The sequence below is a fragment of the Rhinolophus sinicus genome, chromosome 16 (genome assembly GCF_057876585.1).
Source record: "Rhinolophus sinicus isolate RSI-liver-muscle chromosome 16, RSI-T2T, whole genome shotgun sequence".
NCBI classification, from domain to species: domain Eukaryota; kingdom Metazoa; phylum Chordata; class Mammalia; order Chiroptera; family Rhinolophidae; genus Rhinolophus; species Rhinolophus sinicus.
In genome coordinates this window covers 84,383,623-84,527,801 of record NC_142516.1, presented here as the reverse complement: position 1 = coordinate 84,527,801, position 144,179 = coordinate 84,383,623, and the positions used below count along the sequence as shown (strand labels likewise).

The following is a 144,179-nucleotide window of genomic DNA, read 5'->3' as shown; positions in this document are numbered from 1 at the left end:
GTTTTGGGCTGCACACCAATAGCCGTCCAAACAGCTGCAGCCCCTCAGCTAGAACCATCGGTAAACCAGGCATCCTCAGGTACTGGGGGCTGTCCTTCTCTGTAGGGCGAGGGCTCCAAGTCCTCCCCACTAGGCAGAGCGCTTGGCTCAGCATGGGCTACAAGCTCCACAGGCCCCAGGACCTGTTGTAGCTCTGTGCTCAAAGGGATTGAACTAAGGGTGCGACGTTGTTCCAAGTAGGCATCCCACTTGGCGAGGGTGGTGGTCTGTGCCACCCCCAGTTTGGGTCCCTGGGTCTACGTACGGACCCAACCCTGGATGGGATAAGTTGTTCGAACCAACACCCGTGGCGTTCCTGTGATGGCTTCTGTGGCCACTAGGGCTGCGTACACAGCAGCCAGCTCTTTCTCTATTGGTGAGTAGCGGACCTCTCCTCCTTTCCACAATTTGGACAAAAATCCCCCTGGCAACCAGAGATGCTCCTGCCATTGCCACAGGCCCCAACCATACCCCTCTTGGGTTACATGAACATCAAGTTCAAATGGGCGGCCAGGGTCTACTACTTGCAGAGCCTGTACCTGCTGCACTGCCCGTTTTGTGGCAACAAAGGCTTGCTCTATAGACTCTGTCCAATCCCATGAGGCCCCCTTTTTTATCATGTTATACAAGGGCCTTGCCATTTGTGCTAAATGGGGTGCAAACGCCTGCCAATACCCCAGGAGACCCAAATATATCTGCCGTTGGGAGACCTTGGTTGGCCAGGGAAAGGCTTGTATTTTGTCAATAATCGCCTTAGGTATGACCTTTGTCTTACCCAACCACATAACACCCAAAAACTAGACGGATAAGTCACAGCCTTGGAACTTTTCCTCATTCATTGCCCAGCCACGTGACTTCAGGTGGTGGAGAAGAGAGGGAGCTACTTGCTCTAAATCTGAAAGAGAATCAGATGGTAATAAAATACCATCAACATAATGAAACAAGGCCACAGAGGACGGGTGATCCCACTGTGCCAAATCCTGGGCTATGAGCCCGTGGCAGATATTGGAGCTGTGCAAAAATCCTTGTGGAAGGACTTGAAAAGTCCACTGCCGCCCATCCCAAGTAAAAGCAAACTGCTCTCTACACTCAGGTGCAATGTCAATGGAGAAAAAAGCATTTGCCAAGTCTACTCCATAATGATATGTCCCCAGGCGGACAGTCAGATGATCCATCAAATCGTGAATTGAAGGCACTGCAGTGTGTGAAGGTGGCATCATGTTATTTAACTCTCTATAGTCCACAGTCATTCACCAGGTCCCATCTGGCTTCTTGACAGGCCATACTGGGGAGTTAAAGGGACTGTGCATTGGCCTCACAATATGTGCCTTCTGCAATTCCAATATTGTACGACCAATCTCCTCCTGTCCTCCTGGCAGGTGGTACTGTCGCACTGTAACCACGCACCAGGGCTGTGGCAACACTTGAGGAGGGTGGTGAGCATGCCCACGTGTCACCGCTTTCACCACCCGGATCTGCAGACGGAACTCTCCTATTGACGTCTGTAAGCTGAGGCCATGTAGCACATCCACCCCTAGAATATACTCCGGAATGGGAGAGACATAAACCTTGTAGGTATGAGGGGGAAGCCGTCCTATACCCAGTGGTAAGGAAACAGCTTTCACAGTCACAGTCTTTCCCCCGTAGCCATCAATGCAGATTGCTGGTCCTGGGAACAGTTCTGGGTTCCCATAAACAAGACTGCAGTCTGCGCCAGTGTCAACTAGGGCCAAAACCCTCTGCACATTGGAAGGGGACCAATGTATGGACAGTTCCACGTGGGGCCTCCAGTCCCTGCTCGTCCCCTCTGACCGGGTACCTTTTCCCCACCCCTAATCAAGCTGAAAGGAGTCGGCCTCAAGCTGCCACATGAAGTCCTGGAGGGACACGGGTCGTGCTTTCCAAGATTTCTCCTTTAGGCTTCTCCAGAATTGCTGTTCCGGACGCAACTGTTTCCAAAATCCAGCAGGAGTGCATTGGGTTGTCGGTCTATTTTCTCCCGATCAACGCCTGCTGCCACGAGATCATGCCACATATGCGTGCGTGTTATTCTCTGATGCCCGCAACCTCACCCCTTTACTTTTGATTTGGGCTTCCGGGTCTCAACTGTTCGGACCTCCTGTCTTAACTTCCTTTGCCTCCGGCTTTCAACATCCCCTAGGGTAGCCGTGGCAGTTGTAACTTCATGGATCCGTCACCCCACATAGGGCGTAAGAATGGTGACCAAGGATCCAAAATCACTCGCAGGTGCACTATCCAAAACCAGATCTCTCATGCTGGCTGTAAAAAGCTCGTCATCCAGCCCGTGCATATTAGGGTTGAAAATAGCATGTCTCACACCCATTTCACGGATGATTTGAGTAAGTTCCATATATGACTGCCATTGACTCACAGTGTCTGGCAGCTCGCCAGCCTGTCCCCATACTGTGCGTACCGCAGCAGTGAGCCACTCCATTAGAGAGTGGTTGCCCTGGTTGTGGGCCAACCTGTGGCAGTTCTGTAACCTTTGTCGCAGGGACGGATGCGCTGTCACGAAGGCTAGCTTTTCCATCTCGCCTGGGGAGCAGAGAATGTTTGCTCCCTCATCCCATAAACATAATAGCCAAGCCGAGACTGGCTCTCCAGGGCGCTGTCTGTACCACCTCCCCAGCTCCTGCAACACAGTGGGAGTGTAAGGGGTGTAGGTTGTGAACTCAGTCACAGCTGGGTTGCCGGCAGCAAGGCCCCTGGGGCCCAAAGGTTGCTCACGTTTTACCCTTCAAGATTGGGGTTGAGAGCTACCTTGTCTCCACTTACTTCCTCCGCCTCTACCTCAGAATCTCCACTGTGGGGCCCCTCTTTTAACAGGCGGACCTGAGCTTCCAACGCCTCCCACCGGGACACCTGGTCCGGCACCTGGGCCATTTCATTAAGCTCACTTTCTGTGTTGAGACTCAATGCCATGAGGAACATCCAGCCCATGCGGCCGGCTGTAGCCTTCGCCTCCTCCGGCCAGAGCCTGCAGGGCCCTCTCCACGCTGGCTGGAGAGCCATCCATGTCCTCCGACCCCCCCTTGGGTGTCCAACTCCTGAGAAGAGTGGCCACCGGGCACCACACGCTGTGTGGGGGCCACCTGTCCTCCTGCCCAGAGTCAGACTCCATTCCTACCTGGCCGGAATCTTGCTCGCCATGACAGGTGTCTGAGTGGGTGGAGGCCTCGGTGTAAGATGTCCGCAACCCTCGGAGCCTACAGCAGCAGCCTACCAAAAACCCGGTGATACCTGCTATGGCCAACAGGGCGGCATGCCATCCGGAGGCTCGAGAGGACCACCAATTCACTGAGGGGTCACATCTCTCCCAGGCAGACTGCGCTCCCCGTCTCTGGCGCTGCACCTCATGGGCTTCCTGAGACTGAGTTTTCACACGCACAAACTGCTCCACCATCCTTTGGGGAGTTTTGGCCGGCACCATACCCTGCTGGCTCCACCATTTGTCGTGCGGGGCGGCCTGTGGGGTCTCTGGTCCCACTCCCCACATAAGAACGCAAGATATGGCTAGGCCAAAAAGGAACACCCACGGAGCCATAGGTAGGGGAGTCGTACCACTATGGTCTCACTGGAGGCTGGAGTCACACAACCTGCAACCTGCTGTCCGCTTCTCTGCCTGCCAACCAATCAACTGACTCTCGACTCCTGACTCGACTCTCAACTCCCCAACCAGTGAAGCCACGGCAGTTATATCAGTGGCTAATTGGCTAACTGGTTACAGCTGATGGCCAATTAGCCACAGCTGATGGCCATCTACTACCCGAGCCAGCACCTTTCTACGTGAGGCCAAGAGCCTGGAAACTGCACTCTGGGACTCTGTCCCCACATGTATCAATATTTAAAACATCTGTATAAGCCAATGAACCCATAATTTCCAAATAATCAATGCATGACATTACAAAATCATGCATGATAAAACAATTTAAGGTGCAAGACAGACCAATGCATTTCAACATAATAGAGTAAAAAACTTCAGCTGTGTAAAAATCAATCAATCAATAAAATTAAGATCTCAAGGAAAATTAGAATGGGGAAGGCCTGTAAAGGGAGTTCTCACTACTACATACATGGCAAAGCCCTACAGGAAGAACTCCTTGGTTCTAAAAGCCCTCTAAACTCCTCTATTTTCTGCTGGGGACTTGCATGATGGCTCTCCTTTTGCGTGGCTTCAGGTTCAGCATTGCATATTCTGTCTTTTTCCCCAAAAAACTTTGTTTGTTGGAGGACTATCAAGTGGACTTTTTGTTTAAGGTCAACAGCTGTATGATTTTAGGTTTACTGAAACTCAGTCATCCCTTGTTCAGCCTGTACTCTCTAAGAGGAATATCCACCATTGTCTGATAAGTATATTAAAATACCCTGTGGTATTTTAATAGCCCCAGAAAGCAGTTTCCAGGCTCTTGGCCTCACATAGAAAGCTGCTGGCTCAGGTAGTAAATGGCCATCAACTATGATTGGATGGCCATCAGTTGTGGCTATTTGGCCGTCAGCTGTAACCAGTGAGCCATTGGCCACTAATATAACTGCCATGGCTACACTAGCAGAAAATGGGGGGCTAGCAAGGAGATGGTGGCTGAGGGAGCGGGAGCGGATTGCAGAGAGGCAGATGCCGCCAGCGAGAATATAGTGATATGACTCCCCTACTTATGACTCCGTGGGTGTTCCTTTTTGGCCTCACCATATCCTGCGTTCTTATGTGGGGAGCGGGAGCAGAGACCCCACAGGCCACCCAGCATGTCAAATGGTGCAGCGAGCAGGGTCTCCCACATGACATACCCTGTCGTTTCCCACTACATATCATTGTGTAGCCTGATTTCCTTTATATACTTCCACAAAGACAACACATGCAGATTGAATGCAGAGGCAAATATGAGAATCCAAACATTTTCTATTAAGCCAGACATTGAAGTGTTTCCCCACCACCCACAAAAAAAGTATAAAAATTCTACTTCTTGCTAATATTCTGGGGAAACTAATGTGGGGACACAGTCCCAGAGAGCAGTTTCCAGGCTCTCGGCCTCGCGTGGGGAGGTGCTGGCTCGGGTAGTGAATGACCATCAACTGTGATTGTTTGGCCATCAGCTGTAACCAGTTACCCGATTGGCTACTGATGTAACTGCGGGGCTGCGTTGATTGGTTGGTTGGTTGGTCGGCAGGCAGAGAGGTGAATGGCGGACTGCGGATCCTGTGGCTACTACTGCATTTGTCTTGCCCGGCTGCCAGAGAGAATATAGTGGTATGACTCCCCTAGCTATGGTTCCGTGGCTGTTCCTTTTTGGCCTAGCCATATCCCGTGTTCTTATGTGGGGAGCAGGACCAGAGGCCTTGCAGGCCACCCCACACAACAAATGGCGCAGCGAACAGGGTATGGTGCCGGGCAAAACCTACTGAAGCATGGTGGAGCAGTTTGTGCCTGTAAAAGTTCAGTTTCAGAAGGCCCGAGAGGAATTGCACCAGGAATGGGAGGTGCGGTCTGCCTGGGAGACTCAAGCCTCCAGATGGTATACCTCCCTCCCGGCCATAAAAGGCGTTAGTAATGTGCTGCTGCTGTAGGCTCCGAGCATTGTGGACATCTTGCACTGAGCCCTCCACCCAATCGGATGCCTGGCATGGCGAGCAAAATTCTGGCCAGGTAGGAATGGAGTCTGACTCTGGGCAGAATGACATGTGGCCCCCACACAGTGTGTGGTGTCCGGTGACCACTGTTCTCAGGAGTTGGACCGCCAAGGGGGGGGGGGGTGGGAGGACATGGATCCAGCCAGCATGGAGAGGGCCCTGCAGGCTCTGGCTGAACGGTTGCCGGAGGAGGCGAAGGCTACAGCCGGCCATGTAGGCTGGATGTTCCTCACGGCCTTGAGTCTCAACACGGAAAATGCGCCTAATGAAATAGCCCAGGTACCGGACGATGTGTCCCAGTTGGAGAAGCTGGAAGCTTGGGCCACCTGTTAGAAGAGGGGCCCCAAGGTAGAGACTCTGAGGTGGAGGCGGAGGAATCGAGTGGAGACAAGGTAGCTCCCAACCCCCAAACCCCGCCAATCTTGAAACAAAAGGTAAAGCTTGAGCAACCTTTGGGCCCCGGGGGTGTTGCTGCCGGCAACCCAGCTGTGATTGAGTTCACAACCTACACCCCTTACACTCCCACTGAGTTGCAGGAGCTGGGGAGGCGGTACAGACAGCGCCCTGAAGAGTCAGTCTCGGCTTGGCTGTTATGTTTATGGGATGAGAGAGCAGACAACATTCTCTGCTCCCCAGGCGAGATGGGAAAGCTAGCCTTCATGACAGTGCGTCTGTCCCTGCGACAAAGTTACAGAACTGCAACAGGTTGGCCCAAGACCAGGGCAACCATTCTCTAATGGCGTGGCTCACTGCTGCGGTACGCACAGTATGGGGACAGGCTGGTGAGCTGTCAGACACTGTGAGTCAATGGCAGTCATATACGGAACTTACTCAAATCATCCATGAAATGGGTTATGAGACATGCTATTTTCAACCCTGATATGCACAGGCCGGATGACGAGCTTTTTACTGCCAGCATGAGAGATCTGGTTTTGGATACTGCACCTGCGAGTGACTTTGGATCCTTGGTCACCATTCTTACGCCCTATGTGGGGTGACAGATCCGTGAAGTTACAACTGCCACGGCTACCCTAGGGGATGTTGAAAGCCGGAGGCAAAGAAGTTAGCAGTAGGTCCGTGCAGTTGAGACCCAGAAGCCCAAATCAAAAGTAAAGGGGTGAGGTCGCGGGCCTCAGAGAGTAATACACATGCATATGTGGCATGAGCTCGTGGCAGCAGGCATTGATCAGGAGAAAATAGACCGACAACCCAATGCACTCCTGCTGGAACTTTGGAAACAGTTGCGTCCGGAACAGCAATTCTGGAGAAGCCTAAAGGAGAAATCTGGGAAAGTGGGACCCGTGTCCCTCCAGGACTTCATACAACCGCTTGAGGCCGACTCCTTTCAGCTTGATTGGGATGGGGACAAGGTACCTGGTCAGAGGGGATGCGCAGGGACTGGAGGCCCCACGTGGAACTGTCCATACGTTGGTCCCCTTCTATGTGCAGAGGGTTTTAGCTCTAGATGACACTGGCGCAGACTGCAGTCTTGTTTATGGGAACCCAGAACTGTTCCCCGGACCAGCAATCTGCATTGATGGCTACGGGGGAAAGACTGACTGTGAAAGCTGTTTCTTTACCACTGGGTATAGGACGGCTTCCCCCTCATACCTACAAGGTTTATGTCTCCTCCATTCCGGAGTATATTAGGGGTGGACGTGCTACATGGCCTCAGCTTACAGACGTCAGTAGCAGAGTTTCGTCTCCAGATCCAGGTGGTGAAAGCAGTGACACGCAGGCATGCTCACCACCCTCCTCAAGTGTTGCCACAGCCCTGGCGCATGGTTACAGTGCGACAGTACCGCCTGCCAGGAGGGCAGGAGGAGATTGGTCGTACAATATTGGAATTGGAGAAAGCACATATTGTGAGGCCAATGCACAGTCCCTTTAACTCCCCAGTATGGCCTGTCAAGAAGCCAGATGGGACCTGGTGAATGACTGTGGACTTAAATAAGGAGACGCCACCTTCACACACTGCAGTGCCTTCAATTCACGATTTGATGGATCGTCTGACTGGCCACTTGGGAACGTACCACCATGTAGTGAAACTGGTGGATGTTTGTTTTTGTGTCACGCCCAGCCGCCGTGGAGAATATGTGAGACTGGCTGTGCCCAGAAAGACTGGTGGTACCCTGAGAGTGCTGGCTGAGTCCAGGAAGTCTGGCTGTGCCCAGAGAGAGTGTTGGTGCTCTGAGCGGCCCTGGCTTTGCCCAGAGAGCCTGGCTGTGTCCAGGATATTGCATTCACCTCCAGGCTCCTTGCACAGGGCCTCTCGTGGAAGACGCTTGTCGCGTAGATTGTGAGGCAAGACCCTGGAGTGGTGGAGTGTGGTGACAGAGTCCCAGAGAGCAGTTTCCAGGCTCTGGGCCTCGCGTGGGGAGGTGCTGGTTCAGGTTGTGAATGACCATCAACTGTGATTGTTTGGCCATCAGCTGTAACCAGTTAGCCAATTGGCTACTGATGTAACTGCGGGGCTGCGTTGATTGGTTGGTTGGTTAGCAGGCAGAGAAGTGAATGGTGGACTGCAGATCATGTTGCTATTACTGCGTGTGTCTTGCCCGGCCGCCAGAGAGAATATAGTGGTATGACTCCCCTATCTATGGCTCCGTGAGTGTTCCTTTTTGGCCTAGCCATATCCCGTGTTCTTATGTGGAGAGCAGGACCAGAGGCCCCACAGGCCGCCCACCTGACAATTTTTAAAAAACTTTTTTTATGTTCACATATTATACAGTTTTGAATCATTAAAGCATATTTTAAGACTTTTACTATTTGCGAGAAGCTGGGACCCAAGCACCTGTCATGCCTCTGTGCTACTGCTGTCAATTATTTTAATTTTCTATAGTATTTAAAGCCAATAGTGCCAGGGGCAGGACTGGGCAGGAGAGGCTGAGTGTCTTGGCTACAATATGCCGTTCTACTCCCTGCAGCCCTCTACTCCAAACCTACCTCATGAGGCAAAAACTCCCCCAGAGGATTCTGGGAGTTATGGTTCTTACTGCCCTAGGTTCCTACTCATGCCAGCCTTGTTCTGCACCAATGTCCCTTACCCAAATTAGTTACTTTAAATTGGAGTGGTCTGTTTGTGTCATAACCGAGGGCTGTCACGTAAGCACTGGAGACAGGCGCTTCCTATTAGTGAGGACTGAGTCTTTCTGGCTGTGCTCATGCAGGTGTCTCTCTCTCTCTCTCTCTCCCCCCCTCATTCTCTGCCCCAGGACAGCCCAAAATGAATGACAGGGAGGACTTCAGGGAATTTTGTGTTTACTTAGTCTTGCATAAGCTCATTCCCAGCACCCTGAGTTGAACTTTTCTTCTCCTATCCTCACAAAACAGCGTTCTCTACTTCTCTAAACTTTTCTGGGGACTCTGGGGGCCAGAGAATTTAGACTTATGTCTTCAACTAGGCTACTGTTTCTGCCCCACAGGCCGTTTCTCCTGTTGTACTTGTGCAACCTCCACAGTTTGGATCCCACACTCCTTTGACTGGTGCCGGCAATAATACCTCTGCTCGGGGTCCAGTTCACTTAATCTTGGTTTCTGCTTTTTGCACTACTTCCTGTCTTGGCCATCACATGATGGTCATGTGGGAATCACATGCCAATCACATGGTGGTCATAGGGGAATCATGTGGCTACCACCTGGTGGTAATATGGGAATCACATGGCCATCACGTTATGGTCATGTGGGAATCACATAACCATCACGTAGCAGTCACATGCAAACCACGTGACAATCACTTGGCAGTCAAGTGGAAATCACATGGTCATCACGTGACAGTCATGTGGGAATCACATGGCAATCATGTGGCAATCAGAGGGGAGTCATGTAGCAATCGTGTGGCAGTCAAGTGGGAATCATGTGGTGGTCACAGAAACAGAAAGACTCATAGATACTGAGAACATTTGATGGACACCAGATGGAAGGGGGCTTTGGGTGTGTGTGAAAAATGTGAATGGATTAAGAAGTACAAATTAGCAGTTACAAAATAGTCATGGGGATATAAAGTATAACATAAGGAATATTCAATAATATTTTTCTTTTGTTTTGTTTTTTTTTTTTTTTAAATACTGTTTTATTACTACCAGAAGGAATGGGCTGCATGGGGTAGTGGGTGTGCTGGGCTCAGGGTGTGTGTGGTCTGTGAGGAGTGATGATGATCAGGAGGCTGGAAGGAAAGCTGTGGGTCTGGAGGCCAGCTCCAAGGGTTCCTCAGATATACTTCTGTGAACCAGAAAGGAGTTAGGGCAAGTTATCACCGTGCTATCTATAAGATTAAGGAATTCTTGAAAATCTAGCTGCCTATCACAATTGATGTCCAGTTTCCTCAGCATGTGGTCAAGGACACTGGAGTCCTTCTGGTTCTTTGTGAAGGTAGCCAGTTCTGTATTTATGAAGCTTAGCAACTCATTCTTGGAGAGATAGGACTTGTTACCATCCTTCCAGCATACCGTGTTTCCCTGAAAATAAGACCTAGCCAGACCATCAGCTCTAATGCGTCTTTTGGAGCAAAAATTAATATCCGACCCAGTATATATTATATTACATTACATTACATTACATTACATTACAATTACATTACATTACATTACATTACATTACATTACATTACATTACATTACATTATACCGGGTCTTATATAATATAAAACCCGACCTTGTGTTATAGTAAAATAAGACCGCGTCTTATATTAATTTTTGCTCCAAAAGACGCATTACAGCTGAAGGTCTGATGAGGTCTTATTTTGGGGGAAATACAGTACTTCTGGAAAACAGCAATCAGAGACTTGATGCACCACTCGGTTTCTGTAGGGCATTTTTGCCGTGTTGGAGTGGAACAAGGCACAGAGGCCGTGAGTGGGGAGTGGCGCGGTGAGTTAATTTATTTATTTATTTTAGTTACAGTTGACATTCAATATTATTTTATATTAGTTTCAGGTATACAGCATAGTCGTTAGACATTTATATAATTTATGCAGTGATCCTTGATTAGTCTATTACCCACCTGGCAGTATACATAGTTGTTGCAACACTATTGATCATAATCTCTATGCTGTCCTTTCATCCCTATGACTGTTTTGTAACTACCAATTTGTATTTCTTAATCTCTTCACCTTTTTCACCCAGCTACCCAATCTCCCTCCCCTTTGGCAACCATCACTTTGTTCTCTGAAAAGTGAGTCTGTTTCTGTTTTATTTGTTTAGTTATTTTGTTCTTTAGATTTCATATATAAGTGAGATCATGTGGTATTTGTCTTTCTCAGTCTGACTTACTTCACTTTGCATAATACCCTCTAGGTATGGTGTCAGATGACTACTAGATTTATTGGGGTAATCACTTCATAAGTTATATAAATATCTAATCATTATGTTATACACTTGAAACCAATATAATATTGTATGTCAACTGTAATTAAAAATAAAAAAGAATTCAAAATAATTTTTAAAAAGAAAATATTAGGATTAGGTTAGATTCAGTTTTAGGTGTAGGTTTAGGGTTAGACTTTGTTTTAGGGTTAGGGTTAGGGTTAAGATTAAAGGTTAATTTAATGTTTGGTTAAGAATAGGTTAGTTTTAGGATTATATAGAGTTAGGATTAAGGTTAGATTTATAAAGTTAAGGTTAGGTTTAAGTTTAAAGTTTGAGTTAGAATTAAGGTTAGGTTTATTTTTAGGCTTAAAGTTATGTGTCAGGTTTAGGTTCACAGTGAGAGTTAGGGTTAGGATTAGTGTAGAGTTAGGGTTAGGATTAGTGTAGAGTTAGGGTTAGGGGTAGGACTGAGGTTAGGGTTACGTAGGTTTAGGGTTGGGTAAGTGTTAGGATTAGAGTTTATATTTAGGGCTAATATCAAGGTTTAAGTTAGTGTTAGATTTAGGGTTTGGTATGTTGATAAATTTAGGGTTAAAAATTACTTTAGGATTTGGATTAGGAATATAGTTAGGGTTTGGATTAACCTAAAAATAGGTTAGGTTACAGTTAAAAAGTTAGGTTTAGGGTTACGTCAATTAGTGTTAGGATTAAGATTAAGTTAGGGTTAGGGTAAATTTACAATTATAGTTTAGTGCTAGGGTTAGTGTGAAAGTTTGTCTTAGGGTTAGAGTATGGTTAGGATTAGGGTTACAATTAGGGGTAGAATTAGATTTTAGGTGTCATGTTAATGTTATGCTAGCATTATGTTTAAGTTTAGATGTAGTGTTAGTGTTATGGTTAGGGATGGGTTTAGAATTAGGATTAGGTTTATGGGTAAGTTTAGTGTTAGGTTTAGCGTTGGATTAGGGTTGAAGTTAGATATAGGGCTAGGTTTATGGTTGCTATTGTTAGGGTTAGGGACAGGGTTAGAGATAAGTTTTTGGTGTGGGTTTAAACTATGGATATGGTTAGGGTTCAGGTTTAGTGTTAGGTTTAAGATTAGAGTTTAACGTAAGTTTAGAAAGTTAAAGTTAGGTTTAGAATTAGGATTAGGGTTGTGGTTAGAATTAGGGTTAGGTTTAGGGTTAGGTTTGGGTTATGGCTGTGGTTAGTGTAAGGTTAGGACTTAAGAATAGGTTTAGGGTTAGGTTAGGGTTACCATTAGAGATGAGGTTAAAATTAAGATTAGGTTTATGGTTGCATATGGTTAGCATTAGGTTTAACTGTTAGTTTAGATTTTGGGTTAGGAATAAATTTAGTGTTAGTGTTAGGATTAAGATTAAGTTTAGGATTAGAGAGTTAAAGTTAAAATGTTAGGATTAATGTTATAGTGTTAGGGTTGAGGTTATTGTTAGGGTTAGATATATTTGGTTACAGTTAGTATTAAAGGTTAGTTTAGGATTTGGGTTAGCAATAAATTCCGTGTTAGGATTGGAGAATGGAATAGAAATAGGATTAAGGTTAATGTTAAAATGTTAAGATTAGAGTTAGGTTTAGGATTTTTTAAGCTTAAAGTAAGGTTTAGGATTAAAGTTATTATTAAAGGTTAGGTTTAGTGTTAGGTGTGAGAATTAGTGTTAAGTTTAGTGTGGGGTTAGGGTTAGGGTTAGGGTTAAAATTGGGTTTAGGGTTATAGCAAGATTACACTTAGGGTTAGGTGTTGGGTGAGTTATGGGTTAGGGATATGATTAAAGGTAAGTTTCAGGTTTGGGTAGGAATAAGGTTAGGATTAGTATTATCATCAGGATTAAGGTTGGATATAGAAAATAAGGTTAGGATTAGGTTTAAGGTTAGGGTTAAAATTAGAGTAAGGTTTTTGTTAGGGTTAAAGTTACAATTATAGGTTAGGGTAGGGTTCAGCTGATTTTTAGTGTCGGCTTAGAGTGTAGGTGTAGGCTTAGAGTTAGTAACCAGTTTAGATATAGGGTTAAAGTTAAATTTAGTTTTATAGGTTAGGTTAGGGTTTGGGTTTTTTTTAGGTAAGTTTAATGGTTAAGTTTAGCATTAGGGTTAGCACTAAAGGTTGGTTAGAGTTTGGAATAGGGTTATTGACTAATTTATGGTTAGTGCTAGGGTTATTATTATGGTGCATGCAGACTTAAGGTTATGGTTAAAAGTTAACTTCAGGTTTAGGATTAAGGTCAGTGTTAGGATTAGGGTTAGAGTTAGATGTTAGGTTAGAATTTGGGTTAGGGTTAGGATTAGTATTTGTGTTAGGGCTAGGTAAAGGATTATCGTTAGGGTTAGGATAAAAGACAGGTTTCGCTTTGGGTTAGGGTGGATTAGTGTTAGGTACAGGGTTAGGGTTAGAGTTGAAGTTAGGGTTAGAAACTTAAGGTTAGTTTAAGATTAGGGTCAGGATTAGGATTTGGGTTAGGGTTTTGGTTACTAATGAGGTTAGAGTTTTAACTTTGGGTTAAAGTTAGGGTTAGTGTTCAGGTAATAGTTAGGGTTAGGTTTAAAGGTGGTTTGGCTTAGGAATAGGGTTATGGTTAGGCTTAGTTTACAGTTAGGACTAAGGTTAGTAGAAATGTAAGGTTAGGGATAGGGTTAGAATTAGGGTTAGAGTAAGGGTTAAGGTTAAAATTATGATTATAAGATTAAGTTAGGGTTAGGTTTATTGTAGATTTAGGGTTAGGATTAATGTTAGGATTGAGTTTTGGTATAGGGATAAGTTGAGGTTTAATTACATAGTTTAGGTTAAGGTTTGGGTTAGGGTTAGTATTAAGATTTAGAAATAGCATTAGGAAAAAAATAGTGTTAGGGTTAGGGTTATTGTTAGGTAAGATTTAGAATTAGGGTTAGCATTTGTGTTGGGTTTAAGTTTAAAGTTCAGAACAGGGTTAAGGTTACGATTAGGGTTAGACAGTTAAAGTTAGTGTTAAAGTTCAGCTTAGGGTTAGGGTTGAGGTTAGTGTAGGGTTGCAGTTAGATTTAGGGTAAAGGTTTGTGTTATGTTAGCTTCAAAAAGTTATGGTTAGGTTTAAATCAGGGTTAGGGTTAGAATGGGTTAGGTTTATGTTTAGGGTTAGGATTAGAGGTTAGGCTTTAGGTTAGGGTTTAGGTTAGGGCTGGTGTTAGGTTAGCGTTTCAGTTAGAAGTTAGGGTTAGGGTCAGATTTAGGTTTAGGGTTAGCATTAGAGTTTGAGTTAGTGTTAAAGTTACAATTATAGATTATGGTTAAGGTTAGGGTGAAGGTAAGGTTAGGGTTTGTGTAGAATAAGGGTTATGGTTATGATTATGGTTAGGATTAGGTTTGAAATTAAAGTGAGGGTTAGGGTTAAGTATGGTGTTAGGATTAGGGTTAGGATTAGGTTAGGGTTACAAAATTAAGGTAAAAGTTAGGTTTAGGTTTGGGTTAGGATTACAGTTAGGGTTAGGGTTAAAGAATGATTTTAAGTTCGTGTCAGTGTAAAGTTAGGGTTAGGTTTTGGTTTGTGTGAGACTAGGTGTAAAGTTTAGGTTCAGTGTTAGAAGTTAAGTTAGGGTTTGGGTGAAGGTTAGGGTTTAGATTAGTTTGCAGTTTGTGTTAGAGATAGGTTTATAATTAGTTTTAGGGTTATGGTTATCCTTAGGTTTAGGGTTAAGTTTGTGTGTAAGAGTTTAGGATATGATTAGGGTTATCCTAAAGGGTTACAATTAGTGTTAGCCTTAGGGTTAAGGTTACAGTTAGTGGTCAGTTTAGGGTTAGAATTAGTGTTAGTGTTAGGGTAGAGTTTTGGGGTTAGGATTTATATAGAGAATTATGGTTAGGGTTAGTTATAGGGTTATACTTAGTACTAGGGTTAACATGGTTAGGGTTAGGGTTTAGGTTAGGTTTACAAATTATGGTTAGGTTTATTTTAGGGAGAGTGTTAGAATTAGATTTAGGGTTAGGATTAAAAGTTATGGTTAGAGTAGGGTTAATGTATAGAATTAGCGTTAGCCTTAGATTTATGGTTAGTGTTAGTTTAGTTTTAGAATTTAGGGTCGGGGTTAGGGTTAAGTTTTAGAACAGTGTTAGGGTTATAGTTGTGGTTAGATTTATAATTAAGGTTATGTTTAGAGGTAGGTTTGAAGTTAGTTAGTTTTAAGGTAAAGTGTTAGGTTAGTGTTTGTCATTAGGTTATGGTTTGTATTAGGGTTAGGGTTAAGGATGAGGTTAGAATTTAGGTTGGGGTTTAGGTTAAGTTTAGGGATAGGGTAGGGTTTTTTTATGGTTAATGTTAGAGTTAAGTTTAATGTTAGAAAGTTAAGGTTACATTTACAATTACAATTAGGGTTTGAGTTATTAATAGAAGTAGAGTTTAGGAATAGGGTTAGGATTTGGGTTATGGTTAGATTTAAGATTAGAGGAATGGGTAGGTGTAATAATAGGATTGAAGTTAAAGTTAGAGTAAGGTTAGGTTTAAATATGGCTTTAGGGTTAGGGTTAAAGCTTAGTTTAGGATTTGGTTTTGGAATAGGGTTAGTGTTCATGTTTTAGTTATGGGTAGATGAAGGTTAGGGTTGGATTTTGTGTTAAGTTAGATTTAGTATTAGAGTTAGGGTTAAAGTTACCATTAGCTAGTCTTACAGGTAATAGCTAGTCTTAATGGGTGAGGTAGCATTAGGTTTAATGTAAGGTAAAGTTTAGGGGTAGGGTTAGAGTTAATTTTGAAGTTAAGATTAGGGTTAGGGTTTGGGTTAAGTATTGTGTTAGGATTGGGGTTAGGATCCACCAAGGACACCTATAGGTGATCCTGTAGGAACAATGGGGTCCTTCATGTACCCCAGATCCACCAGAGACACTGGAATCCTCTAAGACACCCAAATTTCCCAGGGACCCTTTGATCCACCAGAGAAACCAGGGTCCCTCCCCAGGGACATCAGGGTCACCCTGGGATCACTGGATCCACCAAGGACATTGGGATCCACCAGACACACCTGTATACAACAGGGTCACTGAGAACCTCCAGGGACATGAGGGTATACCAGGACTACCATGTTACAAGGGACACTGAGATCCACTTGAAACACCAGAATCTACAGGGACAGTAGGATCAACCAGGAACACCTGGATTGAAAAAGGTCACCAAGAACACCATGGAACCAGAAGGAACACTCAGATACACCAGGGACACAAAGTTCTACCAGGGACTCCAGGATCCACCAGAGACAACAGAGTATACCATGGACACTGGGATCCTTTAAGGACATTAGGATTCTCCAGGAACACCAGGGTCTTCCAGAGCCACCAGTGGAGAGAAAACCCAGGAACCACTTGGGACTGTGGGATCTACCAGGGACACTGGGTCCTTGCAGGGACAGTGGAATCCACCGGGGACAACTGGATTCACCAGGACACCAGGATCTTCCAGGGACAGTTAGATCCACCAGTGACAACAGGTTCCAGTAAGGACACCAAGGTCGTCCAAGGGCATTGTGTACATTTGACACACTGGGATACACAAGGAACACAATGGTGCCCCAAAGACACTAGGGTCCATCAGAAAAACCAGGATCTATCAAAAACACTGGAGTCCATCAGAGACACAAGGGTCCTCCAGGAACACTTGGATCCACCAAGGACACCAGGGACCATAAGGGACACCAGAATTTTCCTGAGACACTGGAGTTTCCCAGGGATACAATGATTCTCCAGTGACACAGTAGTCTTCTGGGGACACTTGGATCCACCAGGGACACAGACATCCAACAGGCACAATAGGCTCCACCAGGGACACCATGGTCCTCCAGGGACACTCTGATCCACCAGGATCACCATAATCCATCAGGGACACCAGGGTCCTTCATGGGTACTTGGAGACACCAGGGACACCATAGTCCACCAGGGACACAGAGGTCCTCCAAAGACACATGAAACCAACAGGGACACTGAAATGCACAGGGACACTTGGATCAACCAGTAAAATTGGGATACATCAGGAACACCAAGATCCACCAGGAAGACTGGGATCTACTAGAAGTGACTTGGCTTTTTAGGAAAACCTTGATCCTCCAGAGACATCAAAATTCACCAAGGACACTTGGATCCATCAGGGACACCACAGTCCACCAGGGACTTCAGGGTCCTCCAGAAACAGCAGGATCTGTCTGGGACCTTGGGACCAACCAGAAACACTAGGAAATTCCAGAAACACCTGTATCCATCAGAGATGTGAGGCTCTAATAAGGACATTTGGATCCACCAGGCACAACAAGATCTACCAAGGATACCAGGATCCTTTAGGAACACAGGAATCCTCCAGAAATACAGGGATATGCTTGTGACACTGGGATCCACAGGGTCACTGGGATCCTTGAAGGGAAACTGGGTCTAACAGATCCACCAGGATCCATCAGAGCCACATGTATCCATTAGGGATATTGGGTCTCACCAGGGACACGAATAGTCCAGAAACTCCCAAATCCTCCAGCCAACTCTGGATTTAACAGGGACACCAGGGTCCTCCAGGGATACCTGGATATACTAGGGACACTGGGATCCTACAGGGACACATTAATCTCTCAGCAACACTAGGGTTCCATAGGACCACCAGATTGAAGGACAAGAGGATCCACCAGGAAACCTGGATTCACCAGGAATACAAAGATCCACCAGAAACATCACATCATCCAGGAATACTCTGATCTTCCAGGGACACTTTGATCCTTCAGGTTTATGAGGGTCCTTAATTAATACCAGGTGGCAAGAAACACCAGGATCTACCAGGGACATTGGGTTCAACCAGCTATACCAGGTATTTAGGGACTCTTGGGCCCTCCATAGACACTTGTATCCTCCAGGGACATCAGGGTCTTTCTGGGACTCTTGGATCCACCAGGGACACCAGGACACCCAGAAACACCAAGGTCCACCAGAGACACCAGGGTCAATCAGAGACACCGTGATCCATTGGGGATACCACGGTCCACCAGAGAAATGAGTATTCCAGGGTCATGGGTCCATGAGGGACAGTCGGGTCCTCAAAAGTCACTGGGTTCCACCATGGACAAAATGCTCCACCAGGGACATAGGTGTCCTCCTGGGACACTTCGATCCTCCAGGGACAACAGAATTTTTCTGGGCCAACAGTTTGCAACGGACACCAGAATCCATCAGGAACACAAAAATCCACCAGGGAAACCATGTTACATCAGGGACACTGGGGTCCTCCAGAGATGCCAGGGTCCTCCTGGGACACTTGGATTCACCAGAGCCACCAGGGTCTACCAAATACACCAGGATCCACCAGATCCACCGATATATACCAGGGACACTGGGGACCTTAAGTGACATGTGGGTCCTCCAGGACACTTGGATCCTCCAGGGACAACAGTATCCTCCAGGGCCACCAAGCTGTCAATGACATGAGGATCCACCAGAAACACCGGTGTTTTTCTTGGACATCTGGATATACCAGGGACAACAAAATCCACCAGTGACACATGGATCCACTGGGTAATCCACATTCCACCAGAAACAGTGGGGTTCTCCAATGATATAGGGGTCCTCCTGAGACCCTGGGATCTGCCAGGACATTGGGGTCCTCCAGGGAAACTTGGATCCACCAGGGACACCAGTATCCATCAGAAATACCAGGGTCCTCCACAGTCTTCAGATCCACCAAGCACACCAGTGGTCCTCCAGGGACACTTGAATCCACAAGGGATACAAGAGTCCTCAGGTCCACCAAGTTGTGAGGGACACCAGGATCCACCAGGGACTTTGGGATCCACCAGGGACACTGGCATCATCAAGGGACACCTGAACCCAATATGAACACAAGAATACCCCAGAAGCACTTGGATCTATTAGGGACACCAAGATCTACCAGTCACCGGCATCTACCAGGGACACCTGTATATACCAGGAACACCAGGATCCATCATGGAACACCAAGGTTCTCCAGATAATGTGGATCTTCCAAGGACACCTAGATCCACCACAGACACCAGAATCCACCAGGGATACTTGGATCCACCAAAGACATTGGGGTCCTCTAGAGACATGGAACCACAAGAAACATCAGGATTTTAAACTAACAATTAAATGCACAAGGGACACTGTGTCCACAAGGATACTGAAGGCTTCCAGAGACACCATGATCCACCAGGCATATCAAGATCCTTTGGGAACACTTAAATTTCCCACTGATACCAGGGTTCACTAGGCACACTGGGATTTTTCAGGGACATTAGGATCCACCAGAAACATGGGGTCCTCCAGGGACACCTAGAACCAAAAGGGACATTGGGATTACCAGTGACATATGGATCCACCAGAAACACGAAGATGCACCAGAAACACAAGTATCCATCAGGGACACCCAGGTTCTCGTGGGGATGCTTGGATGCACCAGACTCCAGTGTCACCAGGACATAGGGTTCCACCAGAGAAAGTAGGATCCATTAGGGACACTGGGCTCCACAAGGATACTAGGATACCATGGATACTGGGGTCCTCCAAAGATACCAAAATCCACCAGGGACACCAAGATTCACCAGGGACATCAGGGTCTATAAGGGACATCACATCCTAAAGGGACACCAGGATCCAAAAGGCACACATGGATCAGCCATGGACAGCATGATCCACCAGGGACACCACAAAGTCCTCCCAAAAAAACATGGATCCACCAGGGACACCAGGATCCAGAATGATCATGGGTTAATCAGAAACACTGGGATCCTTTGGAGACACCATTGTCCACCAGGGAACCCAGGGTCCTCCACTGATACTTGGATCAACCATGGACACTGCAGTCCCCCAGGGTCACTTGAGTCCATAAGGGACACCATATCAATGAGGGACAGCAGGGTGCTTCAGATACACACAGATCTACCAGGGACACCAGAGTTCACCAGGGGCATTGGGGTCTAAGAGAGACACTTGTATCCATCAGGGACATTGGGATATACCAGAGACACCAGGACCCACCAGGGATACTGTGATCCTCCAGGGACAATGGTGTCTCATCAGGAGTCTTAGATCCTCCAGGGACAATGGGGTCCTGAAGGCTCACCAGGATGCAAGATCCACCAAGCACACCAGGATCCAACAGAAACATTGGGTTCTTTAGGGACACATGGATACACCAGTGACACCAAAATCCACAAGAGACATTTGAATCCACTAGGGATTCTACAGTCCACAAGGGATACTGAGGTTCTTCAAAGACACTGGTATCCTCTTAGGATCCTGGGGTCCACCAGAAACACTACTGTCCTCTAGGGACTTTTGGATCCTCCAGAGACATTATCTACTGGGGACACTTGAATCCACAAGAGAAACCAGGTTCCACCAGAACACTATGGTCACCCAAGGACACCAGTAGGATCCACCAGGGATAAACGGTTCACGAAAAACCCAAGAGCTCACCAGGGTCACATGTATCCAACAGGGACACCGAGATTCACCAGGGACACCGGGATCCATCAGGGTTACTGGGGTACTCCATGGACTCATGGATCCTCCAGGGATACCAGAATCCCTTAGGGACACTGGGTTTCTTAGGGACACTGGGGTCCTCCAGGGACACTTGAAGCCTCCAGGGATAATGGTGTCTTCCAGAGCCACCAGGTTGCTAAGGACACAAGGATCCTCAAGGGACACTGAGATTCACCAGAAACACTGGGGTCCTTCAGGCTCATCTGAATTCAAAAAGGACACCAAAATCCACCTGTGACATTAAATCTACCAGTGAAACTGTATTCCTCCAGGGACACTGGGGTCCTCTAGGGTCACTGAGGTTCTCCTGAAAGCCCAGGATCCAACAAGGGCACTCAGGTCCTCAGGAACACCACGATCCACCAGGGATACTTGGATTTACCAGGCATACCAGGGTCCACTATGAACACTGGGGTTCTCCAGGTCCACCAGGTTGCAAGGGACACTGGGATCCACCAGATACATTGGGGTCTTCCAGGGATACCTGAATCCAACAAGAACATCAGGTTATCCCAGAAGCACTCAGATCCATCAGGGACACTAAGATCTACCAGAGAAACCGGGACCCACCAGGGTCATCTGGTGGACTTCTTTGCAAGTTATAAAAGCAGCCACCACTGGCGCTATAGTTAGCCTGGCTGAAAGGAATCTCAGGGCTGCAGGGAGGCATGGCCAGCTTCCCAGGAGCCTGGTCTCCTGCCAATTCACTCAAGGATGCGATTCTCAGCTGGGCAGAGCTGACAGTGGGCAATCCTGGGATAGGGACATTTGCTGCATAAAGGATGGTCTCTTCACCCATGTTCCTCCTGGGCCAATTGTTAATAGGAACACTTTCATTCTTTTTTTTAATTGATGTTTTTAAAAAGATCAAACCATTTTATTGTTTTATTTTTCTATGCTACAGTATTTTATGTATTTCTTTCTATATTTCATACATATCTTTCAGAATCAATAAAAAGAAGGCAGCACTTCCCAAACTGTATCCTACACATTTGCAAGTGCAAGGTATTAACCATTGTTTCAAGAATAAAAATGTTGTGTCCAAGTAAGTATAGAAAACACTGCTTACTATAGTCTCTTCTTGGAAAATCAGAATATCATTAGCAGGCTAAAACTTGAGAAAACCCAGCAAAAAAGAAAACATTTAAATGTTGTTATTATTTAACAAAGTTATTTGTTACCAGGGGAAAATCTCTTATTCTTGGTATCTATTAACATCCTGAGGAGGATCTTTTTATTAATAATATGAATTCAAACGATGGGGATAGCTAAAACACTCCAGTATGAAACAAGGTACACACATATCTTTCATTAAGTGCCATTACTTTTCTATAGCCTAGGATGCTGAATTAAATTACATGGAATCCTGGGTCTACAATCTTGATTAGTACCGACTTAATTAGAAGATAAGGATAGTGATCTACTTAATTCCTTTGGTACAACTGTCAACATAATGCAATAAACAATTTATCTCTTAAAAATTACTTTTATGACTATCAAGATCAAGGGCCCAGACCTCACAATGCCATCGTCAAATATTTACAATGTTGTATTTTTGGCAATGCATTTTAACTGGGATTTTCACAAAATGTATTTGAAGGATAACTGGAAAAGATGAGAGGTTCATCTTAGCATTTTAAGCAAGTGAAATTAGATATTTTTGTATAGGGATAGACAGCAGAACCGGAATCAAAGCATGGCTGAAAGAGGTAGGCAGTCTCTGGCTCAATTAAAGGACATAATTCCAAAAAAATGACAGCTACCCATAAATGGATTGGGTATCTTTAACATATCCTGTACTCTGTCTATATTTAAGTAGAGGGTAGGGGGAAGCTGCCTGAGATATTGTTGGGGGAATTTCCTACTCTCAATTCAAGGCTGGTGCCTTTTAAAATCCTGTCAGTCTTCATAGTGAAGACTAAAGAGTCTGCAATCAAGGCCTAGTTGCAGTGAAGTCCCCCAAATAAGGAGCAACCTAGGTAGATTACCTGAGTTCAAGAAAAGAACATCTGCATTCTTTCAGGAAAAGCCAATTTTGGACATCAATGTAGTTTGGGAAGCAATGTCTGAACAGTGAGTGTAAGTTAAGCTATAACTGTACACCAAGTGCTATGGGCTGAATTGTGTCCTCCCAAAATTCTATGTTGAAGCCCTAACCCCAGTGTGATGGAATCTGGAGATGGGGTCTTTGGGAAGTAATTAGGTTTAGATGAGGTTATGAGGGCAGGGGTCCTCATAAGATTAGTGACCCTTATAAGAAGAGACACCAGAGAATTTATTCTCACCTTCTCTGATGTGAGGATACAGTGAGGTGACCATCTGCATGCCAGGAAGAAAGCTCTCATTAGAACCCAACCTGCTGGCTCCCTGAGCTCAGAGTTCTAGCCTCCAGAACTGTAAGAAATTAATTTGTTGTTTACGCCACTTACTCTATGGTATTTTGTTATGGCAGCGTGAGCTTACTAAGACACCAAGATTATTCCCGCCCAAGGCCTGGGAGGGACTTAAGCCAAAGGATACACTATAGCAGAGCACATAAAAATCTTTAAGATTGTGCACGACCTGTTTGCAACATCACACAAGATGCAAATCAACAGTGGACTGATCGGACTTACTGCATTCTCCAATTAAGTCCACCTGGCTATTTTTAATAAGGAGGAAGATATAAGGTCTTCAAGGAGACACTGAATGTTCAAATATCTAATAGGAAAAATATTGTGATTATATTTGGACTCAAAATTTGTGGATCAGATCGTTACCCTACCTTGTGACTCACCAAATCGCTTTGCTTTTGAAAGTTGGGTTGGCACCTGCAAAATAAGATATGGTATCGCACTGGTCCTACTGGCCAGTAATCATAACAATATTTATGGAACCACTGATTTCCATACGACACCTTATCCAAAGTACGCTACTGTCCCCAATTTACAGATGAGGGTCCGTGACTTTAAGTAGTAATCAATTCACACTCACCGTGTTAGTATGTAGGTCTGGACTGGAACAGAGACCTGTGTTTCCTAAGGCTGCCTTTCCCACACATCCCACAGCCCAGTTAAGCTCTCCTTCAGCTTCTCTTTAGATTTTGGAGAGGAACAGAATATCGTAGTTGGTACTTCCCCAGTTCGGGATTTCAGACGTGGAGAGGGAGGCTCTCTTTCCGTGTTAGAACGTGCCCACCTATAGACTTAATGGGGACACCAGGAATCACTCGTTTGGCAATTCGGCGACAAACGAAAACCAGAGGAGCCGTCACTACCAAATCCACGTACATCTAAGACTCCGGGTTGGCCAGAATCGATTCTGTGTCAGAAAATAGAAACTAGGGCTGGGTCCTTGGAAAATGACGTACTTCCGGCGCGCTGCGGAGCTCGCACGCCACGCCGGCGAGCAGACGTGGAGGCGGGGTCTGAGGTGGGCTGGGCGGTGCTGGATGCTTTCGGTCTCCGACGCCGAGCTTGAGGCGGGAGCTGGGGTGCGAGGTGCACCCTCTAGACCTGCGGAGGCCATCGCTGACATCGCGGGGAGCTGCGGCTGGCAGGCCCTACAGCTGCTCTCTTCTCGCCTCTTCCCCGGTTCCACCCTCGGCCGCCCGACCCTCCGGCCGCTTCGGAGCCCATGAGGGCTCGAGCCCCGCCGCCGCTTCTGCGGCTCCGCGGTCGTCCCGGAGCGCTCCTAGCCGGCGTGGGCAGGGCCGCGGCATGAGCGCAGAGCCGGAGGTGAAAGCGGCATCAGACCCCGAGGCGGCAGCCATGCCGGAGAAGCGCGCGGGCGCGCAGGCCGCGAGCGGCAGCTCGGTGAGCGCTGGCGCGGGGTGTCTCGGTTTGCTCAGCTCAGTTCGAGGTCTCGAGTCAGGGGAGGTTGGGCGGGGTCGCTGTCAGAATCCGAAGCCGCCTTAGTGCGGGGCCCGGACTCTGGCGCCCCGGGGGGTAGGGAAGACGCTGACCGTGCGCGTCGGCTCGGGGGCAGAGGCTCCGGCTCTTGGAAAGGCCGTCTGTTTCCGGGTGAGCCAGCCGAATTCATCACTACTAGGCTTTCCTAGCGCTGCTTAGCGCCAGACAAAACTAAGTGATTTGATTATTGTTTCCAAAGGCGCCAGTCAGGGGACCGTGAATGTAAGTAATTTAGTTGTTTGAGAAAGAGACAGTCGATACCTACTTAGATGTGTGGGAAGCCTCTAGAACCGGCATTCGGCCCTCGACAGGGAAGTTGCTGATGGAGGCTGGGTAGCGCCTCCCTACTCCTTCCTCATTTCTAAGCGGTCTCGGGACAGAATTTCCGAGGAGGCTGTCGATCCCAGGGCCCGGCTGAGGAGCATGTTCAGGCCGGTGTCTTTTTCCAGTTTCACGTGAGATTCAGATGGCGTCTGAAGCCCTAATTTAATTGGCCTCGGTTCGGCAGAACAGGTTTTGTCAGTAGCGCTATAGTTTTTTTATGGTAGAACGCTAAGCTTCGTCTGTCATTTCTTCAAGACCCTCATTTTTGGTCGATTTAGGACAGGAAATATAGAAACGTTGAAATGAATAGGAACTCTAACACCAAGGAAACTTTTTCAAAAAAAAGGAAATAAATTTTAGGAAAATTAAATATATGCAGTAGGCCTCATATTTTTAGCTGACATCAAAATTTGCTTTTAAAGAATACTTAATTATTGTATTTGGTGATGTGAGTCCCCATTAGTAGAAATGGGAGGACAGGTGAAGTAGAAGGAGCCAGCAGAGCTGGTTTATAGTCCAGGTTCTACCAGAACCAGTCTACATCAGGCAGGGTACTGACACAGCCTTGCCACTCAATGCCTAATGTGTAAAAAGAAGGCTTAGTAAAGTTGAAGGCCCCCTCCCTGCCCAAGTGACTCCTTATTTTTGCAAAAGCATTCGGGGTCCTCATTTCAAAGATAAGATTTCTGGAAAGTGGGAAGCTTGTCTTGGTAAGGGGAGGGAAATTCTTTAGAATTGAACTTTTCCTTTTGTTTCTGATTGGGTAAAAGGTAGACGTGTCATCTTCCTGCCCCCTAAACAGAACCAAACTGACAGCTCCGTCTTCTGTCTTCTTTGAATTGATAGACAGTAATCAATAACCAGTGGCGCAAGCTGATAATCTGAAAGGTAGCCTCCTTCATCCCTTCTCATATCTACCATATCTAGTGCATTACTCAGTCTAGCTAAGTGTAGCAGTTAAGTAAGATTTTATTCTCTGTATATTTGTGTGATTCAGTTCCTCAGCATTATTGACCTAGTTTTTTACTCTCTCTTGAGACTCTTTCTTACCTCACCATTGGTCTGCCCTCCACAGTGTAGATTAGTGTGAGCTAACATGTAAATATGATCATTACTGCTGTCCTTAATTATTTTCATTGGCTCCCCTTGGCTTACAGGATAGAAAAATAACCTGGTAGGTTGAAGCGTGATAGCACAGTGATGAGATGAGCATGCTTGGAATCCCAGTTCCCACCGATTATTACCTGTATAACTTTGGGCAAGTTACATAATCTCTCCCTGAATTAATAAGTGTTTGCCTCAGAGGATTGTGAGGGTTACTGAAACCTAGCACCTAATAAGTCCTCAATAAATATTAGCTGTTATTCTTCTTATTTCTCAATATTTTTGGCAAGAATGATTGGTTAGAATGTATAAGTGACCACTTGTCTCCCATTCACTTAATCTATACAGGAACTGGAACCCAACCTAAAAATTAAAATTACTGATTTTATGTGTTTAAAGCAGGAACTTTTAAGGGATGTTTACTCAAAAAAACCTAGACAATTTATTCCCGATTTCTTCTGTGGCTCCTGATGCTAATTAGGGCACAAGTAGATTTCCTGTCCAGCCTTTCCTTGTCTCTGAAGGTGCATACGGTCAGTTAATAAACTGCAGAGAATACTGAAAATGAGTTTTCTTGGTGCTTGCTGTACTTAGTGAGATGACTAGCATGGGCAGGTGGCAGAGTCCAGTCACTGGTGCTATTTGGAATGTGTGGTGGCTGTGAAAGTAGTGAATGCCTTTTAATCATGTATGTTCATGTCATAAGCCAGTACCATCAAATTATGCATCTTTCCTGCTTGCAGTTTCTGGGTAGTATCACTTCCAGGTGCTATTTTTCTACAGTCCCTAGGACTTGATTTCATTTTAATGTGTTGGAATTTCCTTATAGCTTGATTTCATTGTTTCAGGTTCTTAGATGATACTAATCTAGGGGAAGACTGCCCATGTACAGGAAATTGGCTAACACATTTTTCCTGTGCTTTTGGCAGAGATGTTATTGACCTGAAAAAGACGTCAAAAAGATGTATTGACCTAAATAATAGAAGGGAGTCAAGTATTTACTCCAAGGGATTATTGCCTTCTGGTAAAGGGAGGTGTGGATTAATTTTTTATATGATGCAACATATGGATGGAAGTTATTTTTTTGCATATAGATAACCAATTGTTGCATCATTTGTTGAAAAGTATTTTTTATTCACTGAATTTTGTAGCTTTGTCAAAATCCAGTTATCCATATATGTGTCAGTCTATTCTGGATTCTCTATTATATTTCATTGAGCTATTTGTTTATCTTTGCATCAGTGCCACTCACTCAATCTCTGTTACTGGAGGTTCGTAGTAAGACTTGAAACAAGTCTTATTCTTGTTCTTCTCTTTCAAAATTGTTTTGGCTATTCTGGGTCCTTTGCATGTTAGAATTATAGAATCAGCTTATCAATTTCTACAAAAAAAAAAAAAAAAAAAAAAAAAAAAGCCGGCTGGTGTTTTCATTGGGGTTGTATTGACACTGAATATAAGTTTGGGAAGAATTAAAAATGTAAGATAAGGGTGAATTCTTAAGAAAACTTAAATTCACAATTGTTGCCAATATCTGTAAATACAGTTGATTTAAGAAATATTTTTAATTGCTATATAATACACGTAACATAGTTTACAATTTTAACCATTTTAAGTGTACAGTTCATTAGTATTAAGTATATTTACATTGTGTACAGCCAATTTCTAGAACTTTTTCATCTTGTGAAACAAACTGTATGTATTAAACGGCTACTCCCCATTTACCCGATCCTTAATAACCACCACTCTAGTAACCACCGTTCTGCTTTCAGTTTCTGAGGTTGACTACTCTAGATACCTCATGTAAGTGAAATCACAGACTTTGTCTTTTTGTGACTGGCTTATTTCACTTAGACATGATATCCTCGAGGTTGTTGTTGACACATGTTGTCTTCAAGGCTGTTGAAGGCATGCGTCAGGATTTCCTTCCTTTAAGACTGAATATTTCATTTTATGTATATGCCACATTTTCTCCATTTATCTGTTGATGAGCACTTGTGTTGCTTCTATCTTTTGGCTATGGTGAATGATGTTGCTGGTGCATAAGTGTACAAATACCTCTTTCTGCTTTCAATTCTTTTGGATATCTACCCAGAAATCGAATTGTGGCATCGCTGGGTAATTCTATTTTTAATTAGTTCGGGAACCACCATTCGGTTTCCTATAATGTCTGCACCATTTTACATTCCCACTAACAGTGCATAAGGCTTCTAATTACTCCACATCCTCACCATCCTTGTTATTTTCTGTTGTTTTGTTTTTGGTTATGTTTTTGTTTTGGATTGTAGCCATCCTGATGGGTGTGAGGTGATATCTCATGATTTTGATTTTGCATTCATCTAGTAATTACTGAGGTTGAGTGTTTTTCATATGCGTGTTGGCCATTTGTATATCCTCTTTGGAGAAACGTCTATTCAAGTCCTTTGCCCATTTTTAAATTGGGTTATTTGGATTTTTTGTTGTTGAGTTGTAGAAGTTCCTTATATATTTTGGATATTAGCTCCTTATCAGGTACATGCTTTACAAATATTTTCTCCACAGGTTGCCTTTTCACTCTGTTGATTGTGTCCTTTAATGTATAGAAGTTTTAAATTATAATAAAGTCCAACTTAAAGTTTGTAATTTTGATGAAGCCCAATATCTATTTTTTCTTTTGTTGCTGATAGTTTTGGAGTCATGTGTAAGAATCCATTACTAAATCCAAGATTTACTTCTGTGTTTTCTTCTAGGAGTTTGTTTTATGGTCTTAGCTGAGCTCATTCATCCATTTTGAGTCAATTTTTTTATATGGTGTGAGGTAGGGTTCCAACTTTATTCTTTATATGTAGAAATTCAGTTGTCTCAGTACTATTTGTTGATGAGACTGTTCTTTCCCCATTGAATAGATTTGGCGCTGTTGCCAAAAATCAGTTGGATATAATCAGTTTATTTGTGGACTCTCAATTCTATTCAGTTGGTGTATATGACAACCTCTCTCTGTCTTTTGCTTCTATGTTGGCAAGTCACTGATGTTTGGGATCATGTGTGGGACAACTGGGTGTAACTTTCAACTTTATCTTTTTCCAGTTGACAGCAGATGACCTGATTGACAAAAGCCATGTGCCCTGATTCATCTGAACTTTTCAGGTCAGATTGAGAAAGCAGGTGCGGGGGTTAGTAGAGATTGTCCTTTTGCCCAGGTGCACACAAGCCAGGCCAGTCTCCTTAGTGTGGGGAGAGGGATGGGTGAGTAAGTAAATGTCTGCACTTTGCTTTTCCTGAGGAACTGTCTACAGTTGACTCCTTTTACCTCTTACTCAGGTTGCTATAGTTCAGGCTACCTGCCATATACATATCTGTGCTAATTCTATTTGTTGAGAAATTTGGGCTCTCTAACAAAGGCAGTGTAAGTAATACAGTGGTTAGTAACACCCACTCTGGAGGTATGTGACTCTCTGGATGGAATAGGAATACCAGTTTAGGCATTTACTAAGCATTTGAGCTAGGCAAATTAATTAAATTATATTCATCCAAGGTGGGGTTTTTTTTGTGTTTTTGTTTTTGAAAGGTATCTTTTACTTTCAATTTTTTTTAGTTATAACTTTATTTTTATTTTTTATTAGTTTCAGGTGTACAAAACAACATAATGATTAGACATTTACACCCCTCACAAAGTGATAACCGCCTCCTCAATCTATTGCCCTTCTGACATCGTATATATCTATTACAATACCATTGACTATATTCCCTATGCTGTACTTTACATCTTTACATCCCGTGACCGTGTGTGTATGATAGTTACCATTCAATATTATTTTATATTAATTGTAGGTGTACAGTGCAGTGGTTAGGATTTATATAATTTGTGAAGTGATTCCCCCCCAATAAATCTAGTACCCATCTGACACCATACATAGCTTTTACAACATTATTGACTATCTCCCGCATTCTGTACTTCACTTCCCTGTGACTATTTTGTGACTACCAATTTATACTTCCTAATCCCTTCACCTTTCTCACCCATTCGCCCCCACCCGTTCCATCTAGCAACCATAGTTCTCTATTAGTCACTTTCTGTTTCGTTTGTTTGTTTATTCTGTTCTTTAGATTCCACATATAAGTGAGATCATACAGTATTTGTTTTTCTCAGTCTGACTTATTTCACTTTATATCTTCTAGGGCCATCCATATTTTTGCAAATGGTAAGATTTCATTCCTTTTTATGGCAGAGTAATACTCCGTTGTATAAATGTACCACAATTTCTTTCTTTTTTTAATTAGTTTCAAGTATACAGAACAACATAATAGACATTTAAACCCCTCATAAAGTAATTACCCCCCCCCCAAGCTACTACCCCTCTGACATCTTATATAGCTGTTACAATACCATTGACTATCTTGCCTATATTGTACTCCACATCCTGTGGCTATATATACGTATATATTTAGTTATAGTTGACATTCAATATTATTCTACTTCAGCTTCAAGTGTGTAGCATATTGGTCAGGCATCTACATAGTCTATGAAGTGCCTGATAAGTCCAGTGCCCATCTGCCACCTTACATGATCTTTACAACATTGTTGATTATATTCCCCATATTAACTACCAATTTGTATTTCTTAATGCCTTCACCTTTTACACCCTGCCCCGAACCCCATTCCCAACTATCACCCTGATAGATCTAGTACCCATCTGACACCATACATAGTTATTACAATATCATTGACTATATTCCTTATACTGTACCCTACATCCCCATGACTATTGTGTAACAACCAATTTGTACTTCTTAATCCCTTCCCCTTTCACCCATCCTTAACCCCTGTCCGTCTTAAAGAAGTCCCTCTAAGAGTCCTTGTAATACTGCTTAGGTGGTGTTGAACTCCTTCAGCTTTTTCTTGTCTGGGGAGTTCCTTATCTGCCCTTCAATTCTAAATGATAGCTTTGCTGGGTAGAGTAATTTTGGTTGTATGTCGTTGCTTTTCATCACTTGGAATATTTTCTGCCACTCCCTTCTTGCCTGCAAAGTTTCTGTTGAGAAATCAGCTGACAGTCTTATGGGGGCTCCCTCGTAGGTAACTAACTGCTTTCTTCTTGCTGCTTTTAAGATTCTCTCTTTGTCTTTAACATTTGGCATTTTAATTATGATGTGTCTTGGTGTTGGCCTCTTTGGGTTTATCTTGTTTGGGGCTCTCTGTGCTTCCTGGGCTTGAATGTCTATTTCTTTCTCCATGTTAGGGAAGTTTTCTGTCATTATTTCTTCAAATAGGCTTTCAATTCCTTGCGCTCTCTCTTTTCCTTCTGGTACCCCTATAATGTGAACATTGGCATGCTTGATATTGTCCCAGAGGCCCCTTAAACTCTCCTCAATATTTTGGATTCTTTTTTTCTTTTTGCTGTTCTGGTTGGGTGTTTTCTGCTACCTTCTACATCACTGGTTGAATCCTCTGCTTCGTCTAATCTACTTTTGATTCCTTGTAATTTATTCTTCATTTCCATTATTGTATATTTATTTTTGACTGGTTCTTTTTCATGGTTTTCATCTCCATTTTTATGCTTCCTATCTCTGTTAAAGTTCTCCCTGAGGTCATTGACCATTCCTTATAACCAGTGTTTGGAACTCTGCGTCTGATTGCTTATCTCTGTTCGCTTAGTTCTTTTTCTGGAACTTTGTTCTAGTCTTTTATTTGGGACATGTTTCTTTCTCTCCCCATTTTGGCTGCCTCCCTGTGTTTGTTTCTATGTATTAGGTAGGGCTGCTATGTCTTCCGGTCATAGTAGAGTGGCCTTATGAAGTAGATGTGCTGAGGGGTTCAGTGGTGCAGTCTTTCTGGTCCCCTGAGCCACACACTCCAGGTGTGTCCATTGTGTGGGTTGTGTGTGCCCTCTTCTTGTAGTTGAGCCTTGGTTGATAATTGCTCATCAATAGGAGGGACTGACCCTTGGGCTTACTGATTGTGAGGACTGGCCTTGACTCCAGTGGAAGAGTTGTTGTGCAGGGGCTGATCCTACGGAGCAGGATCTGCCGCAGCAGGACTCTGGTGCCTGCCCAGTCCGCCCTTTGGGTGTGTCGTTCTAGGAGGAGCTGGGTGATGCTCCAGTTCGTTTTGACGCTGGCCACTGGGGGCGCCAGCTCTAGGACCACCTTTAAGGGGATCCACTGTAGATCAAGTTCAGCCACAGCCCGTGTCCCACCCAGGGCCACCCAGCGGGAGCCACAAAGAAATCCGCAGGTGGCTGCCGCCCATGCTGTGCTTGGAAGCACTTTGAGAAGCCAAGTCACGAACCAAGGCCAGCTGCCACTAGTGCCGGCTTAGGTCTGCTCAGCCAAAGGAAATGTACAACAATTTCTTTATCCAATCATGGGCATTTGGGTTGTTTCTATATCTTGGCTATTGTGAATAGCACTACAATAAACAGGGGTGCATGTATTATTTTGAATTAGCATTTTGGATTTCTTTGGGTAAATTACCAGGAGTGGAATTGCAGGGTCATAACGTAGTTCTATTTTTAATTTTTTGAAGACCCTCCATACTGTTTTCCATAGTGGCTGCACCAATTTGCAATCCTGCAAACAGTGCATGAGGCTTCCCTTTTCTCCACATCCTTGCCAACATTTGTTTGTTGATTTATTGATGATAGCCATTCTGACAGGATTGAGGTGGTATCTCATTGTGGTTTTTATTTGCATTTCTGTGATGATTAGTGATGTTGAGTATCATTTCATATGTTCATTGGTCATCTGTATGTCCTCTTTGGAGAAATGTCTGTTCAGGTTTCTGCCCATTTTTTAAATTGGATTGTTTTGTTGGTGTTGAGTTGTTTGAGTTTTTTTATTATTAATTTTGGATATTAGCTCCTTATCAGATGTATCATTGGCAAATATCTTCTCCCATTCAGTAGGATGTCTTTTTGTTTTGTTGAATTTTATCTTTGCTGTGAAAAACTGTAGTTTGAGGTGGTCCCATTTGTTTGTTTGTTTGTTTTTTTGTTTGTTTGTTTTTTGTCTCTCTTGACCGAAGAGATATATCAGTAAAAATATTACTAAAAGTAATGTCTGAGAATTTACTTCCTATATTTTCTTCTAGTTTTGTGGTTTCTGGACTTACATTTAAGTTTAAACCATTTTGAGTTTATTCTTGTATATGGTGTAAGAAGGTGATCAGTTTTATTTTTTATTTTTTTTGCATGTATCTGTCCAGTTTTCTCAGCACCATTTATTTAATAGACTGTCTTTTCCCAGTGTAAATTCTTGCTTCCTTTGTCATAGATTAAATAATGACCATACAGGGATGGATTTATTTCTGGGCTCTCTATTCTGTTCCATTGATCTATGTGTCTGTTTTTATGCTAATATTATCGTGTTTTGATTACTATGGCCTTGTAGTATAATCTGATATCAGGTAGTATGATACCTCCAGCTTGGTTCTTCTTTTTCAGGATTGCCATGACTATTTAGGTCTTTTATGGTTCCATATAAATTTTAGAATTATTTGTTCTAGTTCTGTGAAAAATGCCATTGGTATTTTGATAGGGATTGCATTGAATCTATAGATTCCTTTGGGTAGTGTGGACATTTTAAATATATTCTTCCTATTCGTGAGTGTGGCATATGTTTCCATTTATTTGTATCTTCTTTTTTTTATGGTTCTGCAAACTTTTTTTTTAAATTTTACAATGCACCATAAACATTTTTCCATGCAACAGATGAAAATCTGCTACTGAAACAGAGGGCTGCAGCTGGATAATGAGAGTGACACCTAAAGCCCAGTATTAGCAAAAGGTTAAAGCCCAGGACCTGGCAAATGCCTGCTGGAACACTACACAAAAGGAATGTCTTCAAAGCCCCTTTGTGGGGCCCTGCAGCCACCCCTGAGTGCCCTTGGACCCCTCGGGTGGAAGGGGTCCTGTAAACTTTTTTGCATCTGCATAAACCTCCCCAATTTCTGTCTGATTTTCTTCACCTCATCCTCTACCCTAGCCATCTTGTCAAATTCTCTTATCATCTCCTCATTGCTCAAATGAATATCATGAGTGGCCTCTTTGTATTCCTTGAGGCACTGCGCCAGCCCCTGTTGGCTTTTCTTTTGTGTTCCTGGGTACATCATCCCCAGCTGGGCGGTTTCCTGCAGCCCTTGGTTCACTGGCTGGTTTTCCTTCTTCTTTTGGCTGTTCCTCATTCTCTGGTTTTCCTTCTTTTGTTTTTTCCTGGCTCTCTGGCTTTCCCTCTTCTTTTGGCTTTCTCTACTCTATCTTTTCCTTATCTTTAAGTATTTCCTCATCTTCTGTCTTTCCCTTGTTTTCTCTTTTCCTCATTTTCTAACTTCTCCTTGTTTTCCAGAGTACGAGCTGCTACTAGCTTTCCCGCATCCTGTGTCTTTTCTTGGTTTTCTATCTTTACTTGCTTCTCAGGCACTGCTTCATTTTCATTGCAGAAGTTTTCCATGTTTAGCTATCCCCTCCTTTTCCTGTCCTGCGGGATTTCTGGATAGCTTCCTCCTCCTTTTCTAGGCTAGCCGAGTGCTGAGAACAACAGACATGCAGACCTGAAAGAACCTGGAACAACAATTAGGAGCTCGCAGATAGCTCAGGGTCCGACGGCAGCCGAGGCGATTTGTATCTTTCTTAATTTCTCTCTTCAATGTCTGATAATTTTCTGAATACAGGTCTTTCGCTTCCTTGGTTAAATTTATTCCTAAGTTTTTTGTTTTGTTTTTTTTGGTGCAATTGTAAATCCGATTGTTTTCTTAATTTTTCTTTCTGATAGTTCATTGTTGGTATATAAAAATGCAACCAATTTTTGAATATTAGTTTTGTATCCTGCTACTTTACTAAATTCATTTATCAGTTATAATAACTTTTTGATGTAATCTTTGGTGTTCTTCATGTATATAGTATGTCATCTGAAATAATGACAATGTTATTCCTCTTTTGTAGTTTGGATGCCTTTTATTTCTTTTTGTTATCTGATTTCTGTGGCTAGAACTTCCAGCACTATGTTGAGTAAAAGTAATGAAAGTAGGCACCTTTGGTTTGGTCCTGATCTTAAGGGGAATGCTTTTATCTTTTCCCCATTGAGTATGATATTAGGTGTGGGTTGGTCATATATGACTTTTATTATGTTGAGATATATTTCCTCTATTCCAACTATGCTGAGAGTTTTTATCATAAATGGATGCTGGATTTTGTCAAATGCTTTTTCTGTATTTAGTGATATGATCATATGACTTTTATTTTTCATTTTGTTTATGTGATGTATCACATGAATTGATTTGCAGATATGAACTAACCTTGCATACCAGGAATGAATCCCACTTGATTGTGATGTATGATCTTTTTATTCTATTGCTGAGTTTGGTTTGCTAATATTTTGTTGAGAATTTTTGCATCTATGTTTATCAGGAATATCGGCCTGTAATTTTCTTATTTTGTAATGTGTTTGTCTGGTTTTGGAATCAGGGTAATGGTGGCCTCATAAAATTAGTTTGGGAACCTTCCCTCCTCCTGGGTTTTTTGGAATAGTTTGAGGAGAATAGGTGTTAATTCTTTTTTGAATGTTTGGTAACATTCACCTGTGAAGCCATCTGGTCCAGGACTTTTGTTTGTTGGGAGCTTATTGATTACTGATTCAATTTTGTTGGTAGTAATGAGTCTGTTCAGATTTTCTGTTTCTTCTTGATTAATCTTTGGAAGATAGTATGTTTCTAGGAATTTGTCCATTTCTTCCAGATTGTTCAATTTGTTGGTGTGTAGCTGCTCATAGTATTTTCTTACAACTTTTTGTATTTCTGTGGTGTTAGTTGTCACTTCTCATCTTTCATTTCTGATTTTATTTATTTGGGTCCTCTCTCTTGTTTTCTTGATGAGTCTGGTTAAAGGTTTGTTAATTTTGTTTATCTTTTCAAAAAAAAAGCTCTTGGTTTCATTGATCTTTTGTATTTTTTTTTTAGTCTCTGTTTGGTTTATTTCTGCTGTGATCTTTATTATTTCCTTCCGTGTACTCACTCTGGGCTTTGTTTGCTGTTCTTTTTCCAGTTAGATGTAAAGATAAACTGTTGATTAGAGTTTTTTTTGTGTTTCGTTAGATAGGTCTGCATTGCTATGAATTTCCCTCTTAGGACTGCTTTTGCTGTGTCCCACAGATTTTAAGTCCTGTGTTTTCATTTTCATTTGTCTCAAGGTATCTTTTGATTTCTTCCTTGATCTCATTGTTGACTCACTCATCATTTAGTAGCATGTTATTTAGTCTCCATGTGTTTGTGTGTTTTTTCAGTCATTTCTTGTAATTGATTTCTAGTTTCATACCATCATGGTTAGAGAAGACGCTTGATATGATTTTAGACTTCCTAAATTTATTGTGGTCTGTCTTGGAAAATATTCAATGTTCACTTGAAAAGAATTTATATTCTGCTACTTTGAGGTGAAATGCTCTAAAAATACCAATTAATTACATCTGGTCTAGTGTGGTCATTTAAGGCCGCTGTTTCCGTGTTGATTTTCTGTCTGGAAGATCTGTCCAGTAGTGTCAGTGGGGTTTTGTTAAAGTGGGATGTTAAAGCTCTACTATGATTGTTTTACTGTTGATCTCTCTCTTTATGTTGGTCAATATTTGTTTGACATATTTAGGTATTCCTATGTTCAGTGCATAGATGTTTACTAGAGTTATGTCCTCTTGTTTGAGTGATCCCTTTGTTATTATGTAATGTCCTTCTTTGTCCCTTATTATAGCCTTTGTTTTAAAGTCTTTTTTGTTGGATATAAGTATTGCTACCCCAGCTTTTTTCTCATTTGCATTTGTGTGAAATACCTTTTTCCATCCCTTTATTTTTAGTCTGTGTGTGTCTTTTGATCTGAGATGGGTGTCTTGTAGACAGCATATGCATGGGTCTTGTTTTCTTGTCCACTCAGCTACCCTATGTCTTTTTATTGGAGCATTTAATCCATTTACATTTAAAATGATTATTGATAGTTACATAGTTATTGACATTTTATTAATCATATTTTTAATATTGGTTGGTTGTTTTTATTTATCTTCCTCTGCTTAAAGAAATCCTTTTAACATTTCTTGTAACACTGGCTTGGTGGTAATGAATTCCTTTAGCTTTTTCTCGTCTGGGAAGCCCCTATCTCTCCTTCAATTTTAAATAATAGCCTTTCTGGGTAGAGTCGTCTTGATTCTAGGCCCTTGTTTTCCATCACTTTGAATATTTCCTGCCACTCCCTCTGGCCTGCAAAGTTTCTGTTGAAAAATCAGCTGATAGTCTTATGGGAGCTCCTTTTTGAGTAACTAGATGTCTTTCTCTTGCTACTTTTAGGATTATCTCTTTGTCTTAACCTTTGTCATTTTGACTGTGTTGTGTCTTGGTGTGAGCTTGTTTGGGTTCATGCTGTTTGTGACTCTGCGCTTCCTGGGCTTGCTTGTATGTCAGTTTCCTTCACCAGGTTAGGGAAGTTTTTCAGTCATTATTTCTTCAAATCGGTTCTCAAGCCCTTGCTCCTTTTCTTCTCCTTCTGGTACCCCTATGATGCAAGTATTATTATGTGTGATGTCCCAAAGTTCCCTTCAACTGTATTGATTGGCTTTTATTTTATTTTATTTTATTTTTGTTTCGATTGGGTGTATTCTGCTACCTTGTCTTCTAAATCACTGATTCGATCCTCTGCTTCATCTAATCTGCTGGTGAGTCCTTCTAGTATGTGTTTTTTGGGTTTTGTTTTTTTTTTGTTTGTTTGTTTTTTGGAGTTCAATACATATTTATTAACATTTATATGTGCAAGGTCCTTTGGACGAAGTGAGGTAAGACCCCATCATTCTCTAGAAGAGCATATACTCCAATTATGCAGACAAGACTAAATACATATTTGAACTGTGGTGTTCAAACTTTTCCAAAAAAGTGTAAAGCTCTTGGTAGGGTCTAAATGTTTGTGACCCTCCCCCTGAAATTCATATGTTGAAGCCCTAATGCCTAATGTGATGGGATTAGGAGGTGAGGTCTTTGGGAGGTGCTTAGGTGATGAGGGTGGAGCCCTCATAAATGAGATTAGTGCCCTTATCAAAGAGACACCTTTAGTGTAGTCTTTATTTCAGTTATTGTATTCCTTATTTCTGACTGGGTGTTTGTTTGTTTTTTTATGGTTTCTATGCCCTTTATGCTTGCTATCTCTTTGTTGAAATTCTCATTGAGCTCCTTAAGCATTCTTATGATCAGTGTTTTAAACTCCTGTCTCTGATAGGTTAGTTGCCTCTATTTCAATTAGTTTTATTTCTGGAATTTTCTCCTGTTCTTTTGTTTGGGACATGTTTCTTTGTTTCCTCATTTGGGCTGCTGCTTTGTGTTTGCTTCTATGTATTAGGTAGTTATCCTATATCTCTCAGTCTTTGTTGGGTGGCCTTATGTAGTATGTGTCCTGTGTGGTCCAGTGGCACCGTCTATCTGATCTTTTGTGTGTGTGTTTTCAGGAGTGTATCTTGTTGCGTTGTGTGTATTCTATTGTAGTTGAGCCTAGATTGTTTTTGGCACATTGGTGGGATTGACTCCCAGGCTGACTGACTGTGAGGATTGGCTACAAGTGTATGAGCTGCTGTGTGGGAGCTGAGCCCTCTGAGTGGGTTAGCTCATGCTGGCTGTTATACCTGTTGAGTTCACCCTTTGTGTGTGCTGCTTGTGGGGCTAACCATGTAGTGCTCTGGTGTGGTGTAAAGCCTGCCTCTGGGCATGTTGGGTCTGGTGTCTCTTGGGAGGGGCTTCCGTGCAGACCTATTTTAGCCTTGCCTGTGACTGGCCAAGAACTACCTGATAGGAGCTATGCTGCTACCGTGTTTCCCCGAAAAAAAAATAATATTAATTTTTGCTCCAAAGGACGCATTAGAGCCTATATTCAGGGAACGTCATCCTGAAATATCATGCTAGGGCTTATTTTCCTGTTAGGTCTTATTTTCGGGGAAACATGGTATATGTGGTTGGTTGCTGCCTGTGCTGGACTTGTAGGCATGTGTGGGTGGCCTTGCTGTGAACTGAGGCCACCAATATTGTGCGTGGGGCAGCTTAGCAAAAGGCCCAGGGCCGCCTATGTCTGCTGCCACCTGCGGCTGCCCATAAGGCCCAGGCATTGAAAGAGCCTCCTTAGGTGCCCACGCAAGACTGGTTGACTTGGTGTTGAAAGTGCCCCTGGCAATGCAGCCCTAGGTGGGTGGGGCCAAGTTACTGGGAGTTACAGGGTGTGGGCGGTGATTTTTACAAAGTTAATGCACTTTTGGTTCTTGCACAGGTGCCAGGTCTGTGACCTCTTCGCTAAAACATCCTGAGAACACTGCCGCCAGTCACCAGTTTCCTCAGGCCTGCAGGTCACTGAGAGCCGTCCAAGAGAGGCTGCAGTGCAGTGTGTGGCTCGCGCTCACCACCAGTAGTTTCCTGGGCTTCTGTAGGCCCTCTGTGCTGTAGCTCGTGGGACAGGGCCAGCCACTCAGTAGCCAAGAGTGCTCTTGGTGATGCAGTACTAGCTGTGCGGTGTGTGGATTCAGGGTGTCACCAAGGTGGTGCACATCTGCATCTGAGTTTTGTCATCTGGAAAATTGGGGATAATAATATCTCAAAATATAAGATTATATTGAGGATAAAATATATAGTATGTGTAATGTGCTTTGATCAGTGCTTGCCACTTTTTCTCTTGCTGTTATAGAATAATTTTTGCCTGTGTATAGCTCAGGATCCTTCATAATAGACTGTCCTTGTCCTTCAAAGTGTTTATTTCCATTCTTAATTTTACATTCCATGAAATGGCAGCAGGGATAGTTTCTTCTATTACTAGCATGGTTCTCAGCATCTAACTGACATATAGTAGAGCTCAACAAATATGTGTTGAATTAATTAGTTGGAGTTGAATATTTTTGTTCTTAAAGAATGTTGATAGAGATAAGAATATTTTTTAAAAAGTTCTTGGTGCCTTGTTTTGCTTTAAGTGGGTAGTGGTTGGTAAATGAAGAGTTTGAAAAGTTGAGTGAAAAGCAGTTATTTTACAAATATTTAATGAATGCTTAGTCAGTCCAACATGAAAGCCATCTCATTTATCTAATTATTTAATGTTCTGCTGAAAAAAAATTTATAATTTTTGTGGAGAAGTTATTTACCTGGAGAAATAAGCACTAAAATTGTTTTTCTTACTTATATTCCAATATTGTTTGGAGGAAGAGAAGCAAAGCTTTCAGGTATAGTCATTTATTTGGTTTTTAAAACTATTTGTATTCTTCAATCTTATGTTTATATTAGAAACTTTCTGAAAGCTTTATTTTTGATGGAATATTTTACTACCCAGATTGATATAAATGATGTAGGTATAAAGTAGCAAATGTGTGAATTATTAAAATATTGAGAGCTTTTAGTGAAACATGCTTTTCACATATGTGTTTGTAGTGATGATTGAATCTTGTGGCTGCACTTTCCAACTGTGGAGTACTAGTTTTCAATTAGAATATTTTAAAAAATAATTTCTCTTTCTGCTTAGAAGTATAATAGAGCCATCAGTTTACACAGTTATAGTTTTGATTCCTTAGCTTACCCATAAAATTCAAACTAAGATATTTCATTTTCAATAGGTTAACATTGTGCATGATGTAACGATGTACTTGATAATAAGGGGATTAATTATTGCTCACAATCGGAAGACCAGAAATAGTGAGCTTAGTTTAGCAGTTTAATATAACCAAGGATCTGTTGGGCTCATTACATTCATATGCTCTGCTCTTCCCTGTATACTGGCTTTTGGTCTTTTAGGATTGACCCCTTGTGATCTTAAGGTGGTTGACAACAGTAAGTATCACATTCTTACACAACAACACTTCTAAACTGGAAACAGTAATGTTTTGTTATGTCCCTAGAAGAGTGAAGAAAGGTCCATAAACCATACCACTTATTTTCTGTTTACTTTTTAAAATTTATTTTCCCACCACTTTTTCTACTTTCGTTATCATTTAATACCCAATCCATTTTCAAATTTCCATGATTGACTCAAAATTGTCTTTTTTCCAGTTAGTTTATCTGAGTCAAAACCCAAAGCCCACAAGGTTAGTAGTTCTTAAATTTCTTTGAATGTATATACTAACACAGCTCTCTCTCCCTTCTTTTTCTTTACCTATATCATTTCTTTTGTTGAAAAAACTGGCTTCTTTGTTTCAAATTTTTTTCTACATTCTGGGTTTTGCTGTTTAAAAGACCAGAGGAAAGACATTAGTCTCAGAAGAGAGCCTTTTTCTGCCTCACATATATTTTGTTGAGTGCTCATTACTGTAGTGGGGTGAGAGAAGGGCTATTTGGAATACAGCATTGAACAAAACAAAAATCCTTTCCTTCATGGCATTTACATTCCCACTCCTGGAGAGGTAGACAATAAACAGGAATCATAAAGTTTGTTAGAAATTCTCTAGAAAACAATAGGGGATAACAAGGAGATAGGGATGCGTAGGACCTTGGTGGATGTATAAGATGATGTGTGGCTAAATATAGTCAGAGCCATGGAAGGTGGAACAAAGGAGCAACATGATCTGATTTACAGTTAAATGGGGCACTCTGGCAAGTTCCCCTGTAATCCTGTTAAGAGATGATAGAGGATTCCATGGGGGAGAACCAGAAAGCAAGAGCATGGCCAAGGACATTTGTTAAGGTTTCTGGATCCATCTGCTGGAAGGACTGACACTGGGTCTCATAGGCTTAGTCATAGGCTGAGGATGAATAGTTACTAACCATCTCCGTTCACTATTCTATTGGTAAAGGGCTATTGAAAACATGCTCTTTGAATGTTGTATTATGTTAAAGGCCTTTTGACTTTTTTTGTTTTTTGAGTTGTTAGGTGCCTGTGTTTCTTTTTTCTTTTAAACTTTGTAAAATGCCTTTGTTTTGCAAATGTCTCATTTAATGGCATTTAAAATTATTCTTGGTCTTTCTGAAAAATTTCAGAACTACAAAAACTTAAAAGAATAATAAAATGAGCATATTCTCTTCTAAAGTCAGCAATTAGCATTTTATAACATTTGCTCTAGAAAATATATATGTACTAATTATTATCTTTTTCTTGCCAATCCATTTAACAGTAAGTTGCAGACATCAAGACCATCCAGAGAATTTGGTATCAGTACTATATGATTGTCTAATTATAGTCCATACTCAGTTTTTTTCCTGTTGTTCCCTTTTCATCCAGGATTCAGTCCCCCACTTGGTTATGACTCTTGTCTCCCTAAACAGACTAGTTGTCCTGTAGAATGTCCCATGGTCTGAATTTGTTTGATCATTTACTCATGATTAGATTCTAATTAAACCATGCAGATGTACTTTTACCTTTTGAAGACTTAAAAATACTCATATAAACATAAGAACAGTGCGAGTTTTACAAAGTTTTGTAAGTATTATTTCCATTTCTACCAAATGCTAGCAAAGTACCTTATCTTGTAATAAGCATTGTCACAGAGTCAAAAAACATTAAATTCAGGGGAATTTTAGATTTCATCTCCAGAAGTCACAAACTGCAGAAAACCAGCAGAATAGGCACAGTTTTAAAACAGAAACAGACAGCTGGATTTTGACACCTTTAGGACCCAGTTGATTTTTTACTAAAGCTCCAGTGATTTGTATTGATGGGCTGAGTAGAAAGTCTATAATCTTGGTACCTTCTATAATTAGGGAAGAAGAAAGAGTCAAGGATACAATAGAATGAAGTTTTATCTCAACTATTAACGATAGATCCTAAGTTTATACCATGTGTGTGTCTTAGTGGGTGTGTTACATACCATTTTAGGATAACAGATTTTTAAAAATCTTTGCACTATTTTTCATAATAACTTTCTTTTTTTTTTTAGCTACAAGGTTTTGGCCGACCAAGTGTATACCATGCTGCTATTGTCATCTTCCTTGAATTCTTTGCATGGGGCCTATTGACAACTCCAATGTTAACTGTAAGTATTATTGGACTGGGTCCTAGTTTATGAGAGCCAAAGAGAAGTTCTTAAGCATATGTCCATAGGGTTATATGTCTAAGTATGTGTTTGAGAGTAGCTCTTGATAGTGATTTAAGACTGCTTATTCCATTGGGTTGTTTCCACTGTGTGGACATAACCACCTGCAACAAAACACCTGGGTTGCTCATTAAATATTCCTGGTGGTAAGGCACTCCCACTGAACCAGAATCTTGATTCAGAATGAATGAACTATATATACCATGTTTCCCCGAAAATAAGACCAGGTTGTATATTAATTTTTGCTCCAAAAGATGCATTAGGACATATTTTCAGGTGATGTCTTATTTTTTTCATGTACAACAGTCTACATTTATTCAGATATAGTCATGACGTCTTCTTCTGGAACATTGTCATAATGTACTAAATGCATCCGTCTGGCTGACGATCTTAACTGGGGCTTATTTTCAGGGTAAGTCTTATTTTTGGGGAAACATGATATTTAGGAAGGTCATTAAGATACCTTAGGAAGAAATTATCATAAAGCCTTGTTGAAGTTCATAAATTACTTTATATGGGTGTTTGGCCTTTGAATTAAGAACATAGTAAATAGGAGATTGGTAAGTACTGTGTAACAATGAAAGTGATAATTCATGTAAGAATGTTCAAATTTTCATTTTGGGTGGCTTACCTACAGCTATTTCTTTGCAGAGACTATATTGAATTTCTTAGAAAGAACTTAGATCTTTGATATATGGTGTGATTGGAAGAAAGAAGATGCTACAGAAACATTGAGGTATAGATTTTAGGTGCCTAGTAACTATCTAACACTTAATTTTAGTAAAGATATTTTTCAATTGGGATTAAGTTTCAGCAGTCTTAAATTGTTCTTCAAATATCATTGGTGGTTAAAATCTTCACCCAGAAGCAAGTCATGATGGTGGAGTAGGTTAGCACCGTGCTTGCCTGCTCCCATGACCGCATCAAAATTACAACTAAATTATAGAACAGTCAACCAGGAGAAGCACCTGAAGACTAGCTGAATGGAACTCTTATAACTAAGGTTATGAAGAAGAGGCCACATTGAGACCGGTAGGAGGGGCAGAGATGCAAAACCAGCTGTTCTACACCCATGTGTAGCAGTTGAGAACTGGGGGAGATATCTCAGCTGTATAAAGCTGCAGAAGTCCCCACCAAGGAGCAAGGGATCCCAGCCCAGAGATCCAGTGCCAGGAAGAATAGTCTCCACAACAGTGGCAATTCTGTCTGGTCTGGTGAGACGGAGGGCTGCTGGAAACCCAGGCATCCTCTTCAAGGGCCCACGCATAGACACAGTCACTCACAGTCATTCACCCTAAGCTCCAGCAAAGGGACAGCAGCTTGAAAGACACCAGATATGACATACAGGGAGAAACCGATTTGTGTGTCTTCAGAGTGAAGGTCGCCATTGTCCCTTTGTTGAACATTCCCCCCACACAGCTTGCCAGGGGCAGGTGAGCACCAAATATGAATCTGCATTAACCTGGTAAACACTGCTAGCCCACTCCCTGATATCCAATTCCACCCAATTCTTGCACTGCCCTTTGTTATTTCAGCAGGTATGTCTTATGGGTAGCCTCAGTCTGCACTGAAATCTTTCTTAAAAACTGTCTTAAGGTCCCTGGCAGGCTGCAGCTGATCTTGGTTCTGGCCGGTGTAGGTGGCAGCGGCCTTGTCACAGCATGGCCTCACCCACGCACCTCCAGGCCCACCACAGGCAGCTGCCAACCATGGATCGCTTTGTAGCTCCTACCAGGTGGCCCCAGGCTAGGCAGGCAGCGGCTGCCCTCAGCCTATACTGGATCCCCTCCCAAGAGGCTCCAGTATCAACATACCCAGTGGCCAGTCTCAGACCACAACAGAGAACCACCTGATTAGCTCCACAAACAGCACTCCCAAAGAATGATCTCTGCAGGCACCAGAGCCCTGCTGGATGAATCCTGCTCTGTGGGAGTTAGCCACTGCTGTATTCATAGCCAGTCCTCTACAGCCAGACAGTCCGAGGGTCAACCCGACCCATGGACGAGCCAACAGCAGTCAAAGTTCAACTACAACAAGAGGGCACACAAAATCTACACAAGGGACACTTCCTGCAGCACCTGAATCAGGTGAACAGGGAGACTGTGCGACGGGGCCCTACAAGTCAACTATTGCATGAGGCCATCCTGCCAAGACTGGGAGATGTAGTAGCAGATCTACCTAATACATAGAAGCAAACAGAGAGACAGCCAAAAGGAAGAGGCAAACATGTCCTGAATGAAGAAACAGGGCAAAACTCCAGAAAAAAATAAATGAAATGGAGGGAAGCAATCTATCAGATATAGAGTTCAAAACACTGGTTATAAGGATGCTCAATGAATTTAGGGGAAGAATAGATCAACTACTTAGGATTCTCAGTGAGAACTTCAACAAAAGATAGTAAACATAAAAAAGAAGCAGTCAGAAATGAACAATACAGTAAGTGAAATGAAGGATATGCTAGAAGGAATCAACAGTAGATTAGATGAAGCAGAGGATTGAATCAGGCTACTTAGAAGACAAGGTAGTGGAAAACACCCAATCAGAATTGCAAAAAGAAAAAAGAATTTTAAAAAAAGGGACCTCTGGGAAAACATCAAATGTACCAACATTTATGTCCTAGGAGTACCAGAAAGAGAAAACAGAGAGCAAGGGATTGAAAACCTATTTGATGAAATAATGACTGAAAACTTCCCTAATCTAGTGAAGGAAATAGACATAAGAGCTCCGGAAGTGCAGAGTCCCAAACAAGTGAATCCAAAGAGGCCTGTACATCATAATTCAATTACCAAAGGTTAAAGGCAACCGCAATTTAAAAGCAGCAAGAGCAAAGCAATTAGTTACCTACAAGGGAGCTCCCTTAAGATGTCAGCTGATTTCTCAACAGAAACTTTACAGGCCAGAAGGGTTTGGCACTAAATATTCAAAGTGATGAAAAGCAAGGACCTACAACCAAGACTACTCTATCAAGTAAGGCTATCATTTAGAATCCAAAGAGTGATAAAGAGTTTCCCAGACAAGAAGAAGCTTAAGGAGTTTATCACCACCAAACCAGTATTACAAGAAGTGTTAGACTTTTTAAAAACAAGGAAACAAAAGAACATAGATATGAATAATAAAATGGCAATAACTACATACCTATCAATAATCACTTCAAATGTAAATGGATTAAATGTTCCAGTCAAAGGACAGGATAGCTGATTGGATAAGAAAACAAGTTCCCTACATATGCTGTCTATAATAACCAACTTCAGATCGAAAGACAGGCACAGACTGAAAGTGAAGAGATGGAAAAGATTTCATGCAAATGGAAATGAAAAAAAACTCGGATAGCAATTTATATATCAGACAAAATGGACATTAAAACAAAGGCTATTAATAAGAGACAAAGACACTTCATAATGATAAAGGGATCAATCCCAAAAGAGAATATAACCCTTGTAAATATTTATGCACCCAATGAAAGAGCACCTAAATATATAAAACAAATATTGACCAACATAAAGGGAGAGATCCATAGTAATACAGTCATGGTAGGGGAACATTAACACCCCCACTAATATCAATGGATAGATCATCCAGAAAAAAAATTCATAAGGAAACAGCAGTATTAAATGACATTTTAGACTAGATGGATTTCATTGATATTTTAAGAGCAGGTCACACCAAAGCAGCAGAATATATATTTTTTTCAAGAGCATGTGGAACATTATCCAGGATAGACCACATGTTTGGCCAAAAGACAAGCCTCAGTAAAGTGATGTTGAGCATTATTTCATATATCTATTTGTCACTTGTATGTCCTCTTTGGAGAACTGTCTCTTCAGATCCTCTGCCCATTTTTCAATTGGGTTGTTTATTTTTTTGTTGTTGAGTTGCATGAGTTCCTTGTATATTTTGGATATTAGCCGCTTATCGGAGGCACTGTTTGCAAAAATCTTTTTCCATTCAGTTGGTTGCCTCTTTATTTTGTTGATGGTTTTTTTTGTTTTTGTTTTTCTTTCCTGTGCAGAAGCTTTTAAGTTTGATATAGTCCCATTCATTTATTTTAGCTTTTACTTCCCTTGCCTTTGGAGTCAAATTCATAAAAGTCTCAGTAAATTTAAGAAGACTGAAATCCTATCAAGCATCTCCTTCAACCACAATGGTAGGAAATTAGAAATGAATTACAAGAAGACAGCTGAAAAACACACAAACACGTGGAGATTAATTAACATACTACTAGACGATGTATGGGTTAATAATGAAATCAAGGAAGAAATCAAAAGATACCTTGAGACAAATGAAAACGAAAACACAATGACTAGGATCTGTGGGACACTGTGAAAGCAGTCCTAAGAAGGAAACTCATAGCAATACAAGCCTACCTCAAGAAACAAACATTTCAAATAAACACTATAACCTTACACCTAAAATAACTAATAAAAGAAGAACAAAGCACAGAGTAAGTAGAAGGAAAGAAATAGTAAATATAAGAGTGAAAATAAATGCAATAGAATAAATAAAATTTCAAAAGATCAATGAAACCAAGAGCAGCTTCTCTGAAAATATGAACCAAATTGAGAAACCTTTAACCAGACTCATTGAGAAAAAAAGAGGACCCAAATAAATAAATTAGAAATGAAAAAGAAGTGACAGCTGACACCACAGAAATACAAAGGATTATAAGAAAATACTAACATTTATATGCCAAGAAATTGGACAACCTGGAAGAAATGGATAAATTCCTAGAACAGTCTTCCAGTCTTGAGTCAAGAAGAAACAAAGTCTGAACAGACCTATTACTACTAACAGAAGCAAATCAGTAATCACAAATGCCCATCAAACTAAAGTCCTGGCTTCACAGGTGAGTTTTACCAAACATCTAAAGAATAATTAACACCTATCCTTCTCAAACTTTTCCAAAAAATTCAAGACGAGGGAAGACTCCCAAGCTAATTTTATGAGACCGGCATTATCCTGATTCCAAAACCAGACAAAGATACTACAAAAAAAAAAAAAAAAAAAAAAAAGAAAAGAAAGAAAAGAAAGGGGGGAAGGGGGTGGTAGATGAGGATAAAGGGGATCAAATATATGGTGATGGAAGGAGAACTGACTCTGGGTAGTGAACACACAATGGGATTTATAGATGATGTAATACAGAATTGTATACCTGAAATCTATGTAACTTTACTAAAAATTGTCACCCCAATAAACTTTAATTTAAAAAAATAAAGAAAAGGAAAAACAAGTAAATTAGAGGCCAATATCCTTGATGAACATGGATGCAAAAATCCTCAACAAGATACTAGCAAACCGAATTCAGCAATACATTAAAAACATCATAAACCATGATCAAGTGGGATTCATTTTTGGGATGCAAGTTTGGCTCAATATCCACAAATTAAAGTGATACACAACAAAAACAAAATGATGGAGATGAATCATGATTATATCAATAGATGCCGAAAAAGCACTTGACAAAATCCAGCATCCAAACATACCTCAACATAATAAAGGCCATTTATGACAAATCCACAGCTAACATCATAGTCAAGGATGAAAAGCTGCAAGCACTTTCCTTAAGTTGAGGAACATTTATTCAACATAGAATCGGAAGTCCTAACCACAGGAGTCAAACAAGAAAAGAAGTAAAAGGCATCCAAGTTGGAAAGGAAGAAGTAAAACTGTCATTATTTTCAGATGACATGATACTATATAGAGAGAACCCTAAAGACTCCATCAAAAAACTATTGATGCTGATAAATGAATTCAGTAAAGTAACAGGATACAAAATTAACATTCAGAAATTGGACATATTTTTATACACCAATAATGAACTACCAGAAAAAGAAATTAAGAAAACAATCCCGTTTACAATTGCATTAAAAAATACCTAGGAATAAATTTAACCAAGTAGGTAAAAGACCTGTACTGAGACCATTATAAGACATTGAAGAAGGTACAAAAAATGGGAGTACATACTGTGCTCATGGATAGGGAGTATTAACATTGTTAAAATGTCCATACTGTCCAAAGCAATCTATAGATTTATTGTAATCCCTATCACAATACTAATGGTATTTTTCACAGGAGTAGAACAAATAACTCTGAAATTTATATAGAACTACAAAAGACCCCCAACAGCTTCAGCAATTTTGAGAAAGAACAAAGTTGGAGGTATCATGCTACCTGGTATCATAGTATACTACAAGGCTACAGTAATCAAAATGGCATGGTACTGACATAGAAAGAGAGACATAGATCAATTAAACAGAAGAGAGAGCCCAGAAATAAACCCATGCCTATATCGTCAGTTAATCAAAGACAGTCTCTTCAATAAACGGTGTTGGCAAAACTGGACAGAGACATGCAAAAAAATGAAACCAGATCACCTTCTTATACTATATACAAGGATAAACTCAAAATGGATTAAAGACTTAAATGTAAGATCTGAAACCATAAAATTCCTAGAAGAAAACATAGGTAGTACACTGATATTGCTCTTAGTAATATTTTTCTGTCAAGGGAAACAAAAGAAAAAATAAACGTACGGAACTACATCAAACAGCAAAGGAAACCATCAACAAAACAAACAGACATCCTACCAAATGAGAGAAGGTATTCACCAATGATACATCCAATAAGGGATTAATATCCAAAATTGATAAAGTCATACAACTTAACACCAAAGCAAACAAACAATTCAATTAAAAAGTGGTCAGAGGACCTGAATAAACATTTCTCCAAAGATGACATACATATGGCCAATAGACATATGAAAAGATGCTCAGTGTCACTAATCATCAGAGAAATACAAATTAAAACCACAGTGAGATATCACCTCACACCTGTCAGGATGGCTACCATCAATAAATCAGCAACAACAAAGGTTAGCAAGGTTGTGGAGAAAAGGGAACCCTCGTGCACTGTTTGTGGAATTGCAAATTGGTACAGCCACCATCGAAACAGTATGGAGGTTCCTCAAAAAATTAAAAATAGAACTACTTTATGAGCCAGCAGTTCCATTTCTGGGTATTTATCCCAAGAAATCCAAAACACTAATTGAAAAGATACATGCACCCCTGTTTTCATTGCAGCGTTATTTACAGTAGCGAAGATATGGAAGCAACCTAAGTGTCCATCAACAGGCAATTGGATAAAGAAGATATGATGTGTTTATACCCCCTGCGCACGCACACACACACACACACACACACACACACACAATGGAATATTACTTAGCCATAAAAAAGAATGAAATCTTACATTTGCAACAGTATGGATGGACCTGGATGTATTATACTAAGTAAAATAAGTCAGACAGAGAGAGAAAAATATATGATTTTACTTACATGTGGTATCTAGAGAACAAAGATGAACAAACAAAACAAGCAGATTCATAAATACAGAGAACAAACTAAACAGGGTTATCAGATGGGATGGGGTTTAGTGGCTAGGTGAAAAACTTGAAAGGTGTAAGAAGTACAATACAGAATAGTCACAGAGATGTAAAGTACAGCAGAGGGAATGTAGTTAATAATATTGTAATAACTGTGTGTGGTGCCAGGTTGATACTCGAGTTATCGAGGTGATCACTTCATAAATTATATAAATGTCTAGCCACTATGCTGTACACCTGAATCTAGTATAAAATAATATTGAATGTCAGCTTTAATTGAAAAGAAAAGATCCTCACCCCCTCTAGGGTATAACATCCGAATACTTTAATAGTTCAAGAAAGTGATTCTTGCAGGTAAAAATAAAAAGTTAAGATTCAAATAGTATTTTTCTCATGCAACCAGTTGCTTATAATCTGTTGTGGTTTAGCAGGTTTCTCAATAAGGAAGAATCCTGCAATCATTCTTTGTTTAGTTAAGAGTTCAAATGGAAATGAAGAATACTTTAATATTTTTGATACCCTTTCAGAAATTTGAAAACCTCCATCCAGTCAGTTAAAATTCTTGGGGCTTTTGAAGCAGATTTGTAAAATTGGCCTCACACAGTGGCCTTACCTTTTAGTAGTAGTTTGTACATGACAATGACCTCTCTCTTGTCTTACATCCCTGCCTCTAGTCAAAAGCACATCCTCTTAGAGAGCCTGATCTTATTTTAATTAAATAAAGTACCTGTAATCTTACTAAACTAATTTAAATGTCTTCAGATATGTGTAAATAAAGCACTTATTTCAATAAAGATATACTTAATATTAGTTCCCGTGAATGAAGGATTTTATTCTTGCAATTTGCAGATTTTCTTTTGCAAGTTGACCTTCCTGAAATCCTGCTAGATTCCCACGTATTTCCCACTATGCCTCTTTATGTGGTGATCTAATAATCTAAGAATGCTCTTTAAACATTTTCTTGCCACCTTCGTTTTCCTATCTCTTATTCCTTATCTCAAAATATGTACCCATTCAACAAACACATATTCATTCTATCTTGTCAGCCTCTTATTTGCTCTGCAGTTCAGCCTTTTGCTTTTTCACTTAATGAGTGTTTCCTCTCAGGAATTGAGGTCAGTAGGATGGGATATGACTGTTTGCCAGGCATTTCTGGAATAATACACAGTCTTTTTTTGGCGGGGGGTGGTTTGCTCTCCACTTGAAAAGGAAGTAAAGTTCTGTCATCACATGGAGACTATCTTGCTTTCTGGAATCACAAGTTCTTATGGTTTTGATAGTTTTCTAATGGTGTTTTGACCAACGTACCAGAACCTGCCCTCTTATGTGCCTTATAATTATTAAAATGAGGTGTGTAATACTCACTAAAAGTATCTGTAATATATGATCACAGTGTATTAAGTCTTTGCTTTCCCTTACACGGTTGACTGTTATGATATATACACAGGGTGGCAAGAAAATGTATACACATTTTAAGAGAGGAAAACAACTATTAAAATTGTAATACTCAATATATACCGATAACAAAAGATGAATGCAAGTCATGTTTGACTTCTACAATTACAAGAGATGCTCCAATTGGTTACCATCAGCATCCAGACACTTCTGATTATGGTGAGCTACTGCTTGAGCAACTTTGACCAAAGTGTCCACTTGTATATATTTTTATTTATCTATTTATCTATTTATTTATTTATTTATTTTTATTTATTTTTTATTTATTCCATTTTTTAATTAGTTTAAGGTGTACAAAACAATACAATAGTTAAACATTTAAATCCGTCATAAAGTGATAACCCCCTCCCCCAAGCTACTACCCCTCTGACATCTTACATAGCTGTTACAATACCATCAACTATCTTCCCTATGTTCTCCACATCCTGTGACTATATATACCTATATATTTAGTTATAGTTGACATTCAGTATTATTCTACTTCAGCTTCAGGTATATAGTGCATTGGTCAGACATCTATCTACACAGTCTATGATGTGATCCCCCTGATAAGTCCAGTGCCCATCGGGCACTTTACGTGATCTGTATAACATTGTTGATTATATTCCCCATACTGTATTAACTACCAATTTGTATTTCTTAATGCCTTCACCTTTTTCACCCTGTCCCTAACCCCATTCCCAACTATCACCCTGATAGATCTAGTACCTATCTGGCACATAACTAGTTATTACAATATTATTGAGTATATTCCTTATGCTATGCCCTACATCCCCATGATGACTGGGTAACAACCAATTTATACTTCTTAATCCCTTCCCCTTTCACCCATCCTTAACCCCCTCCTGTCTTAAAAAAGTCCCTCTAAGAGTCCTTGTAATACGGTTTGGTGGTGATGAACTCTGTGGGGACAGAGTCCCAGAGAGCAGTTTCCAGGCTCTCCGCCTCACGTGGAAAGGTGCTGGCTCAGTTATTAGATGTCCATCAGCTGTAATCAGATGGCCATCCACTGTGGCTGGGTGGCCATCAGCTGTTACCAGTTAGCCATTGGCCACTGATATAACTGCCATGGCTAAGCTAGCAACTGCGGATTACAGTTAGCATGGTGGTGGGTTGGTTGGCAGAGAAGCGGATTGTGGCTAGCAAGTGCAGTTAGCAAGTGCAGATTGCGGATTGTGTTGATCCTACTTCCTGTGTTTCACCTGGCCACCAGCGAGATGGGGGTGCAGGAAGACCCCTTGTTGGGGTACTGGCGGATGTTTGCTTTTGTGTCTCTACCAGCCGCTATCGAGAATATAGTGGTATGACTCCCCTATCTGTGACTCCGTTGTTGGTCTTTTTTGGCCTCACCATACTCTGTGTCCACCCTCCTGGAGCGGGAGCTGAGACCCTGCATGACACATGGTGCAGTGAGCAGGGTACAGTGCCAGCCAAAACTCTCTGACGGATGGTGGAGCAATTTATGCGTATGAAAATTCAGTCTCTGGAAACCCATGAGGAGCAGGAAACGCAATATGCCTGGGAGAAGCATGACCCCTCGGTGAATTGGTGGTCCTCTTGAGCCTTTGGATGGCACGCTGCCCTGTTGGCCATTGCAGGCGTTGACTGCTTTTTGGTAGTCTGCTGCTCCCGTAGGCTCCGAGGGTTGCAGACATCTTACACCGGGCCACCACCCACTCAGATACCTGGCATGGCGAGCAGGATTCCGGCCAGGTAGAAATGGAGTCTGACTCTGGGCAGGAGGACATGTGGCTCCCACACACACACACACACACACACAGTATGTGGTGCCTGGTGGCCACTGTTCTCAGGAGTTGGACCCCCATGGAGGGTTGGAAGATGTGGAAGGCTCTCTGACCAGCATAGAAAGAACTGTGCAGCTGCCAGAGAGCTGGACCCCTGTGGAGGGGTTGGGAGATGTGGACAGTTCTCTGACCAGCATAGGAGAAGCCGTGCAGCTGCCAGAGAGCTGGACCCCGTGGAGGGGTGGGAAGACATGGACGGTTCTCCAACCAGCATAGGCCAGAGAAAGCGAAGGTTGTTGCAGCCGTGTGGGCTGGGAACTGCCTGCTGAGGCAGCCCAGGTGCGGGACTTGTAGTCCCAGGAGGAAACACTTGCTGAGTCCTCGGTGGAGGATGCAGGTGAGGTCATGGTCGTCCCTCACCCCCAGATTGGGGAAGACTTGGAGCCCTCGCCCTGCGGAGAGGGCACACATTGTGAGGCCAACACACAGCCCTGGTAAATGACTGTGGACTATGGGGAATTGCCTTCCATCCCTGATTTGATGGACCACTTGACTGTTTGCTTTGAAACGTACCACCATGTTGTAGAACTGGCGGATGTTTGCTTTCTGCATCTTGCCTGGCCGCCAGCAAGACTGTGGTGCAGGAAGACCTCTTGTTGGGGTGCAGGCGGATATTTGCTTCCTGTCTCGACTGGCCACCATTGAGAATATGTAAGCACTTTGGTTGTGAGCCACTGTTGTTCCAGCATGGTACCCTGAGAAACCCTGACTGTGCCCAAAAAGTAGGTGGACATCGAGGGACACCCCCTGGGACATGACTTGAACTGGACTGAAACTTTTCCTCGTGAGCTGGGTTCCTGGCACAGGGCCCCTGGCGAAAGACGCTTGTTGCATAGATTGTGAAGCAAGACCCTGGAGGGGTGGAGTGTGGGGACAGAGTCCCAGAGAGCAGTTTCCAGGCGGTCAACCTTACATGGAAAGGTGCTGGCTTGGTTATTATTACAGCTGATTATTGTCAGCTGTAATCAGATGGCCATCCACTGTGGCTGAGTGGCCATCAGCTGTTACCAGTTAGCCATTGGACACTGATATAACTGCCATGGCTAAGTTAGCAAGTGCGATTGTGGCTAGCAGGGGGGTGGGTTGGTTGGCAGAGAAGCAGATTGCGGATTGCAGCTAGCAAGTGCGGTTAGCAAGTGGATTGTGGATTGTGTTGATCCTACTTCCTGTGTCTTGCCTCGCTGCCAGAAAGATGGAGGTGCAGGAAGACCCCTCATTGGGGTATTGGCAGATATTTGCCTTTGTGTCTTGACCAGCTGCCATCGAGAATATAGTGTTATGACTCCCTTATCTATAGCTCTGTTGTTGTTCCTTTTTGGCCTCACCATATCCTGCGTTCTTGTGCAGGGAGCGGGAGCAGAGACCCTGTATTACAAACTCCTTCAGCTTTTTCTTGTCTGGGAAGCTCCTTATCTGTCCTTCCATTCTAAATGACAGACTTGCTGGGTAGAGCAATCTTGGTTGTATGTCGTTGCTTTTCATCACTTGGAATATTTCCTGCCACTCCCTTCTTGCCTGCAAAGTTTCTGTTGAGAAATCAGCTGACGGTCTCATGGGAGCTCCCTTGTAGGTAACTAACTGCTTTTCTCTTGCTGCTTTTAAGATTCCCTCTTTGTATTTAACCTTTGGCATTTTAATTATGATGTGTCTCAGTGTTGGCCTCTTTGGGTTCATCTTGTTTGGGGCTCTGTGTGCTTCCTGGGCTTGAATGTCTATTTCTTTCACCAGGCTAGGGAAGTTTTCTATCATTTTTTCAAATAGGTTTTCAGTTCCTTGCTTTCTCTCTTCTCCTACTGGTACCCCTATAATGCAGATGTTGGCATGCTTGAATTTGTTCCGGAGGCCCCTTAAACTCTCCTTAATTTTTTGGACTCTTTTTATCTTTTTGCTGTTCTGTTTGGGTGTTTTCTGCTACCTTATCTTCTACATCTCTGGTTGGATCCTCTGCTTCATCTAATCTACTATTGATTCCCTGTAATATATTCTTCATTTCCATTATTGTATATTTATTTTTGACTGGTTCTTTTTCATGGTTTCCATCTCCATTTTTATGCTTCCTGTCTCTCTGTTGAAGTTCTCCCTGAGGTCATTGAGCTTCCTTATAACCAGTGTTTGGAACTCTGCGTCTGATTGCTTATCTCCATTTCACTTAGTTCTTTTTCTGGAACTTTGTTCTAGTCTTTTATTTGGGGCATTTTTCTTTGTTTCCCCAGTTTAGCTGCCTCCCTGTGTTTGTTTCTATGTATTAGATAGGGCTGTTATGTTTTCCGGTCTTAGAAGTAGGCCTTATGTATTAGGTGTGCTGAGGAGTTCAGTGGTGCAGTATTTCTGGTCCTGAGTCAAGTGCTCCACATGTGTCTTTTGTGTGGGTTGTGTGTGCCCCCCTTTTGTAGTTGAGCCTTGGTTGACAACTGCACATCAATGTGAGGGACTGACTCTTGGGCTCACTGGTTGAGAGGACTGGTCTTGACTACAGTGGAAGAATTGTTGTGCAGGGGCTGACCCTATGGCTCCACCTCGTTTTGAAGCTGCCAACTGGGGGCGCCAGCCCCAGGACTACCTTGGAGGGAATCCACTGTAGGTCTTCTCAGTCACAGCCCATGCCCGACCTGGGGCCACCCAGCGGGAGCCCGAAAGAAATCCACAGATGGCTGCCACCCATGCTGTACTTGGAAGTGCCTGAGAGGCCAAGCCATGAACCTGGGCCAGCTGTTGCTTGTGCCGGCTTAGGGCTGCCAGAGGTACAGGACACGCACAAGCCAGATGCTGCTTGCCTGGGTTCCAGGAACCTTTGAGAATCTAAGAATGCCTGCAGCTTAAAGCCACTGGAAGCAGTCTGGATTTGCCCGAAAGTTGGGTAGGGCGGGGTCTCAAATCGCCAGGGCTTTTTGAACTGCGGAGACTCAGATATGGTGGTGCCTGTGTTCACACGCTGGGAAGGGGGAGGACTCAACAAAGAAACAATGGCCTCCACCAGCTCCCCTGTCCAGGAGAAAGCTGCCTCTCCAGCCCCCGTCCCAAGTCAGACAACTCAGTTCCCTACCATTTGTCCCTGCCATCTTTCCAGCTGCTGCCCCAGCGCTGGAGCTCAGAGCGAGTGTTTCCATTGGTGGCTAAGTCTGCGTGTAGTCCCTTTAAGAGGAGCACCTGCGAGTGCAGCTATATTCAGTCTCACTCAGTCACATTCCACACTGGTTTTCACAGCCAGAAGTATGGGAGCTTCTCTTCCCGGCACTGGAACCCTGGGCTGGAGTGGGGCTGGGATCTCTTGCCCTTCTAAGGAATGGTGAGGGACCCCCACAGCCAAAATAGCCCTCCCGATCTTTAATGGTCACATGCAGGTGTGGGACCAGCCCATTCCACGTCTCTGACCTTCCTACCAGTGTGGAGGTGGCTTGTTCTGCACGTCCTTAGTTGAAAGGCTTCAGTTCAGCTTGTTTTTAGGTGATTCTCAATAATGGTTGTTTTGTAGATTAGTTGTAATTTTGATATGGTTGTGAGAGAAGGTAAACACAGCATTTACCTACTGTGCCATTTTGGTTCCTTCCCACTTGTATACATTTTTTTTGGCACCCCTGGGATAATGAGCATTAACTAAGTGGATGAAATGACCTTTGCTTGGCGTTTGTTTTAGTTCTAGTTTTGTGTGTTGTTGTGTTGTAGTCTGTAGCATACTTTTATAGCAGTTAACTTGTGAAGGCTCAAAAAAAGACAATGATGATTTCCTACTTAATACAATAATAATAAGAGTTGACATGGAACTATAAGGTAATAATTGGTGGGTCTCTGTCTTAAAATTTGGTATATAAAACATTTGCTGTGCATTCTGATTTTTTAAGTAGATTTTTCAGCACTTTTCATATGTTGTATTGCTTTCTGGTGTCCATTGTATCTGATGGGAAGTCAGCTGTTAATAAGTATTGTTGTTTTTCTTATATCGGGTCTGCAAAATATGGCCCACAAGGCCTAATCTAGCCTACTGCCTGTTTTTATGTGGTCTGTGCACTAAGAATGGTTTTTACAATTTTAAATGGTTGGAAAAAATCAAAAGAAGGTATTTCGTGACACATGAAAATTATGTGAAATTCAAATGTAAGTATCCATAAGTAAAATTTTTTTGGATGACGAAGATACCCCATTGAATAGGGGTGTTTTTGTGCTACAGTGACAGAGTTGAGTAGGAGTTGAGTAGTTGCAACACAGACCATGTACCCTAAAATGTTTACTATATACTGTATGTTCCTTTACAGAATAAGTTTGTTAGTCCTGCTGTACATAGTGATTTCTTTTTTTTTTCTTGCTGCTTGAGAGATTTTCTCTGTCATTCAGTGATTTGACTATGCCATAATGTGGCTAAGTGTGGATCTCTTTTTTTTTTTTTTGCTCCCGCCACCCCTTCCCACCCTGTTTTTTTTTAAGCCATTGTTTCTCAGTCTAGCTGTAGGGTGCAGCTCCCTGGCCCATGCTGGTATTATGAGCCTTGCATTCCACCCGGCTGAGGCAGTCGGTCGCCAGTCATTGGTCGTCCACTCACAGCAGTTCTCGTAGGCTTCCGGCTGCTCACGATGGTTGCCAACCACTCATGCCGACTGCTGGCCACATGGCGTCTGCCAGTCACTCACAGCTGCCGGCCACTCATGGCCGCCAGCCTCTCGTGGTAGTACACGTCAGCACACAGCAGCCCGTGGCAGCATACAGCAGCTCGTGGCAGCACACAGCAGCTCACACCAAGCTCTGGCTGTTCACGGCAGAGCTGAACGGCAGCCCAGCTCCAGGGAGAGCCATTGTTCACAGTCTTAGCTATAGAGGGCGCAGCTCACTGACCCATGTGGGAATAGAACTGGCAGCCTTCAGCGTTAAGAGCACAACGCTCCACCAACTGCCTGAGCCACCGGGCTGCCCAGGCTGCCTAGTGTGGCTCTCTTTGTGTTACTTTTACTTGAGGTTTGTTTAGCTTCTGGGGTCTAATTAATACTTTTTAAATGAAATACAGGAAGTTTGGGGCCATTATTTCTTCAAATATATATTTTTTCAAATTAAAGTTTATTGGGGTGACAATTGTCACTAAATTTACATAGGTTTCAGGTGTACAATTCTGTAATACATCAACTACGTATCACATTGTGTGTTAACCACCCAAAGTCAGTTCTCTTTCCATCATCATATATTTGATCCCTCATCCCCCTCCCTCTTACCCTGTGGTAACTACTAACCTATTATCTGTGTCTATGAGTGTTGTTTTTTCATTTGTTTGTCTTGTTCTTTTGTTGCTTTCAGTTTCATATGCCTCATATCAATGAAATCATATGGTTCTCGATTTTTTCTGTCTGACTTATTTCACTGAGCATAATAATATCAAGATCCATCCATGTTGTCACAAATGGTACTATTTCATCTTTTCTTATGGCCAGATAGTGTTCCATTGTGTATATATACCACATCTTCTTTACCCTATCATCTATCGAAGGACTCTTTGGTTGTTTCCATGTCTTGGTCACCATAAATAAAGCTACAGTGAACATTGGAGCACATAAATCTTTACAGATAAATGTTTTCAAGTTTTTTTGGTAGATACCCAGGAGAAGGATTGCTGGGTTATATGGTAATTCTATTCTTAATTGTTTGAGGAACCTCCATACTACCTTCCATAGTGGCTGCACCAATCTGCATTCCCACCAACAGTGTATGAGGGTTCCTTTTTCTCCACAACCTCTCCAACACTTGTTATTATTTGTCTTGTTGATAATAGCCATTCTAACTGGTGTGAGGTGATATCGCATTGTGGTTTTTATTTGCATTTCTCTAATGATTAGTGATGTTGAGAATTTTTTCATGTGTCTATTAGCCATTTGTGTCCAAAATTAACTCAAAATGGATCAAAGACCTAAACATAAGACCTGAAACAATAAAACTACATAGAAGAAATCATAGGTACCAAAATTATGGACCTTGGGTTCAATGAGGATTTTTTGAATTTGACTTCAAAAGCAAGGGAAGTAAAAGCTGAAATAAATGAATTGGACCATATCAAACTAAAAAGCTTCTGCACAATAAAAGAAACCATCGACAAAATAAAGAGGCAACCAACCAAGTGGGAGAAGATTTTTGCAAATAATGCCTCCGATAAGGGACTAACATTCAAAATGTATAAGGAACTCATACAACTCAACCAAAAAAAAAACCCAACAGGGTCGGCCAGGTGGCTCAGGTGGTTAGAGCGCGAGCTCTGAACAACAGGTTTGCCGGTTTGATCCCAACATGGGCCAGTGAGCTGCGCCCTCCACAACTAGATTGAAGACAATGAGCTGCCGCTGAGCTGCTGGAGGGGCAGCCAGATGGCTCAGTTGGTTAGAGCGCAAGCTCTCAACAACAAGGTTGCCGGTTCAATTCCCACTTGGGATGGTGGGCTGCGCCCCCTGCAACTAAAGATTGAAAACGGTAACTGGACTTGGAGCTGAGATGCTCTCTCCACAACTACATTGAAGGACAACGACTTGGAGCTGATGGGCCCTGGAGAAACACACTGTTCCCCAATATTCCCCAATAAAACTTAGTTTTGAAAAAACAACAAAGAACCTAACAATCCGATTAAAAAATGGGCAGAGGACCTGAATAGACATTTCTCCAAAGAGGACATTCTTCAAAATTTTTGCTACCCTTTCTCTCTTTCCTTTTGGGACTTTCATTATATGTATATTTTTTACACTTGATGAGGTCTCTGAGGCAAAATTCATATATTTCTTTTTTCAAAATATTGCTGTCAGACTTTGGACATGACAGTATAAGGTGGTCTTTCCTAATAAAGCTGGGCAAAACAGTAAAAAATAACCATGTCAGTGCTCTGGAATTCAACCAAATGCTTACAACAAACTGAGAAGCATTTATTCATTGTGCTACAGAACTCAGGCAAGAATAATGAGTTTGTGGTTCTGAGCTGTATCCTTCTGTTGTAATAAATTGTGACTGAGTATAACAGTTTCTGAGTCCTATGAATCTTTTCAGCATATCACTTGAAATCCATTCTATTGTTGATGGACATTTGGGTTTCCACTTTTTGCCTATTACAAATATTGCTGTTGTGATATTCCTTGTATATGTCTTCTGGTGAACATGTACAGTAGTACCTCGGTTTTTGAACATCTCCATTGACGAACATGTCGGTTTACGAATGCCATAAACCCGGAAGTAAATGCTTTGGGTTTCAAACACACCTCAGAAGTCGAACGTATCATGTGGTTTCTGCTGAGTGCAAGATTCTGAGGCCTAGCTGTTGGCTGTTTTCGAATGTTTCAGAGCTCAAACAGTCTTCCAGAACAGATTACGTTAAAACACCGAGGTACCACTGTATACATGTTTCTTGTAATATACAGCTAGGAGTAAAACTGCAGGGTTTCATTCAACTTCAGTATACACTTCCAAACATTTTCCAGAGTGGTTGAACCAATTTATGCTCCAACCAGCCAGGCTTCACATCTTCACCGGCAATTGGTATTTCATTTTAACCATTCTGATGGGTACAATGTGGTTGTAATTTATTGTCTTCCTAGTGATCAATGAAGTTAACCCTCTTTACGTATGTTTATTTGCCATGTAAATATCTTTATAAAGTGTCAATTCAAGTGTTTCATCCATTTTAAATAATTGGGTTGTCTGTTCTTTTCTTGCTATTTGTAGAATTTCTTTATATGTTCTGTGTACAATTTCTTTTTTATTACGTATATGTATGTGTGTGTATAAAGACACACATATTTATTACTATTATCTTTTCCTCCTTAGTAGTGTCTTTTGATGAATAGAAGTTTATAATTTTTATGTAGTTCAATTATTAATTTTTTTCCTTATGGTCAGTGTTTTCTTAAAATCTTGTTTAAGAAACTATTTTCTTCCCCAAAGTTTTATTGAATTATTTTTAACACAGAGATCTACCATCCATCTAGAAAAAAAATCATTGTGTTCGGTAGAGATCAAGACTCGTTTTGGTTCCATGTGAATATATAGTTGAACCAGCATCATTTGTTGAAAAAAACCTTCCTTTCTCCACTGTATGTGTCAACTTTGTTGTAAGTCAGGCAGCCATATACATATGGATTTGTTTTTAGGTTTTAGTATGTTATTTGTGTTTATGTCCTGTGTCAATACCATGCTGTGTTAAGGTCTATAGCAATATCTTGATATCTTCTAAAACTTATGTACATTGGTTTCTTTTTCCTCAATATTAACTTGGCTATTCTAGGCCTTTTCTCTATGCATATGCATTTTATAATCAGCTTTTCAATATAATATAATAATGTAAAATAACTTGCTGGGATTTTGACTGATTGCATTAACTATGGATTAATTGGGGGAGAACTGACATCTTTACAATAATGAGTCTTCTAATCTACATGCTGTATCTTTTATCTATTTTTTAAAAATTTATCTAAATAATGTTTTATATTGCTCAGTGCAGAGATTTTTCACTAGATTTATTCCTAGGTATTTGATGTTTTTTGCTGCTGTTGTAAATAATGTAGTTTTAAAGATTTAATTTTCTGTTTGTTGCTGGTACATAAAACTGTGTTTTGGCCTTGTGTCAATAGATTTTGCTAAATTCATTTATTAATCCTAATAGTTTTAGGATTAATCTGTAGACTTTTATATGCACAGTCATATCTTTTGTGAATGGTAGCAGTTTTTAACTCCTTCAGCCCTTTTTTTTGTCCCCTTTCCTCGTTGCATTGACTATGACATCCAGTACAGCGTTGAATAGAAGCAATCATAGTCAACATCCTTATCTCATAGATGATGTGTGGTAGAAAGCAATCTAAAATTCATCACTAAGTATGATGTTTGCTGTAGATTTGTTTTTGTAGATATTCTTTTTCAGAGAAATGTAGTTCCCTAGTGTTACTGTTTTACTTAGAGTTGTTATCAGTGTTAAAGTTGTTACGGATAAGTGTTAAATTTTATCAAATGAAGTTTCTGCATAATAATTAGATTTTTTCCCTTTCTGCTTATATATATATATATATATACACACACACACACGTGTACATACACATATATGGATGTATATACATATACATCCATATATACACACATATGTACACATACAGAGGGTGCCAAAAAAATGTATACGCCTTTTAAGAAAGGAAAAAACTGTATTAAAACTGTAATAATATACGAGGTCTGACAATTAAGTTCGCGAACTTTCCACCATGCCCTTATATTAGCAGCACTGTACAAACAGCTTGATAAGATTTCATAACTTTGATATGTAAGTGTCTCAGTCTCACAGCTGTTTTCGTGTCGATGTGTGATGCTGTCTTGCTGAATGGCGTTCATTATTATTGTGTGTTTTTGTATACTGTTACGAGAATGTCTGAGCTTGAATTAGAGCAACAAATAAACATTAAATTTCTTGTTGAACTTAGCAAGAGTGAAATTGAAATGAGGGACATGTTAGTCCAAGTTTGATGATAATGCCATGAAGAAAACAGCAGTGTAGGACTTCCGGAAAAATGGCGGCGTGAGATGAGCCTCTGTAAAGCTCCTCTGGTATTTACAACGAATCGAACAACAAAAAGTCCACAAAGGACTCCCTGCACAGCAGACAGGCAAGACGAAGAGGCCCACTACCGAAATCACCTACAGGTGGGAGATTCGCGCTAGCGGGGAGAGGAGGAAAGGGAGAAGTGTGGAGACGGAGCCGCGTGGGCACAGGACGCAGACTTAGCTCAGTGCTCCGAGCTCACTGCATCCCAGAACTACCGCAGCTGCGGGAGAGGGAAGAACTCGGAATGCTAGGGCTCAGCTTATGGCCCACAGCGCTGAGGGGGCAGCATAAAACACGGCTGAACCCAACGCCCATGGCAGAGACCTCGGAGAAAAGACTCAGGGAAAAAGGCTGAAAACGGTGGTTTAAGCCCTCACTGACGACCAGAGAACGGAGCCTTAGGCACTGAGACTAGCCGTTCCCTCCCTACCCTCCCAGAGCTCGCCCCACCCCCACCTGTCCGGGGCTAGAAACGGAACAGTACCAGTGTCAGAGCAAAAGAGCAGAATATTTGCTGTTCTGAGAACTGTGGACCGCAGACACAAATTCACAGCCTAACTAGTTCCGGCAAAGGGGAGGGAGCTGTGGAAGCAAGATCGGCTGTGGTGGTGGTCGCCGGCATGGCTCTGGGCCACCTCTCACAACTCACCCCGCCCCTGTCCCCACATATCTGGGCGGATCCCTGCAGGAGTAAACAGAACTGCTGAAACATACGGGCTCTGAATCAGGAGCTGGAAGAGCTTTGGAACATCAAAAGCTCTCTGCATACCCAGCTCTCCGCATACCCACCGGGACACTGCGCCCTGTGACCTAGACAAACTATTAACAGAGGAGATGCCAGTCTCCCAGGGAATCCACCCATTGTGTGAGAAGCTGGAGTAGTGCAGAGAAAACAGCACTACCGTGTGGGGAGAAGAAAAATAAGCTGCGAGTTGGAGAAAAAATAAAACATTCTACCAACAAGTACTGGAAAACAAAAAGACTGCGTCCTGTCAACCTATTGCAGAAGCCACTCCTGTAGATGTCTAGGAAGAGAAATTATAAACCAGTAATCGCCATGAATAACCAAGGCAACAAGATAGCTCAGAAAGAAAGTGAAAAATCTCCAGAAAAAGGCACTTAAAGATACAGAAATATGTGACTTAAATGACAGAGAATTCAAGATTGCAGTTCTGAAAAAACTCAATGAGATACAAGAAAACACAGATAGGCAGTTAAATGAACTCAGAAACTCAGTCAAAGAACAGCATGAGCATTTTACGAAAGAGATTGAAATCTTAAAACAGAACCAAATAGAATTTCTGGAGATTAAGAACTCAATAGAAGAAATTAAGAATGAAATAACCAGCTTAGGTAGTAGAGTTGACTAAATGGAGGAAAGAATCAGTGACATCGAAGACAGAAACCTGGAAATGACACGGATGGAAGAAGAAAGAGCCTTGAGACTTAAAAGAAATGAAAGAACTCTACAAGAACTTTCTGACTCCATCAGAAAGAGCAATATAAGAATAATGGGCACACCAGAAGGAGAAGAAAGAGAGAAGGGAACAGAGAATATATTCAAACGAACTGTCGATGAGAACTTCCCAACCTTGTGGACAGAACTGGACCCTCGAATCCAAGAAGCAAATAGAACACCTAGTTACCTCAATCCCAACAGGCCTTCTCCAAGGCACATTGTATTGAAGCTGTCTAAAATCAACGACAAAGAAAGACTCCTCAAGGCAGCCAGGGAAAAGAAGACGGTAACTTACAAAGGAAAGCCCATTAGATTATCATCAGATTTTTCAGCAGAAACTCTACAAGCCAGGAGGGAGTGGAACCAAATATTCAAACTATTGAAAGAGAGAAATCATGAGCCAAGAATAACATATCCAGCAAAGATATCCTTTAGATATGAAGGAGGAATAAAGACCTTTCCAGACATACAGAAGCTGAGGGAGTTTTCAATACACGACCTGCACTACAAGAAATACTAAAGGAGGCTATTCGACCACCATCAACAGGGACAATTTCTGACAACCAAAACTCAAAAAGGGGGAGAGTAAAGGCCTGAACCGGATAATGGGAATGGAGAAAGTAAGCGTGCTGAAGAAAATATAATACTCTAAATATCAAACTTTCTTTTACATAAACTTAAGGGTAACCACTCAAAAACAATCCAGAACTGAAATATATACTGTAATAAAAGAAGAAACAGAGGGAAACATCATAGAATACCACCACACAGAAATAATAGACAACAACAAAAAGGCAAAGAAACAGTGGAGACACAGCCTTACCAGAAAACTAAAGATAGAATGACAGGAAATCCTCACATATCAATAATCACCCTAAATGTAAATGGACTGAACTCACCAATAAAAAGGCACAGAGTAGCAGATTGGATCAAAAAACTAAACCCAACCATATGCTGTCTCTAAGAGACACATCTCAGCTACAAGGACAAGCATAGACTCAAAGTGAAAGGGTGGAAATTGACACTCCAAGCAAATGGTACCCAGAGAAAATCAGGTGTAGCCACAATGATATCAGATGAAACAGACTTCAAGGTGAAACAGATAACAAGAGACAAAGATGGACATTTCATAATGGTAAAGGGGACTACACAACAAGAAGACATAACAGTCATCAATATTTATGCCCCCATCAGGGAGCACCGAAATACACAAAGCAACTACTAACACAACTAAAGGGAGAAATTGACCAAAACACAATTATACTAGGGGACTTAAATACATCTTTGACAGCTATGGATAGATCATCCAAACAGAAAATAAATAACGAAATAGTAGCCCTAAATGACACATTAGATGAAATGGACATAATTGACATTTATAGAGCACTTCATCCTAAAACATCAGACTATACATTCTTTTCTAGTGTACACGGAACATTCTCAAGGATAGACCATATATTGGGACATAAAATCAGTCTCAACAAATTTAAGAAGATTGAAATCATACCATGCATATTCTGTGATCACAAGGCTTTTAAATTGGATATCAATTGCAAAAAGAAAGCGGGAAAAAACACAAATACATGGAGATTAAACAACATACTTTTAAAGAACGACTGGGTCAAAGAAGAAGTTAGAGGAGAGATCAAAAGATACATAGAAACAAATGACAATGAAAATACATCCTACCAAAATTTTTGGGATGCAGCAAAAGCAGTTTTAGGAGGGAAATTTATCTAATTACAGGCCTATCTCAAGAAACAAGAAAACTCCCAAATAAATAACCTCACGTTACACCTTAAAGAAGTAGAAAAACAAGAACAAGTAAAACCCAAGGTCAGCAGAAGAAAGCAAATAACAAAAATTAGAGCAGAACTAAATGAAATAGAGAACAAAGAGACAATAGAAAAAATTAATGTGACAAAGAGCTGGTTCTTTGAAAAGATTAACAAAATTGACAAACCCTTGGCTACACTTACTAAGATAAAAAGAGAGAAGACACTGATTAACAAAATCAGAAACGAAAAAGGGGAAGTTCTCACGGACACCACAGAAATACAAAGGATCATCCAAGAATACTATGAAGGACTATATGCCACCAAATTCAACAACCTAGAAGAGATGGACAAGTTCTTAGAAACATATAGCCTTCCAAGGCTGAACCATGAAGAACTGGAAAATCTAAACAGACCAATCACCAGTAACGAAATTGAATCAGTCATCCAAAACCTTCCCAAAAGCAAAAGTCTGGGACCAGATGGCTTCACTAGTGAATTCTACCAAACCTTCAAAGAGGATCTAATACCAATCCTGCTCAAACTCTTCCAAGAAATTGAAGAAGAGACAGTACTCCCTAACTCATTTTATGAGGCCAACGTTACCCTGATACCAAAACCTGGTAAGGACAACACAAAAAAAGAAAACTACAGACCAATATCTCTGATGAATACCGATGCAAAAATCCTAAATAAAATTCTAGCAAATCGAATACAACAATGCATTAAAAAGATTATTCATCACGACCAAGTGGGGTTCATCCCCGGGGCACAAGGATGGTTCAACATACGCAAATCCATCAATGTCATACATCACATAAACAAAATAAAGGACAAAAATCATATGATTATATCAATTGATGCAGAAAAAGCATTTGACAAGATACAACATCCATTTATGATTAAAACACTTAATAAAATAGGTATAGAAGGAAAATACCTTTACATAATAAAGGCCACATATGACAAGCCCTCTGCTAACCTCATAATTAATGGTGAAATACTGAAGCCCTTTGCTCTATGTTCAGGAACACGACAGGGCTGTACCCTATCACCTCTGATTTTCAACATCGTGTTGGAAGTCCTTGCCAGAGCATTCAGGCAAGAGAAAGAAATAAGAGGCATCCGAATTGGGAATGAAGTAGTTAATTTATCACTCTTTGCAGATGACGTGATGCTGTATATAGAAAACCCTAAAGACTCCACCAAAAAGCTATTAGAAACAATCAACGAGTAAAGTAAAGTTGCTGGCTAAAAAATCAACGCACAAAGGTCCATTGCCTTCCTATATACTAACAGTGAAATCTCAGAAAAAGAAATACAAAAAACAATTCCTTTTGCAATTGCAGCAAAAAGAATAAAATACCTAGGAATAAACTTAACCAAGGACGTGAAAGACCTATATGCTGAAAACTATAAGACATTTTTGAAAGAAATTGAAGAAGACACAAAGAAATGGAAAGACATTCCGTGCTCATGGATTGGAAGAATCAACATAGTTAAAATGGCCATATTACCCAAAGCAATATACAGATTCAATGCAATCCCCATCAAAATCCCAGTGACATATTTTAAAGAAATAGAACAAAAAAATAATCAGATTTGTTTGGAACCACAAAAGACCCCAAAGAGCCAAAGCAATCTTAAGAAAAAGAACAATGCTGGAGGTATCACACTTCCTGACTTTGGCTTGTACTACAGGCCGACAATCATCAAAACAGCATGGTATTGGCAGAAAAACAGACACATAGACCAATGGAATAGAATTGAGAACCCAGAAATAAAACCACATAAATATGGACAGATAATTTTTGACAAAGAAGCTAAAAACATACAATGGAGCAAAGACAGCCTCTTCAATAAATGGTGCTGGGAGAATTGGATAGCCACGTGCAAAAGAATGAAACTGGACTGCTATTTGTCACCATGTACCAAAGTTAATTCAAAATGGATCAAAGACTTAAGCATAAGACCTGACACAATAAACTGCATAGAAGAAAACATAGGTACTAAACTTATGGACCTTGGGTTCAAAGAGCATTTTATGAATTTGACTCCAAAGGCAATGGAAGCAAAAGCTAAAATAAATGAATGGGACTATATGAAACTTAAAAGCTTCTGCACAGCAAAAGAAACCATCGACAAAATAAAGAGGCCACCAACTGAATGGGAGAAGATTTTTGCAAGCAGTGCCTCTGATAAGGGGCTAATATCCAGAATATACAAGGAACTCATGCAACTCAGCAACAGAAAAGCAAACAACCCAATTGAAAAATGGGCAGAGGACTTGAAGAGACATTTCTCCAAAGAGGACATACAAATGGCAAATAGACATGAAAAAATGGTCAACATCACTAATCATCAGAGAAATGCAAATCAAAACCACAATAAGATATCACCTCACCCCAGTCAGAATGGCTATCATCAACAACACAAATAGTAACAAGTATTGGAGAGGCAATGGGAAAAAGCAACCATCATACACTGTTGGTGGGAATGCAGACTGGTGCAGCCGTTATGGAAGGCAGTGTGGAGGTTCCTCAAAAAATTATGAATAGAATTGCCATATGACCTAGCTATCCCTCTCCTGGGTATCTACCCAAAAAATCTGAAAACATTTAGAGATAAAGACACGTGTGCTCCAGTGTTCATTGCAGCTTTGTTTACGGTGGCCAAGACATGGAAACAACCAAAATGTCCTTCGATAGATGAATGGATGAAGAAGTTGTTGTATATATACACAATGGAATACTATTCGGCGGTAAGAAAAGATGGTATAGGAACATTTGTGACAACATGGATGGATCTTGAGAGTGTAATGCTGAGCGAAATAAGTCAGACAGAAAAGCAGAGAACCATGTGATTTCACTGATATGTGGTATATAAACCAAAAACAACAAAAGAACAAGACAAACAAATGAGAAAGAGAAACTCATAGACACAGACAATGGTTTGGTGGTTGCCAGAGGGTAAGGGGGGTGGGGGGTGGGAGATGAGGGTAAGGGGGATCAACTATATGGTGATTTAAGGAGAACTGACTCTAGGTGATGAACACACAATGGGATTTATAGATGATGTAATACAGAATTGTACACCTGAAATCTATGTAATTTTACTAACATTTGTCACCCCAGTAAATTTAATAAAATAAAAGAAAAAAGAAAACGGCAGTGTACAAATGGATTAATTGTTCTTCTGAGGGGAGAGAATGCGTCACTGATGAAGAGAGGTCAGGGCAGCCTGTAACGAGCAGAACTGATGAAAACATGGCAAAAATTCATCAAACTGTGTGTCAAAATCTTCGCCTGACTGTGATAAATATAGTAGACCAAGTAAACATCAAAGGTGAAACAGGAAAATCTTAACTGAAAATCTTAGCCTGAGAAAGGTGTATGCAAAAGTGATCCCAAAAGAACTCACCGATGAACAAAAGCAAAGGAGAGTCGAAGTTTGCTCAGACCTTTGGGAGAGACAGGATGATATTTTGGTCCATGTTATCACTGGTGGTGAAACTTGGGTGTACCATTATGATCTGAAACAAAGCATCAAAGTGCACAAAGGAAGTCAGCCAGTTGTCCACGACCAAAAGAGTTCCGTCAGTCCAAATCAAGAGTCAAAATGATGTTGCTAACCTTTTTTGATATCAGAGAGGTTATTCATAATGAATTTGTACCAACTGGACACTTAACCAAATTTATGATTTCGAAGTGCTGAAATGGCGGCTTGAAAAAGTTAGACAAAAACAACCTGAACTTTGTGCCAACGATTCATGGCTCTTGCATCATGACAATGCACCATCTCACCTGGCACTGTCTGTGAGGGAGTTTTTAGACAATAAACAACTGTATTGGAACACCCTCTCTACTCACTTGATCTGCCCCCCCCCCCCCCCAATGACTTCTTTCTTTAGATAAAAGAAATACTGAAAGGAAGACATTTTCATGACATTCAGGACATCAAGGGTAATACGACGACAGCTTTGATGGCCATTCTAGAAAAAGAGTTCCAAAATTGCTTTGAAGGTTGGACTAGACTGTGGCCTCGGTGCACAGCTTCCCAAGGGGAGCACTTCGAAGGTGACCGTAGTGATATTCAGCAATGAGATATGTAGCACTTTTTCTAGGATGAATTGTAGGATGAACTTAATTGCCAGACCTCATATACCAATGACAAAGACGAATACAAGTCATGTTTGATTTCTGCAATTAAAAGAGTTGCTCAAAGTGGTTACCATCAGCGTCCAGACACTTCTGATTATGGCGAACTACTGCTTGAGCAACGTTGACCAAAGTGTCCAATTGTATCACTGTGCATACTGTGTCATTTTCTTCGCACAGTACCATGCGTCTGAAACTTATCATGAATGCATGCAGTTGTTAGATGTGTTGGAGGTTCTGTTGCATACTCACTTCTCCATTGTCATTTACTTCCAAGCGTTCTCGAATTTCAAATGCCACTTCAAAATGGTCTTGCGCGACTTGCATGACAACTGTACTTCTGTGATTTTCTTGAACTGTCCTGCCTGTCATGTGGTGACACTAGCATTCGTTTCATTAATGCCATCTTTTGAGCGAACGTCATACTACACATTGCTATCGTAATTCAATTTAATTTCCAAAAGTAATTCATAGATAACGTGTCTTAAAATGTGTATACATTTTTTTGGCACTCCCAGTATATATACATTTTTCTTATACATATCGTTGGGTATGATTTACTAGTATTTTGTTAGTGTCTTTGCATCTATGGTCATAAGAGAGATTAGTGTGTAATTTTCTTGTAATGTTTTCATCATGTTTTAGTATTAAGATTTTGTTGGCTTTGTAAAAATTAATTTGAGGGAGAGTCAAGATGATAAGAGTAGATAAACACTGTGCTTGCCTTATCCTGTGAACACATCAAAATTACAACTAGATTATAGAACAGTCAACCTGGAGAACCATCTAAAGTCTACCTGGACAGAAATTTTATTACTAAAGATACAAAGAAGAAGCCACGTTGAGCCTGGTAGGAGGGGCTGAGATGCAAAACAGGCTGGGCCCACACCCACGTGTGATGGTTGAAAATTGAGAGAGATAGCTCAGCCACAGAGGTTTCCCCATGGAGTAGCGAGGGACTGCAACTGCACACCAGGCTCTCTAGCCCAGACTGGTGCCGGGAAGAGGAGCCCCTACAACAAACGGCTATGAAAAACAGTGGGGATTCTGACTGTCTGGGTGGGATGGAAGGCTGTGGGAAACTCAGACATCCTCTTAAAGGGCCCAAGCGGGCACTCACCCTGGGCTCCAGCAGGGGGACTGTGACTTTTGGGGTCATCGGAGACATGGAGAGAGGCTGAGTTGTGTAACTTCGGGTGAGGACTGGAGGGACAGTCACCACTTTCCCCGTGTGGGGCTTTTCTCCCATGCAGCTGGCCGGTGACTACCATCTTTTCTGTGTTGAGCCCATTCCCCACAGGCCAAATCTGAATCTGATTGGCCTGGTGAACTGTGCTGCTCCCCTCTGCTGACTCACTGAGCTACTAAACCTTACAGAAGCTGGCAGGATGCAGGAAGCCTTGGAGTGTCCTGGCTTTTTGTGCAGCTACCCCAGACCCATTACTGGTGGCAGCCATCCTCACTTTGCAGCGTAGCCTCTCCTATGCACCTCCAGGTACAAGAGCAGGCAGTGACCAACCGTGGATTGTTTTGTAGTTCCTACCAGGGAGTCCGTGGCCGGTCACAGGCAATGGCTGACCTGGCCCTGCACTGGAGCCCCTCCTAAGAGACCCCAGAACCAGCATACTTGGAGGTTGGCTTCAGATCACAGCAGAGCACCACCCAATTAGTCTCACAAGTGGCCCACCCAAAGTGTGGTCTCAACAGGTACCAGAGCCTGCTGGGGTGAATTCCCCTAAGTGGGGTAAGCCCCCTGCATAGCAGTCCATAAACTGTGGACGTGGTGAAACTCCACAGCCAGTGCAACTGAGGGTCAGTACCACCCACTGACATGTCAACAGCAATCAAGGTCCAATTATAACACAGCCCACACAGTAGACACTCCTGGAGCACCCAGCTACCATGACCAGGGAGATGGTGCCATTGGGACCCACAGGGCACCTAATACTTATGGTCACCTGGCAAGATTGGGAGACGTAGCAGATATACCTAATACATAGAAACAAAGAGAGAGGGGCAGCCAAATTGAGGAAACAAATATGTCCCAAGTGAAAGAACAGGAGAAAACTCCAGAAAAAGAACTAAACAAAATGGAGGCAAGCAACCTACCAGATACAGAGTTAAAAACAATGGTTAAAAGACTGCTCAAGGAACTTAATGAGACCTTCAACAAAGAGATAGCAAGCATAAAAAATGACATAGAAACTATAATAAAGAACCAGTCAGAAGTGAATATAATAACTGAAATGAAGAATGCACTAAAAGGAATCACCAGCAAACTAGATGAAGCAAAAGATAGAATCAGTGATTTGGATGACAGAGTAGCAGAAAACACCCAATTGGAACAGAAGAAAGAAAAAGAATCCAAAAAAATGAGGATAGTTTAAGAGACCTCTGAGACAACATCAAGCATAACAACATTTGCATCATAGGGGTACCAGAGGAGAAGAGAGAAGGCAAGGTATTGAAACCCTATTTGAAAAAATGTGATGGAAAACTTTCCTAACCTCACAAAGGAAATAGACATACAATATTCCAGGAAGTGCAGAGTCCCAAAAAAGATGAACCCAAAGAGGCCCACACCAAGACACATCATAATTAAAATGCCATCTGTTAAAGACAAAGAGAGACTCCTAAAAGCAGCAAGAGAAAAGCACTTAGTAAGCTACAAGTGAGCTCCCATGAGACTGTAAGCTGATTTCTGAACAGAAACTTTGCAGACCAGAAGGGATTGGCAGAAAGTATTCAAAGTGATGAAAAGCAAGGACCTACAACCAACGGTACTCTACCCAGCAAAGGTATCATTTAAAATCGAAGGACAGATAAAGAGCTTTCCAGACAAGATAAAGCTAAAGAAGTTCATCACCACAAAACAGTATTACAAGCAAGGAATCTTAGAGGGACTTAAGACCAAAAAACAACAACAACAACAAAATAAAAAATATAAATAATAAAATGGCAATAACTACATATCTCTCAATAATTACTTTAAATGTAAATGGGTTAAATGCTTCATTCAATAACAGGGTGGTTGAATGGATAAGAAAACAAAACCCTTACATATGCTGTCTACAAGAGTCTCAAGATTGAAAGACACACAGACTAAAAGTAAAGGGATGGAAAAATTGAATTTCATGGGTTCGGGGGGTGGGGAATCTGGGGTAGCAATTCTTATACCAGACAAAATAGACTTTAAACAGGCTATAACAAAAGACAAAGGAGGACCTAGCAATCCCACTTAGAGGACACTTTTTTGCCTTTTAACTAGTGTATTTAATATACACCAGTTAGTACACCAGTTAGTGGCAGGAATAATGGGGTAAGTATGTTTGAAGTAAGGGAGGGTATGTTGAGGGGTATTAATTGAAATGTGTCTTTTTAGTATATTAGAATTCAGCATTATTTTGTTCTTTGTACCACAGTTCTAAGTTGGCAGACTCCAACTAATGAAATACAAATGGAGTCTGTAAGTTTTTTGTTTGTTTTTTCCTTCTTTTTCCTTTTTGCCTTCTTTCCCATTGAGTAGTTATGGTAATTTTTCTCCTGTTAGAAGTGTTCTATTCTATTCCTATCATTTTTGAGGTTACCATGGCATTACAAGCAAACTTATCAAAGTCTAATATTAATCAATATCTTTACCCTCATCCAGAATAATAATGTTAACATAACTGAGGTAAATGAATTTAAACACTTTAAAATATAAAATGTATATTTACCTCATTTAAGCTTATACTGATAAGTTGTTTAATTCTGTAAAATTGAAAATAAAACATATAGCACAATTTGCTATAGTATAATTTCTTTTTAATTTAAACATTCACTGTGTTTTTTTTTGTTTGTTTTTTTATCACATCTTGTATATACTCGTACAACGGAATGCTGCTCAGCCAGGGAAGGGAATGGGTTCTTGCCATCTGCTGCGGCATGGGTGGACCTGAAGGGTATTGTGCTGAGTGGAATATGTCATACAGAGTGAAACAGATGCAGTGCGATTTTGCTTACATGTGGAATCTAAAGGACAAATTAAACAACCAAACAAAACAAAACAAACTCATAGGTACAGAGAAGATTTTTATAGTTGCCATACAGACGGGGAGTTGGGGTTAGGTAAAAGAGGAGAAGGAATTAAGAAGTACGGATTGGTTGTTACAAAGTAGTCATGGGATGTAAGGTGTAAGGAATATAATTAATAATATGGTAATAACTATGTATTTTGTCATGTGGGTACTAGATTCCGGGTGATAGATGGGAAGGGGTTGGGGAACAGGGTGAAAAAGGTGAAGGGATTAAAAAGCATGAATTGGTAGTTACAAAATAGTCATGGGGATGTAGAGTATACGGAATATAATTAATAATATGGTCATAACTATGTATAGTGACCAGTGAGTACTAGACTAGAGAGGGAAATCATTTAAGTTATACAAATGTCTAACCTCTATGCTGTATTAATATAAAATAATATTGAATGTCAACTATAATTGAAATATTACAAAGGGGGGAAGGTGAAGGGCAAGTAGTGGTTCAAATTTCTGGGTATAAAACAAGTCATGGGAATGTAACATGTAGCATAGGGAATACAGTCAATATTGTGACAGCGTGGTATGGTGTCAGATGGTTGCTGGACTTACCATGGTGATCACTTCTTTAGGTATATAAATGTTGAGCAACTATGGTATACATCTGAAACTGGCATAATGTATGTTAGCTATATTTTTAAATAAAAATCTTTAAAATTTTTAATCTGAAAAATGTCTCTATTCTCTGCAAAAGTTTGAATGAGATTACTGATATTTTTTTTCTTTAAATGTTTGGGAAAATTCACTGGGGCTGAAGTTTTTCATTTTTGCCACGATTTTTAATTACATTTAATTTTTTTAAATGAGATGTGACTAGATTTTCTATTTCTTCTAGTATCTGTTTCATGTTTTTCAAGTTTCTTCACTAAATATGTTTATTGGCATAAAGTTGTTCATAATATGTTCATTTTTAAAAAAATTAGGTATAATTGACATAAAACATTAGTTTTGGATATAGGACATAATGATTTGATATTTTTTATATTGAGAAATTATCACCATTATAGATCTAGTTAACATTCGTCATCATACATACTCGTTAACAAAAATATTTTTTCTTGTGATGAGAACTTGCATGTAGTCTCTTAGCAGCTTTCAAATATGCAATACGGTATTATTAACTATAGTCACCATGCTTTCCATTACATCTCTGTGACTTATTTATTTTATAACTGGAAGTTTGTAACTTTTTCTTTTGTAACATCACTGTTCATTTATATTTCCCATTTTCTTTGTTCTTTATTCTGACTTTTGGACCTTACATCTTCTTTTGGAAAAAGGATTACCTTCCTTCTTCCAAAAGTATCTGTTTTGTATTTCATTAGTTGGAGTCTGTAAGTTAGTAAACTCATTACTATAAGTTAGTAAATTATAGTATAGTTTTCGCTAGGTCAAAAAAATGTATATATTTGCCTTTGTCCTCAAAGGACATTTTAACTGAGTATAGAATTTCACATTGGCATTTGTTTTGTTTTCTCATTACGTAGATTATAGGACAGCATGCTTCTTGTCTGAGTTCCATTGTTACTGTTACAAAACCATCTGTTAGACTGTTGTTACTTTGAAGGCAATCTGTCTGTATTTTTCTGGCTGCTTTTTAAATATTTTTCTTTGATTTTCTGCAGTTTTAATTTGATTGTGAGTGTAGATTTCCTTTTACACTGCTTAGAATGTGTTAGGCCACTTTAATTTCTACATTGATGTATGTCATTGGTTCTAGTATGTTCTCAGCCATTGGCTCCTAAAATAATTTTTATTGGATACTCTTTGTCTCAGCTTTTTCTTTTATATTCTGTCTATGTATTTCCATGCTGCATTCCAGATAACTTCTTTTGACCTACTTTTGGGTTCAGTAATTCTCTTTTCAGTTATGTCTAATCTTTTTAAACATATCCATTGAGTTCCTTTAAGTTAATATATTTTTCCCGTTCTGGAAATTTATTTTTCAATGTGCTATGGTCTTTTTTACAGTTTCTAGTTTGAAAGTTTCAAACTTGTTTTCTATATCTTCGAACATAGTAAGCATATTCATTTTAAAGTCTGTGTTAGGTAATTCCAAAATGTGAAGTCTTTGAGAGTCTTTGTTTTTGTTTGTTGCTATTTTTGCCCATTTCCTTTTGTATCTGATTACCTTTGATTATGTGTTGGTCATTATATTTGAAAAACAATGTATGCGTGGTTGATTTGAAGCCTAACTGATGGCCTTTTCAGCAGTTCTTTTAGATTTCTTTTCTTTTAGACATCTGGAATATGGAATCACGATAATCCAAATTTAAGGCTTAACGTTTTCTGGACAAAGGTAGGTGGCATAAAACTGGGTTGCAGGTCCATACCTGGTTGTGTATAACCCTTGTGGACCTGCTTAAAATTGTTCATGGTTGAGTGGGTAGCCAATTAACAATTTATTTTTACTGCAAATACTTTTGTAACAAATGCAACTGAATGCTGGGATTTTCTTTTTAGGTTCTTGCCTTACTTAGATTTCTGCCTTACTATCTTGTTATCTTTTCATACTTTTAGGATATTTTTCATATTTCATTGATACTTAAGATTTTTTCATTGCAGGGTTTCATCTTATTTACCTAGCCTACCATTAACAGAGGCAGAAATCTTTCCCATTAATTTGCTTTTGAATTTGTCTTGACGTTTGTTTGCTTTTTTTGTAGGTTCTACATGAAACATTTCCTCAACACACATTCCTCATGAATGGTCTCATTCAAGGTGTAAAGGTAAGAACAATTTTTGTATGTTTTTTTGTGAATGAAGCCAAGAATCCTTAGTAGTGTAACTCTGGAAGTTTAAGGGCTTTAGAAAAACAAGTACTTTTTGTTCTGGAGACCCAACTCTAAATTTTTAGCTAGATTATCAAAGTCAAAATAAAAATCCATAAGACATAAAATGATTTACTGGTAAAAGCAGTACTTTGTTTTTATTAACATGTAGACAGCAGTTTCTAAAGGGTTTAATTTTATTAACTTTTAATTATTCCACCTATCAACAGATAAAAATGGGCAAGTGTTACTGTCTTCTTTTGAGATATACTTTGAGTTTGAGGAAAAAGGAAGTACCAAGATTTAGTTGGGTGTATAGTCTTTTGGCAAGACTGGTATTCTAGCTACAACTTTCTGAGCTCTCAACCCCTTAACTAAATTAACCTTAATTTATTTTTTAAATTTTAATGTGCTATTTATCAAAAAATCAATACATTTTAAAATTTTAAATATGATGTTAAAATACAGTGTATGTTCCAGTCCCAATTTAACATAAAGCATACAGGTATAGCATCTAATTTGCCCTGCCCAGCTTAGATAATACCAATCTCTACATGATTTTACTTTGTGCTGAGCAGCACACTTTCAAGTATGTAATTTTACTAACAATTGTCACCTCAATAAACTTTAATTTAAAAAAATATGTTCTGATAATTTGCTGAATTGAATTCACAGCTTTGAGCAACGTAATTGTAAGGAACACTATTCTTTGCCTATTTTCAAAAAGAGTTTTAGAATGCTTACAATAACATAAGCAAAACAAGGCAATTTCAATTAAGGGTGAGACAAGAAGTTTTTTAATACTCATTGAAAGAAAGAGGAATATTATCAAGAATCCGGTGTGTGGTTGTTTAGGCACTAGTTTATAAGCAGTGTAAATAAAAAGAAAAATTAAACCCATGAAAGTGAGCATTGATAAAAATATAATGTAGGATTATCCTTACAATAGATTGTTGGAAAAGTTACCTCATAGATCTATTGTCTTGTAGACTAGCTAATAAAATATATTTTAGTCTCATTATGCAAAATAAAACCAATTAGGTCTACATCCTAAAGCCAAGCAGCATGCCACACTTTCACTTAGAGACATTTATAGTGTTATTCTAAAAAAAGCATAAAACAGAAGGCTTTTGGATTGATTCAAAAGCTTGGACAAGACTTACTCAACTCCAATAACGGTTGAACTTCAACTTACTGAATTTTAACAAAAACTTATGTTAATATACTTTAATAGTTGGTCATTGTTTCAGAGGTGGGGGTATAATAATAGAATCCTACAGCAAAGCATATCTATATTAAGATATCTTAATATGCATGTGAGCACAGTGAAATGAATATGGCTTCAAATTGCTTTAGCTTTAGATCTCTGCTCTGCACCTTACTAACCATGTTACCTTAGTCTTGTAATTTAACCTCCCTAGCCTCAGTTTCATTATTCATGAAGTGAGAAGGATAAAAATCTTCCTAATAGGGTGATTATGAGGATTAAATGAGCCATATGTATAGCTATTAACAAAGTACCTTCATATGCTAAATCTGGTGCATGTTGTAAAGAAAAGTATGTGAAAACCAAAAACTAATGGAAGGAAATCTTGGTGACTATTTCTCATACTGGTTTGGGCAACGATTTTCTTTTTTTAGGGTAAGAATTCATAAAGGAAAAGATTGAGTCATTTACATAAATATTTTAACTTTGGTAAGTCAAAATCATCATCAAAATTAAAAAGACAAATGGCAAAGTAATAGTTAGACATTTACACCCCTCATAAGGTGATACCCCCCCAATCTGGTACCCCTCTGACATATATATCGGTTACAATTCCATTGACCATATTCCCTATACTATACTTTATTTCCCATGAATAAATATATATTTTATATATATATATATTTAATTATATTTGGTAGTCAATATTATTCTACTTCAGCTTATCTGCAGTAGCATCTCTTGAAGTGAGGGAGCTATGAGAGGTGCGTTCTATAGCAACACTGCTCAAAGTGTGATCCACAGACAAAAATTGGTTATGATTTGTAATAGGTAAGAACAGAAATTGAGAGCAAATATTTAGAAACCTTAATAACAATTTGACAGAATAACTAATAACCGTTGAATCTAATAAAAAGTACTATTAAAAAATTTTAAAAAAGACAAATGACAAAATATTTTTGCAACATATATAATAAAAGGAGGAATATAAAAGCATTCTCAGAGTAGAACATGGGAAAATTCCTGTATCCTGGAAGGGCGTAGAAGGACGTAAGCTGGCAGTCTACAGAAGATGTCAGGGTAAAAATAAATTTATCACCAGTAAGCAGTGAATCTCAAATGAGATGATATTTTCATATATAGATTGGTTTAAAAGTTTAAACTGACAAGAACTAGTTAGTGTATGTAAATTGTGCCCCCATGCACTCTTGATGAGAGGATATAAATTGGTGTAGCTTTTCCAAAAGGCAGTATTTTAAGATCCTTAAAAATATTCACATATTTTAACAAAGTAATTCCATTTCTAGATAATTGTTCTAATCAAACAAAGTTATTCAGAGATTTGGGTAAAGGGCTATTTGTAATAGTAAACATGGAAATAATTAAAATACCTTAAAATTAAAAGAATAAATATGTTGTGATACAGCCATATGATGTAATACAGGCATATAAAAAACACATTTTTGAAGAACACCATGTAATGTATGCCACAAAAAGGATATAAAACTATACGAGTTATAGTATGGTTTTAGTTTTGTTTGGTCCCAAATACATGTGTATTAGTAGGGGGGAAAGGATTAAAAAGGAATCACCTGAAGTTTGAAAGTGTGTGGATTTATGGATGATTTTTAGTTTTCTTTTTTATATCTTCTGTTCATCTTTGTAGACTTTCTACAGTTAAGTTTTGCTTTATGAGTTTACTATTATGATGCATGGAAGAGAAGCTTTAGATTTGGGGTGAGCATCAAGAAAGGATATAAATAAAAATAGTTCTGTGAATTCTTCAGTTTTAGTTTTGGGTGTTTTGTTTTATGTTTTGCAGTAGCTTTATTAAAATATAATTTACATACCATGCAAGTCCCCCATTTATGCAATCATCAGTACACAATCAACTTTAGAACATTTCATCACCCCCAGAAGAAATCCTGTACCCGTTACCATGTTTCCCCGAAAATAAGACCTAGCTGGACAATCAGCTCTAATGCATCTTTTGGAGCAAAAATTAATATATGACCCGGTATTGTATTATATTATATTGTATTATATTATATTATTATACCCAGTCTTATATTAAAATAAGGTTGGATCTTACATTAATTTTTGCTCCAAAAGACACATTAGAGCTGATGGTCTGGCTAGGTCTTATTTTCGGGGAAACATGGTAGCAGTCACTCCTCGTTTCCCCCTGACCTTTTCAGCCTTAGTTAAGCACAGATCTACTTTCTTCTCTATAAATTTGCCTGTTCTGGACATTTTATATAAATGGAATCATACAATATAATAGTCTTTTGTAATGGGCTTCTTTCACTTAGTATAATACAGTGTTTTCAAGGTTCACCTGTGTTGTAGCACATATTAGTACTTCCTCCTTTTTGTAGCGAAATACTATTCCATTGTATGGCTAGACCACACTTTATCCGTTCATCAGTTGATGGACATTTGGGTTGTTTTCCACTTTTTAGCTACTGTGAATAATGCTGCTGTGAACATTTGTGTACAGGTTTTCATATGGGCATGTTTTCACTTCATCCTTGGTGTGTACCTTTGAGAATAATTTCTGGGTCGTATGGTAACTTGATTTATTTTATTTTATTATATTTTAAATAAACTCTTTCTTAACTCTGTTTCTGACAAGTAATATGTATTCCTTATCAGCTAGAATTTTTTAAGCTGGGTGGCTCAAGCCTTGGACAACAATTTCTTTTATCTCTACACTCACTCCCTTGATGATATTGTCAAACTTATCACTTTCAACTCTATAATAAATACCTTCTTAGACCTTTGCCCAGAACTCCAGACTTGTATATCCAGTTGCCTACTTGACATCTCTATCTCTATGACCGATAAGCATCTCAAAGTTAACGTCTCCAAAACTAAGCTCCTGATCTTCCCCTTTAGCCTGACCAACTCACAAGTCTTCCTCATTTCAGTTACTGGCCATGCCATTCTTGCTCAGACCAAATCCCTGGAGTCAGTCTTGACTCCTTTCTCTTTTGTATCCCAAACGCAATCCATCATCAAATTCTGTGGTTCTACCTTCAGAATGGATCTATAATCAAAACACTACCTGGTCCCTTTTCAGTAGTGTTCCTGATAAAATATAAGCCAGCTTGTGGCTTTCTTCTTAACCAATCTCACTTTCTCCCCAGGCAGCATCCCTTTTCTCTCCTCCAGGCCCTGTTGACCTTGCTCCAGCCACACTGCCTCAGTCTGTGTTTGCCCGAGGGCTTCACACGTACTGTTTTTCTACTTCGATTGCTTTTCCTGATATTGACAGGCCTCACTCCCTAACTCTCAGCTCTTCATCCAGGTGTCATTTTTCAGTGAAACCTTCACTGACTACTTACTGTTTTGAATAATGTGTCCTGTTCTCATCACTCCCAGTCCCCCTCCTCTGCTTTGTTTTTCTCCAAAGCATTATCATCTCACCTCTGACATGCTGTATATTTTGCTTTATTTTTATCTTGTTACTGTGTGACCTCCTCACCACTCCGCTTCAGACTGGAACTTCCTTGAAGTCATGGATTTTTATCTGCTTTGCTAGCACCTAGTACCTAGTACATATTGGGCACTTGCTAGGCACTCAGTAAATATTGTCAAATTTACATTTCTTTCCAGTCTTTTTCTGTGCATTTTTATAAGTCAAGATCCAGCTTACATGGAGAATATAACTGTATCTTTTTTCTTATATCAGCAATCACTAATTATATCATAATAGTTTCCCCCATTTCATTAAAAACTGTGTGAAATACAGGTAGCCCTCTCCTCACACATTCTACTATGCACAAATTTCAGTTACATGGATCAGTTAAATAACACCATTTCCCCCAACAACACAATTTAAATTACCGTTACCATGGTATATCAAATCTACATGACTGCATAAAGTACAAACTGCTGCTTGCTCCTCAGTCCACAAAACACCACATAAATAACAGATTTCTGACCAGTCACGGCATTTCATCGTGTCGGTAACTGGTCACTGCGCATGTCTTAGTTCACACAAGGTTAGCAAAGCATGTAGTTGTGTTGCCTCCTGGTCTCCAGATAAACCTACATGACAGTTTACAAAAATCAAAAGAGGGAATTGGCCAACAAGGATGAAAGTGGAGTAAGAAATAAATAGTGATAGTAAAGTGAGATTCACATAGAACCTCAGTGGAATTATAGAAGAAATAGCTGATTGGGGCATGTTGGAGAGACTAGGTGTTCAGCCAAAAGAAATTAGTGAAGATAAACTTACCAGTATAACTGAGGAAAATGGTTGGGATGCAAAGGATGTCATAGAGAAAGTGATGATGTCATAGAGGAAGTGATGTCATAGAGGAAGTGATGCCAGCAAAAAGCTTCACATTACAGGAACTCTCAGAGATGATATTTCATGACATTGAAAGGGATAAAATATTGAAAGCTGATTCCGCCTTAGAAAGGTGTATGACAATTTGCAATATATACAGCCTTAGAAAGGTGTATGACTATTTGTCAATACATACGTTGACTTAGGAAGAAGGCAAGCACTGTTCATACAACTCTTGATAAGTTTTTTTACCAAGAAATAGAATACTTTAATTCTTAATGTTTTGAATTACAGTGTACTAAATAAATATTAGTTTTATCTTTTTTCATTTCACTAAACATTTATAACTGACAGTAACAAAGTTTCCAGTGTTCTAACAAAAATTTCTAAAGTTCATAGAACAAATCAGGATATCTCATTGATTAAAATCACTTTACACGATTTTAGCTGTAGTTATTTTTACAGTCCTGCACTACTATGCAAAGCAAGAACTACCTGTGTTTTTGAAATGGTTATATACTATTTCATTGTATGACTATACCAAATTTATTTATCTATTTCCCTATATAAATTATTTCTAATTTCAAACTATTGAAGATAATTATGTAATAAATTTTTAAAAAATAAATCTTTGTGGGTTTTGTTTTTTATTGTTTTCTAAAGATGGAGTTGTAAAGATATAACTAGTGATTAAAAAGGTTTGGACATTTTTAAAGGTCTTGCACATATAATACCCCATTGTCTCCTAAAGCAATTGTGCCATTTCACACTCTCACCAGCAGTGTGTGTGTCTGTGTCACCATGCTCTCACACAAGTATTACTTCTCAGATCTTCACCAGTCTGGTAGCTTGAAAATGATGTCTCACTATTAATTTTATATTAATATATATTAATATTTCTTTGATTACAAGTAAGGTTGGGTATTTTTACATATATTTGCTGGCTACTTCAAGTTTTTTGTTTATTTTTTTTAATAAAGATTGAGTATTTCTAAAGAATGCACTTTATTTTATAATAATCCCCTCATATTTTAATGATTATTAATTTAGTACCAGTTTATCTTAACAATTACAAAGAAAAAAACCCTTAGACCCACTTCTCAGATTCCCAAAGTCTTACCTTTCCATCACTTTTCTACAGCAATTTTTCTTTTGTGGAATTGAAACATGTGGTAGACATTGTTACATGAATATCAATAAGAAGTTGTATCAGTCGGGGTTCTCCAGGAATTGGCTCACATGATTGTACAGTCGGCAAGTCTGAAATACGTAGGGCAGGACTGCAGACTGGCTGGAAATCTCAGATTTTGCTCCTAAAACCATCATCTGATTGGACGAGGCTCCCATACTGTTGAGGGTAATACTACCTTTAAAGCCAACTGTTGCAGTTGTTAATCACATCCACAAAACACTTTCACAGTAACACCCACACTAGAGTTTGATTAAATAACTAGGTACTGTAGCCTAACCAAGCTGACACATAAAACTAACCATCATAGAAGTTTGGCTCCACTTTGTCAGAAGTATTGAGATACTGTGGTTTGATTGACCACTGGTTAATATTTATTACAAAATTAGGTATCTTCATCAGTGTCCCAAACTAAAGCTAAGTGGGCTGGATGTCCAGGGTTGATTTATGCCTGGAGTGACCAGTATAAAGAGGGTGCTCTAAAATAGGCAGTCTTAATATTGTCTAGTTTTGACATCACTGTGAGGCTTTGGAAAAAGGGAGAAAATAGAAGACCCAGTGAGCCAGCTCAGGACTTGACCACAGGGGTTCACATGCAGATGTGGTGCTTCATAGGCTAGATTTGACCATCAAGTCTGACCAAGGAGAGGACCACATGGATTCTCTGCCAGGACGTTCTTCCAGGGACATTTAATACGTCAAGAGTTTTTGTAGTCTATAGTCTGAGGAGTTGCTGCTGAACTGCCCATCCTGCTATTTAAATGAATTAAATCATCAAGCAGTGTTTAGCATAGTTGCTTAGCATAAGCATACACAGAAATTGTTGGATGATGTTTTTAAGAATTAAAAACAAAACAAAACCAAGATACCTTTAAAGTCCCCTCATGGTTACTCTTTGGGATTAGCAAGTACAAAAATGCTTTCTCTCTCTCTCTCTCTCTCTCTCTCTCTCTCTCTCTCTCTCTCTCTCTCTCTCTCTCGCACATGGACGCAGAGAGAGAGAGAGAGAGAGAGAGAGAGAGAGAGAGAGAGAGAGAGAGAGGATAATTCTTGCTTTCCTTGCTTTCTTAATTTGGACAGAAAGATAAAGACTGTCCTTTTTATTATCTGTAAATAAAATTGTTAAAACATCCTACTTGAGAGAAGTTAGTTCTAAGTTTTAAGTACATCTTCTCAGGTGCTAGAGCTATCTCACACTGGAGCTGAATCCTGCCTCTATTGCTTATGAACCCAGAGCCATAGGATAGTTAGTTACTCTAACAGTACCTACCTCAAAGGGTAAGATATTCATGTGAAAGCATAAACAATTGGCATATGTGAATGCTAGCTGTTACTACTTTAAAATTCATGTTGAGCTTTCTTGGAATCAATTTGAAGTAGTGGCACTGCTACTTCTAAGTATAAGGAAAGGTCTATTATATATTTATAAGATTTGTTATTAAAATATAGCTAACATACAATATTATATTAGTTTCAGGTATACACAATAGTTGGGCAACATTTATATACCTAAGAAGTGATCACCGTGATAAGTCCAGCAACCATCTGGCACTATCACAATATTATTGACTATATTCCCTATGCTGTATAGTACATCCCCATGACTTATTTGTTTTATATCTGGAAATTTGAACCTCTTATTCCCCTTCACCTTTTCCCCTCCTTTTTTCATTTTTCAATTACAATTGACATTTGATATTATTTTATATTAATAGCAGGTGTACAGCATAGTGGTTAGACATTTATATAATTTAAGAAGTGACCCCCCTGACTAGTACCCACCTGGCACGATACATAGTTATTACCATATCATTGCCTATATTCCCTGTGCTTTACATCCCCATGACTATTTTGTAACTACCAATTTGTGTTTCTTAATCCCTTCACCTTGCCCCCCAACCCCTCCCATCTATCACCCCAACAAATCTAGTACCCATCTGACACCACACATAGGGATAGTTATGACAATATTGACTACAGTATATTCCTTTTGCTATACCCTACATCCCCATGACTACTTTGTAACAACAAATTTGAACTTCGTAATCCCTTCTCCCCGTTTACCTATTCCCAATCTCCCTCCTGTCTGACAACTATCAAAATGTTCTCTGTATCTATGAGTTTGTTTCTGTTTTGCTTGTTTGTTTGTTTTGTTTAATGTAGACTCCACATACAAGTGAAATCACATTGCACCTTTCTATGTCTGACATACTCCACTCACCGCAATACCCTCCAGGTCCATCCATGCAGATGGCAAGAACCAATTTCTTTCCCTGGCTGAGCAGTATTCCATTGTATATATGTACCACCTCCTCTTTATCCATTCATCCATCGACAGACACCTAGGCTGCCTCCATATCCTGGTCATTGTAAACAATGCTGCAATGAACATAGGGATGCACACGTCCCCTTGAAGCAGCGTTTTGGGTTTCTTCAGATAAATATCAAGAAGTGGGATTACTGGGTCCTTCTTTGTTTCTTGTTATAGCCTTTGTTTTAAACTCTGTTTTGTCTGGTATAAGTATTGCTACCCCAGATTTTTTTGTTTGTTTCCATTTTCATGAAGTATCTTTTTCCATCCCTTTACTTTCAGTCTGTATGTGTCTTTTGATCTGAAGTGAGTCTCTGGTAGGCTGCATATGTAAGGGTTTTGTTTTCTTATCCATTCAATCAGCCTATCTTTTGATTGGAGCATTTAATCCCTTTATGTTTAAAGTAATTGTTGATAGATATGTAGTTATTGCCGTTTATTATTCATATTTTTTATTTATTCTTTGTCTTAAAGAATTCCCTCTAAGATTCCTTGTAATACTTGTTTGGTGATGAGGAACTCCTTTGGCTTTTTCTTGTCTAGGAAGCTCTTTATCTGTCCCTCTATTTTAAATTATATCCTTGCCAGATAGAGTAATCTTAGTTGTAGGTCCTTGCTTTTCATCACTTTGAATATTTCCTGCCAATCCCTTCTGGCCTGCAAAGTTTCTGTTGAGAAATCAGCTGACAGTCTTATGGGATCTCCCTTGTAGGTAACTAACTGCTTTTCTCTTGCTGCTTTTAAGATTCTCACTTTGACTTTAACCTTTGGCATTTTAATTATGATGTGTCTTGGTGTTGGCCTCTTTGGATTCATCTATTTGGGACTCTATGCTTCCTGGGCTTGTATATTTATTTCCTTCACCAGGTTAGGGAAGTTTTCAGTCATTATTTCTTCAAATCGTTTTTCAATTCCTTGCTCTCTCCTCCTCCTGGTACCCCTATGATGTGAATGTTGGTACGCTTGTGTTGTCCCAGAAGCCACTTAAAATTTAATTTTTTTTAAATTCTTTTTTCTTTTTGCTGTTCTAATTAGGTGTTTTCTGCTACTTTGTCTTCTAATTGCTGATTCGATTCTCTGCTTCATCTAATCTGTTGATTCCCTCTAATATATTCTTCATTTCAGTTATTATATTCTTTATTTCTGACTGCTTCATTTTTATGTTTTCTACCTCAATTTTTATGTTTCCTGTCTCTTTGTTGAAGTTCTCCCTGAGATCATTGAGCATCCTTATCACCAGTGTTTGGAACTCTGCATCTGGTAGATTTTGTTTAGTTCTTTTTCTGGAGCTTTATTCTGTTTTTTTACTTGGGACATGTTTCTTTATGTCCCCATTTTGGCTGCCTCCCTCTGTTTGTTTCTATATAGGGCTGCTTCGTCTCCTTGTCTTAGTAGAGTGCCCTTATGAAGAAGGTGTCCCATGGGACCCAGTGGTGCAGTCTTCCTGGTCACCAGTGCCAGGTACTCCAGGTGTGTCCCTTGTGTGGGTTCTGTGTGCCCTCCTCTTGTATTTGAGCCTTGGTTGCTGTTTGCATGTCAACAGGAGGGAGTGACCCACAGGCTCATTGATTGTGAGGACTGGCTCTGACTACAGTAGAGGAGCCGTGGTGCAGGGACTGACTCTATGGAGCAGGGTTCACTTTAATGGGGCTCTGGTGCCTGCCCAGTCTGCCCTTTGGGTGCATCATCCTTGGAGGTGGCTGGTTGGTGCTCTAGTTCAGCCTGAAGCTGTCCCCTGGGCCTACTAACCCCAGGGCTTCCTGGGAGGGGACCCACTGCAGGCCAAGTTCAGCCACAGTCTGAACTTGTGCCCTGCCTGAGCCACCTGGCAGAAGCCACAAAGCTATCCAGAAATGGCCACTACCCGCACTGTGCGTGGAGGTGCCTTGAGAGGCCAAGCTATGAAGCAGGGCCAGCTGTCACTACCACCGAGCTTAGGGCTGATTAGCCAGAGGTACAGGACATGCTGAAGCCATGTGCTGCTTGTTTGGGTTCTGTGAACCTTTGAGAGATTTTAGAAAAGTCTTCAGCATGAACCAAGGCCAGCTGTTTATACGGAAAAGCTATCAGAAGCAGCTTGGTGTGCCCGAAAGTCGGGTGGGATGTGGTTTCAGGGAATCACTAGGGCGGGGCAGAGAAAAGGTGATGGCCGGTTTGATGGAAACTGAGATAAGGCATCTGCCTGTGTCTGCACGCAGGGAGAGGGAGGACTCAAAGAAACAATGGTTATTGCCAGCTTCTTTATCCAAGAGAAAGCTGCCCCTCCAACCCTCACGCTGAAGCCACACACTCACTTCACCTCCACATGTCCCTGGCACCTTTCAAGCTGCTGCCCAAGAACTGGAGCTCAGAGAGAGTCCATCAGCGAGTAAGTCTATGCACGGGCCCTTTAAGAGGAGCAACTGGGACTCCAACCACAATCTCTTCTGGTTTTCAATACCAGAAGTTATGGGGACTTCTCTCCCCAGCACTGGAACCTTGGGCTGGGGAGGGTTTAGGACCCGTTGCTCCTCCTGGGGGGACTTCCACAGATGACATATCCTACCAATTTTTAAAGGTCACACGTGGGTGTGGGACCAACCCATTCATATGTCTACTCCTCCTGCTAGGTGGCTTCTTCTGTGTGTCTGTAGTTGTAGGGCTTCAGTTCAGCTAGACTTCATGTGCTTCTCAATAATGGTTGTCCATGGTTTAGTTGTAATTGATGTGGTCCTAAGAGGAGGTGAACACAGCATTTACTTAGTCCACCATCTTGACTGGAAATCTGCCTGTTATATTGTAATTAAATAAATTTAATTGCTGTCTTATCTGCTTGTCTCTTTCACTGAATCTTGTTTACTTCTCTCTCCACCTCAAAAATAAATAAAAAAACACCCAGCCCTCTTGTCTATATTGTTCTTTCCTTTAAGTCTCTGTTACTAGCTGTTCTTTCACACTCCTCTTGCTTCACAAACCTGGTTTCCCAGATTTTAATTAAATTACTTTATGTGTCACATTTCACTTTTGCCCTGTTGGACAGATTGATATGCACCCTGGAAAGGGAAGCTCTGTATTGTGCAGGGTCTCTGGGTTCTAGGTCAGGAAGGTGGCCCTTGTTTTAATATTGTTTTTATGTGAAAAGGTTTGTGTTTTTCAGTTACAGAAATAAAAAACTACAGTGCCATTGTTGTGAGATTTCCTCTCTGATCTACTTTTAAGAAATGAGATAAAAGTTATAAGTAAAATAATGTGTGAAAAATCAAAATGAATGAATCTAATTTGGGGGTAACATGTTGTAAGTTCCTCATTGCTTATTAAGGGATACTGAAAATTTGTCATGTGACGGAATCAATACAGTGCTTTTGTGGTCATTCATACATGAGATAAGGGAGGAATTTGAGTTGCCCAACCACACATTCCCAAGCTGAGGTTGAAGGCAACCTTCTGTCTTCTTATTTCAGATTTCATACTATAAACATGTGTGCTTTTTGTGTTGTATTTAGTGTCACATTTTTTGCGTTTTTGTGCTTTTTGTTGCTAATTTAGCTATTTAAGGTGGCCCCAAGTGTAGTGCTGAAGTGCTGTCTAATACTTCAAAGTGCAAGAGGACTATGGTGTACCTTATGGAGAAAATACTGTTACTGTAGATAAGCCTCATTTAGGCATGAGTCATAGTGCTGTTGGCTGAGAGTTGAATGTTAATAAATATTAAGCAAGGTACCTTTAAACACAAACACATAAACCAAGGTTATGTATTAATTGGTTGATGAAAATATGTGACCAGAGTTTTGTGTTTTTCCAGGTGCAGTGAATTTGCTAATTTGGTGTTTGTGGTAACTGTATAGAGCATAACTACTGTGAATAGTGAGAATTGACTGTATTTCTGATAAAGTATAGAGCTTTGATGTCAGTCTAGTTTTAATTCTTAAACATTTTGTTCTCATTTGTTAATTGTGCTCTGCATCTTTAGGATTGATGTACTTGCCAAATCAATCAAAGTACAAATGTCCTTCTCAATCTACTGCTGTAATAATATGACCCTGATAGGATCTAGGGCCAGATTGGGTAGTGAAGAAGTAACTCTGAGACAGAAGAAAATCTTTGATTTTTCAGTTTTCCAAAGAGTATTTTAGCATCTTACTATAAATGTACATTTTTCCAGAGGGTATTTTCAGTATCTATTATGGTCACTAAGAATTTGATTTAAATAATATTATTTAATGAATGGATTAAATTACAATTTAAATCCCTAATCTAGAAGACAATATTTTTTTCTGTAAAAAGTGCATTATTTTAAATATAATTTTAATGGTTGTTCTTCTCATATTCTTTGTTTAAAAATGGCATACATTCCATATTTTAAAGCATTGTGTAAAATCTGATCAGAACTGTCCAAAACTTTTCCAGGGCTCTTTGTGTTTAAAAATTTTTTTTTTTAATTTTTTTTTATTAAATTTATTGGGGTGACAATTGTTAGTAAAATTACATAGATTTCAGGTGTACAATTCTGTATTACATCATCTATAAATCCCATTGTGTGCTCATCACCCAGTGTCAGTTCTCCTTCCATCACCATGTATTCGATCCCCCTTACCCTCATCTCCCACCCCCCACCCCCCGCCCCCGTTACCCTCTGGCAACCACTAAACTATTGTCTGTGTCTATGAGTTTCTGTTTCTCATTTGTTTGTCTTGTTCTTTTGTTGTTTTTGGTTTATATACCACATATCAGTGAAATCACATGGTTCTCTGCTTTTTCTGTCTGACTTGTTTCGCTCAGCATTACTCTCTCAATATCCATCCATGTTGTCACAAATGTTCCTATATCATCTTTTCTTACCGCCGAATAGTATTCCATTGTGTATATATACCACAACTTCTTTATCCATTCATCTATCGAAGGACATTTTGGTTGTTTCCATGTCTTGGCCACCGTAAACAAAGCTGCAGTGAACATTGGAGCACACGTGTCTTTATCTCTAAATGTTTTCAGATTTTTTGGGTAGATACCCAGAAGAGGGATTGCTGGGTCATATGGCAATTCTATTCGTAATTCTTTGAGAAACCTCCACACTGCCTTCCATAACGGCTGTACCAGTCTGCATTCCCACCAATAGTGTATGAGGGTTCCTTTTTCTCCACAGCCTCTCCAACACTTGTTATTATTTGTCTTGTTGATGATAGCCATTCTGACTGGGGTGAGGTGATATCTCATTGTGGTTTTGATTTGCATTTCTCTGATGATTAGTGATGTTGAGCATTTTTTCATATGTCTATTTGCCATTTGTATGTCCTCTTTGGAGAAATGTCTCTTCAAGTCCTCTGCCCATTTTTCAATTGGGTTGTTTGTTTTTTTGTTGTTGAGTTGCATGACTTCCTTGTATATTCTGGATACTAGCCCCTTATCGGAGGCACTGTTTGCAAAAATCTTCTCCCATTCACTTGGTGGCCTCTTTATTTTGTCAATGGTTTCTTCTGCTGTGCAGAAGCTTTTAAGTTTCATATAGTCCCATTCGTTTATTTTAGCTTTTACTTCCATTGCCTTTGGAGTCAAGTTCATAAAATGCTCTTTGAACCCAAGGTCCATAAGTTTAGTACCTATGTTTTCTTCTATGCAGTTTATTGTGTCAGGTCTTATGCTTAAGTCTTTGATCCATTTTGAATTAACTTTGGTACATGGTGACAAATAGCAGTCCAGTTTCATTCTTTTGCACGTGGCTATCCAATTCTCTCAGCACCATTTATTGAAGAGGCTGTCTTTGCTCCATTGTATGTTTTTAGCTTCTTTGTCAAAAATTATCTGTCCATATTTATGTGGTTTTATTTCTGGGTTCTCAATTCTATTCCATTGGTCTATGTGTCTGTTTTTCTGCCAATACCATGCTGTTTTGATTATTGTCGGCCTGTGGTACAAGCCAAAGTCAGGAAGTGTGATACCTCCATTATTGTTCTTTTTCCTTAAGATTGCTTTGGCTATTCGGGGTCTTTTGTGGTTCCAAACAAATCTGATGATTTTTTGTTCTATTTCTTTAAAATATGCCATTGGGATTTTTATGGGGATTGCATTGAATCTGTATATTGCTTTGGGTAATATGGCCACTTTAACTATGTTGATTCTTCCAATCCATGAGCACGGAATGTCTTTCCATTTCTCTGTGTCTTCTTCAATTTCTTTCAAAAATGTCTTATAGTTTTCAGCATATAGGTCTTTCACATCCTTGGTTAAGTTTATTCCTAGGTATTTTATTCTTTTTGCTGCAATTGCAAAAGGAATTGTTTTTTGTATTTCTTTTTCTGAGATTTCATTGTTAGTATATAGGAAGGCAATGGACTTTTGTGCGTTGATTTTGTAGCCGGCAACTTTACTGTATTCCTTGATTGTTTCTAATAGCTTTTTGGTGGAGTCTTTAGGGTTTTCTATATATAGCATCATGTCATCTGCAAAGAGTGATAATTTAACTTCTTCATTCCCAATTTGGATGCCTTTTATTTCTTTCTCTTGCCTGATTGCTCTGGCAAGGACTTCCAACACTATGTTGAAAAGCAGAGGTGATAGGGGACATCCCTGTCATGTTCCTGAACGTAGAGCAAAGGGCTTCAGTTTTTCTCCATTAATTATGAGATTAGCAGAGGGTTTGTCATATATGGCCTTTATTATGTTAAGGTATTTTCCTTCTATACCCATTTTATTAAGTGTTTTAATCATAAATGGATGTTGTATCTTGTCAAATGCTTTTTCTGCATCAATTGATATAATCATATGATTTTTGTCCTTTATTTTGTTTATGTGATGTATCACATTGATGGATTTGCGTATGTTGAACCATCCTTGTGCCCCGGGGATGAACCCCACTTGGTCGTGATGAATAATCTTTTTAATGCATTGTTGTATTCGATTTGCTAGAATTTTATTTAGGATTTTTGCATCTGTATTCATCAGAGATATTGGTCTGTAGTTTTCTTTTTTTGTGCTGTCCTTGCCAGGTTTTGGTATCAGGGTAATGTTGGCCTCATAAAATGAGTTAGGGAGTACTGTCTCTTCTTCAATTTTTTGGAAGAGTTTGTGCAGGATTGGTATTAGATCCTCTTTGAACGTTTGGTAGAATTCACTAGTGAAGCCATCTGGTCCCAGACTTTTGCTTTTGGGAAGGTTTTGGATGACTGATTCAATTTCGTTACTGGTGATCGGTCTGTTTAGATTTTCCAGTTCTTCATGGTTCAGCCTTGGAAGGGTATATGTTTCTAAGAACTTGTCCATCTCTTCTAGGTTGTTGAATTTGGTGGCATATAGTCCTTCATAGTATTCTTGGATGATCCTTTGTATTTCTGTGGTGTCTGTGATAACTTCCCCTTTTACGTTTCTGATTTTGTTAATCAGTGTCTTCTCTCTTTTTATCTTAGTAAGTGTAGCCAAGGTTTTGTCGATTTTGTTAATCTTTTCAAAGAACCAGCTCTTTGTCACATTAATTTTTTCTATTGTCTTTTTGTTCTCTATTTCATTTAGTTCTGCTCTAATTTTTGTTATTTCCTTTCTTCTGCTGACCTTGGGTTTTACTTGTTCTTCTTTTTCTAGTTCTTTAAGGTGTAACGTGAGGTTATTTATTTGGGAGTTTTCTTGTTTCTTGAGATAGGCCTGTAATGAGATAAATTTCCCTCTTAAAACTGCTTTCGCTGCATCTCAAAAATTTTGGTGGGATGTATTTTCATTGTCATTTGTTTCTATGTATCTTTTGATCTCTCTCTAATTTCTTCTTTGACCCAGTCCTTCTTTAAAAGTATGTTGTTTAATCTCCATGTATTTGTGTTTTTCCCCGCTTTCTTTTTACAGTTGATATCCAATTTCAAAGCCTTGTGATCAGAGAATATGCATGGTATGATTTCAATCTTCTTAAATTTGTTGAGATTGATTTTATGTCCCAATATATGGTCTATCCTTGAGAATGTTCCATGTACACTAGAAAAGAATGTATAGTCTGATGTTTTAGGATGAAGTGCTCTATAAATGTCAATTATGTCCATTTCATCTAATGTGTCATTTAGGGCTACTATTTCGTTATTTATTTTCTGTTTGGATGATCTATCCATAGCTGTCAATGATGTATTTAAGTCCCCTAGTATAATTGTGTTTTGGTCAATTTCTCCCTTTAGTTGTGTTAGTAGTTGCTTGGTGTATTTCGGTGCTCCCTGATTGGGGGCATAAATATTGATGACTGTTATGTCTTCTTGTTGTACAGTCCCCTTCACCATTATGAAATGTCCATCTTTGTCTCTTGTTATCTTTTTCACCTTGAAGTCTGTTTCATCTGATATCATTATGGCTACACCTGATTTTCTCTGGGTACCATTTGCTTGGAGTGTCAATTTCCACCCTTTCACTTTGAGTCTATGCTTGTCCTTGTAGCTGAGATGTGTCTCTTGGAGACAGCATATGGTTGGGTTTAGTTTTTTGATCCAATCTGCTACTCTGTGCCTTTTTATTGGTGAGTTCAGTCCATTTACATTTAGGGTGATTATTGATATGTGAGGATTTCCTGTCATTCTATCTTTAGTTTTCTGGTAAGGCTGTGTCTCCATTGTTTCTTTGCCTTTTTGTTGTTGTCTATTACTTTTGTGTGGTGGTATTCTATGATGTTTCCCTCTGTTTCTTCTTTTATTACAGTATATATTTCAATTCTGGATTTATTTTGAGTGGTTACCCTTAAGTTTATGTAAAAGAAAGTTTGATATTTAGAGTATTCCATTTTCTTCAGCACGCTTACTTTCTCCATTCCCATATTCCGGTTCAGGCCTTTACTCTCCCCCTTTTTGAGTTGTGATTGCCACAAATTCTCCCTGTTGATGGTGGTCGAATAGCCTCCTTTAGTATTTCTTGTAGTGCAGGTCGTGTATTAGAAAATTCCCTCAGCTTCTGTATGTCTGGAAACGTCTTTATTCCTCCTTCATATCTAAAGGATATCTTTGCTGGATATATTATTCTTGGCTCATGGTTTCTCTCTTTCAATAGTTTGAATATTTGGTTCCACTCCCTCCTGGCTTGTAGAGTTTCTGCTGAAAAATCTGATGATAATCTAATGGGCTTTCCTTTGTAAGTTACCGTCTTCTTTTCCCTGGCTGCCTTGAGGATTCTTTCTTTGTCGTTGATTTTAGACAGCTTCAATACAATGTGCCTTGGAGAAGGCCTGTTGGGATTGAGGTAACTAGGTGTTCTATTTGCTTCTTGGATTCGAGGGTCCAGTTCTGTCCACAAATTTGGGAAGTTCTCATCGACAATTTGTTTGAATATATTCTCTGTTCCCTTCTCTCTTTCTTCTCCTTCTGGTATGCCCATTATTCTTATATTGCTCTTTCTGATGGAGTCAGAAAGTTCTTGTAGAGTTTTTTTCATTTCTTTTAAGTCTCAAGTCTCTTTCTTCTTCTATTTGTGTCATTTCCAGGTTTCTATCTTCGATGTCACTGATTCTTTGCTCCATCTGGTCAACTCTACTACCTAAGCTGGTTATTTCATTCTTAATTTCTTCTATTGAGTTCTTAATCTCCAGAAATTCTATTTGGTTCTGTTTTAAGATTTCAATCTCTTTCGTAAAATGCTCATGTTGTTCTTTGATTGAGTTTCTGAGTTCCTTTAACTGCCTATCTGTGTTTTCTTGTATCTCGTTGAGTTTTTTCAGAACTGCAATCTTGAATTCTCTGTCATTTAAGTCACATATTTCTGTATATTTATGTGCCTTCTCTGGAGATTTTTCACTTTCTTTCTGAGCTATCTTGTTGCCTTGGTTATTCATGGTGATTACTGGTTTACTATTTCTCTTCCTAGACATCTACAGGTGTGACTTCTGTAACAGGTTGATAGAAAGCGGTCTTTCTTTTGTTTGCCAGTACTTGTTGGTAGAATGTTTTATTATTTCTCCAACTGCAACTTATTTTTCTTCTCCCACACAGTAGTGCTATGTTTTCTCTGCACTATTCCAACTTCTCACACAATAGGGGGATTCCCTGGGAGACGGGCTTCTCCTCTGTTAATAGTTCGTCTAGGTCACAGGGCGCAGTGTCCCGGTGGGTATGCGGAGAGCTTTTGATGTTCCAAAGCTCTTCCAGCTCCGGATTCAGAGCCCGTATGTTTCAGCAGTTCTGTTTACTCCTGCAGGGATCCGCCCAGATAGGTGGGTCAGGGGCGGTGTGAGTTGTGAGAGGTGGCCCAGAGCAATGGCGGCGACCACCACCACAGCCGGTCCTGCTTCCACAGCTCTCTCCCCTTTGCTGGAACTAGTTGGGCTGTAAATTTGTGTTTGCGGTCCACAATTCTCAAAACAGCAAATTTTCTGTTGTTTTGATCTGACACTGCTACTGTTTCGCTTCTAGCACCGGGCAGGTGGGGGCGGGGCGAGCTCTGGGAGGGGAGGTAGGGGGCGGCTAGTCTCAGTGCCTAAGGCTCCATTCTCTGCTCGGCAGTGCAGGCTTAAACCACCGTTTTCAGCCTTTTCCCCTCAGTCTTTTCTCCGAGATCTCTGCCGTGAGCGTTGGGTTCAGCCGTGTTATATGCTGTCCCCTCAGCCCTGTGGAGCCCTGGCGGAGCCCTAGCAGTCCGAGTTCTTCCCTCTCCCGCAGCTGTGGTAGTTCCGGGAAGCAGCGAGCTCGGCGCACCGAGCTGGGTCTGCGTCCTGCGCCTGCGTGGCTCCGTCTCCGCGCGCTTCTCCCTTTCCTCCTCCCTCCACTCGCGCGAATCTCCCATCTATAGGTGATTTCAGTCAGTAGTGGGCCTCTTCGTGTTGCCTGTCTGCTGTGCAGGGAGTCCTTTGTGGAGTTTTTGTTGTTCAATTCTTTGTAAATTCCAGGGGAGCTTTACAGAGGCTCACCTCACTCCGCCATTTTTCCGGAAGTCCTCAAAAAATTTTTGTTGCTGCTTTTTTTTTTTTTTTTTTTTGTGGTGGTGGTGGTAATTTCTACAGCCTTGTTCTCTTAAATTTCTTTAAATTTTTTTCTTGACCCATTCTGTACTACCCAGGTACTCAGGTATTTGATATTTTTAGAGAATTTTGAAGCAATATAAAAGATTTTCCTTTCTAAATTTCACGAAACTGACAGTCATAGGTCCTGAATTTGAGCCCTGCTTCTGTAGTCATTTAGCTCTTTCTTAGTCAAAGGAAATAATTTAATTCTTGATCTGTTACTCTTTTTTCCCCCTTCCGCCACCCTCCCACACTCCGGTTCAAGCCGTTGTTTCTCAGTCTAGTTGTGTAGGACACAGTTCCCTGGCCCATGCTGGTATTTTGAGCCTTGCACTCCCCCCTGCTGAGGTAGTCGGTCGCCGGTTGGCTGCTCACAGCAGCTCATGGCAGCTCACGCTGGCTGCCAGCTACTCATGGCGGCACATGGTAGCCCGTGGCAGCACACAACAGCCCACGCACACGACAGCACACACCAACCTCCGGTTGCTCATGGCAGCCCAGCTCCAGGGAGAGCTGTTGTTCACAATCTTAGCTATGAAGGGTGCAGCTCACTGGCTCATGTGGAAGTCAAACTGGCAACCTTGGTGTTAGGCGCACGGTGCTCCAACCACCTGAGCCACCAGCCTGATCTGTTACTCTCTTGGCATAAGAACGTACAGAATGTCATGGAAATCCACTGTGGCTCAGAAATTACAAGGATTAATATTTTATTTCAGAGGAGCCAAAAAGCTTTTCTCTTCAGCCTGCATGCCCTCCACTGAGTCTCTCACTCCCCTTACTTCACTTTACATGTCTGCTGGCCATGGGCTCTGGGTTTACTGGTGGCTGGTAGGGATTGGAACCCTATTTCATTTCTTCCCAGCTATGAAAACTACTGTGAGTTTATTTTCTCTTAAAAGTTCTATTCATTTCACCAAATGAAAGCCCTCATTTACCAGGCCCTGTGATAGGCCCCAAGGGTACAGAGATGAAAAGAAACCATTCCTTTGACCTTAATCTCAGTTTCTAGTCGAAAAGAGAAGATAGACAAATAAGAAGTAGTTGCAATGGAATTATTACAATTACAAAAGAAGTGACATACACCAGGTGTGGGGAAGTTTGTCTTGTGCTCCCCCAAAACTGGTGTGTTTAATTCTACGTATCTAAGAGTATATAGAGGTGGAGATGCTTCTCCCTAGAGTTGTGAAGAATGACTAGGGAAAAGGGGGAGGAGATTCAAGATGGCAGAGTAGATAAACACTGTGCTTGCCTCACCCCATGAACACTTCAAAATTACAACTAAATTGTAGAACAATCGACCTGGAGAACCATCTGAAGTCTAGCTGAACAGAAGTTTTATAACTAAGAATATAAAGAAGAAGCCACATTGAGACTGGTAGGAGGGGTGGAGATGTGAAATGGGCTAGTCCCACACCCATGGTTGAAAATCAGGAGAGATATCTCAGCCACACAGGTTCCCCATGAAGGAGCAAGAGACTCCAGCCCCCGACACCAGACTCCCCAGTCTGGTGTACAGGTGCCAGAAAGAGGAGCCCCCACAACTTCTGGCTGTGAGAAACCCAGGCAACCTCTTAAAGGGCCGGTGCAGGCACTCACCCTGGGCTCTGACAGAGGGGTGGTAATGCTGAGAGCATTAGAGACATATGGGTAGAGACTGAGTTGTGTAACTTTGGGGTGAGGACTAGAGAGACAGTTCCCATTTTCCCTGTGTAGGGCCCTTCTCCTGTGTAGCGAGCAGGCAGGCACCATCTTTCCTGTGTTGAGCTCTCCTCCACAGGCCAAATCTGAATCTGATTGGCTTGGTGAGCTCCGCTGCTCCCTGCTGCTGACTCACTGAGTAACTGAACCTTACAGGAGCTGGCAGGTGGCAGCAAGCCTCAGAGTGTCCTGGCTTTTTGTGGAGCTACCCCAGTCCTGGTACTGGTGGGAGCTGTGCTCTGTTCACAGCATGGCCTCTCCTGTGCACCCTCCAGGTATAGCACAGGCAATGACCAACCATGGATTGTTTTGTAGCTCCTACCAGGGAGTCCCCAGCCAGTTACAGGCTGACATGGCCTTGCACTGGAGCCCCTCCCAGGAGGCCCCCAGAACCAACGTACTTGGAGGTTGGCTTCAGATCACAGCAGAGCACCACCCAATTAGCCCCATAAGTGGCACACACAAAGAGTGGTCTCAACCGGAACCAGCCCACTGGGGCGAATCCTGCTTCACTGGGTAAGCCCCCCACACTGCAGCCCATAAACTGTGGATGTGGCCAAATCCCAAAGCCAGTCAGCCGTGAGGGTAAGTACCACCCACTGACATGCCAACGTCAATCAAGTCTCAACTATATCAATCAGGAGGGCACACACAACCCACACTAGGAACACTCCTAGAGCATCCAGCTCAGGTGACCAGAGAGACTGTGCCACTGGGCCCCATAGGATCCCTACTACTTAAGTCTACCTGGCAAGACTTGGAGATATAACAGCTCTGTCTAATACATAGAAACAAGTACAGACAGGCAGCCAAAATGAGGAAACAAAGAAATACGTCCCAAGTGAAAGAACAGGAGAAAACTCCAGAAAAAGAACTAAATAAAATGGAGCCAAGCACCTGCCAGACACAGAATTCAAAACAGTGGTTATTAGGATGCTCAAGGAATTTAGTGAGAACTTCAACAAACAGATAACAAGCATAAAAAATAAAAAAAAATTAAAAAAAAAAAAAGGACACAGAAAGCATAAAAAAGAACAAGTCAGAAGTGAAGAATATAAGTGAAATGAAGAATGCACTAGAAGGAATCACCAGCAGACTAGATGAAGCAGAGGATCGAATCAACAATTTAGAAGACAAGGTAGCAGAAAACACCCAATCAGAACAGAAAATAGAAAACAGAATCCAAAAAAATGAGGATAATTTAAGAGACCTCTGGGACATCAAGCATAACAACATTTGCATTATAAGGGCACCAGAAGGAGAAGAGAGAAAGCAAGGGGTTGAGAATCTATTTGAAAAAATTACAACTGAAAACTTTCCTTACTTGATGAAACAAATAGACATACAAACCCAGGAAGCGCAGAGTTCAAAATAAGATGAACCCAAAGAGGCCCACACCAAGACACATTATAATTAAAATGCCAAAGGTTAAAAACAAAGAGAGACTCCTAAAAGCAGCAAGAGAAAAGCAGTTATTAATAGTTACCTATAAAGGAGCTCCCATAAGACTGTCAGCTGATTTCTCAACAGAAACTTTGCAGGACAGAGGGATTGACACGAAATAGTCAAAGTGATGAAAGTCAAAGACCTACAACCAAGGATACTCTACCCAGCAAGGCTATCATTTAAAATCGAAGGACAGATCAAGAGCTTCCCAGACAAGAAAAAGCTAAAGGAGTTCATCACCACCAAGCCAGTATTATAAGGAATGTTAGAGGGACTGCTTTAAGATGGGAAAAAAAAGAAAAAAAGATAAACATGAATAATAAAATGGCAATAACTACATATCTATCAGCAATTGCTTTCAATATAAGTGGATTAAATACTCCAATCAAAAACATAGGTGGCTGAATGGATAACAAAACAACCCTTACATATGCTGTCTACAAGAGACTCACTCCAGATTGAAAGACACACGCAGACTGAAAGTAAAAGGATGGAAAAGTTATTTCATGAAAATGGAACTGAGAAAAAAAAAACTGGGGTAGCAGTACTTATACCAGACAAAATAGACTTTAAAACAAAGGCTATAACACGAGAGAAAGAAGGACCCAGTAATCCCACTTCTTGGTATTTATCCAAAGAAACCCAAAATGCTGCTTCGAAGGGACCTGTGCGTCCATATGTTCATTGCAGCATTGTTTACAATGGCCAAGATGTGGAGGCAGCCTGGGTGTCATCAGTGGGTGAATGGATAAAGAGTAGGTGGTACATGTATACAATAGATAATTGCTTAGCCACGGAAGGGAATGGGTTCTTGCCATCTGAGGCGGCATGGATGGACCTGGAGGGTATTGTGCTGAGTGAAGTATCTTAGACAGTAACAAACAGATGCAATGTGATTTTGCTTATATGTGGAATCTAAAGACCAAACCAAACATAAACAGACTCATACCATCTTTCCGTAAAAATAAGACCTAACCCAGAAAATAAGCTCTAGCATGATTTTTCAGGATGACATCCCCTGAACATAAGCCCTAATGTGTCTTTTGGAGCAAAACTTAATATAAGACCCGATCTTATTTTCAGGGAAACACGGTAGCTACAGAGAGTATTTTGATGATTGCCAGATAAGAGGGGGGTTGAGGAGGTGAGTGAAAAAGGTGAAGGGATTAAGAAGTACAAATTTGTAGTTACAAAATAGTCATGGGATGTAAAGTAAAGCATAGGGAATATAGTCAATAATATGGTAATATTATAATGCCAGGTGGGTACTAGACTAATCAAGGGGATCATTTCTTAAATTACATAAATGTTTAACTATATGCTTTTCACCTGAAATATAAGTCACGGGGATATAATGTACAGCATAGGGAATATCGCCAATAATATTGTGATAGCATGGTACAGTGTCAGATGGTTGCTGGACTTAGGGTGATCATTTCTTTAAGTACGTATATAAATGTTGAATATTGTGTACACCTGAAACTAATATTACGTTCTAACTATATTTTTAATAAAAGTCTTCAAGAAAATAAAAATGATAACTAGTAGTTTACCAGGGCAAAGTGTGAGAAGTGCATGCAGGCATTGCATATAGCAAAGTATAGGGTATGTGTTAGGTGCCAGATTTTGTAGGGTCCTATTTATATGTTATGCTGAAAAATTTTTAAAACATGAAAATTTCAATACATAGCGGTAGGAAGTAATGAATACCCATGTACTCATCACCCAGTTTCATTATTTATCATTTTCCCACTCTTGTCTCATGTATCCCAGTTTTTTCCCACCCATTTTTATCTGTAGTATTTAAAAGCAAAATTCAGACCCTCATTATTTTACCCATAAGTACATGCTGAAAAATTTAAACTCTACGCAATGGAGACCATAGCAGGGTTTTAAACAAGGGTTCAAATTGCTCAGGTTTGCCACTCATCAAGGCTGCTGTTTGGGTAATGTGGAGGACATAATAGGGGGAAGTGGGACCAGTGTCGGGGCCAGTGAGGAGATGGCTTTATTTTAATCCAGGTAAGCCGTGCTGAAGTGTGTCACAGCAGGGGATGGACAGAGAGAAGTTATTAAGAGGGAATGGTCTGGAAAATAGTCTTGGGGAATGGAGGGATGGAGAAAAAGCTTTGGAGGGCTTCTTAGCCACAGTGGGAAGTGTGAGGGTGTGGTCAGGTTTACAGTAGTCCTGCCTTATCTGCGGTTTCTCTTTCCTCACTTTCAGTTCTGTGGCGAAACACAATCTGAATATATTAAATGAAATATTTCAGAAGTAAACAATTCTTAAGTTTTAAATTGCACAGCATTCTGAATATCGTGATGAAATCATGTGCTGTCCCACCTGGCACATGAATTATCCCTTTGTCAAGAATATCCACAATGTACATGCAGTACAGTAAGATATTTTAACAAAAAGAGATCACATTCACATAGGTTTTATTACAGTATATTTTTGTAATAATTCTATTTTATTAGTTATTCTTATTAGTCTCTTACTGTGCCTAATTTATGAATTAAACTTTATCATGGTTATGTGCGTATAGGAGAAAACATGGTATATCCAGGGTTCAGTATTGTCTGTGGTTTCAGACAACCACTAGGGTCTTGAACATATCCCCGATGGATGAGGGATGGACTACTATAAAGGGACCCGTGTGCATGTTAAATGTCCAAGTAAAGAAGTCTATTTGGCTGTAGGCACAGAGCTCAGAAGAGAGATTGGAAAACTGTTGGTAATAAAGGTGGTGGTGGTTGTGTGTGCAGACAGAGCATGTAAATTGAGGACTGTGGCACCCACAGGGTCTGAGGGTCAGGTGTGGCGCCACCTCAGAGGGCCCTGAGGTCAAACAGGAAATTGATATAAGCATGGCCTGACTGGCAAATAGTGGGGAAGTATTATATGTGAGTTTCTTTACTGACATTGCCTATGTGTGGTGTTCTAACTCTTGGCCTCAGTTCTGTTGTGGAGTTGCATTATCTCCTTCCTAATTTCACCAGGCAGATAGAACTTTAACTTTTCTTATGGACATTTGGTGTATGTATGTTTCCCCTGTCTATCCCTATTAGTTTACAGGTGCTTTGAGAGTAGAAGGTGTGTATGCATTTGGGTATCTCCATTACATCAGTTAATTCAGAGCTTTGCATATAATAGGTACGCTATACATATTTATTGAAACTAATTAAGTTTCTGGCTTCTTCCCATATGCTTGGTGTATGTCCATTTTAAGGGCCAGCTGTGCATATATGTATTTCATATCACCTCTGTTTTCCAGTTTCTTCCAGAAAACAAGCTCTTACCCCTTTTTTCCCTCTGTTAACAGTATGTTTAGAAATTTTGTTAGAATTTTTTTGAATGACAGTTTATATTTAATGTTTCAAATTACTCTGTTTTGGAGCCAGTGCAATGAACTGGAGCATTTAGAAATTCATTTAGAAAATGAGAATTACAAGTATTGGGGGATCACATCATAAATCTGACCTTTGCTTCCTTTTTCTTCTTCAGGGCCTGCTGTCTTTTCTGAGTGCCCCGTTCATAGGCGCTCTGTCTGATGTGTGGGGGCGGAAGCCCTTTCTCCTTTGCACCGTCTTCTTTACCTGCTTCCCAATACCACTGATGAGAATCAGCCCGTGGTAAGTAGCTCAGCTTCTCATCATGTCTGTCTGCCTGGGGTCACATATAGATAATCCATCTGTAGAGCACTGAACCACTTCAAAGCAGTTGTATCTGTGTTTTCATTTGATCTCTTTGGTAATACTGAAAGCCAGATTGGGCAGTTGCCATCGTGCCCATTTTATAAATGGGGAAATGAGATTATAGAATTAAATCTAAGATAAGTTACTGAGGTGAAGAAATAGAAATAAAAGGTGGTGTTGCCATGAGGTCAGTTACAGGATTGGTCAGTTACTCACTGCTGTTGCTCAGTTGACTTTGCAAATATATTGTTTTTGTCAGTCTAGAGCACTTATATGAACATAGTTTATATCAATAGGCAGGAGTACTTTTATGTGTACTCGAGTAAGGCCAATAGCCTGTTCTAAATCATGTGAATTTTAGTTTGATCTCAGTTTTTTATGGTGGATAGGAAGAGACCATTTAGCATGTAACCAAGTCTATTTAGTTACTAAAGATGGGTTGGAATTTGTACCTGAGCTGTAACTTAGTTGTTTTGCAAGAGTCCAGAGGATGTAGTTTGGCCAAAATACTTGTTGCTGATCTTAGCAATGTGAAGAACACAACTTAGAATGGAAGGGGTTGTTTTCAATGGAATTAAAACATGGGGGGGGGGGGGGGGGTTTCATGTGAAAATATTCTCATTTTATTATCTGATCAGAATTTTATGTCCACATTTGTCACATTTGTCAGGTACCCGTAATAGATCATTTATTTTCTCTCAGATGATGAATTTTTATAAAATACTTTTTGGTATTGAATTTTTCTGTCCAAGAGCAGGTCATGCTTTTTCAATGAATTAGGCTTTTTTTATGTCCTCTGAATAACTTTAAATTATTCTCTTTAGATTGTTAAATGATTTTATGTCTTCCCTTCCAGTTTTCATGCTGCTGCTTTTGCTACTTGTATTGGCTAATGAATAATGTTAAATAAAAGTGATGATTGTGGACTTTTCTTCATAAAGGAAATGTAATGTTTTATCAGTAAGTGTTAAACTAGCTTTTAGGTTGAAAAAAATACTAATTCCTATTATATCTAGAGATTTCTTTTTTAAAATCAAGATTGGATGTCAAATTTTATTTAGATGCCTTTTGCATCAATGGAGATCATTTGATTTTTCTCCTTAGATCTGTTACTATAATGAATTGCATTAATAGGTTTTTTTCAATATTGAAACATCGTTAAGTCCTGGGATGAAACCTACTTTTTGTTCTGTGACATTCTGTTTGCTAGTATTTTAACTAGATTTTTTAAAAACCATCTCTGCATATGATAGAAATTTTTGGTCTTAATTACATTAATATTTTTTGTTATACTTTCTGCTTTTGTGTGGCTCTTGTAAAGTCATTTGCTATATATTTTTCATAACTAAAGCTAGGAAAAATGTAGAAAGTTTTTATTCCTCTTGTTTTTTTGCTTTCTTTAAAACTATTACTAATCACCTTGCTCTCTCTTTTTTTTTTTGCCCCTGCCCACCCTCCCCGGTTTTTAAGCCATTGTTTCTCAGTCTAGTTGTAGGTCACAGCTCCCTGGCCCATGCTGGTATTATGAGCCTTGTGCTCCATACGGCTGCCAGTCACTCACGATGGCTGCCGGCCACTCACGCCAGCCCACCGGTCAGCCCAGGGCAGCTCACACTGAGCTCTGGTTGTTCACAGCAGCCCAGCTCCAGGGAGAGCCATTGTTCACAGTCTTAGGTGTAGATGGCGCAGCTCACTGGCCCATGTGGGAATCGAACTGGCAGCCTTCGGGATGAGGAGCACAGCACTCCAACTTCCTGAGCCACTGGGCTGTCCCATCTCTCTCATTTTTTAAATTGCATGTAGTGACACTCTTTGAGCAATGACAAAATTAGTATGTTTCTACTTCTTGCTCTCTATCTTGATTATAATTTTAAAAATTGTTCTTTATGTCCTTAAATGTACTTATACATGCATATTTTTACATTTATTTCTTGGTTTATAATCTACATGATATGTTTGGCTCTAGTTGTATTAATGTATGTACATTACCGCTCTTGTGGGTAATTAAAATAATCTTTTTATAGGTGGTATTTTGCAATGATTTCCGTTTCTGGAGTCTTCTCAGTCACGTTCTCTGTGATATTTGCGTATGTCGCTGATGTCACTCAGGAGCAAGAGCGAAGTACTGCTTATGGATGGGTAAGATAATAGATTTTGTTTTTTAACCAGAGAAATAATTAACATTCTATTAAAAATTCACTGAAAACTGAGATTTAAAATAAGTAGTAAATATTGACTTAGATCAAAGAAAATCTGAAGCAATTGAAATAAAAAAGATTTACAAAAAGTTAAAAATAGCAAGATAGAAATTTCTAGTAATTTATTCTCTGGTTTTAGGGTTGGAAATTGGCAGGAATGTCTGAGTTGTTACTTTTTAAAGTTTTTAAAAAGTTGATTTGATTTATTTCTGTTAGTTGATCTCTTGACAAACCCTAAACAGTAAACATGTGCTAAGATTAGAAGACTCTGTGCACCTAATTCGAATTGTAGAGATGTTAGAATGTTAGCCATGTTAATCCATTGTTGTTATATTGCTGGTTGTGTGTCTCAGTCACTTATTTGGGACATGGTACTGCAAAAAAGGGACTACACTCATTCAGCAAGCAATTGTTGAATGCATTAAAAAAGTTATAGACCTCTTTTTTTTGGATAATTGAGTGTTAAACACTCATTTCTAATTTTCCTAGGCATGATAATGGCATTGTGGTCATGTAGGAGAAGATAGCAGGATGAAGGTTTTTTAGGTCAGATCTTGAGAGCTACTCAACTGGTTCAGGGGGGAAAGAGGGCATGCGTTCATTGCGTGAACCTGTTGGTGTTGTTGGAGAGGAAAAATTTCCCCTTCTCATCTTCTAGGTTCTTTGGCTGATCTAATAATTAAATTGACATAAGGCAGATTAACAAGAGAAGAACAAATTTCATTTTATACATACAGGAGCCCCACAGAGATATAAGCAAGTCAAAGGTAGTCAGGCTCATGAGGCTTATGTACCATCCTGAGCTAAGGAGAAAGGGGGTAGGGTTCTGGGGCTTCAGAGGGATCGAAGACAATTCACAGAAAGTTTAAAAGAGCAAATGTTTGGTAAACAAATATTCGCTCTGCCGTGCAGATGAATTTTTCTGATATAAAAAGTTGTCTTTGGTAATACTGTGTTTCCCCGAAAATAAGCCCCAGTTAAGATCGTCAGCCAGACATATGTGTTTAGTACGTTATGACGATGTTCCAGAAGAAGATGACATGACTGTATTTGAATAAATGTAGATTGTTGTACATGAAAAAATAAGATATCCTCTGAAAATAGACCCTAATGTGTCTTAGGAGCAAAAATTAATACAAGACCCGGTCTTATTTTCGGGGAAACACCGTAGCTCTTTGTGGCATAGGCTCTCTATCTAAAAAATTTTTAGGCTGTTAAAGGAGAAGTAGAAAGCTTTTCCTGAGTCTTCTGGGTTTTAATTGCCTTCAGCTTAAAACAATCCACATGCAGAAGTGGCACAGTTTTGGGTGTTATATGCTGCCCCCTCCCCCATTGTACATTGTGCTCTTCACTCCACATTCCTGTTTTTGAAAATGTTTACAGTAAGAACGTAGAAGAAAAATGTTTGCAGTAGAAGGTTGAATAGGTCAGAGGGATATTGAATGCCAGAAACCCAGATTACTTCTTTTCTTTCCCAAGTCTTATGTTTTCTTTTAAATCCCAGTTCTTGAAAGATAGTAAGTAGTCATTCCTTGTTGACTGATTGAATGAATAATTGCACAAATCAATGATGGACATATATATGTCATTACTGCTGCCCCACAAAACACAACAGCAATTTTTACTTTGTTGACTTGAGACATCAGTAGTTTAAAAACTTACTCCTCGACCTCACTTCCCCTCTAGCTGCTACTACCTGCTCTCTCCTCTCTCCCTTCTTTCCTCCTCCCCTGAATGTCTCTCATGCCGTGTCCTAAAACGGACATCTCCAGAGTGCTGTGGAAGAGGACAGAGGGAGAAGCTAATAGGAAAGCCTCAAAGGAAGCCGGGTGTTCAAGGTGGGCTCTTAAGGGTTAGTCAACCAAGAGTTGAGAGGTGCCAAAAGCCTCGATTGTCACACTTGTGCAACTTTTCATCGCAGGAAATACCCATTGGGATACTCATTTCTCTCTAATGTGCTGAGCAGTAGGGCTTTAAAGAAAGATTTGAGAGAGTGAGTTCTGGAACCAGTGACCATGACGTAGCACCCTTCACTAGCTCAGTTCTTTATCTGTTAATTGCAGTTATGATAATGCCTGCTTATCAGGGTGTTGAGAAGAGTCAGTGGGAGAAGCTCCTGGCACAAGTATCAGGCTATCTGGACTTAGTCATGGGACTCAGGGTCTTGGCTTGGGTTTTGGATGAGATTACCACTTAAATTGGTGAATTTGGGGTGAAGCAGATTGCAGACTGTGATCCATAATGTGGAATGTTCTCATTCAATCAGTTGAAAGTCTGACTAGAACAAAAAGCAGGAAGGAAGTTGATATGTGTTAAACACTACTATATTCCATGAACTAACTTTGCCAGGTGTTTTACTTGTCTAATTTATCCCTAACATTCCGATATTTTTATCCTCATTTTATGGAGAAAGAAACTGAGATTTGGAAAAGTTATGTCATTAGTCAAAGGTCCCAGGACTAGGAGTATACCCAGTTCTGTCTGACTCCAAAGTCTAGGGTGGGATACCATAAAAAGAAAATAGCCCCAGGAATCTTTACATTTACTCCTTTACATTTCAGATGTTAAGATGACAAAACTAAAAAACAAAAGAGAAAAAGAAAAAGCTTGCAGGCTACCTATCTTAGAAATAGAGGAGGATTTATTGCCAATTAATACAAGTATCAACCAAGTCTAGCTGAGGTTCTAAGGCGCAATTTGATATTTGTTAATACATAAAATGTGGGGGCGGCTGGTTGACTCAGTTGGTTAGAGCGGAGTGCTCATAACACCAAGGTCATCGGTTCGATTCCCACATGGGTCACTGTGAGCTCCGCCCTCCACAACTAGATTGAAAATGACGACTTGACTTGGAGCTGATACGTCCTGGAAAAACACACTGTTCCCCAATATTCCCTAATTGTTTAAAAAAATTTGTACCTTACCCTACAGAAACTCCTCCAGTAAACCCAAGACCACAGCAATGAATAGTCACCTTAACTAATGAATGCTCATTGAGATTGTTGTGGTGAAATCATCCTTTAGATTTCTTTACCAGAGTCATATAGAGTGTTAAGTGAAAGAGTATTAAGCATTTTGCGTAGAATTTGATGGGGTCATAGATCTCAGGAGCTCATTTATTCATCCAACAAATACTTACTGAGCATCAACTCTTTGAGAGTAATATTCGTATATATGATCAAATAGAACAATTAGGAAACCACTGCTGTCTCTACCTCCATGTAAGATTTGAAATTTGGTAACTAACCTTTTTACTTTTATTTCCCTGTTCCACATGATCAAATTGGCTCCCAGAATATTCACTATCATATAGTTCAATATTAAGCAGAGATTTCCCCATTGAATTTCTATTTTTCTCACTATTGTTATATATAGATAGATAGATAGATAGATAGATAGATAGATAGATAGATAGATAGATAGATATGTACATACATACATTCATACAGAAAAATGTATGCACATTTTAAGAAAGGAAAACTGTATTAAAATTGTAATACTCAATATATACAGATAACAAAAGATGATACAAGTCACATTTGACTTCTGCGATTACAAGAGGTGCTCAAAGTGGTTACCGTCAGCGTCCAGACACTTCTGATTACGGCGAACTACTGCTTGAGCAACGTTGACCAAAGTGTCTATATATATGCTATAATATATATTTATTTATTTTTGAAGAAATATCTATATGTGTTTAAAGAAAATAAACTGATCTCCCAGGTGCCTCAATGCACGTCTACTTAGGGAATGGAGGGAGGAAGATAAGGATAAGTGTGCAGTAGTAGAGGGAGAGATGACAGGAGGGAATCCTGAGCCCTGAAGAACCTGAGTTCAGCTGTGTTAGGAGTAGGGCGGGCCTGCCCCTCTTTCCGAGAGCACCCACCCTTCTGTGCCATCTAAGTCGGTTATGTGGCTTTGGGCACTTCAGATACATAGACTTGTAAATAATAATGCTCGTCTCTTCTCTGTTTTGCAAGACATAAAAGAAAAAATCTCATCAAGATTTCAGCCTTTGCTAATTTCCAGTTTTCTCCATGGCAATATATAAATATTTAAATTATGGAAATACCAGCAAGTAATTAGAGCACTTCCTCAGAGCAGTGTTGCATTGTGCATCACGTGGGTGGGAAAGCTGAATTTAACAGTTTACAGTGGTTTGGAGGGCAGCATTAAATAATGAGCATTCATCTCATCGTCAGTATTTCTTTCTGCTCCTTGGCATCTGAAGTAGCTACTGTATCCCCTTCAGATTGCAGGGGTGGGGAGCTTCTAAAAGGCAGTCATTTTCTATTCAGTATTCATATATCAAATGTATTCTTACATATTTAATCATTGTTATATAGATAATAATTTAATTCCATTGCTCTTAATGACTAAATCTTAAGTTACTGAGCAATCTTTGTTTTAGAATATGTCTAGTTGGCTAGAAGACAGTTATGATAGCAGAATTAGAAATGCCTTTTTGGCAAATAATGAAAGAGATGATTGAGTTTTCCTGTGTACTCTGATCTTTAGATTCTTTATGCTTGGTATGCTGTGGAATTTTAAAAAGCAGTTTCAGCTGAAATTTAGCAGCTGTAAGTTTGACTACATTTTAGTGGGAAAGATTAATTTGAGAGATTGGAAAATGGCTTCTAGTTCTTGTTCACCTTTTTTAACTTAAGATAGTTATTTAACTTTTTTATTGCTGTTTATTTGTGCATTGTATAATAGAATATCTTCTCGATTTACATACAAAAATGCAGAAAGGATTAAGATAGTGGGAAACTTAGGAATAAATGAATGACCCATTTTGTGCAGATATTTTGTGCACCTGCGGACACTGCAGTAATGTTCCTTTAGCTGTTTCCATATCATTGCAATTTATAATAGAGTTATGAGTGCCTGGATCTTTTGAATAATGTAGAAAGACCTGAAAGATAGGAGCTCTGTATTCTTATTCATGTGCTACATGGTAGATAGTTAATAAATACTGAACCATGAAATTTCTGTTCCCAAAATTGGAATTTTCTACACCTTTCTTTTCCCCAGTAATTATTTTATTTCACTTTTGGCTTTTATACTATTTTTAGTATAATTGCAATTTCAGATACATTGTATTTTTCATTTCAGTTGGGTAAGGAAGAATGTGATTGCTAACCAGGAGTGTATTTTAATCATAGATAATGATTTCTGTGGTTTCTATTAAAATCCGTTAGAAGTTTAGGTAACCAACTTATAAATATACTTTTGACATTCAGTTTGGTTATAATTTGCAAGCTGCCATTTAAGCTTTGAGCATTCAGATGACATTCCAAAATAAAGGGAGCATTCTACATACTTACAGGGAAGCAGTATGAAGAGGCTCCACATCAATTCAAGTTGCAAGTGTAATCAGTTGACTTTGTGGTCTCTGGTATTAGCTGGAGGTTGGGGGTGACAACGTGACAGATATCCACAGCCCAGGGATCTCTCTGTTTAAAAAGCTTTGACTTCTCTCTTTAAAAAATCTGTGTGTGTGTGTGTGTGTGTGTGTGTGTGTGTGTGTGTTATTGTTGTAAAAAAATAAAGAAGAAGAAGAATGCAAGGGATTTTCCTCCCTCTCAGTGCTAATGAGATGATCACCAAATAATAAAATTGGGAAACAGTGCATATTTTAAAAATAATTTTTTATTTCTTCAATTACAGTTGACATACAGTGTTATTTTAGTTTCAGGTGTACAGCATACTGGTAAGACGTTTATATAACTTACCCAGTGATCACTCCGATAAATCTCATGCCCATCTGACACCATACATAGTTATTTTTAAAAAGTTATTACAATATTACTGACTGTTTCCCTGTGCTGTACTTTATATGGCATGACTGTTTTTATAACTGGCAATTTGCACATCTTAATCCCTTCCCCTTTTTCACCGATCTCCCCAACCCCATTCCTATCTAACAACCATCAAAATGTTCTCTGTATCTATGAGTTTGTTTCTGTTTCATTCATTTATTTGTTTTTCAGATTCCACATGTAAGTGAAATCATATGGTATTTGTCTTTCTCCGACTCATTTCACTTAGCATAATACCCTCTAGGTCCATCCATGTTGTTGCAAATGGTAAGATTTCATTCTTTTTTATGACCAAGTAATATTCCATTGTATATATGAACCACATCTTCTTTATCCTTTTGTCTATCAGTGGACACTTAAGGTTGATTCCATTTCTTGGCTATTGTAAATAATGGTGCAGTGCACATAGGGTTGTATATGTCTTTTCGAATTAGTGTTTTGGGTTTCTGTGGATAAATACCCAGAAGTGGAATTGCTGGGTCATATGGTAGCTCTGTTTTTTATGTTTTGAGGACCCTTTCTACTGTTTTCCATAGTGACTGCACCAATTTACAGTCCCATCAACAGTGCATGAGGGTTCCCTTTTCTCCACATCCTTGCCAACTTTGGTTGTTTGCTGATTTTGATGACATCCATTCTGAGGTGTTATCACACTGTGGTTTTAATTTGCATTTCCCTGATGATTAGTGATGTTGAGCATCTTTTTATGTGTCTGTTGGCCATGTGTATGCCCTCTTTGGAGATACAAAGGTCTGTTAAGTCCTTTGTCCATTTTTTAATCAGAGTTTTTTTTTTGGTGTTAAGTTTTATGAGTTCCTTATATATTTTGGATACTGATCCCTTATTACATGTATTATTGGTGAATATCTTCTCCCATTCAGTAGGTTGTTTGTTTCCTTCACTGTACAAAAACTCTTTAGTTTGATGTAGTCCCATTTGTTTACTTTTTATTTTGTTTCCTTTGCCTGAGGAGACATATCCAAAAAATATTACTAAGAAGTATGTCAAAGAGTTTACTGCCTGTTTTCTTCTAGGAATTTTATGGTTTTGAGTCTTATATTTAAGTCTTTACTCCATTTTGAGTCTGTTCTTGTATATGGTATAAGAAAGTGATCCAGTTTCATTCTTTTGCATGTGTCTGTACAGTTTTCCCAGTACCATTTATTGAAGAGATTGTCTACTCACATTGTAGATTCTTACTCCTATGTCATACATTAATTGACCACATAGGTGTGAGTTTATTTCAGTGTTCTCTATTGTGTTCCATTGATCTATGTGTCTGTTTTTATGCCACTACCTTACTGTTTTGATTACTATCACCTTATAGTATTGTTGGAAATCAGGTTGCATGATACCTCCAACTTTATTCTTTCTCAAGACTGCTTTAGCTATTCAGAGTCTTTTGTGGTTCCATATAAATTTTAGGGTGATTTGTTCTACTTATGTAACAAATGTCACTGGTATATTGATAGGGATTACATTGAATCTGTAGATTGCTTTGAGTAGTGTAGACATTTTAACTGTTAATTCTTCCTGTCCATGAGCAGGGTATATGCTTCTCTTTATTTGTAACTTCTTCAGTTTATTTCTTCGGTGTCTTATAATTTTCCAAGTAGAGAGGTCTTTTACCTACTTGGTTAAATTTATCAGTTCTAATACTTTTTTTGATGGAGTCTTTAGGGTTCTCCATATATAGTATCATGTTATCTGCAAATAATGACAGCTTTACTTCTTCCTTTCCAATTTGAATGCCTTTTATTTCTTTGTTTGTTTGATTGTAGTGGCTAGGACGTCCAATACTATGTTGAATAAAAGTGGTGAAAGTGGATGTTCTTGTCTTATTCCTGATCTTAAGGAAAGTGCTTTCAGCTTTTCATTGTTGTGTATGATGTTAGCTGTGGGTTTGTCGTATGTGGCCTTTATTATGTTGAGGTATGTTCCCCTAATTCCCGCTTTGGAGAGATTATTTTTTTATCATAAATGGATGCTGCATTTTATCAAATGCTTTTTCTGCATCTATGGATATGATCATATGATTTTTATCTTTCATAATCTTTCATAATCTTTTGATTATGTGGTGTATAACTTTAATTGATATTGTGTGGATATTGAACCGACCTTGCATCCCAGGAATAAATCGTGGTGTATGATCTTTTAAATGTATTACTGAACTCAGTTTGCTAATATTTTCTTGAGGGTTTTTGCATCTATATTTATTGGGCATATTGGCCTGTATTTCAATCTCTCTCTCTCTCTCTCTCTCTCTCTCTCTCTCTCTCTCTCTCTCTCTCTCTTTCTCAATATCTTTGTCGGTTTTGGAATCAGGGTAATTCTGCCCTTATAAAGTGACCTTTGGAACCTTCCCTCCTCTTGAATTTTTTGGACTAGTCTGAGAAGGATAGGTGTTAATTCATCTGTGAATGTTCGGTAAAATTTACTGTGAAGCCATCTGATCCAGGACTGTTGTTTGTTGGGCGTTTTTTGATTACTGATTCGATTTTTTAGTAGTTATCGGTCTGTTCAGATTTAGTTTTTTCGTGTCTCGGATGTATTATTCTAGGAAGTCATCCATTTCTTCTAGGTTTTCCAGTTTGGTAGCATATAATTGTCAGTTGTATTTTCTTGTAATCCTTTGTATTTTTGTGGTGTCATTTGTCACTTCTCCTCTTTCATTTCTGATTTTATTTATTTGTGTCCCCTCTTTTTCTTGATGAGTCTGGTTAAAGGTTTGTCAATTTTGTTTTATCTTTTTAAAAAAATACCTCTTGGTTTCATTGATCTTTTGTACTTTTTTAAGACTATTTCATTTATTTCCATTCTCTTTATTATGTCCTTCCTTCTACTCACTTTGGGCTTTGTTTGTTGTTCTTTTTCTAGTTCCTTTGGGAAGATAGTGTAACATTTTTCATTTCTTGAGGTATGCATGTATTGCTATGAATTTCCCTCTTAAGACTGCTTTGGCTGTGTCCATAGATTGTGGGTCATTGTGTTTTCATTATCATTTTTCTCAAGGTATCTTTTGATTTCTTTCTTGATCTCATTGTTAACCCATTCATTGTTTATTTAACCTATATGTGCTTTTCAATTTTCTTCTTGTAATTCGTCTAGTTTCAAACCACTGTGGTCAGAGAAAATGCTTGATATGATTTCAGTCATCTTTAATTTGTTGAGACTTGCTTTGTGGCCTAACATGTGGTCTATCCTGGAGAGTGTTCCATGTGCCCTTGAAAAGAACATATATTCTGCAGCTTTGCGGTGAAATGTTCTACAAATATCAATTAAATCCATCTGATATAATGTGTTATTTAAGGCCGCTGTTTCATTGTTGATTTTCTGTCTGAATGGTCTGTCTATTGATGTCAATGGGGTGTTACAGTCCCCTACAATTACTATTGATTTCTGTCTCTTTATGTTCGTCAATATTTGCTTTATATGTTTAGGTCGGGTGTGTAAATGTTTACAACAGTTATGTCCTCTTGTTGGGTTGATCTCTTTATCATTATGAAATGTTCCTCTTTTTCTCCTGTTACCACCATTGTTTGAAAGTCTATTTTATCTGATACAAGTATTGCTACCCTAGCTTTTTTTTTCATTTCCATTTGCATGAAGTATCTTTTCCATCCCTTTACTTTCAGTCTGTGTTTCAATCTGTAATGGACCTCTTGTAGACAGCACATGTATGAGTCTTGTTTTATCAATTCAGCCAACCTATATCTTTTAATCGGAGCATTTAATCCATTTATATTTGAAGTGATTATTTTTTTTGAAGTGATTATTAATAGGTATGTTATTATTTCCATTTTATTATTCACATTTATGTTCTTTTGCCTTTTTCCTCTTAAAGAAGTCTTTTTAACATTATCTTCTAGTACTGGTTTGGTAGTGATGAACTCCTTTAGCTTTTTCTTGACTGGGAAGCTCTTTATCTCTCCTTCAATTCTGAATGATAGCCTTACTGGGTGGAGTAGTCTTGGTTGTAGGTCATTAGTTTTCTTTACTTTGAATTTTTAGTGCCAATCCGTTCAGGCCTGCAAAGTTTCCATTGAGAAATCTGCTGCCAGGTTATGGGAGCTCCCTTGTAGGTAAATAAGTGTTTTTCTCTTTCTCGTTTATGATGCAAATGTTGTTATGCTTGATGTTGTCCCAGAGCTCCGTAAACTATCATTATTTTTCCTTTTTTTTTTTTTTTTTTTTTGTTCTGTTCTGATTAGGAGTTTTCCACTACCCTTGTCTTCCAAATTGCTTATTGTAGCCTATGCATCATCTAATCTGTTGATTTCCTCTAATGTATTCTTCATTTATGACTGGTTATTTTTTATGTTTTTATTATCCCATTTTTATATTTTCTAGCTTTTTGTTAAAATTCACACTGCGTTCATCTATTTTTCCTCTAGGTTCACTGAGCGTCCTTACAACTGGTGTTTTGAACTTTGCATCTGGTGGATTGCTGTCTCCATTTTGTTTAGTTTTTTTTCTAGAGTTTTGTCCTGTTTTTTTCATTTAGGACATGCTTTTTCATCTCCTCATTTAGGCTCACTCCCTATGTTTGTTTCCATGTACTGGTAGTCTGCTATGTCTCCTGGTTTTAGTACAGTAGCCTTGTCAAGTAGGTGTCTTGTGGGACCTAGTGGCACAGTCTCCCTGGTCAACTGAGCTGGGTGCTCCACGTGTGTCTCTTGTGTGGGTTGTGTGTGCCCTCCTGTTGTAGTTGAGCCTTGATTGCTGTTGGCACATCAGTGTGAGGGATTGATCTTCAGGATGATTGGCTGTGAGGAAAGGCCGTGACTACAGCCAATGAGCTGGGTGAATCATTTGTGGAGGTGGTTGGGTGGTGCTCTGGTGTGGTCTGAAGCTGGCCACCACTGAGTGTGTTGGTTATAGGGCATCTTGGGAAGGGCACTGGTACAGGCCGAGGTCAGGTCTGCCTGTGCCTTGGACCACCTGGTAGGAGCTACAAAATGATTTGCAGAAGGTTGCTGCCTGTGATGAGGTCGGAGGCACCTGGGAGAGTCAAAGCTGTGAACCAAGGCCGACTGTCATTAGTGTCACACTTAGCAAGAGGTACAGGACACGCCAAGGCCAGATGTTGCCTGTCTGATGTTTTTGAACCTTTGAGAGATTTTAGGAAGGTCTACAGCAGGAGTCTATGCAGTTCCTTTGTTTGGAAAAGCCAGCCACTGGAAGTCACTTGGGCAGAACCCTTGTTTGGGTGGGGTGAGTTATCAGAGAATCATCAGGGTGGGGCGAATGGCATTAGCCAGGTTGCTGGAGACCCAGACTTCACTCTGCCTGTGCCTGCAAGTTGGGTGGGGGGAGGGCTCAACAGAGGAACAGTGGAGTCTGTGAGCACTTCTGTCAGGAGAAAATTGCCCATCCAGCCCTTGCCCTAAAGCCAGATGATTGATTAACTCCCATTATGTTCTTTTCACTTTTGTAGCTGCTGCCCCAATGTTAGAGCTCAGAGGGAGTCTGTCAGTGAGTAAGTCTGTTTGCCAGACTTTTAAGAGGAACGCCTGTGACTCTAGCAGCCCTCTGTCTCACTCAGCTGCAACTCTCTCTGGTTTCCACAGCCAGAAGTTATGGGGACTTCTTTACCTGGCACTGGAATCCTGGGCTGGGGAGCCTTGTGTGGGGCTGAGACCCCTTGATTCTCAGGGGGGCTGTCCACAGCTGAAATATCCCTCTTGATTTTTAATTGCCACACATGGGTGTGGGACAAGCCCATTTTGTGTCTCCACTCCTCCTACCAGTCTTGTCATGGCTTGCTTCTTCTTTATATTCTTAGTTATAGGACTTCTGTTCAGCTAGTCTTTAGATGGTTCTGGGAGGAGGAGAGTACAGCGTTTACCTACTCTGCCATCTTGACCAGCAGCTCAAACAGTGCATGTTTTGGGGAGATGAAATCAAGCACAGTCCCTGAGTAATTTGTAGAATTTTATCCTAAACGCTGCAGGAATTTTTTTCATACCTGTCTTCCCACATCCCCATTCCCCAATTAAAGGAGACTAAATAAAGCATGTACGTTTTATTTATGAGGAGTGTTATCATAATTTTTAAGTTTAATAACATTATTATATTTTACTCTTGTAGCTTTCCAGTTAGTTAATAATTGTTGCACAAATTCTTAAAACAAAATTACTTTAATTCTCTTTCTTGAAATGTGTGTGCAACACATTCCTTTTGTCTTGTTTTAAAGCCAGGGAATAATAGCTGTAGGTGTGCACCTGCAGCAGATGGAGCCCTGGGTGAGAGTGTGCTTTTTCCACAGGTCTCAGCCACCTTTGCAGCCAGTCTGGTCAGCAGCCCAGCCATTGGAGCATACCTCTCCGCCAGTTACGGAGACAGCCTCGTTGTGCTAGTGGCCACAGTGGTGGCTCTTCTGGACATCTGCTTCATCTTACTTGCTGTTCCAGAATCTTTCCCAGAGAAAATGAGACCACTCTCCTGGGGAGTTCAGATTTCTTGGAAACAAGCAGACCCGTTTGTGGTAAATAAAAATATGAAAACTTTTGCTCTCCTAAGTATTTTTCTAAGCCACGCTAATCAGAGAACATTTCTGCAACCTCAAGCATCCCAGCAATTGTTGATTCATTTCTTTCTCCAGTAAAAATGGAAAAAAATTTAATCGCAAGGAAGGGACTGATGTAAACTGTACACCAAGGAACATAGAGAATTGATATTTCTCAAATCAAGCATGTGGCTATCATAAGGGAAGAGAGAAAAAAATGTCCAGTTAATCCCTGATGAGGGAGGGAAGTATCTTTTTTTTTTCTTTCTGCTTGGTGGTTTTTATGTTTTTTAATAAAATAAATGAAGGTATCTATTTGAAGTGGTTGTTTTTATTCACTTAAATTCAAAAAGGACAAAAGGATTTGGCCTGATTAAAGTGGTTATTTTCTAAGTTGTTAATATATATATCCATTTGGACCAGAGGCTGAACTTGTATTTTGCAGATTGAGTAGATTCTTTGTTTTCTATAATTATGGGGAGTTTTGATATGGGGGATATCCCATTAACAACTAGAAAAAATACTTAGAAGAAGAATCTTATCTCCTTCTCCCACCTTATCTGGTTTGAAATTGTTCTTGAAGAAAATACATGCAGAAAAAAATTAACCAGAGTTTGATTTTTGCCTTTTATCCCCCAAGTTTACCTTTAGGAAAAATACTTATAATAAAGCAAACTAATCAGAAATTCTTTTCAACAAAGCCCCCTGAGGGCATGACCTGGGGACCCTGCCCATTCTGTTTGTGCCACAGCTGTTTGTGCCACATCAAGAAAGAAGGAAACCAGGTGTACACCTGGGAGCTGGTCAGGCCTCCCACCTTCTTGTCACGTAGTGATCAGGTTACACACGGAAACTCCTCTGTGAAGTGAAACTACTGTGTCTTACTTTTCAGGGCTGTTGTGAGGATTACAGTGAAGGTATGCAAATTAGATAGTCTTGTGTCTGGTATGTAGCAAGTTCTCAATAGACATTAGCACTTTTTGCTACTGTTGAAGGTTATGATGACCTGGAATGCACTGCAGCACTCTCCACTTGTTAGACAACAGTGCACCTTTTGGTCTGCTCAACAATCCTGTGTCGAAAGGAATGTAAGAAGGTTTTTTAGACAAGGTTATGGTATTCAAAAAGTTGTTGCTGGTCAGAGAATCTTCTCACTGACCCCATGGCTAGAGCATACTTAATTTGTTGACCAGTTTACAGGAAATTGCATATTAACATTTTAAAGAGTAGAGTGAATTTATGTGTAATGAAAACCCAGTACTATTTATGGCTTTCAAGAAGTTATATTATGAATGAAATAGAGATAAAATTATCTTTAAAGGTTCTGGAGCAATGTGTTTTCAGGGTCTGTTCATAGGATGTTTAGGGTCTGTTATAGGATGTAAACCAGTATTGTTACGTGTGTGTGTGTCTGCGTGTGTGTGTGTGTGTGTGTGTGTGTGTGTGTGTTTTAAGCTGTAATATTTGAAACAAATATCTCAGAAATTAGGACTTGTACCTTCCACAGAGATATGGTGATAGATTTAATGTTAAGGTTCACTTCTTTTATAATCCATTCAACTTTTGTTACGTACCTTAATAGATCAAAACAATAATGCCAGTATCAGAATATCAGTGACATTAATGTCTATTTGCTTTTTATGTGTTTCTCTTTCTGCTTTTTCCTAGTCACTGAAGAAAGTTGGAAAAGATTCTACCGTCTTACTAATCTGTATCACCGTGTTTCTTTCTTACCTTCCTGAAGCTGGACAATATTCAAGTTTTTTTCTCTATCTCAGGCAGGTGGGTAGTGGGTGCCTAACTAGCTTTTGAACGTGAGGAAAATAAAAAATTGGCATCTGTCTAAAGGTATTTTGGGAAAAACAATGTATAGAAAAAAAGTGTGTGAACTTGCTTCAAGTTATAAATATAGGTGCTGACATATAATTAGTAGTGAGGAAACCTCTAATGCACTGATGTTTTAAAATACAGTGAAATGTTTACTGTGAAAAAATTTCCTTGAGAAGTATGCAGAAAGAAAACTAGCAGAAACATAATTTATCATGTTTTAAATCTTTAATAATATCCATTAAATTTTAGAGAGGGAAGGTTTACTCCAAAACTCCCCTGACCAGGGCCTGGTCACAGCCAGCTTGCTGAGCCATCTTCGGTAGGCCACAGCTCAGCATCACTAGATGCCACAGGAGATCGCAGGCATATAATCTCAGGGTCTATAATCAAAATAACCTTTTCTCTCCTCTGCTTTTTGTTTTTTTAAAAATTTACACTTTACTATGTTCCCCCAAAAGACAGTTGACTTAAGGCGATATTTTTGGGGTTTTTAATCGTTGTTGTTTTTTTTTAGCTCCTTTCTCCAGCTGTTGTTTCATGTCTCTGAGATTGCCGAGACCTGAGTTGCCTTCCATGGCCAATTCTGCCTTGGTCTTTTACTGATTTCACTGGAAGTCTTTCTAATAGTTTACTCCACTTTGACAGACAGGCCTCCTCCTAAGATAAATTCCTCTATTTCTGGAGATATTTTTTAATGAAATTTGTTAAGTTCACCATTCTCATAGTTTTCCTGAGAGTGTGACACCAGTGAAGCCATCTGCACCTAGACTTTTGTTTGTTGGGAGGTTTTTGATAACTTATTCAAACTCGTTGCTAGTAATTGGTCTGTGCAGATTTTCTGTTTCATCATCATTCAGTCTTGGTAAGTTGTGTGGTTCTAGGAATTTATCCATTTCTTCTGGGTTATCCAGTTTGCTGGCATATAATTGTTCGTAGTAGTCTCTTAGAACCTTTGTATGGTGCCAATTGTAACATCTCTTTAATTTCTGATTTTATTTGAGTCCATTTTCTTTTTCTCTTGGTGAGTCTAACTAAAAGTGTGTCAATTTTGTTTACCTTTTCAAAGAACTAACTCTTAGTTTCATTGATCTTTTCTATTGTCTTTTTAGTCTGTTGTATTAATAATTTTAAAAGTCTTTTTTTCTGAATCTCAGAGAATTTCAATAGAGGGAGAAATAGCTTAACTTTTTAAAAAACTTGATATTTGAAACTAAAAGTTTTCAGCATTTCAGAACTGCTATTAAGGTAAGAAGTTTAGAAATTATTGCCTTGTAACTATGGCTGCTCATTAAAATAACCATGGAAGTTTTTTAAAACATATCTGTATTTTGGCCCAGAGTCTGATTTAATTGACCTCAAATGGGTTCCAGAGTCTCATTGCTCCCCTCCCCGTCCCCCTCCTCTCCTTCTCTGTTGCCCACATGACTTTAATGTGCAGCCAAAGTTGAGGGTCACTGACTTTGCTAGTGAGCAAATTCTGTATAGGCAGCTTCAAAAGTCAGATTGTTTTTTCTATATTCTAATGCTTGATAACATTATACAGAGAATGCCAAGAAAATGTATTACATTTTAAGAAAGGAAAAAACTATTAAAATTGTGAAACTCAATATATACGGATAACGAAAGATGAATACAAGTCATTTGTCTTGTACAATTACTAGCGGTATTCAAAGTGGTTACCATCAGCATAATTTTAAACAGATTTTTCCTTTCTTAAAATGTATATACATTTTTTTTTGGCACGCTCTATATTTGTTTTTTGGTGGGTTGGGGATGGTGAGGGATATGAAGCAATAGGTAGGCCTATAATAGAAAATACTATCTTAAAAATTTGTTAAATTGTGCCTTGTAATGATTTCTTTTATCATATTTAGATGTAACTTACTGGTTAAATAGGTTCAACTTTCAGCACTGCCTTAATTTGTCATTGTCAAGGTGTTATGAACTTTCTTCAACTATTTTATCCTATAGCTTTACTAGAATATAACATTTATTAGTTTTATAATACCTATATTATAAAAGTGTTCTTGTTTGTTTTCTATTCCACAGGTCATAGGTTTCGGATCTGTTAAAATTGTAGCATTCATAGCTATGGTAGGAATTCTATCTATTGTGGCTCAGGTGAGTGGCACTTTACTCATCCCTTTTTTTTTTTTTTAACATTTTTATTCTGTAGGTTCACAGGAAGCTGCAAAGAAATAGTCACGAACATCCCCTGCACCCTGGCTTAGTTGCCCCCTCCCTTGCCACAGCCACATCTTGTATGTCTATGGTACAGTATCAAACCCAGCGAGCTGCGGATGTGGTCCTCTGAACTATTCCATATTTAATAGAATGTTGAGGTTATGAGTTAGGAGGAATTTAATACAACCTTTCAGTACTTTTTGGAATGCTTATTGTTACCTCTACTGGGTCTATTCAGCAAATACTTGCTTTTATAACCTCCGACAATAATCTAACTCACTCCAGATATTGCACAATTTACTTAATCAGGAGAATGTTTCAGTATTATTTTTAATGTTAAAAAGTAAGTGAAAAGCAAAAATGCAAATCAATAACTGTTCCAACCTCTGTTATTCCCAGGACTGAAGAAATATATGGTAAATCAGTGTATTAGAATATATGTAATGAGTAAAGAGCATTAAACATTTCCTCATCTATTAAAATACAGGACCACAAAAGGCAGGTTATATGTCTTTAAATTAATTCACTGATATGCTTAAATACATTCACTAGATGATATGGAACTGCCTAGAGGCTGTTTCCTTGAAACAGCTACCGTATGTGCTGCTTTAAAGCTTGGAGGCCAATTGAAGCGCTCTTCTGTGATAACTCTTAGGAGAAGTGAGAAGCCTGCAGAACTGTGTTTGCCTAAATGTTAGAATTGACAAGTCTCATAGAAATGCACCAGGGCAAAGAACTTTTCTTTGTTTTGTTAAACAGTATCAGCAAATGTAAATTATGTTAAACTTTCAAGTTGCTCATCATTTGTTTTTTTCTTTTTTTTAAATGTAGGCAAATTTTTTTTTTTTTTTTAAGATTTTATTGGGGAAGGGGAACAGGATTTTATTGGGGAACAGTGTGTACTTCCAGGCCTTTTTTTTCCCAAGTCAAGTTGTTGTCCTTTCAATCTTAGTTGTGGAGGGTGCCGTTCAGCTTCAAGTTGTTGTCATTTCAGTCTTAGTTGTGGAGGGTGCTGCTCAGCTCCAGGTCCAGTTGCTGTTGCTAGTTGCAGGGGCACAGCCCACCATCTCTTGCAGTAGTCGAACTGGCAACCTTGTGGTTGAGAGGACGCGATCCAACCAACTGAGCCATCCGGGAGCTCAGTGGCAGCTCAGCTCAAGGTGCCATGTTCAATTTTAGTTGCAGGGGGTGCTGCCCCCCATCCCTTGCGGGAGTCGAGGAATGGAACTGGCAACCTTGTGGTTGAGAGCCCACTGGCCCATGTGGGAATCGAACCAGCAGCCTTCGGAGTTAGGAGCATGGAGCTCTAACCACCTGAGCCACCAGGCCGGCCCCCATTTGGAGTTTTTATATTAACTCCAGTTAGTCAGTTAGCCCAGACTCATCTTTTATCCTATGCCTTCTCAGAGTATCTCAACTAGTTTTTTAGCAAAGTATATGGTATTTGTTAAAATCAAAGTTATATCAATCCAACTTAGTTAAATTGCTAACCTCCAGAAAAATCCCACATATTCTATAAATATTCAGCAGGGACTTGCTCTTTACTGGTAGTTAGGTGATCGGTGGTTCTCAGAAGGAATGGAGGCCGTGTCCCTCTCAATCACGATAATGCGTGAACAGCTATGTGTGGTGACCTTTTTGGGGAAGTGCTAGCAAAATACCAGATAAACAAGTTTTGGGGGAGGAGGTTGAAGACCCTGTGCTCCAGGCCAATTCGAAAGCCCCTGAAGTTCCACACCTTTAGTGCTACCTCAGTACTGCACAGTCTCCAGTGTCTCAAGTTAGGCCATGCACTCTTACGGGTCCCTGGTGACCATTGGTGGGCTTCCTTCACAGAGCTGTCATCAAATCTGTGTGTTCACCTGGTTTCTCAGGATTGTCTCCCTTGCTTTGCAGACAGTCTTTCTTACCATCTTAATGAAATCATTAGGGAATAAGAACACCGTCCTTCTTGGCTTGGGTTTTCAGATGTTCCAATTAGCCTGGTATGGTTTTGGATCTCAGGCCTGGTAAGTTTCTCCCATGGATTCTTATGAACTAACAGACAGATGCATATTTTAGAGGAGCTCAAGTGGGTTGAATGATGTGAAGGAAGCAAGGGTTATTTTATTGCTTTGGTGCATATGACATTTCAAAAACTGTTTAGACTTAATTTGGGGAATGGCAGAGCTAGGTAATTTAGGATTAATTGTAAAGATTGTCTTCACTTCAGCAGCTTTTTCAGTGAGTTGTTACTTAATTAAATGTATGTGCTTCCTCCTGCGACCCCCCGCCCCCAAAAAAAGTTTTATTTCTACCTTTTGAAACATTTGTCAGTTTTTAGGGACATCATATATAGTCAAAAACAAAACAAAAAGACAAGGGGAAAAAATGACAGAAGGGTTCACTGCTGTAATTAGCTGAGAAACCTCGTGCCTGTGACATGACCTTCATTCATCTAAGAGGTCTTTATTCATCTAACAGGTCTTAGATGAATCCTAAGATCTCATCCAAAATCATGTGTACCCTGAGGCAGTTACTACTGTTAGCATATTGGATTCCCATAAACCGGAAGGGCCAAATAAGCCCTGGCTGGAATCAGAAGAAATAAAAAAGAATCCTGCATACTGTTTTGTTATGTGGCAGGTTTCCCTATGTGCCTGGTCACCAAATACCAGAGTTCACATCTCCGTTTTAAATATTAGAGTTGGTCCTCGTTTGGCATACATGACATAATTTAGAGAAACTAGAAATGCTTTAGAGGTCAGTGGTTTATTCTTGTTCTTTAAGATTTCAGTTCTATGAACTTGATTCAATAGCTGATTCTGTCAAGCTTGTACTATGTTAAAAAGATTTTATCAACCTGAGAAGTTTTTCCTTTTTAGTAAGGATGTACATGTCAGCCATCCCTGAGGAGGGGCCTCACTTTCCTCACGCTCATTTAATACTGACACACACTTAAGTCCCTTTCATTGAGAAAAGGACAAAAGTCTAAAGGAATCAGGCTTAGAAGTCTGCAGGAAGTCTCCTGCATTTCAGGCTTCTGTTGTTGTTTTTTCCATTGACGGCACAAGACGCTTTGTTGAGGGGTAGCACACTGAGCAGCTCAAGGGTAGTGGGAGGGTGATCCTTTGAGAAGTACAAAGAGAAACTGGGAAATTGGTGAGGAAAATGTGGTGTTTATAGAAACAAGAAATCCTTTTAAATTTCATTAAGCTTACATCTAAAGATGGTAACAGGGAAGCCAGGAAGAAGAACAAATTTGAAAGAGGAAAGATAAAATAAAGAAATGAAACTTTCCCAGCCTATGAAGTAGTCACTATTAATAGGGTGATTTATAATCTTCCATGTTTTAAAAGAAAATCAATTTTTAAAGAGGAAAAATTAAATACAACTTAACATGTAGAAAACCGAAAGCATGTTGTGCTTTTGCCACTGATTGTACTCTGAGCAGCAAGCTCCGTGGGGCTGGCCTGCCATCTAATTGCAACTTGTCCTATCATTGCAGGATGATGTGGGCAGCGGGGACCGTGGCCGCCATGTCCAGTATCACGTTTCCAGCAGTCAGTGCCCTCATCTCTCGGAATGCAGAGTCAGATCAGCAAGGTAAGGTCACTGTCCCCTCATTTCCTCCTTCAGCTGAGACATACCTGCCAAAAGCATGAGCAGTTCTGAGCCTCTCTTCCTATCAGCACAACAGGAGGTAGCAGCCATGTGGTCCCTTCCCAATAGTCATACCTATTTGCTTTGGCAAATAGTAGGAAAATTCTGTTTTCCTTCTGTTCTGATCTTATACTCCTATTTTTAAAATCTGGACTCAACAGTTCAGAATACTGAGAATTAGAATCTATTTTATTCTTTCAGTTTTGACTCCTTTGATACCATTAGAATTAGCTAGACTACTATCAAATTTTAACATTTGTCTGTTAAATAATGATAGATTAGTTAGTAAAACAGTGAGCTCTTTATTTAATCACTATAATCACTAAAATTTCTTTAATTTGGAATCACTCAAAATCCATTAGCTTAATTTAGGAAATGATTCTTTCAGAGGATAAAGAAAAAGAAGTTGTGGTATATATACACAATGGAATACTATTCACTGGTAAGAAAAGATGAAATAGGACCATTTGTGACAACATGGGCAGATCTTGAGATTATAATGCTGAGCAGAATAAGTCAGACAGAAAAAGCAGAGAACCATGTGATTTCACTGATACGTGGTATATAAACCAAAAACAACAAAAGAACTAGACAGACAAATGAAGGAACAAAACCTCATAGACAAAGAAAATAGTTTAGTGGTTACCAGAGGTTAAAGGGGGAGGGGACTCTAGAAGAGGGTAAACGGGGTCTAATATATGATGATGGAAAGAGAACGGACTCTGGGTAGTGAACGAACACACAATGTGATATATAGATAATGTATTACAGAATTGTACACCTGAAATCTGTGTAACTTTACTAACAATTGTCACCCCAATAAAGTTTAATTGAAAAAAAAATAAAAGAAGTAAATCTGTGTAGTTATTGATAATTGGATGCAGAGTGAAAGACAAAATTAAGATGACTGTGGAGAATAGCACTCTACTCTATACTCTTACTTCATCCTTCTGTGCCTCTGGCTTCCCTATCATGCAGTTCTCACTACCAGAATTAATCCTTTTCCCTTTTCATCTCTTAATGGCTCAGCTTACTGTAGTCAGGAAGTAGTGAATTTTAGAAGGAAAAAATATTTAAATGCCTTAGAGCTCTTTAAAAAGTGTCGATAAAAAACTAGATTGGAAAAGATAGTTTATTCATTGCAGCTGTTTTTCCACATCAAAAATTAGCCATCTTATTCATATCCACATTTTAAAATAATGTCACTGGATCACAAATTCTGTGTCTCACCGTGGCTGTGGTAACTCAGCTGGCTGCACGTCCTTGGGGAGGTGTTGTGACTGAAGTGAAAGCAGTCCATCTGTGGAGGAGGGGCACTGCTTGGTATCAGACAAACACTGTCCTGTCTTTCATGGTGTAAATTTTCATGACACTTTTTATGCTTACATGTTAATACAGATGTTTCTAAATGTCAGCATACAAACTTATTACAACACACTGTATTAGGTTGAATTATCTCTGACCATCTTTGACTTACAAACATGCACTTCATATGGTTCAAGCTAATTTTTTACCTGCCACGTTAGAAACCAGAGATATCTAGAAATTGGCACTTGTGGGATTTTTCATGGCAAGTCTGCAGGAAGATGCATCACGTCATCATGCAGAGGTCACCGGGAGGGACAGAGTCTACAGGCACTGAGACCACAGCACCAGGACTGCCGTGGGCTCACAGGGACTGAGGAGGCAAAGGGCAAATTGGTTTTGTAAAAGTGCCATTAAATGAGTGGAGCGGGAAAATCTTGATCCACAGAAAAGTGGAAACTGCCTGTAAATGGAAAATAGTAAAGTTTTTCATGTTATTCCCCATTTATAGGAAGATCTAGCTGTTACGGGGGGAATTCAGCCCCTAAGGGATTTCAGAAACAGTACTGTCATTTCACCTCCTTGCAGATGTTAGGGCAGAGTGACAGCATTTAAAGGACATAGTAAAACCAAAAAACGATTTGTGCAGTGAGTGAAAATATGATGGGTGAAATCCTTGACCTACTTTCCTTAGCATGGACTACTCAGCCCCGCTGAATCAGTGTATCATAGTTTGTAAGAAAGTACTGTTAAGTCCAGTCTTGAGATGCTTTTCAGAGAAGACTGGCTTTGTTCTTTGTTCTAACATAGGAGTTGCCCAGGGGATCATAACTGGAATAAGAGGGCTGTGTAATGGCCTGGGGCCAGCGCTGTATGGCTTCATATTCTACATGTTTCACGTGGAGCTGACTGAGTTGGAACCGAAATTGAGTTCTAACAACGTTGCCCTGCAGGTAAGCTGGGGATGAGTCTGGTTTCATAACAGTGATTATGTCTGACTGTAGCAAAATCTGACCTTAAATTTGGAGAATGTTCTTATTTATATAATATTACTATTGTATTTGACAGTAATAAGTGTGTGCTCAGTGCTTCCTGGGATTGGAGAGGGATCATTTCAGTGATTTAATACCTTTTGTAAAAGATTTGTCTTAACTCTGTTCAGATTCTCTTCTCACCTACACAATTTACTCTGATAAAACCCAGGCCAAATAAAAAACGAAATGACCTAAGATTCCAACTAGAAATTGAGCTAGATAAGAGTTCTTTTTCTACTATTTATTTGGTAGTTCTTCCCTCCTTCCAAGTGATTTTTAGTATAGATTTCTGTACAAAATTGGAATTAATGTTATTGTGCAGAATACATGATTTGAAGACACATTATGAGATTAGAGGTAAACAACTGCTATTTACAGGTTTGGTGAAACTTGAAAAGTAGTAAAAAATAAAAGCAGTGATTGGTTGTCCTCTGTCATATTGTAAACACTAGACCCTAGTAGAATTCGCCTTGACACCAAATGAAACATTTGCGTATGAGAAAATGATTCACTTTGAGGTGGTATGGTTTTTATGTCCTCCAGAACTAATGTTGGATTGAAAAGACTAACCAAATTCATCTGCATTTGTTTCCCGTACCCATCAGGGAGCTGTCGTCCCAGGCCCGCCATTTTTATTTGGAGCATGTATAGTTCTTATGTCTTTTCTGGTTGCCTTATTCATCCCTGAATACACTAAAGGTGGTGGAATTCAAAAACATAGCAACAGCATCAGCGGCAACCTGACTAACAGCCCTGAACGGGGCACTGATGAGGACATTGAGCCACTGCTGCGAGACAGCAGCATCTGGGAGCTCACTTCCTTCAAGGAGCCTGGGAGCCAGTGCACTGAGCTATGAACTTGACAGAAAAGGAGATGCTGCTCATGCCGTCTCTGAGAGCCATTGGGGAGCCACACCACATGGAGTCTCTCTGGTGCTGAAGGGGAGATGCTAGTGGCATCCCTCAGGGCCAAGCTTGATAAACAACCCTCTGCCTCCCTTCTTCCTCCTCCTGTTCCTTTTCTTCCATTCTTTTTCTTCCGGTTTGTATCTTAGAACAAGGTAAGATTTGAAATACGTTCCTGCAAGCAGTATACGACTCTAAAAGTTATTAGAGTCCGAATTTTGAAATGCATAAATAGAAAAAGTCATCTCTCTGCTAGAAAGGATAGCTTTCCTTTAATACATCTAGAGTAAGAGTGACAACAGTCTTCCCATGTCCTTTTCAGTAGAAGGTGCAGCACTGTAGTAAGACTGTCGTCTCTGGCAAGATTTGAGGTAAAGAATCCTTTCTTCTTTACTTCCTTCTTGTTTCTCTGAAAAGTGCCCACTTAGCCCATAGGTGTTTATGAGTGGCTGCTCAAAAAGTCACTCAGTATCAGGGATCTATTACCTTTGTTCAAAAGTCAAACAAAAACCTAGTCTTACTCTCCTTTACTTGTCTTAATAGTCTTGGCTAGAATGAAATTCAGCATATATACCTCTGGATATTAATAATATTGATCAGTGATAACCTTTACCAGGGAGGGAAATCTTTCTTATAAATTTAAATCGTGAAGAACTAGCAATTCAGATTCTTAGACCTAGTGTCTTAGTCAGATCCAAGGTGATTTTATCGAAGAAAACACATCAAGCATTCTGGTGGCAACATGGAAATGGGAGGGCATGTCTGAGAACGTTTTCAACAATGTGAACATTCCTAAGTAAGGGTGAGGGTTCCTAACTGGATGCCAGTAGGGTTTATACCCAAGTTCAGACTCTCATAATGCATTATTACTATTTTTTCCTTCCACATCTCTTGTATCCTACTTCTCAATTTTTCTCATTCATCGTACTCCTGCCTTAACTGCTCTGTGTAGTATGCATTTGTTTTCAGTAGGTCTTTATTTCTATCTGTCTGACTTTTGAATCTCATGGAAATATGCATATCAAATTCTTATCTAACATATGATGGTTTAGGAAGCTCAGTTTCACAATAAGTGTCTTGCTAATTTTTCGAGATATTTTATGGACAAAGAAAACTTTACAGATTTATATGTATTTTGCTGCACCAGTAAATGAACCATTAACTAAGGCCTACCTTTAACAGAGCACTCCTTTGGAAGTTTTATAGGTATGAAATATATGTAGATATTTGTAAGGAGTTTTAATTCTTTTTTGATGGAGTGCTGTGTAAATCTTGTATTTATAAATATAATGAAGGTGTTGACAGAAAAAATATATATACAACTTTTATAAAAGATTATGTACTGACTGAATACATTTAAAAGAAAATATATTTTGAAACCTGTTCTGCTATGAACAGAGATAACGTATCTTTTTAATATGCTGTTGGTTTTTAAGTTAAGCTTCCTAATGCATAATAATTTAAAATAAATTTGCAATGGATACTTTTATGTCTTTTGCGTTTCTTTAAAGCAAATAGTACCATTGATCTTGAGGTTGTCTTTTGGGTGGCTTTCAACTAAAATAAGTGGCTAATCCTTGAGCTAATGCAAAATATACGTGTGTGTTTTTTGTTTGTTTCATTTTTAACAAACTTCCTTCAAAATCTCCCTTCAAAAACAGATCATAACTATTTTTTATTTTCTTAAGAAAGCAAAGACACAAATATGTGTACATGTTGATCAGCATTATTCACAATGGCCAAAAGGTGGAAGTAACCCAAGAGTCCATTGTTGGATGATGGATAAAGAAAATATGGTGTATACGTGCAATGGAATATTATTCAGCCTCAGGAAGGACGGAAATCCTGACACATGCTACAATACAGATGAACATTGAAGACCTTATATGCATTGAAGGAAGCTAGTTACAAAAGGACAAATACTGTATGATTCAATTTTTATGAAGTTGAATTCATGGAGATACAAAGTAGAACAGTGGCTGCCAGGAGTAGGGGAAAGAGGGAATGGAAGTTACTATTTAATGGGTAGAGTTCAGTTTTGCAGAATGAGAAAAGTTCAGGAAATGTATGGTGAGGATGGTTACACAACAACGTGGAGGTACTACATGCCACTGAACTACTTAAACGTGGTTAAAATGATCTCTTTTATGATATTCTGCCACAGTTTTTTAAAAGTGCTTGTTAGCATCTTTGTTCTTTACCTCTGCTTACCAAAATTACAGTTCTTACCCAGTATAATAAATGTCATTTATTTTAAATTAGGTAGATTTTTAAATTGAGATAAAATTCATCATCTTAACCATTCCAAAGTGTACAATCCACTGGTTTTTTAGCTTACTCACATGGTTGTGCACATATTAACCCTAGCTGATTCCAGAACATTATTCCCAAAAAAGAAACTCCATACCCATTAGCAATTCCCACTATCCCTAGCCCCTGGCAATCAGTAATCTACTTTCTGTCTATGGATTTGCCTATTTTGGATATATCATATAAATGGGATCATACAATATGTGACCTTTTGTCTGGCTTCATTTGTATAGCATGTTTTCAAGATCCATCCATGTTGTAGCATGTGTCAAATTTTATTCCTTTTTAAAGCTGAATAATATCCCATCGTATGTATACACCACATTTTCTCTATTCATTTATCAATTGATAATTTATCAATCAAGTAATGGACATTTGAGTGGTTTCCACTTTTAGGCTATATGTTACTATAAACTTTCTTGTCCTAAGTTTTTGTGTAAACGTTTTCAATTCCTCCTAGGTATGTATACCTGGAAATGGAATTGCTGGGTTATGTGAGAACTCTATATTTAACCATTTGAGGAACTGCCAAACTCTTGTACATTTTACATTCCCATCAGTAATATAGGAGGGCTTCACTTTCTCCATATCTTGCTAACACTTGTTATTTTCTGTTTTGTTATTATTGTTTATAGACAATCTAGTAAGTATAAAGTGGTATCTCCTTGTGGTTTTGATTTGCATTTCCCTAATGACTAATGATGGTGAGCATCTTTTTATGTGCTTGTTTATCATTTGTGTATTTTCTTTGAAGAAATATCTATTCAATTCCTTTCCCATTTTTGATTGTGATGTTTGTTCTTGATTTGTAAGAGTTCTTTATATATTCTGCATACTAGACTCTTATCAGATATATGATTTGCAAATATTGTCCCCATTCTGTAGGTTGTACTTTTACTTTCTTTTTTTCCTTAATTTAATTTTATTATTAGTTTCAGGTGTGCAGAACATAATGATTAGACATTTACACCCCTCACAAGGTGATAACCCCACCCAGTCTACTACCCCAACACTGTACACAGCCGTTTCAGTACCACTGACTACACTCCCTGTGCTGTACTTTATATCCCGTTTGTGTGTGTGTATGTGTCTGTGTGTGTGTGTGTGTATATGTGTGTATAATTATAGTTGACATTTAATATTACTTTATATTAGTTTCAGGTGTACAGCACAGTGGTTAGACATTCATATAATCTATGAAGTGATCCCCCTGTTAAGTCCAGTGCCCATCTGGCATCTTACATGATCTTTACAATATTACTGATTATATTCCCAATACTGTATTTCACATCCCGGTGACTGTTTTCTAACTACCAATTTGTACTTTCTAATCCCTTCACCTTCTCCCACATCCCCCAAGCCCCCCCCCCCCAACCATCTGTTAGCCATTAGTTTTTTCTCTGTATCTGTAAGTCTATTTCTGTTTTGTTTGCTCATTTATTCTGCTCTTTAGATTCCACATATAAGTGAAATCATATGGTACCTGTATTTCTCAGTCTGACTTATTTCACTTAGTGTAATACCCTCTAGGTCCAACCATGTTGTTGCAAATGGTAAGATTTCATTCTTTTTTATAGCAGAGTAATACGCCACCATATAAATGTACCAGTTTCTTTATCCAGTCGTCTGTTGATAGGCATTTGGCTTGTTTCCATATCTTTGCTATTGTGAATAGAACTGCAGTAAACATAGGGGTGCATATATTTTTTTGAATTAGTGTTTTGGATTTCTTTGGATAAATGCTCAGAAGTGGAATTGCTGGGTCATAAGGTAGTTCTATTTAAAAATTGTTAAGGAACCTCCATACTATTTCCATAGTGACTGCACCAATTTACAATCCCACCAACAGTACACAGAATGATGATAGCCATTCTGATAGGAGTCAGATGGTATCTCATTGTGGTTTTTATTTGCATTTCTCTGAGCATTGTTTCATATGTCTATGGGCAATTTGTATGTCCTCTTTGGAGAAATGTCTCTTCAGGTCCTCTGCCCATTTGTTAATTGGATTGTTTGTTTTTTTGGTGTTGAGTTGTATGAGTTTTTTATGAATTTTGGATATTAACCCCTTATCAGATGTATCATTGGCAAATATCTTCTCCCATTCGATAGAATGTCTTTTCCTTTTATTGGTGGTTTCCTTTGCTGTGAAAAACTTTTGAGTTTAATGTAATCCCATTTGTTTTTTTCTTTTGTTTCCCTTGCCCAAGGAGATACATCAGTAAAAACATTACTAAGGACAATGTCTGAGAGTTTACTTCCTATATTTTCTTCTAGGAGTTTTGTGGATTCAGGTCTTCTATTTAAGTCTTTAAACCAAGAGTTTATTCTTGTATATGGTGTAAGAAGGTGGTCCATTTTCTATTTTTTGCATGTGTCTGTCCAGTTTTCCAGCACCATTTATTGAATAGACTGTCTTTACCTCAGTGTAGATTCTTGATCCTTTTGTCATAGATTAAATGACCATACAGGGATGGATTTATTTCTGAGCTTTCTAGTCTGTTCCTTTGATCTATGTGTCTGTTTTTATGCTGATACTATGCTGTTTTGATTACTATGACCTTGTAGTATAATTTTATATCATGTAGATGATACCTCCATCTTTATTCTTCTTTTTCAGAATTGCCATGACTATTTGGGGTCTTTTATGGTTCCATATAAATTTTAGGATTATTTGTTCTAGTTCTGTGAAAAATGCCATTGGTATTTTGATAGGGATTGCATTGAATCTATAGATTCCTTTGGGCAGTGTGGACATCTTAACTATTTTAATTCTTCCTATCCATGAGCACGGTATATGTTTCCATTTATTTGTACCTTCTTTAATTACTCTCTTCGATGTCTGATAATTTTCTGAGTTCAGGTCTTTACCTCCTTGGTTAAATTTATTCCTAAGTATTTTATTTTTCTTGATGCAATTGTAAATGGAATTGTTTCCTTCATTTTTCTTTCTGATAGTTCATTATTGGTATATAAAAATGCAACTGATTTCTGAATGTTAATTTTGTATCCTGCTACTTTACTAAATTCACTTATCAGTTCTAATAACTTTTTGGTGGAATATGGGGTTCTCCATGTATATAGTATTATGTCATTTGCAAATAATGATAATGTTATTACTCCTTTCCAATTTGGATGCCTTTTGTTTCTTTTTCTTGTCTGATTGCTGTGGCTAGAACTTTCAGTACTATGTTGAATAAAAGTGATGAAAGTGGGCATCTTTGTCTAGTTCCTGATCTTAAGGGGAATGCTTTTAGCTTTTCCCCATTGAGTATGATAAACCCCCGGGGGTTTATCATATGGCCGTTATTATGTTAAGATATGTTCCTGCCATTCCCATTATGCTGAGAGTTTTTATCATAAATAGATGCTAGATTTTGTCAAATTCTTTTTCTACATCTATTGATATGACCATATGATTTTTATTTTGTTAATGTGGTGGATCATGTTCATTGATTTATGGATATTGAACCAACCTTGCAAGTAGGAATGAATCAAGTTCATGTTGCTAATATTTTATTAAGGATTTTTGCATCTATGTTTCTTAGGGATATTAGCCTATAGTTTTCTTTTTTTGTAATGTCTTTGTCTGGATTTGGAACCAGGATAATGGTGGCCTTGTAAAACGAGCTTGGGAGCTTTCCCTCATCCTGGGCTTTTTGGAATTGTTTGAGGAGAATACGTGTTAATTCTTTTTTGAATGTTTGGTAATATTCACCTGTGACACCATCCAGTCCAGCACTTTTGTTTGTTGGGAGCTCATTGATTACTGATTCAATTTTGTTGGTAGTAATTGGTCTGTTCACATTTTCTGTTTCTTCTTGATTCAGCTTTGGAATATTTTATACTTCTAGGAATTTGTCCATTTCTTCCAGATTGTCCAATTTGTTGGTGTATATTTGCTCATAGTGTTTTCTTAAAATTTTTTGTATTTCTGTGGTTTCAGTTGTCACTTATCTTTCATTCCTGATTTTATTTATTTGGGTCCGTTCTCTTTTTTTCTTGATGAGTTGGGTTAAAGGTTTGTCAATTTTGTTTATCTTTAAAAAAAAAAACAAACAGCTGGTGGTTTCATTGATCTTTTGTATTTTTTTATTTTTTTTTAGTCTCTTTAGTTTATTTCTGCTGTGCTCTTTATTAATAATTTCCTTCCTTGTACTCACTTTGGACTTTGTTTGCTGTTCTTTTTCTAGTTACCTTAGGTATATAGACTGTTTATAAGATTTGTTTGTTTCTTTCTTTCGGTGGGCCTGCATTGCTATGAATTTCCCTCTTAGAACAGCTTTTGCTGTGTCCCACAGACTTTGGGTCATTGTGTTTTCATTTGTCTCAAAGTATCTTCTGATTTCTTCCTTGATCTCATTGTTGACTCATTCATGATTTAGTAACATGATTTTAGTTTCCATGTGTTTGCATGTTCCACAGTTTTTTTTTCCTTGTAATTTCTAGTTTCATGCCTCTGTGGTCTGAGAAGACATTTGACATTATTCCAGTCTTCTTAAATTTATTGAGACTTGTTTTGTGGCCCAACATGTGGTCTGTCTTGGAAAATGTTCCATGTGCACTTGAAAAGAATGTATATTCTACTGATTTGGGGTAAAATGCTCTAAAAATACCAATTAAGTCCATATAGTCTACTCTGTCATTTCAGGCCTCTGTTTCCATGTTGGTTAGGACTTCCATGCTTCTGGAAATTCTGTCCATTGATGTCAGTGGTGTGTTAAACTCCCCTACTATAATTGTTTTACTGTTGATCTCTCCCTTTATGTCAGTCAATATTTGTTTTATATATTTAGGTGCTCCTATGTTCCATGCATAGATGTTTATTAGGGTTATGTCTTCTTGTTGGCTCTATCCCTTTATTATCAGTAATGTCCTTTGTCTTATTATAGTCTTCATTTTAAAGTCTATTTTGTCAGATATAAGTATTGCTATTCCAGCTTTTTTCTCATTTTCAATTTGCGTGAAATCTTTTTCCATCCTTTTACTTTCAGTCTGTGTGTGTCTTTTGATCTGAGATGGGTCTCTTATAGACAGCATATGCATGGATCTTGTTTTCTTATCCACTCAGCTACACTGTGTGTTTTGATTGGAGCATTTAATCCATTTACATTTAAAATGATTATTGATAGGTACATAGTTACTGCCATTTTGTTACTCATATTTTTTATCTTCATTGGTTTCTTTGTTTTTTTCTTCTATTTAAAGAAGTCCTTTTAACATTTTTTGTAATACTGGCTTGGTGGTAATGAACTCCTTTAGTTTTTTCTCGTCTGGGAAGTTCTTTATCTCTCTTTCAGTTTTAAATGATAGCCTTGCTTGGTAATCTTGGTTGTAGACCCTTGTTTTTCATCACTTTGAATATTTCCTGCCACTCCCTTCTGGCGTGCAAAGTTTCTGTAAAAAAATCAGCTGATAGTCTTTATGGGAGCTCCCTTGTGAGTAAATAGTTGCCTTTCTCTTGCTTCTTTTAGATACTCTCTATCTGTAACTCTTGCCATTTTAATTATGATGTGTAAGAGCCTGTTTGGGTTCATGTTGTTTGCGACTCTCTGTGCTTCCTGGGATTGTATGCCAATTTCTTTCACCAGGTTAGGGAAGTTTTCAGTCATTATTCTTCAAATAGTTTCTCTATCTGTTACTCCCTCCCTTCTCCTTCTGGTTTCCTATGATGTGAATGTTGTTATGCTTGTTGTCCCACCAGTCCCTTAAACTATCTTCATTGTTTTTTATTCTTTGTTCTTTTTGTTGTTCTGATTGGGTGTTTTCTGCTACCTTCTAAATCGCTGATTTGATCCTCTGCTTCATCTAATCTGCTGGTGATTACTTCTAATGCATTCTTCATTTCCGTTACTGTATTCTTTATTCCTGACTGGGTCTTTTTCATGGTTTCTATGTCCTTTATGCTTGCTATCTCTTTGTCACTAAGTTCCTTGAGCATTCTTACAATCAGTGTGTTAAACTCTGTCTCTGGTAGTTTGTCTCCATTTCATTTAGGTCTGTTTCTGGAGGTTTCTCCTGTTCTTTTATTTGGGGACATGTTTGTTTCTCATTCTGGCTGCCACTCTGTGTTTGCTTCTATGTATTATGTAGGTCACTTGTGTCTTTCAGTCTTTGCTGGGTAGCCTTATGTAGTAGGTGTCCTATGTAGTCAAATTGTGCAGTCTCCCTAATCTCCTGTGTGTGTGTGTTCCAGGAGTGTCTCTGGAGTGTGTTGTGTGTGTTCTCCTGTTGTAGTTGAGCCTTCATTGCTTTTGGTGCATCAGGGGATGGGATAGACTCCCAGGCTGACTATGAGGATTGACTACTCCCATAGTGTACGAGCTGCAGTGTGGGGGCTGAGCCCTCAGAGCAGGTTTCACCCTGTGGGCTCTTGTGCCTGTTGAGACCTTCCTTTGGGTGTGCCGCTTATGAGGCCAACCCAGTAGTGCTCTGGTGAGGTCTGAAGCCGGCCCCTGGGTGTTTTCAGTGTCTCTTCAGAGGGGCTCCCTTGCAGGCCAATTTCAGCCTTGCTTATTACTGGCTCATGGCTACCTGGTAGGAGCCTCAAAGCTATATGTGGTTGGCTGCTGCCTGTGCTGGACCTGGAGGCATGTGGGGGTGGCCTTGCTGTGAACCAAGGCTGACTGCCACCAATAGTGGGCCTCAGGCTGCTTAGCAAAAGGCCCAGGGTCCCCCTAGGCCTATTGCCACCTGCCAGCTGCCCGTGAGGCCCAGCCATTGAACGAGTCTCCTTAGGAGCACGGGCTGGGCTGGTTGACCCAGTGTTGAAAGTGCTTTTGGCTATGCAGCACTAGCTGGGCGGGCTGGAGTTAAGGGAATCATGAGATGTGACCAGTGGTTTCTTACAAAATTAAGGCAGATTCTGTTTTTATGCCACTGCCCAGCCTCTGACCAGTTTGCACAATGCCCTTAGAACACCGCAGCCAGCCACTGCTTGCCTCAGGCTCGCAAATTCCTGAGAGCTGCCCAAGAGAGGTCACAACACAGGTTTTGGGTCACTGTCCACCACCAAAGTCTCCACAAGCCACAATGGCGGATTGTCTGCTACTGTAAAAACCTTCCGTGGCAGTGGGATAGGGTCGACCACCCAGGCACCCATAGTGCCCCTGGCAATGCAGCTCTAGGTAGGTGGGGTGGGGTTCCAGGGAGCTAAGGGGTGTGGTCAGTGGTTTCTATAAAGTCAGTGCAGTTTAGGTTCCTATACCAGTGCTGGATCCCCGACCACCCCACAAAGAATGCCCTGAGAACACCATGGCTTGCCACTGCCTTCTTAGGCCCACAGGTTTCCAAGAGCTGTCAAAGAGACGCTGTGGTGCAGGTCTTGGGTTACCCCCCACCAGCAAACGTTTCCTGGGCCACCACGGGCCATCCATGTACTGCATACAGGCTTCTGCAGCCTGTGGGCCGGTGTTAGAAGCCCAGCAGTCAAGAGTTTCCCAGGTGAGGTAGCAACAGCTGTGCAGAAGGTGGGGACCCAGGGTGTCAACAAGGCAGTGCACATGTGGATTCCACCAGACCAATGCAGACCCAGACTTGACCCTTTGGGGAAGGGCTTAACCCTGAAAAGATGGCACCTTCCTGTAGGCTACATGTGTGTCAGGCTCCACACAGGGAAAACAATGGCTCCTGTCCCTCCAGCTCATTTGCTGAAGCCACACAACTCAGTCCTTCCTTGCATGTCCCTGGGCCTCCCAAGCTGTCACCCCCTCCACCAGAGACCAGGTGACTGCCCATAAGTGAATGAGTCCCGTGTGCCAGCTCTACAAGAGAGCGTCTGGGTTTCCAGCCACCTTCCACCCCACTGGGAAAGGCAGACAGTGTCCTTGCTGATTTTCACTGCCAGATGCTGTGGGAACAACTTTCCAGCACAGGACCTCTGCGCTGGGGAGCCCAGTATGGTGTTGGGACCCCTCCCTCTTCAGGGGGTCCTCTGCCACTGAGGTGACCCTCCTGGTGTTCATCCACTATCTGTGGGTTTGGATCAGCCCGTTTCACACCTTAACTCCTCCTACCAGTCTCGATATGGCCTCTTTATATCCTTAGTTATAGGGCTTCTGCTCAGCTAGTCTTCAGGTGATTCTTGAGGTTGATTGTTCTACAATTTATTTGTAATTTTGGTGTGATCCTGGGGTGCAGTAGGCATAGCGTTTACCTAATTTGCCTTCTTGAGAAATGTCCTCCTGTGAGTTCATTTTTGAGTTGCAGTAGCAATTGTCTTCTTTTTTACATTTTTACCTCCTTTCACCTTTGTTATATTTAAGTGTTCAGTGCCCTATTCTGAATAGGGGTTGCAATTTCCTGCTTCTATCTGTTTCTATCTGCTGGTCATCTTACTTTTTGTATCCTTTTAGTTTGTTTGTTTCAGGTGGAATAAATAACCCCCTTCAGTATTTCCTGTAATACAGGCCTTGTGGTGGAAAATTCCCTCAGTTTCTGTATGTCTGGAATGGTCTTTATTTTTCCTTCATAGCTAAAGGATAACTTGGCTGCATAAATTTTTCTTGACTGGTAATTTCTCTTTCAATAGTTTGAATATTTGATTCCACTTCCTCCTAGCTTGTAGTTTCTGCTGAAAAATCTGATGGTAATCCAATTAGCATATTTCATAGGTTACCATCTCATTTTTCCTGGCTGCCTTGAGAATTTATCATTAATTTTTGACAGTTTTAATGTGCCTTGAAGAAGGCCTTTTTGGATTGAGATAATTAGGTGTTCTGTTTGCTTCTTGGATTCAAGAATCCAGTTCTTTCCATAGTTTTGAGAAATTCTTGTTCACTGTTTGAATAAGCTCTCTGTTCCCTCTTCCCAGTTTTCGCCTTCTGGTATACCCATTATTCTCATATTTCTCTTTCTGATGGAGTCAGATAGTTCTTTCATTTCTTTTAAATCTCAAGTCTCTTTCTTCTTCCACCTGTATCATTTCCAGATTTCTATCTTCGATGTCACTAATTCTTCCATCTCGTCAGCTCTGTTTCCTAACCTCGCTATTTCATTCATCTTTTTTATTGAGTTCTTCAAGTCCAGAATTTCTGTTTGATTCCTTTTTTAAATTACAACCTCTTTAGTAAAGTATTAATTTTGCTCATTGATTTTTATTCCTGAGTTCATTAAACTGTGTATCTGGGGGCCAGCCCAGTGGCTCAGGTGGTTGGAGCGCCGTGCTCCTAATGCCAAAGGCTGCGGGTTCGATTTCCACATGGGCCAGTGGGCTCTCAACCACATGGTTGCCGGTTTGACTCCTGCAAGGGATGGTGGGCTGTGGGCTGTGCTGCCTGCAACTAAGATTTGAACATGGCACCTTGAGCTGTGCTGCTGCTGAGCTCCCGGATGGCTCAGTTGGTCGGAGTGAGTCCTCTCAACCACAAGGTTGCCGGTTCGACTCATCCAATGGGTGGTGGGCTATGCTCCCTGCAACTAACAACGGCAAATGGACCTGAAGCTGAGCTGCGCCGTCCACAACTAAGATTGAAAGGACAACAACTTGACTTGGAAAATGTCCTGGAAATACACACTGTTCCCCAATAAAGTCCTGTTCCCCTTTCCCAATAAAAATCTTAAACAAACAACTGCGTATCTGGGTTTTCTTGCATTTCTTTGAGTTTTTTCATAAATGCAAATTTGAATTCTCTGTCATGTGACTCACATAAGTCCACGTCTTTAAGTTTATTTTCTGGAGATTTTTCATTGTCTTTCTGAGCTGCCTTATTTCCTTGGTTGTTCATATTTGATGGATTATTTCTCTGCCATGTATGGAAATGACCTCTGCAGCCGGTTGATAAAGTCTCTTTTGTTTTCCAGTAGATGGCGCTGGAGCACTTTTTCTCTCTCACTGAGCTTATTTTCCCTTGCCTGTCTCTGGCTGGTTTCTTGTCTCTCTCCTGGGCAGTGGGAGATGGCTGGTATTCCCAGGGGAAATGGGTGTCTCCCCTGTGACCAGGTCACTTCAGTCTGGTGACATGTGATCAGATCACCACTGCCATGGGAGAATGTGGTGGGCGACGAGGTTCTGAGCCCCTGAAACTCCAGTGCTGCCTCTGCTGACAGATGTAATGCTGGGCTGCCTGAACTGTCCCAGGTGGCTTTGCTGGGATCAGCCCAGAAGGATGGAAGCAGGGTGGGCCCCGAGATGCTGCTGATGTGTTTGTGGCTTTGTTCTCCTCCCTGTAATGGTGACTGCCAGACCTCAGCTGCCTGGCCTCTGTATCTCCACCTTTATCACTGGGATTAGCCTCAGCGCGCATCTGATGCTTAGGAGCTGTCTCTCCAGTTCTCAGGGCTGTAGACATTCTGATTTGTAACCTGACACTCACTGCTAGTTTCTTCTGGGGCCTGCTGCTAGCTCTGGCAGGGTGCAAGTAGGCGGCCAGGCTCTGTGGCTTTGCTGTTAGAACAAAGCTGTTGCATTTCTGTATTCAGTCTCTGTCCTGATCGCCATGTTCAGCCATAATACCAGGAGTGCCAAAAAAATGTATACAAGTTCCACTTGGTCAACGTTGCTCAAGCAATAGTTTGTCCTAATCAGAAGTGTCTGGACACTAATGGTAACCACTTTGAGCACCTCTTGCAATTGCAGAAGTCAAACATGACTTGTATTCATCTTTTGTTATCGATATATATTAAGTATTACAATTTTAATAGTTTTCCTTTCTTAAAACATTGTTTTGGCGCCTCCGTATGTGCTCACTCAGGAACGCTTGGAGCCACACAGTGCACTGCGGACTGAATCCTCCCCTCCCCAGGGACTGGCAGTTAGCTCAGGCTGTGGCCATGGCACCCATCTCTGCTCATCTTCCTTCCTGTTCGCTGCCATTCGCCCACCTTCAGATGTTTCAATGCACAGATCTTTCAGATATGTTTGTTGCGCAGGGAATCTTTTGTTGAATTATAGCTGTTCAACTTACTGTTACTTCAAGGGGAGAAATCAGGGGGACCCCTCACGCCAGCATGCTTCTGACATCACTTTAATTACTAATTTTAATTCAACTTTCCATTTAAAATATTTTTGTTGCTCTTAGAAAATAATTATATTCAGTAATTTTCTACCATGCTTATTAGTAAAGAATGCTGAATTAATACTTTTCAGTAAATATTATAAACATTTCTTTTAATGTAATTATTCTAATTTCTTGATACTCCATCACTCTTGAATTTTAGAATTGAAATCATTACTAATTTTCATTTTATATACTGATTCAATTTGCTAAAATGTTATTTAGGATTTTTGTGTCTGTCCAGAAGAGACATGAATCAATAATTTCATATTTTTATATTGCATTCACTATGATGGTATTATAGTAATGTCATATTTTAAAATTTCAGTGGAGCAATGAAAATAATTTTTGGGGAAACTGTCTTTTTCTAGAACTTGGAATAATTTGAATTAGTAAAATTGTCTGGTCTTTAAACATGAATTAAATTCAAATAAGAATCCAGCTTTTCATGTTATTTTAAAAAATCAACCTTTTTGGTAAAATTTACATACAATAAACTACATCATTTCGTGTTCAATTCAGTGCATTTTGACAGTTGTGTACATCTGTGAAACTACCAACATAATAAAAATACAGAACATTTTCATCATCCTCAAAAGATTCTTTGTACCTTTTTGCAAGCCATCTTGCTCTCTACCCCTAGCCTCAAGCAATCATGATCTGATTTTTGTCACTTCACTATTAATTTGCATTTCTAGAATTTTATTAGTACAATTTAGTGTGGAATACTCTTGTATCAGGTTTTACTCACAATGACTTTGAAATTGATCTGTTACATATAGCAGTAGCTCATTCTTTTTTAATACTAAAAAGTATTATAGTACTCACTTATGGATATACATTTTCATTATACATTTATTTGGTGGACATATGGGTTGTTTACAGTTTGAAGCTATTATAAAGTTGCTAACATTCATATACAAGTCTTTGTATGGACATAAATTTTCATTTCTCCTAGGTTAAATAGGAGAATGGAATGGTTGAAATTTGCCAAACTATTATCCAAACTGTTTGTGTCGTTTTCTATTCCCACTTGCCACATATGAATTCCAATTGCTCCACGACTTCTAACACCTGTACTGTCAATAATTCTACTTTTAGTCATTTTAACGAGTGTCTCATTGTAATTTTAATTTGTATTTCCTTGATGGCTAAAGTAGAAAATCCTATCTAGTTCTTATTGGTGGTTTCATTATCTTCTTTCATGAATGATCTCTGTTTGAATGTGTTGCCATTTTAATTGGATTATTTGCCTTACATTTGGGTTGTAAATTTCTTTATATTCTCAGAATAGAAATCTTTTGTCATATTATCACGAATATTCTCTCCCATTCTGTGTCTTGCTTTTTATTTTCCTAACAATGCCTTTCAAAGGACGAGGTTTTAATTTTGAAAAGTCAAATTTATCTTTTTTTCTTTTATAGTGCATTATTTATGTGTCCTAGCTAAAAAATATCTTTTCCTGTGGTCCTG

General features: G+C 39.8%; 1 protein-coding gene and 1 pseudogene across 2 annotated transcripts; one reads left to right on the top strand and one right to left on the bottom strand.

The window, feature by feature from the left end:
- Positions 1–23,890: 23,890 nt before the first annotated feature.
- SLC71A2 (solute carrier family 71 member 2) lies at positions 23,891–130,891 on the top strand. Of its 2 annotated transcripts, none has more exons than XM_019719534.3 (12): positions 23,891–24,293; positions 42,642–42,737; positions 77,104–77,166; positions 103,783–103,910; positions 105,998–106,112; positions 118,262–118,480; positions 120,170–120,283; positions 122,381–122,452; positions 124,412–124,524; positions 126,003–126,100; positions 128,273–128,415; positions 129,102–130,891. In XM_019719534.3, the coding sequence occupies exons 1-12, from the start codon at positions 24,198–24,200 to the stop codon at positions 129,351–129,353; spliced, it is 1,509 nt and encodes a 502-aa protein (XP_019575093.1). In that variant the 5' UTR covers positions 23,891–24,197; the 3' UTR covers positions 129,354–130,891. The 2 variants fall into 2 exon arrangements, with proteins under 2 accessions (XP_019575093.1, XP_088648976.1); XM_088792850.1 differs by lacking the exon at positions 23,891–24,293 and adding an exon at positions 24,502–24,611.
- LOC109439273 (uncharacterized) lies at positions 33,518–34,444 on the bottom strand (annotated as a pseudogene).
- Positions 130,892–144,179: the final 13,288 nt, after the last annotated feature.

Excerpts from the sequence above, each read along its gene's own strand:
- SLC71A2 (XM_019719534.3), top strand. The coding sequence starts at position 24,198 with ATGAGCGCAGAGCCGGAGGTGAAAGCGGCATCAGACCCCGAGGCGGCA. Across the intron at positions 42,738-77,103 it reads TGACAACTCCAATGTTAACT|GTTCTACATGAAACATTTCC; the intron begins GTAAGTATTATT and ends CTTTTTTTGTAG. Across the intron at positions 120,284-122,380 it reads TTTTTCTCTATCTCAGGCAG|GTCATAGGTTTCGGATCTGT; the intron begins GTGGGTAGTGGG and ends TCTATTCCACAG.